Raw genomic sequence first — 137,058 nt, 5'->3', positions numbered from 1 at the left:
CCCTCGGCGGCCGTGCCTTCAGTCTCTATGCACTGAGGCTCTGGAACTGCCTTCCTCACTCCCTTTGCCTCGTTCCCTCCCTTCCCATTTTCAGGTCTCTGCTGAAGACCTTTCTTTTCGACTGCGCCTTTGGTCACCTTACCCCCCCTCCCCCTGGCTCGGTCCGGGATCCGTTACTGTAAAGCGCTCTGAGACGCCGTCCAGCATGGAGGGTGCTATATAAATCGAAGTAGTTGTTGTACTTGTTGTTGTTGAAACACAGCAGACAGTTTGCACACAGCAGTGTCCAACATGGAGTGGGTGACCAATTTGATTTGCGGGATTTGTGTATATGTATACGTGTGTGAGTATGTGTGTGTATTTATGTATAGTGAGTTTATGTGTGTGAGTACACAGAATTACATAGAATGATACAGAATGGAAACAGGCCCTGCTGGTGTGTTTATACTCCACACAAGTCTTCAGGCCTCCTATTCCCCTCTCCTATTAATCTCCATTCCCTTCACCTTAATCTATGCATTAAGTTTCCTCTTAAATATATTGATGTTTTATGTGTATGTGTGTGTGAGAGAGAAAAAGAGAGTGTGTATATGTGTGTGAGAGAGGTTTTGTGTATATGTGTGAGTGCATGTGTGTGGGAGGATGCTTATGTATGATAGGTTATAGATAGATTCGGTGATTGGGCATAGATAGGTTGGGTGATTGGGTAGGTAGGTGGCAGATGAACTATAATGTAGGGAAGTGCAAAGTCATCCACCTGGGTAGCAAAAACAGTAGAGCAGGTTATTTTTTAGAAGGGGACAGATTGGAATGTGTTAGTGTCCAGAGGGACTTGGATGTCCTTGTACACCAATCACAGAAACTTAGTCTGCAGGTGCAGTAAGCAATTAGGAAGGCAAACGGTATGTTAGCATTCATTATCAAAGGATTAGAGTATAAGAGTAGGGAAGTCTTGCTGCAACAGTATAGAGCCCTGGTGAGACCACACTTGGAATACTGTGTGCAGTTTTGGTCTCCTTATTTAAGGAAGGATGTACTTGCCTTGGAGGGGGGCAGCGTAGATTTACTAGGTTAGTGCCAGGGATGAAGGGGATGAGTTACGAGGATAGGCTGACCAATTTGGGCCTTTATTCTCTAGAATATAGAAAAATTAGAGGGGATCTTATAGAAACCTATAAGATCATCAAAGGGCATGATAGAGTAGATAGTGGGAGATTGCTTCCCCTAGTTGGAGAAACTAAAACTAGGGGTCACAACCTTAAAATCAGAGGCCAGCCCTTTCGCACTGAGTTGAGGAAGAACTTCTTCACTCAAAAGGTGGTGAATGTATGGAATTCGCTACCCCAAAGGGCTGTTGACGCTCAGTCCTTGAACATATTCAAGACTGAGATAGATATATTTCTTATTGCAAAAGGGATTAAGGGATATGGGGATAAGGCAGGGTTATGATATTAGTTGGAGTTAGATTAGAAGATCAGCCATGATTGAATGGCGGGGCAGGCTCAAAGGGCCGAATGGCATAGTCCTGCTCCTACATGTTATGTTGAATGTGTATTTCAATGTATGGATAGATAAGTGCATGAGTAAATGCGAGTGTATATGTGTATGTGTACAGTGTGACAGTGTATGTGTCAGTGTGTGTCTGGGTGAGTGAGTGAGCATGTCTGTGTGTGACAGAGATTACTAGCTTCATTTTAGGAGGTTCAAAGTCACTATGCATTGTACAATCTACTCATTCAAAGAGTTTGAAAATACAATACTTAGCTTGAATGGCTGTCAACCCCACTGAAATTTATAGTCAATGGAACTGATTGCAAATCAATTTAAACATATTGAGGTGTGCTTACATTTAAGATTAACATAGAAAGATACTTCAAAATGGGGCAGAAATACCACGCGCTGCACAGAAAACAGAGAGTACAATAATGTAATAATGATTCTTGCATTGTTTTAAAATGAAGCTAGTAATCTCTCTCACATACAGACACGCTCATTCTCTCACATCATTTACACATTATTTACTTAAATATTTAGGCACAGTCATTCACCCTCAAATGATGACTGAAGTTACTGAGTGTTTGAGCTCTCACTCAGACTGAGTTATGGTATCCCAAAAATTCCCTGTTAGTCCTGCTTCTGGGTGTATTTGAACAAGAACTAAGAATCTCACAACTGGGTGTGTGAACCTTCGAACTCCCAGGAACGGTAAATTAAGAGCAACAACATATGAATCACGTAGACTGTTACTGGGTAACGTGCTGGCAGATTGGTACTATTAAGTCTCTGGACATCCCATTGAACACACAGCACAAAGGTGCCACACAATGTAAGCTTTGTACCTCTGCCACATATGAGTGAGTGATTTCAGTCAGGAATGACGTGAGACTGCAGTGAGTACGAGTTCAAATGGCAAAAAATGAGGAGCGACTCCAGGGCTGAAACAATCACAGCCATCAGGTTGTTGGTAAAGTAAATCTTTGAAATGAAGATGATAAAAGAGAATAGGAAATGCTGGAGAATTTTTTGTAGTAAAAGGGCAGTAGGCGTATGGATCAAAACTACTAGCTCAGGTGGCAAAACAATAACTCTAAAGGGTTTCATATAGGAAATAGACAAGTTTCTGTTACCTAAAATGATTCAGGGTTAATAGATTCAGAAAGAAATGATTCAGGGATATTAGATTCACAGAACAATGATTCAGGAATATTAGATTCACAGAGCAATGATTCAGGGATGTTAGATTTAGAAGCAGATATATCAAAAGAACCTTGTGAGCAACTTGTTAGTCATTTCAATAGACCAATGGTTTATTGTTATCTGAAATTGGTGCTAATGTAAATCCCTCCTCCCCTGAGTAACTTCCTAATGCCCCATTCGTGCTGCTGGAAATTATTTCAGATTGTTTGCAGGATACAGAGATTAGGAGTGAATGTGGTTAATTTTTTAATAATAATAATCCTTGCATTTGATATAGTGCCTTATCAAGTCGTTAAGAATATACCATAAAGTGTAGTGACAGTGTGTTTTAAAAATATATATTAAAAAGAGCTGGTCAAAAAAACTAGATCTTCAGTAACATTAGGGTCCGTGCAGAGTTAGCAGATCTCATTAGGGTGGCAGTAGGTTTACTAGACTTAAATCTTTTTCTTAACTTTACAGATGAGCAAATATGGGCCAATAATTTAAATCTGAATTTCAGACTGAATATTAATTTAAGTTTTTGAAGGAATACAGAAATCTGTCTTCAACATTAAGATTGAAATTTAATAAGTGGTCAAAATTGGCAAGCACCGATTAGCTAAGAATAGTCTAAGACTAGACACAGGCGGAATTTGTCTCCACTGATCTCAATCCTGTAAACCCGGTTGGTACGTGTGTTCTCAAGGATGATAGTGAGTATCTGGTCATTTGACAATGTGTGTCTTATTGGATGGGGCCAGGAACATGCTGGACTGAAGCTCTCATCTTTCACATAACCTGCTAAACCCTTCCGGCCCAGGCTCACAGCTGTTGAACAGTCACTTGGTGAAGGGTGAAGAGACAAGGGGAAAGTTTGGTAGGTTGAGAAATTTGAAAAGCCCCGAGATAGAAATAAATTCTGAAAATACTGATCAGAAAGTCCAGGAGGTAGCCCTAATCTTTTTATTACTAGTGATAATCACTCACCAAATGACATTTTGAAGCTTTGTACTCAGGTTTGAGGATACTTTAATCTAACTATCTTGTGAGGGTGGGTAGATTTTACTGGACAAACACATCACTTGCACAGAGAAAGCATGCAATGAACAATCATGCATTCGGTTCACTTTCTATTTGAGTTTGTACAAGGACTCATTTTAAATACTGTGGCCATTAACAAATGTTTGACAAATCCAGGATCCTCAGTGTTCCAGACCCAAACTACTCGATCTGTGAAAAAAATTCTCCTCTCCTCCCTTCTGGTTCTTTTGGCAATTATCATAAATCTGTGTCCTCTGGTTCCCGAGCCACCAGTCGAAGGAAACAGTTTCTCCCTGTTCACCCTATCGAATCCCATCATAATTTTGAACACCTCAATTAAATCTCCCCTTAATCTTCTCAGCTCAAGGAGAATAATCTTAGCTTCTCTAGCCTCTCCTCATAACTGAAATTCCCAGTACCATCCTGGTAAATCTCCTTATGATTTTGTGCTATTTATTTACAAGCAAACAATATTGGGATCAAATTTGCAGTATTTCTTAACAGGATTTTCAATGTTCTCAAGGTGAATTAGTGTTATAAAACTATGTGTTCTTTCTATCTATTGTCTATATGGGTATAATAATGGCCAAGTTAATAGTTAATAGCCCCCATCTCTGCCCGCCCAACCATTGGTGGTTTGGCCTTCAGGTTTTCTGCCTCCACTCTATGGAATTCTATCCCAGAATGTCTCTGCCTCGCCCCCTCCATTGCTTCCTTCAAGGCCCATCTTAAGACCGTCTTGCTTTCAACCACCCACCCACACCCCTACCCTCAACCCTCTAGATTCCAACCTTCAGTTCGGGTACAAACCCTTAAATGTGTATCTCTTTCGGATGTCCTTCCAACGTGAAAGGCGCAATATAAATGTAATTTGTTGTAATACTAATAATCCTTGCATTTGATATAGCACCTCATCATGGCTTCGAGACATCTCAAAGTGCTTCACAGTATATACTGTGAAGGGGATTGACTGTGTATTTTGTGGGCGAAATGTGGCAGTCAATTGCGCACAGCAGTGTCCCACAAACAATCGTGGATTGATTGACCACATTTTTTAAAAAGAAATTATTTATTATCTGCAATGATTGTTGTTTTTGCAATACTCGTAATTAAAGGCTTCACATTATGGAAATCACCCCAATTGCTCTCCCTAAACCGTGTTCTCACAAAGTTTCAATGTTTGGTGCTTGAATGGGTGAGAGGGTGACTTGTGAACAGAAAGGGCTGGGTCTTACCTTGTGGAGAGTCTGGGGACGCTGAGCACTCTGCTGACAATCAGTGATGGGGCTGAGCGACGTCGCTGGACCAGGCTTTTCAGCTGCTGCAAGTGAACAAAAACTCACTTAAACACTGTGACTCCTCACCTGGGCTAAAAGCACTATCCTGTTCCCTCCACTCAGTCCACTTTCTCCATCCCTCTCCTGAATGCTGCTCACTGATGATAATAAATCCTTGCATTTGATCTGGCTTCTTATCACATCATCGAGATGTCTCAAATCATTTCTCATGATGTACTGTAAAGTGTAGTAGCTGTGTATCTTGTAGATGAAGGAAACACATTAATGTCCCAGACAATGGTAAAGACACTTGCAAAAGCAGAATATAGAATATAACAAATCATTGGGAAGAAGGGCACAATTCCTGAGGTGAAATTGTATTGAGTCTTCAGTTACTATGACTTATTACACCCCCACCACCCCACACAAACTCCAATTTTTCTCTCATGCAGGTTCTGGATCAGGCAGACAGGTACAAAAATTGATCATTCACTTCATTGACATTTGTGGAACATTGCTCTGTGCAAATTGGCTGCTGGTTTTGCCTACAAATACACAGTTTCTACATTTTATAGAAAACTTTGCCAACGAGGACTCATATAGTCTATGCTGACACTCAATTTAGTGCCTGGGGATGTGCTGTATTGTTGGAGGTGTCGTCCTTTGGATGAGATATTACATTGGGGTCCTGTCTGCCTGTTCAGGTGGACATTAAATATCCTATTGGCACTATTTGAAAAGAGAATATAACAAGCAGCAATACACATATACAAGAGCTACACAAAAGAACATGTAGTGCACACAGCACAGCACAGCTCAATCCACATCTCTACACATTGGGCAAAATAATATAATTGCACAACCCTGGAGCCGGATGACTCAATGTAACATTTTTGCCCCTTCACTGACAGTTACACTTTCTTCAAGCTACTTCATGTTGGTACAGTATTTTTAGCATTTGGAAACACTGAGTAGTTAGGTTTTCGTCACAAGCTGATCTTCACATGATAGGGATTTGAACTGCCCACTTAAAGATCTCATTCAGTCTGTTCAGAATTGGAGGGCTGGCTGGTGAACAAACAAGTCATGTGTTACTTAGCACATGAATGATGGAATAATTGAGCAATACAGTATTTTGGAACCACCAATCCCACTACTGATCTTGAAATGGAGTGACTGTGTACTTGTAGTCAGAACTTTTCAGCTGATGGCAATCCAGTTGGGTCTGATTTCTCTGTTTAAGAAAAAATCAAGATCCCTGGCTTCATTGGGTGTCAGAATTGAGGGTAGTGTTGGGGAAGGGGAGAGGGAAGGGGAGGTTTGGATGTCCTGAGTAATTCAGGGTCATTTGGGCTGAAAAACATCAGAGACAAGGTACCTTTAAGATCAGAACGGGATATAGCAATTCACAGAACAAGTCTGAGCTACAAGCTTAAATTAATTCGCCCCTCCCCCTCCCCCAGGCCCCCGCCATCCTTCGCACCATTCTTAGGCACTGACTGTACATTTCAGAAAACATCAAATGCTTTTGATTACCGATAAAATTAGCTTTACACCGACAGTGCAACCTTGCCATGAAAGCTGACCTTTCCCTTTCTTGAGCCCGGACTGTCCTATGAGTCACTCATTTGTCACTCCCAGGCATTTAACAGACTCATAACAAGTGCCACACATATTTATAAACGACGCAGTATCACCATGACAACCGACGCAGGATTTTCCTCTGATGAATAAGCTTTGTTTTGGAAACTTTTATCCATCAAATCAATTTACTTTTTCTGTGCTGCGTTTCACACTTTTGATGCTCCTAACCTTTAACATCTACTCATTTGATTTTGTATTGCTCTTATCAGGCTTAGGGCTGGAAAAAAGTTAGTCATTAGAAAGCAATTAATTAGGGATAAGTGTAATGGGAATATGCTCCGGTGTTGATCTCTTGTCTGGGTGAGCTCAGTGAGATTATATCTTATAATCGGTCTCTACATTAGGTGAGAGCAGTGAGATTATGCTCCAGTATTGGTTTCCAACAACAACAACAAAATTACATTTGTGAAGCACCTTTCACATCGGGAGGACATCCCAAGGCACTGGACAGACAGAGTTATGGACCTGAGCTGGGGGTCGGGGAGGATAAAGGGTAGAGTGGGAAGTAGTAAGATCGAAAGCACAGTCGAAGAGGAAGGTTTTGAGATGGGTCTTGAAGGTGGCAAGGGAGGAGGTGAGGCAGAAGGACTGCGGGATGGAGTTCCAGAGGGTGGGAGCAGAGTGGCGGAAGGCCCACCTGCCAACAGTGGGGTGAGCGAGGCAGGAGACGTGTAGCAGGATGGAGTCCGCTGAGCGGAGGGAGCGAGCAGGATGATAGGGGGTTAGGGGGTTGCAGAGGTAGGGGGGAGTAAGACCTTGGAGGGCTTTGAAGGTGAGGACCAGGATCTTGAACTGTATCCTCTGTGTGGTGGGAAACCAGTGGAGTTGGGCAAAGATGGGGGTGATAGGGTCGCAGAGCCTAGTGCAGGAGAAGACACGGTCTGCAGACTTCTGGATGATCTGCAGCCTGTGAAGGGAGGAGTTGGGGAGTTCGACAAACAATGAGTTTGCATAGTTGAGCCTCGATGTAATGAAAGCATGTCTGAGGGTTTCGGCAGCCTGCAATGTGAGACAGTGGCAGAGCCGGACGATGTTGCAGAGGTGGGGGAAGGCAGAGCGGGTCATGGCGCAGATGTGGGGTAGAAAGAATTGTTGAGGGTCAAACAAGGCCCCAAGGTTCTGGACTGGTTCAGTGAGGTGGAGTGTGCATCCATGGATGGTGATGCTGTCAGCACCTGAGGTGAGGAGGCGCTGACGGAAGCCAATCAGGAGAGCCTCGGTCTTGTTGACGTTTAACTGAAGAAAATTATCTCTCGTCCAGGTTGGAATAGCTATAGCTGGTCTTATTTGTCAAGGCTGGAGGTGTGTTCAATTCTGACTCTTAGAACAGAGTCTAGTGTAATTCTATATCTGGGAGAAAGCAGCACATCCCTCTCCAAAGATTGCTCATTTGCACGTTTGTTTGGAAAATACACAGCACAATTTGCTTCAAAATAGAGCACTTACATAGTGAAAATGGATGTTGATATCCTTTTTTCCCTGTGACAAATATAGTGACTCCTTCAAGACTCCCATTGCAACAGTCCAGTAAAACCAAGTGCTACTAACAGTGATGTATTTCCATGTAAAAAGTAGGAATGGGAAAAGCTCTTCAGTCATTCTAATACAAGTTTACTTTATTGTCAAGTCATTGATGGTATGCAGTGTTTGCCATCAGGTCCTTTGCCTGCCTGTTACCACCCCAGGTATCTAAACAGTGTGTGTGTGTGTTTGGGGCGATGGTGGTGGGAGGTGGGGGGGGGGGGGGGGTGGAAGTATGAGGACAAAATATTGCCATAAAACTGCACATGGACAACATTGTAGACCGAGGTCCTGTCTGCCACTTCCAACATTAAAAATCCCATGACACTATTCAAAAAGAGAAGGGAGTTTCTCCTAGTGTCCTGGCCAACAATCCTTTAGATTCACTTCATGAGTGTTTGCGGACAAGAGATGATGTATCAGAAGTAGAGATAATAATTATCATCATTATCATTATACTGTCACACATCCTGTGCGTATACAGGACCCTGGACCTCACAGGGTATTGGACATGTAGACTAATAAGCATAGAAATCACTGGACGATTAGGCGCCAGAGCAAAGTCACTTTATATTCAATTGCAACTCTCAGCCTTCACTAACCTTATTTAGATACAAGCCCAGTGTGTTCTTGTCTTCTTACATAGGACATTTAAAGGTTGCATAAGGCATGACGTCGCTCTACAGGTGACATCATCATGTATGGAACACGGTGATGTCATGTATGTCCCAGGAGTCAAAGCCAAAGGTGAAGCACCACTGTTGTAGATAAACAGGGAGATGGTCAGAAGAGTGACTCCTACTCTCAGCTTCCCCACCTGGAGAAGAGGCAAGCGCTCTACTTCGGGACACACTCGACCTAAACCAGGCTTAGATCCATCAACCAGCTCATGTTCGTGATTCCAATCTACCCTGGGTACAATACTCTGAATATGTTCGTAACAGTATAAAGGGAATTTCCTGATAACAGCAACTTCCTTTAATGGGGAACTTTCCAACTTGCTCTTGGGAGGAATTGAATAGCACTATTCCAACGCTCCTCGTTCCAATAATAGGACCGTGCTGGCCGGGCTAGACATGGATCGCTCCATTGTGTTTTTGAATTACTGTCTCAATCACACGGGAGCCAGGCTACCATCCTCCTGTGCTATGGATTTCATTATTTCTGGCAATGTATAAAGAAACCTATCCAGTCAGAAAGAACCACAGGCAGCCTGGTTCAGCTTCCTGAATAGGTAAGAGTCATACAGAGTTTAGGAGGCTTTGTTAAGCTGACTAACAATTCCACTACAGCAAATGTTTTATTATATAGTAAAATACTGCTTCTAACTCTATTTCAGCTTTAAAATTATAAAGTTGCAGAAACTCTGAGCACTTGTACCTAAGGATGGTGGAGGACAGACAGGATTGCATTGTACCCATTGAGGAAAGAAACCTAACTGCCCTCTTGAAACTTAAACTGTGACGATGTATTTAATGTTTATTTCAGTTTCTTCTATTTAAATGTTTAAGTGTTTAAATGTTTAAATGTTGGTGCCAAGTCAGCATTGCTAAGTACCTTGAGATGTCCTCCTGACGTGGAAGGTGCTATACAAATGTAATTTTCTTGTCGTTGTTCAGTGGAATCTCCTTTGTTCTGTGGAAACATTTATGCTTTGACCGTAGTAATAATCCTTACATTTGGTGCAGTGCTGTTCACATCGGGAGGACATCCCAAAGTGCTTTACAGAATTTACTGAAAGTGTAGCAGCTGTGTATTTTGTAGGTGAATTCTGCATTCAATTTTGCACAGTGATGTTGCACAAACAGCATGAAGTGACTGACCAATCTTTTATTTGGGGAAGATTGTTGGTGAAGAGAGGTGAGAAATTCCCTTCTCTTTGCAAATAGCCTTGGAATCTTTAACATCAATATTATCAAGAGATTTAATTATTATCGGAATCCGAAATTTTACTTAGCTGTACTGGGCCCAAAATTGATTTTTTTAAATTCTGTGTTGCCGCATGCATGTAGACTACTACCAGCCCAGGTCTCCTTGTGTTTCAACAAGCTTGCTGCCGTCAGTGGCCAGGGATATCCACTTTTACTCAGTTTGAATCCTGAGAGCAGAAAATAGCTTATTGACTACTCTTGCTCGGAGCGTTCAAACAATTACAATGCTGGTACCCTGGCATTTACAGGCATTTTTTTGCACTGAAAAAGCTGGTAAATGCTGATACCGGCATTATAATTACACTTAGTCATTTAGAAACAGGGTGGTGCCAAGTCAGCATTGCTAAGCGCCTTGAGACGTCCTCCCGATGTGAAAGATGCTACTTAAATGAAAATGTGTATTGTAAAAACAGGCTTGAAAGAAGCATTATCAGCATCTTTATCTGACTGACTAGCAAACTGCCTCTCACTGTCTTTGCGTCATAGTTTTGCAGCATACAACACTGCCCCCTAGTTAACTCAAAGCACTTGAAACTCTTCAAACTGTGAATAAAGAGAAGCTGCCTGGTTGTGCTACAGTATCAGGTGATGGGGGAAATAATTTGTCTTAATCCATAACCTTTTGCTCACTTTGATTTGTTTTAGTTAGTTAACGTCATGACAGCAAAATGCATCAAAGCACTTCACAAGTAATTACTGTCAAGTGCAGTGACTAACTTGGTAGGCAAGGTTCTTCAAACAACCTTGAAGTGAATGATCAATCTATCTGGAGGATTGATGACCAGGTCACCACTTTTCTTTTTGAAAAGTGCATTGGAATCAATGGGGCCCACCTCAACAGGCAGATGAGATCTTGGTTTATCATCTCAAATAAAGGTCAGCACCTCTAACAGAGGAATAGTAGGTATGGGAACCTGTGTGGAGTTTGATCATCGGCTTGGATTTGATGGGCCAAATGGTCTGTTTCCATGCCATATCACTCTATGTAATAATGCAGCACTCCCCAAGTACTATCCTGCAGGATCAGTTTAGGCTGTGAGCTCAATTCCCAGGTGATTGAAGGTTTATACTTAACCAACTCAAAATTTCATACGTTATTATGTGCAGCAAAGAAAATGTTAATTCCAGCATTATAATAAAATTGTTCACACTTTTTGATCCAAACTGTATTCAAATTACGACTTAAAATGTGACAGTTGTAATGCTTAGTACTTTGGGCCAGCGGCAGGCTATACCATCAATGTTTTAAGAGCTAATGGGTTTATGAAGATGGTGAAGATTATTGATAATAGCACTGCACTCAACCTTTCAGAAATAAGCCTTGGGGGAATTAAACCATTTTTTGTTTTTGTTCAAATAAGTCTAGATCTGTAAAGGTCAGTGATTTCTTAAGCTACCAGACTGAATATTCTGACACGACCTGGTCTTGCCATAGACTACTTGACTCACATAGAGATGTGCTAAGCAGTGTGGGGAGCGACTGTTCTGACCAGTCCCCACCCCCAAGAACATTTTGGTCAAGACTGGTGACCATTATAACATGGGGTCTAATTTTATTAACCAAAAACACCCTGTTATAACAGGGTCACCCTGTCAAAGTTTCAGGCAGCAGTGGACCATCTAGCCTATCCATCTCACTCCCCAGAAGATTCCTTCAGCACACAACTGGTTTAATATATCCAAATCAAGGTATCTGAGTCTTTTGAGTGCATCTCTGCTGGGTACAAGAGGAACTAACTGAGTCTTCTCCAAGTTGTCAAATCCTTCCCCAGGCATCTGCTCCTGCTATAAGTCTAAGTTTTTGAAATGCCAACCAGCAACTAATTCTTGATTAACCTCATGGTCTATCTTCCTCTTTTCTTCCTCGATCAAGCTCTCTGGGACTCTCACCTGCATGAAGGATGCTATATAAATGCAAGTTGTTGTCCTTCAGTTTTGTTTCCGAAAATAAAAAATATACTCAAATGAACTTCCTTTATAGGTTTGCACAGCTCTGTAATGCGCTTTGTAGTCAGGCAGGCCTTCTTAGGTCTTCTTCTTTGTTATATCCAAGTACCTGAGTCTACCTGGATACATTGGAGCAAATGGTACCTGATGTGAACCATCAGTCTGTCAGGAGGGGTAGTTGCTACTATGGGCAGCAACAACTCGTAGCATCTTTCACATTGCATAACATCTTAATGTGCTTTACAAAGATGATAAAAATCACCAAGCAAAGGGTGGAGAAGGGGGAATTCAAGGATGTTAACCAAAGGCACAGATAAAGAGAGAGGTTGTTAAAGAACGTTTTGAAGGTAGGGAGAGAATGCACAACAAGGCAAAGGGATTTGCAACTATGGCTAGCACATGAATGGGGTGCTGATTGTATGACTTGCTTCCATTGATGAGTAAAACAAAGTATTAGGGGTATTATTCTACTTTGGGATATCTGATATGATTGAGCCTAAAAGTAAGGTTTAAAAGTCAATAAAAAAGTTTTTGCATACTGTTTGACAAACCCTGAAAATGAAAACATCTTGCATTTATACAGCACCATCACTAGAAGAATGTCTCAAAACACTTTACAGAGAGGGAGCAGGCACCTGATATATGTGATAGATGGGGAGGTGGCTGGGGTGGGAGGGGGTGGGGGGCTTGGTTAAAGTACAGTCAAAGAGATAAATCTTAAATGGATTCTGAAGGCAGAGAGCAAGCGAGCGAGTGAGGGAGGTGGAGGGGAGAGTTCCAGAGCGCGGGGGCAAAGTGGCGGAAAGCATGCTTGCTGATGACGAGACAGAGGGGGTGAAGGCCATGAAGCAGGCAGGCATGCGTTGGTGGAGCGGAGGAGCTGCACTAACCAATTTTGTTTGTGCCTGATATTACTCATGAGGTTGCTGGTTTCACATACACATCAGAGATGGGAAATTTCCAAATTAGTCAAGCTTTCAAGATTTGCCCACGCAAAGTTAGTCAATAAATCTTTTACTGTATGTAAGATTCATAATTTATGATAATAGTAATAATCCTTGCATTTGATGTAGCGTCTTGTCACATTGGCGAGATGTCTCAAAGTGTTTTGCAGGATTTTACTGCAAAGTCTATTGACTATTTGTAGGTGAACGTTCTTGAAGATCTGAGCCTTGCTACACTTCTTGACTCAAATGAAACTCTCAGCGTGCCTCTGTTATTGCTGAACTTCAAGAAACTCAGTTTCATTATTTGTGCCAAACATTATTTTCCCCGTAACAACCCTCAAGTTCAAGTTCATCCATGAATTGAGTTTGCTTCCACAGCTGCAAGGCTCTCCAGCACCTCTCACGGCTTTGTCTAACCATTTCTTTATGAGCACTCTCGATTTCTCAGTTACCCTTTCAATCTCTCTGTTGGTTTGTAAATTGTGTCTTGGCCCTTCACCTAGGTTTTTCAACTAAATAAACAATTGAACAGATTTAATCTCAACTTCAAAACTACTATCGGCAGTATCTCATGTAAATATGGTGTATATAAAGAAGAGTATCCTTGGGGGGATGTAAACAGCATCTCCTTGCAGCTGAGCTAAGCTAGCTCCAAGGTGATATTCTTGGCCACAGAATGTTGGAGTCAAGTCAACGCTCTGTGATAGTCTTGGTAGCCTGGTTTCTGATACAGATGGGTTTACAGTAATCCACAGGATTGTTGATGACAGCATAGCCTGTCTCATCAGCAGGACATTGGGTCAGGGATTTATCTAAGTCAACTCCTCTTAACCCTGCAGGGAAAACCTCTAATGGGTAGGGTTATGCTAACCAGACAAGCAATGGGAAAACTTGCCAGACAGTGCTTTCAATGGCAAGGTATGCTTTTTTAGCTGGTTAGACTCTTGCAGCACTCCAACACACACTGTGGGGACCAAAATCCGTGGCTCTAGCCAACCTAAGCCTAATACTCTTGTGAATTAGTTAAGCGGTGTGTGTCCTGCTGGGGAGAGATTGCACATTCCATTCTAGACATTGAGAAATTTCCGTGTGTAAGTGCCATACAATCGTGGAACTCTCAGTCTGGTTTGAATGTTTTTAAGCACAGTGATAAGGCTCTGCATGTGTGACGACATCCAGTTGACAAAAAAATATATAAAAAGGCTCTTTTATGAAGTCTTGTAGTTTATCTCCAGACTGTTGGCTCAGTGGTATAAGACCATTAATGACTCAGCCATCTGTGGCTTGAGAGATACCACCGGGTTGATTGGCATACTGTTGTTGGATCCCAGGAGTACAGTATGTTTCTCTTCATTGTACAGCAGGCTCTTTATTGATGTAAATCTGAAGGCTTGGAGAAATATTTCCCACTGTCCCTATAATTCTTTCAAAGCGTGTTGAGAAATGGGTTTGTTAGGAGAGATTGGAAATAAACTTTGCTTTACACAGCGCGATTGGAATGTGGAACTCTCAGCCACAAACTGTTGCTGAAGGAAAGTCCTTGAAATATATTAACGAGAAACAGAAATGCTCGGAAAGGAAGATTGAGCATGAGGATTGTGTGGAATAGTGGGATTAGATCAGTTGGCTCATGTGCAGACAAACGCAAGCATAGACTAGATGGGCGAAATGGACTATTTCTGACCTGCAACATTCTACAATTCCATATTGATGCAAAACTCTAGTTGGTGTAAGTGAAGGGAATTCAATTAGCTTCTAATCCTGGCTGATTCTGTGAATACCTAAAATTACAATAGAATGGTAAGGCCACAAAACCGTGTATTTTGAGGTAACTGATGTGTGCTCGTGTGGTGACAACATTGGCTGTGTTTACATTATGGTTTCTGCTATCACTTCACCGAGCAGGTCAGCTGTAGAGATCAATTCCTGTCTTTCTGAAGATTATCTTTTAAAGAGGCATGGACTTCATCAAAATATGTGTCTTAATTATAATAATAATCCTTGCATTTTCATGGCAGTGTCCCACAAAAAGTGGATTAGGTGATCCAATTTTTTTTATTTTTTAAAGGGATTTTTACCCCTGGAGAAGCGATCCACCAATCAACTAACAACCGGGTTCCTACTTACGGCTAGGTAAATGGAGCTATGTGGAGTAAGGGAACCTGCCTAACTTGTCACCCTGCCTGGGAATCGAACCCAGGTCCTACCATTTCTGAGGGGTGTGCTTCAACCACTATGCTACACGACTCCACTCCATTATTCCCCGGTTTACAAATACTAGAACAAACTTGTTTTTCTTTATCACCGATGACATCAAAATGTTTCAGAATACTTCACAGTAACTCTATAGTTACTTAAGGCAAATGCAAAGGCAAATGCAATATATGATAAGGCAAATGCAAAGATTATTAATTTAGTGATGTGTTTTTGTAGGCAAACACGGCAGCCATTTTGCACATAGTCCTAAAAAAAACACACAAAATGAATGACCAATTAATCTGGAGGATTGTTGGCTGGGACCTCCTCTTTTTGAATCTTTAACCCTCCCTGGACAGGCAGACAGCATTATCTCAGCCGAAAGATGAAACTTCTGACAAAGTAATGATCCCCAGTACTGCACTAGAGTCCCAGCTATCACACAACTATCTGATTCAGGGGCAACAATGCTTCCAACTATATCACTCAATGAAATAGGTAAATCACAGAGAAATGCATCACTGTGTCCTCTGAATATGGCATTACCATGACAAATGTGACTCGTGCCTCTTCTCTGATAATGTGTAAAGCCTTTTGCTTCTGCCATTTTTCACAGAGACAGTGTTCCTTTAACATTTACAAGTGGTTTCAACTCTTGTAAATGTGTAAAAGTCAGGGCTGGACAGAGTGGCCCTCGGCTGTAATGCCTTGGTCATAATGTTTGCCAACTATCTGGGAAAATGGCCTTGTGGACAAGGACTTGTTTGTCTTTTATCCTGGCCTGAGCGAGTGCCTCCGGCAGAGAAGGTGAGAACACAGAAAGGAAGAAAAAAGACTATAAAAAGCAGAAAGCGTGTGGCATATTTTAACAATGGAACTGAGGCATATGAAGCCTCAGGTATCAGCTTGGCTCAGTTGATAGTGCTCTCGCCGCTGGGTCAAGCTCCGTGGTGGGACTTGAGTTGCTAGTCCAGTTTGACCCTTTGGTGCAGCACTGATATATAGCACTCTTGGCTAGAATAGATACAATAAGGAGCCAACTGAACCAGCTCAAGTAGCTCAAGCACTCTTCCTGCAAATACTTGATCCTTCTGCCCAGTTTCAATGTTTAGGCATCATAAGGTAAACTAATAACACAATCAGAAAGTGTCCTGTGGCAAACATTATACAGCACTTGCAGCCTGAAATGTTTGTTTAAGGAGGGACCATTATTCTTCACCAATTCAAACAGTTCAAGACAGATGTGAGTGTTTTTTGGAAATAAATGTTCTAGTTCTGTGGGTTGTTTTGACTGAGCTTAAGCTGTAAATGCTGATGGCGTCATGGGAGAAAGTCGAATGGGAGCTTACCAGTGAGAGAAAAGACTTCTGTTTTGGAAGGTGCAGTATGCTGGAGCTCTTACCAGTTGTACCAGTTGTTGCCAGTCATGGTGCATTGGTGCTTTGAAAGGTGGTGGCATTGAGGGGAGTGTGAAAGAAGCTCAAGAAGAAGATAAGCCGTAAATGGCAGAAGACAAATACTGAGGCTGTTCCTCCCAGAAATGAAAATAGTACGTTTTGGACCTTAATTATTAGGATGGACATATTCATATATATATATAAAAAACTTTACATTTGATACAACGCCTTTCACATCCCAAAGCGTCTCACTGTATATACTGTAAAATGTAGTGACTGTGTATTTTGTGGGCAAATACCTGAAGAGGAGAAATCTAAAGGGGTAAGAGGGAAAAAGCAGGGGAATAGGACTAAATGGATAGTTCTTTCAGAGAGACATCCCAGGCTCGATGGGCCAAATGGCCTCATTCTGTCTTGTAAATTTCTATGCTTCATTATAATTTTTNAATATTATTCAGGATCAAAATTCCATTATCTGAACACAGCCACTGCAAAGAAGAGAAGGGGAGTGGGATTGATTTGGATAGCTCTTTTCAAAGAGCTGGCACAGACACGATGGCCCAAATGGTCTCCTTCTTTGTTGTGTAATTCTATGATTCTATAAAAGCGAAAATTGAGCCATATCAGGAATCTTCCGAAGTGGAGGGTTCTCTGCACCCTCTCCCCCACCTCAATCACTCCGTCCCTCTCACTCTATGTACACACACGTGCAAGCTCTTTCTTATTATTACAGCCTGAGACCCGAGCAGTGAAACCTGCATCCTACCAACGCAGGTTATATCATGCATCGGGAAATCCTTGGCCAAGATGGAATATGAGCTTGGATTAGTCCCTAGTAATGCCATAAGTATTTATTTAACCTGGATTTCTGAGCCTGTTTGGGTAGAGCCGGAAACTCTTCCCATCTGTTTCCAAAACAATCCCACTTCTCCATTCATAGGCAGCCACCACTGAGACTGGGAGAGCTCCATTAAGCCGTTGTTACAGGAACTATAACGTAGGGAGATGGGGAAGACAACGGAAGCATTTACTCAGGATAAACAATAAGTGACTGGCTGCATAATAGACTCGTAGCATTTCCACATTGACAGACCAACAGCTGTAATTACTACAAATTGGGACGACTGACATTCAGTTATTATAGGGTAGAGTGATTTAACACAGAACACTATACTTACAAATCACATCAGATTTGCAAATTTAGAAGAATTAAGTCCCGAAATACCTCATTTAAAAGGAGGTTTTTAAACGTTGGATTTGCTTCTAATGAACACATGTGGTCCAGCTTTAATCAGGTTCAATTCAAAAAAAGCCATGTCCTTTTCTTGAACTTATTTGAATTTGATCCAAATTCCCATTAATGAATGCAATTATTGAAGCACTGACTGTGGTCAATGAATTATGCAACACTAAAACCTGCAATAATAACATTTGCATTTTGTTAAGAAAAATCTTGACTACAGAAAGCTCAGGAATATACCCTATAGTCAAAGTTCACTCTTTCTGTTTCCTTCCATTGGGTTGTCTCCCCCCACCACCAGCTCTCTGCTCTCATAACTTGCTTAAATTCCTATCTCTTTGATGATTCAGGAACATATTTTGCAGATGTGCAGATACAATGTAAAGTAGTAGGGCCAGCCTTAGGCTGTCAGGCACTGAGTTGGAGCACAATGTGTCAGAGAGGGTGAGGCTGTGAGCCCCTAATGGAGTTCCCTCTTCTCAGTCACACCATCAGGGCAGCGCCATCATACACACATAGACGTCCCCGCAGCTGTCTCTCTCTTCCGGACTCCACAGCAACACTGCAGTGGAGTGTCAACCCGTCCTAGGCTATTTGAGTTCAAAGTCCAGTGTGGAGCTTGAACCCACACCACAACCTTCTGAATCGAAGGCGAAAGTGCTACTAACTGAGCCAGGCTGACCCCTCAAATGACAGTTTAGAAAGTTCTAGGAAAATCTCACAAGTTCAGAAGGAGACATTGTCAAGAAAAAGTGTCATGTGCTTGGAAATGTCTAGAAGTCGCCTATTGTCTCAGTAGCATGCCAAGTTTTGTTGAATTCTGAGTAATGCTCTTCAGTTTATATAATTATGGCTGTAAATGTTGACCTTGGACAACAGAAATGGCCAAGAATATCACAGTTCCTTACTGAAGATTAGCATCTGGTTGATTGTGTAAATAAATCAGGAGACACATTAACTGCTGACACATAATCCCTTGTTTACATTGATTCTACTGCTAATGATGAACAGCCAGCCAAGCCAGTGACACTAAAAGCTTGTGTCAGCTTTCAGTGGACATGTATTCATTGACTGCGGATGCTGGATTTCCAGATATTTTTTAATGGAAAAAGCTGGATGTGATGATACGATGGGAGGATGGTAGGGTGGGTGTTCTGAAAGGATGAGATGAAACTGGCTGAAAGGCCTTCTTCATCCAACCTAATCTGATTTTATGATATAAGCGATGCAACTGGTGATATTTCTTCCCAATGACATTTTGCTTTCTGTTTTTTTAAAAAAAAATTAAACTTTGTTGGTTTCTGGAATCACAGTAAGTTGTTTTGTGAATATTTCAAACAGGACACCAAACGGAAGTGACAATTAGCTCTTCCAGTCCCTTTGTTAGTATCACAAATAATATCACTTACTGCTCACCTTATCCCAGGAAGTAATGGACACAGGTTCCCAAGAGCCAAGGCTTGGGCACCACAGAATGTATGTTGAGGTGCTGCTGGAATTTAACCAGAAATCTAGTAATATACATACCAGCACATGTTTCGGTTTCAGAGTGCTTGTGCTGTACATAACTGTACTATAGGCTTAATTACCCGCAACTTGAGGACCTTGCGCTTTCCAGTAATAGGAGGGGTCTGGATAACAATACAGAGTCTTCCCCTCCCGATACCAGAGCCCCAAAGTCAATTATAGTGAAATAGCTGACTTGAACTGCAGAGGTTTCAGCTAGACCTGCATCATGACTAAAATTTAAGAAGACCACATGGATTGATAACGTTATAACAACAGCAGAGTTTCTCCTGTGGAGTGGGACTCACTGTGAAAATACAAAGTACAGAATTTGTGGTACCATATTTCATTATCATTATTTTATTGTTAAGTACCAGACAGTTAGGCTTGTTTTATCTATTTGATAATGAGTGATAGACTCATCAAGTTACATAAATACTTAATTAATTTGACCAATTCCCTCTCATTTGTTAGGTCTCCATTAGAATGAGTTAAGCCAATAGGTATTCCATCACATTACCCTCAAGTACACTCCACAAGTGTAACTAAGTAATAGGCAAGTGAGAATTATTATTACTAGTCCTACCCACGTATCTCAAATACGCTTATGCCGACATCCCACTTACATCGGCAAAACAATTAAGTCATATATTTTCTGACCTTATTTAGAATAGTTTAATACTGTTAGGCAATTATATTATTAGTAATATAGTTCTACTCACTTGTATTGACATGTCAGGGACCATTCGAGTTTGTCGACAATAGATATTAAAATAAAAATTTCTGTACTGTGCATCTACATGTATCTTCATTGATTTATTTCACAAAATAGTTCTATATTTTTACCTTGCAGTAAGTTTACCTTGCAGTAATAAGGAACCTGGTTGTTAGTCGATTGGTGGATCACTTTTCTGGGGGTAATAATCCCTTAAAAAAAATAAAAATTTGGTCAATCAGTCAACAACTATTTGTGGGACACTGCTTTGTGCAATTTGCTGCCATATTTCACCACAACATATACAGTGAATTCACTTTGCAGTATATTCCGTGAAGTGCTTTTAGACGGCTTGAAGACGTGATAAGACACTATATCAAATGCAAGGATTATTATTATAAAATTCCTGAACCATGTATTTACATGTATTTTTTACCTTATTTACAAAAATAGTCACATAGGTAAAAAATAATCAGTTAAGAGCCTCCTGTCGACATAAGTGGAGTTTATGTTTCGACATCCATATAGACTGTATTTGATATAGCGGCTATAATGTCAAGCATTGTCCGTGTAACCTTTGGGAACAACTTTGGGCCAACAATTGAGTCTAAATCAAGGGGTATGAGTTTGAATCATTCTCCCTCACCCTAATAACTGGTTTATTGATAGTTAGTGGAGGGCAGAAGGTACTGAAGGTACGCCTCTGTAGAGGGAAATGATAGCAATAAACATCTGCTTTCTAACATCCCACCTGGAGAGGGGGGAGAATGCAATTTGTGATATAATTATCAAGGATATTAATAATAATTTCACATACTGCACTTTTCCTCCTCACTTGTATAAGTATTAAGCCCTTTGAGAGGCCATCCAGTGTGAAGGGCGTAATATAAATGCAAGTTGTTGTTGTTATTGTCCTCCAAGTTATTTTATGCAATTCACAATTACATTTCTATGGTAGAGTGGAATTAATAATAATAATCCTTGCATTTTACGTGGTGTCCTGTTATTATTATCGAGCATTTCACAAGATTTTGCTGTGAAGTGAAGTGATTGTGTATTTGAAGGTATTTTTATTTGGGAGATTGTTGGCCTAGACACCAGGAGAAATTTCATTCATTTTTCAAATAGATCTTTAACATACGTCTGAAAAGGCAGATGGGACCTTAGTTTAATGTCTCATTCCAAAACACAGCATATCTGACAATGCAGCGCTCCCTCAGGATGAATGAAATGTCAGCGTACATTGTAAGTTTGAAGTCCTGACTTTGAGAGTTCGGAAAATCAGTAACAGGTCTGCATGCACGCTGAGGAATTTTAACCACTAATGAGTTGAGTTTGTGTTACATAATATAACATTGACATGAAAGAGACAGAAAAATAACTGAGCACATTAGAGAATAGACCACATTGGTGAGGTGAGTTTCGGTTGAGTTTCCACTGTATTAGTGCTTGACATAGTAGGGAACATAAGGTTGGATATTATACTCTGGGGAAATTGCAGATTATTTTTGTTCATTAATTGAGTTTTAGTTGACACCCTGTGAAAGGCCCAGGGAAGCACCATGATTACTGAATACAATACCATGGATTTTATCCCGCCCCAGCTGTAGTCTGCTAGTGGCTTGCAGAACTTCTCACACTAATGTTATCGGCTGCTCTACAGTCACTGTGATAGTGTTGATGACATGTCGAAGGCACACATTGTATATACTGTCAAAACTCTACTTCTCAGTGGAAGCTTTACTTACCACAGCACAGCCTTATTCCCAAGAGGAAGGTCACCTCAGAAGATACTACAAGTTAATTACTTTGGCATCGCCTGTGCCCCTTTCTCACCAGTCTCCTTGGCAAAGCGATAAGTTACTGGCTTAAGAATGTTGCTATCCTTTCAGCAACTTCAAGTGAGCAATAATTGCATTTAGAATCACCATGGAAACCACAGGCATTCATTCACTTTGGTGTTAAAATGACATATTTGACATCTACCTCTGGAAGTGAGAAACACTGTGTTTGCGCAAATGTCAGGAAACGAAGAGCTAAATTCCTTCCGGCACCCAGCTTCCCTATTGTAAGTTACATATTTACATAATGGGAAACAATCGTATCTGTGTGTGTAAGGCTTGTAAGATTCCAGCTCACTCCCAGCATTAAAGTGCAGATGATCCGAACAGAGTTTAGCATCTGCAGCTAACCTGACTGAAACGTGATCACAGACACGAGGAGCAAATGCTTGTAATAATAATCCTTGCATTTGGTATAATGTCTTATCACGTCACTGAGACGTCTCAAAACACTTCACAGAATATACTGTAAAGTGGATTGACTGTATATTTTGTGAGCAAAATGTGGCCACCAATTGCGCACAGCAATATTCCACAAGCAGTAGCGGATTGAAAGACGAAATGTTTCTTTTGAGGGATTATTACCTTTGGAAAGTGATCTGCCGATCAACTAACAAACATGTTCCTACTTACAGCTAGGTATACAGAGGCGTGTGGAGTAAGGGAACTTACCTAAGGTTTCACCCTGCACAGGAATCCAACCTGGGTCCTCTGACTAGAGAGACAAACATTTTAACCACTACACTGCGGTACTCAATAACGAAAAATAACACAGCAAGTCCAAGTTCTTTTAAACATTGACAGAAAGCTAAAAAGGTGTAACTGCAGCTTTGGGGTATAAATTGAGGATTATCACTAGAAGGAGAAAGGGGCAACTTTAAGAAGAGTTTATTTTCATGCAAAGGGTTGTCATGAGTGTGCGATGGCTTACAAAAAAACAAGTCCATTACAGCATTTAAAAGACCAAAAAAATAGTAGCGAAAGATACAGGGGAAGAGCAAGGGAATGAGATTACAGTAAGGGGGAGCGAGCTGAAACCGCAATAGACCTGCATGACCTCCTCCTGTGCTGTAAACTTCATATGATTCTATTAACGAACTCAACGGAACAGACCTAACTGGTACTGGGGGTGTCTCTCTCGAGCCAAGAAGTTTCTACTTACGAGACCACTGACAGCAGCAGCATCATCGTAGCTTCCTCGCCGCATCATTCCTCATGAGACTGATGTGTACGTGCTTCAGACGGTGGGTCCTATCACCTCATTGATGGAGTGGAGAATGGATTGTCAAGAAAGTGCTCTGAGCATTGTATGTAAAGTCACTGAGTGGGAGATACCATTTGCCGCATGGTGAAGGGGAGGAGTTCCATTGCAATGGGTTTAAATACTAAATTTCCTTTCGCCTCCATGGAACGCAGCTCCCTGATCCCCTGGCACAATAACATCACCCAACTATATTGATGCCCAGAATAATTGGCAGCAATAAGATCTTAAAACAGGGAGATGGATTATAAACTCACTGAAATTAATAGATCTGTAATTTGAAATAATTTTGCAGTAAGATACACATATTATCAAAACAATAACACTCAGCGAAAATAAATGAGACTTTTGACCAGCCTGTGAGTGACTCTAAAACTAACTATTGTCAATAGGAGACAGGGAGGAAATGTGCGAAAGGACTTTCATTCACTGGAATATCAATATTACAGGAGAAGGCTATGTATCAATGTAGGAGATTTTAAGCTCCAGACACCGGTTGGAGCAAGTTTCTCTATTTGGGACTTTACAGGAGAACCTTGTTCCTTTTTTTCAGTTCAGTCCTTCTGCAATGTAATCAATACTCACTATCTTATCTGTAATAGTACATCAGTGGAGAGCAGCAAACTCATTGTGTTAATCACAATTAGAGTCTGGAAGGTCTGCAGAGATTCTCACTCTCTGGGGTGACCGGCTCTGTATGTTTTCAGCTCAAGCACTGGGACATTGAAAAAATATTCGTAACATCACAGAAAGCAATAAAAATCAATTCATAGGAAAATGTTCAATACTTTAGTTCTGCTCATCTTGCTGTTACCTAATTGTTACTATTTCTCTCTTTATTTCATTCAACCTGCTTTTATATACAGTACTATTTTTATACTAATGTCTAGGGGGGCTGAATGGCCTACTCCTGCTCCTAATTCTTAACATTTAATTCTAACTGTAAAATTCAGTTTCTAATGGCTTTTTTACATACCTTTTCCAATTCCCACCATCTTAGTTAAAGGATTGGAGTAACTTTCTAAAGTGATTTGCAGTGGCCCAGAACTGTGCTGATAACAACAACATCATTTATATAGTGCCCTTCATACAGGCTAATGTCTCGGAGTGCTTTATAGGCTGGGGTTTGGCGCCGAGAAAGGGGAGAAGGAGGTAGCGAAAGACACGTTCAAAGAGCTGAGATTTATAATGATGCTAATCCTTGTATTTAATAAAGCTGCTTATCAAAGCTCTTCACAGGAAGTACTGTAAAGTTGTGAACTGTATTGTGTGTACAAATGCAGCAGCCAATTGCACCCAGCAATATTCCATGAACAGCCATGAAACAAATGACCAATTTTATTTTGGCAGGACATCAGGAGAAGCTCCCTTCTCTTTTCAAATAGTGCCATGGGATCTTTAACATCTACGTGAACAGGCAGACAGAATCTCATTTAACATTTCATCCAAAGAATAGCACCTTCAACAATGCGGCACCCCAGCACTGCATTGGAGTGACAGCCTAGATTATAAGGATTCAAAGTCCTAACATGGAGTTTGATTTGAGATGTAACAGAAGGAGAAAAGATGAAATGGGTTGGTAGAGGGGGAGAATTCCAGAGGTTAGGGGTGTAGGAAACTAACAGCGAGACTTTACACCTAAAGTTGGGAGTGTAACTATGTTGAAGGCCCGAGACGAGCTAGCGCCGTTAAAAGTCACCATGGTACTATAAGGGATAAAGATGCAAACTCCCTATAAAGATGCAATGGCCCAAGAACGTCTGTTGAATTGTTTTAAATATTTGTGTTTAGTTGTCAGGCTTTGTCTTTGGGGAAGTTAATGAGCCATTTGTGTGAGGGGCTAAGTTTAACAGGCAATTGAAATAACAAGGTTGTCTGGCATCCTGGCCAACATTCCTCCAGATAAACTGGTTACTCATTTCATGACTGCTTGTCATGGGACATTGATGTTTGCAAATAATAACAATAATATTAATAATAATCCTTGCATTTGATATAGCGCCATATCACATCTTCGAGACGTCTCAAAGCGCTTCAAAGAATATACTGCAAAGTGAATTATAAAGTGAAATGTCAGTACACTTCATAGCAATTATCTGGCGCTATATCAAATTCAAGGATTATTGTTATTACATGTCATGTGAATTGTTGAAGTGGACGGGGGTAAATGATTGTCCACTGCAGGGCTAGGTTAACAACCGCAAAATCTCTCCAGTAACAGCACAACAGGACTGTGTCATGTTATCTGTGGTGTTTGGGTTGCGTGGCTATCCCCTTAATGCTTCAAGGTGATGTGCTTGGCAACAGAATTTCATCAGCCTCTCAGGTAAATATGCTTCCTATAAAGAGGACTATGTTCCTTGGTGGGTGGGGAGCTGGTTCAAAGATGATATGCTTGGCCACTGAATGTTGGAATCAATTCAACCCTCTGTGGTGGTCTTGGTGCATTATAGTACTCCAGGACACTGCTTATCGTGGACCAGCCAGCCTGGGTCATCTGCAGGACTTGGAGGGATAGACTGGGGCCAAGGATTCTTTCCACTCAGCTCCTGTTGATACTGTTAGCCAAGGCCCTAGCGGATCGGGTGGTTCTGGGTGGACAAGCAATGGGAAAACTAGCCAGACAGTGCTCTCAATGGCAATCTGTGTGGCTAAACCCAGCAAAAATGCCATTGTAATACAGGTTCTAAACTTCCCCAATGCTTACTGTTCAGTTAGCATTTCAGATTAGGAATTTTGCCCACTTTACAGTATATCCTGTGAAGCACTTTAAGATGTCTCGATGACGTGATAAGGTGCTGTATAATTTAGCATTGCAGATTAGGAATACCTCACATTCAATCCCAGGGAGTTAGCTCACCACAGCCAAAGCAACTGTAGCGGTGATTAGTAGAGTTGGTTTCAAACTCCTGGGTTAGAAGAGGGCACAAATCAGATCATGCCCAAAGCTGCATCGTAGGAGTTACCCTTACTAACCCAGGCCTCTGTGTTCACACTGAAGCAGATCCATTATAATCTTATTAAAAATTATTTATCTTTCCCAAGTAAGAAGAGGCTTGTGATACTGGAGAATTGGGGTTTAGAGGTGCTCAGTGACTCCAAGTCATCACAAGCAATGTTTATTCATTACAGGCCCAACTCCAACACACAACCATGCACAGAGCAAAAATAATTTATGTCACTACTTAATCAACAAAATCTGAAGAGAAATATTATCCCGAACCAACCTTTTTATTTTATTATCTCTACCATCTTAAATTTCCTACCCTAAACCTGCCACACTGAAAGCTGTGACAGTTTCATTTTAACTTTAAAGTGCAGTAATTGTGCACTAAACAGAGAGAGAATATCCTTCTGCATCTACCTATATTGTTCATATATCGGTACCTGATATATCTCTGTGTGTGTGCAGCGGTGGCTTTAACCTTTGAAGGTTAAGAAACCTTTTAATTTCTAAGAAAGCCTTTTTCTTGAAATTATAGTTTGCTGAATTTTGTCCACTTTACAGTATATCCTGTGACACACTTTAAGATATCTTGATGATATGAGAAGCTGCTGTATTAAATGCAAGGATTATTATTATATTACTATCATTATTATTGTGTCATTAAAGGTTAAATCACTCTGTAGGGGTTGTTTCTAAATGTCTTTTTGTTGATGGGCAAACCAGACCAATAACTCTGCACCTTTACATATGGATGGATGTTACTTTTCTTAACATATTTGAGCTTCCTAAAATAGCTATTTATTGCAGGAGGTTGATATTTTTTTCATCTGGTATTTTGTCAAGCCATTTTTGAATAGTCTTATTAACAGTCTCACTTGCACCAATGATTATAGGGACTATAATAATAATATAATCCTTGCATTTGATTTGTCGTGGATTGAGTGACCAATTTATTATTATTTTTGAAGGAATTAAACTGTTTATTTTACATTGCCACATCTGTCCAAGTTCAATTTGTAAATTGATAAATCTCCTTATTTTTCACATTATAATCACTTGGGATAGGCACATCAATAGTACTACACAAAATTTAAATTTTAATTTCATTTTTTAGTTGGTAGAATTAAAATGGTTTATTATTATACTGAGATAATGCACCACAAGTTGTTTTTGTAATGAAGTATTGAAACGATAAGCACCAAAAACTATTGACTTGGGATATGTTTTATTTCCAGTTTGGAATTTGCCCAAAACATACACAGTCACTAAACTCAAAAGCAATTAACTGCAACGTGATTTAAGGCATTTTGACATAATAATAATAATAATAATAGTAATCCTTACATTTGATATAACTCCTTTCACATTGGGAGGACAGATGTCACAAAGTGCTTCACAGGATATAACTGTAAAATGTAGTGACTGTGTATTTTGTAGGCATGACTTCAAATGCAAAAAAAGAATCATTTTATTTCAGTCTTAATAATAATAATAAAAATGCCTTCATTTGATAGAGCACCTTTCATGTCATGGATATGAAAGGCACTATATCAAGACATTAAGAAAAACAAGCAGTTATGAGAAAGTTCCGCAGCTGCTGAACACAAACAATACTGCTAAGAGAGAGTTCATTTATTGGATTTGGTGGTCTGTAACTTTTGGTCACCTTCATTGATTTCTATTCTCTGAAATGACTGGTTGGTAGAATTAAAATGATTTATTATGTTGATTTTAAATGACAGGTTGATCTTAAATGAGTCAAGACAGATGACTTTAAACACATCTCAGAAAACATGAGCTATAAGTGCCATATCAATATAGAAACACCCAAGTGACCATATCCTCCCAACTCGTGAATTTAAAGTTAGATTCAACTAGGGCTAATTTGAGTTGTGGGTAGATTCTGTAGAAAGAAAGAATCCAAGCGATGGATATACATGAACTTCAGTAGCTGTCAGGATCTAAATTTCACATCTGTTGTTCTTATCACTCCAGAAGATGAGAACTGTAGAAGAGAACAAGAGAGCACAAAATCATGAACATCAATCTGGTCCTTCAAATCTATTCCTTCCATGGGACTTACACAACCTGTCCTTCCTTGAACACTGTACCACTGGTTTAATGTTTCGCTGGAACATTCTGCGAAATTCCTGTCTCAGGTCCTGATACACAAAATTTGGAAATTCCAGAATATTTTGCTTCCTCCTTATGCACCCCACAGATGAATTTCCGTGTTCCGGCTTCCCAGGAACCATTCTGTTTGCCCATTGATTCCTATACTTTCTCTTACAACTCTCAGTTCTCACCAGATATTAGACATTAAAGAAAGGACCGAATAGAGGTTTTTAAGGGAACAGAAGGGTATAAAAGGGAATAAGGAGGAAGTAACTCCTCTTAATATGTGTCAGTTTGGCTTAATAGGTAGCACTCCTGCCTCTGAGTCAGAAATTTGTTGGTTCAAACCCCACTTCCAGACTTCAAATTCATAGTCCAGGCTGACACTTCAACACAGTGCTGATGGAGCACTGCATTGTTGGATGTGCCATCCTTCAGATGAGACACTAAACTATGGTCCCATCTTCCTGTTCAGGTGGATGCTAAAGATCCCATAGCACTATTCGGAAAGAAAAGAGTGTCTCCTTGCATCCTGGCTAACAATCCTCCAAATAAAATTGGTCATTCGCTCCATGACTGTTTGTGGGACATTGCTATACCCAACTTGTCTGCTGCATTTGCTTACAGAATACACAGTCAATGCACTTTACAGTATATCCTGTGAAGCAATTTAAGATGTTCTCCTGACGTGAAAAGGTGCTTATCAAATGCAAGGATTGTTATTATTAATAATCTTCATCAATTGCACCAGTACCCAAAACGGTGAATATTCCAATTTAGCCTCATTAAAAATCTTTGCCAGCTTTGTTTGAACTTCTACTAATTTTAACGAAACTCCCATTTCATTCTGTTGTAAAATTAGAGGAGAGAGATGAGAATTCAATCCCATTTAAGGCAGCATTGGGTCTGAAACTGGCTGGCCATGTGTTGCTCATATTAGTAGCTACCAGTTCACACAGTACTTTTACTGTGCTGGGATCTGTACCTCTCTGTACCGCATACTGCACTGACAATTTTACAGCTGATCCTGGCTTTCTGCAAACTCACAAAATCAGCTTGGCATCTGATGCCTGTAAATAATGCATTGAGAGTAAGTGGGGTCCTATGTTCCTAACAGCACAGCAGTCCATCAGCTACATCTAGTATTTCACTGAAACAAACCCAATGCATTATATAAAATAGGTACCCATGTCTGAAATTGGAGAAACTTTGCAAATCAATGAATTTAATCGAGGGTCATAAACAATTTTGGTGTTTCATTCCCAAACCCCAAATGTCCCTGAGTGCCACTGTATTATTAATCAACTGTGCGAAAACTGTATCTCCAGGACACTAAAGTTTGCTTCAATTAATAAAACTGCATTGTTCCAACTTATCAACACCTGAGGGTACTAGAGTTTGGACATCGGTAACTGTGATCCTGTTAGAAGGGAATTATCCTGATCGTATTGCCAATTTCTAAAAGCAGCACTTGCTCACGCTCTCCTGTCTCTTTCATTTTCCTTTTCGTACTTGATGGAGTCCTAATGATCGTGCAGGAAAGGCACAAAGTAAAAGGAACAAGGTCATTGCTCATTGAGTACACAGAAGGCAGCCAGGAAACTGGCACTCAGTGAGTGCAGTGCAGCAAACCACTATTATGGATGGAGGCGATTATGTGTCAAGGGAGCCAAATAGCTGGGGAACCTGTGAACCAAACACACAGGCTCTGGGCTTCTTTCTGCTCCTGCCAAGTCTTGTGATACAATCTTTTCAGCTGCAGCCACGTAACCGCGGAGCCCGGAAAGCAGATGTGGAGTGATGCTGTAACTCTGATTCACTCTGTCTGCTGGACTCAAAGTCATGACTCTTCCTCTGTTTCAATGCTCATTAATTCACAAACAAAACAAATCTCTGAACAGTTAGAAATCACAGGAAGTCCCCCCTCCCTTCCCTTTGTCACTTCATAAAACCATTTAGCAGTAATGTGCCCTGTAAATGTGTTACTGTCTTACATATCAATATGGTTTTGTTCTCAAGAGTCTTTTGTTTCACCAATCTGGGAATTAAAGGGACATCGCCTTAGTGAAAATGTGTCTGACAATTTTTTGTGTGTTTTTTTTAGATATTAGTCTGTCTCAGTTGATAGCATCCTCGTCACTGAGTCAGAAGGTAGCCCCACATTGGGACTTGAACCTCACATAATGCAGGCTGATTCTCCAATTAAGTGCTGGGAGTGTCCTGCGCTGTTGGAGACTTTGGATGAGACTTTAACTCGAGGTCCTGTCTACCTGATCAGGTGGACGTTAAAGATCCCATGGCACTATTCAAACAGAGAAGAAAGTTTCTCCTGGGGTCCTGGCCAACAATCCCCTTATATAAAATTGGTCATTCACTACAGGGCAGATTGTGGGACATTGTTGTGCGCAATTGGGCTGCCATGTTCGCCCACAAAATAGTCACTTCACTTTACAGTAAATTCTGTGACTCTCTTTGAGATGTCCCCCCAATGTGAAAGGTGCTAAATCAAATGCTAGGATTTCTAAAAATGCAATAAGAGGGATAGAAATCATTTTGAAATGCATCATAAAAATGTTATTCGGGTGTGATGTTGATCACTCCTCCAATGTTAGTCAGAACTCATTCCAAAAGTAGTTGCTGAGTGGATAAGCATCTTTTGAAAGAAGTACTGAACAATGGCCAGTGGTCAGGTACCTCAGCCTTTATGAGACAATAAAATTAGAAGGTAATATGGTTTGCTACCATTTTACATTTAGATAGAGCCTTTTACATTGGGAGGACATCTCAACACGTTTCACAGAGGCGACTAAGAGCCCAAGCTTGGGATGAGGGAAGCTGAGGAAGGATGTGGGATGGGGAACACTTGACCCAAAGTGTGGTCGACAGAAATATCTTCAGGTGGGATTTAAAGGTGTGGTGGGAGAGGTGAAGGCCAATTCCCCTTAAAATAAGTAAATACCACATTCGCACATGGAGGCAGTGAATAAAGGTGATATGATAAATAATTTGTGCTTAATTCTGAGCCTGAATTGACATTGGATTTCGAAACAGGCATATTTCCAAAGATAGTTTCAGGCGTAAATTTTGCTATACAAATTAAGTAAATTTCAATACAAATATATTGTTAGCCATGGTTACAAATACCTCAGTCTGCCTCTTGGAACAGACGTTCACTAATAAAGTCAATGAATTGGATTTGATGTCTCTTTCTGGACCAGTACCTCTTACCATTTAAAGACATGTTGAGAATCACGGTAGAGTTTGTGCTGAGGTAGGAACTGGCACTGAGATAAGAGGATTAAATTATATGGACTTGTGCCATATAGTCTTTTAATTAAACACAGCAAGGTATTATCATTATTAGTTATTTTAATCATTTCTTTCTTTCCCTCCTTTGAACCCCCTTCCCTCAGTTGCACACGTCCACATGAGTCCATAGTTCAGTGTGTTGTTCGGTGATGGTATAACAATGAGTGCCCACTGATCAACCTTGTCAATTAGATAGCAATGTGTGGAATCTTCTCAGTACTTTTTTAAAAATATTTTAAGATAAATTATTTTAATTTCCAACTCAGGTTCTGTTACGATCGAGTGACTTGTTTTGCTGAGAGAGTTAGCTTGATTCCCTGTGCCACCTTGTCCTCCTTTATTTCTACGCTTCCATTATCTCTATCCCCGCTCACCTCTGCTCCCAGCCCCAGCTCGGGTGCCTATCCAGCACTGTGAAGTGCTTCGAGACATGAAAGGTGCTATATCACTGTAAATAGTATCCATTGCTGGACAACACATTGGGCTATGGATTCATATGGAGTGTGGAGCTGAGGGGAGAGGGGTAGGTATCTACAGAGGGAAAATAGAAATAAATGATTAAAATAACTTATAATGATAATATTGTGCAAATTTAATTGTGTTTAATTAAAAGACTATATAGAATCATAGAATCATCATAAAATTATACAGCACAGAAGGAGGCCATTCAGCTCATCATGTCTGTGCTGGCTCTTTGAAAATTGCTATCCAAATCAATCCCATTCCCCCGCTCTCTCCCCATAGCCCTGCAAACCTGTCCTCCCCAAATAATTATCTACTTCTCTCTTAAAAGTTGTTATCAAATCGGCTTCCATCAATCTTTCAGGCAATGCCTTCCAGATCCAAACAACTTGTTGGGTGAAAACATTTCTCCTCACCTTCCCTCTGTTTCTTTTAACACCTATTTTAAATGTGTGTCCTCGGGTTACTGACCCACCCGCCAGTGGAAATAGTTTCTCCTCGTTCACCCTATCGAATCTCCTCATAATTTTGAAAACTTCTATTAAGTCTCCTCTTAACCTTCTCTGCTCCAAGGAGAATAATCCCAGCTTCTCCAGCCTCTCCTGATAACTGAAGTCCCTCATTCCTGGTACCATCCTGATAAATCTCCTTTGCACCTTCTCCAATGCCTTGACATCCTTCGTAAAGTATGGTGCCCAGAACTGAACACAATACTCTAGCTGAGGCCTAACCTTGTTTTATAATGGTACATCATAACTCCCTGACTTTTGTATTCTATGCCCCTATTTATAAAGCCTAGTATCCAGTATGCTTTTTTTTAACAGCTTTATCTATCTGTCCTGCCACCTTCAAAGATTTACTTATATGAATCTCTGTTCCTTCACTTCCTTTAAAATTGTACCATCTAGCTTATATTGCCTCTCCTCATTCTTCCTCGCAAAATGCATCACTACATTAAACTTCATCTGCCACGTGTCTGCCCATTTTACCATTCTGTCTATGTCCATTTGCAGTCTGCTACTGTCCTCCTCACTGTTTACTACTTTTCCTCGCTTAGTATCATCTGCAAACTTGGAAAGGTACTCCCTATACCCAAGTCCAGGTCATTTATATAGATCAAAACCAGCAGTGTTCCAATACCGACCCCTGGGGGACACCACTGCACACTTCCCTCCAGTCAGAAAAACAACCATTCACCACCACTCTCTGCTTTCCGTCTCCCAGTCAGTTCTGTATCCATGCTGCCACTGTCCCTTTAATACCGTGGGTTTCTATTTTACTTACAAGTCTCTTATGTGGCACTTTATCAAACGCCTTTTGAAACTCCATATAAACTACATCAACTGCACTACCTTCATCCACTCTCAAAATTATATGGCATAGCCCATATAATTTAAGCCATCTTTGAATACTGTCCTTCATTCTTTTCTTCTAACTGTCTCTCCTCTCTGGTACATCTGCATGACTGTGCACTATCATTCCTTCCCATACCAGCATCTTCACTTTGTCTCTCCCAATGAGAGGGAGGTGTTTTTAAGCTGTGGCAATGGGAAGGGGTGAGGAGCGGTGGTTACGTCAGCCCACAGGTGTCTGACCTTACTGAGACGCAAGCATAGATCTCAGTTTGGTCATTTGGTAACTGCTCTCCTCGTTCTAGCACCACCCAGTTGCTGTATGACATTACAAAGGGTCTGGGGAGCTAACCCTTCCCAATAGTCCACACACCTGGTTGGTTCATTGTGTGAAATTTGCACTTAAAATAATAACAATATAATAATCCTTGCATTTGGTACAATGCCTTACACGTCTGGAGGATATGAGATTCACTGTACATTGAAGCAAAGGATGGTGGACCATAGGGCACAAGAGACAAGCAGGAGACATGATAAGGTGCTATATCAAATGCCAGGGTTACTAGTGTTATTATAAGGAAGGAACTCCTGCTCAACCTGGCTGGTGTATGCTGCAAAAGTCTTAAAGGAACTGGTTGGATGGCATCGTATTCATCTGTATTTGTAGTTTGAACGAACGGATATGATGTTTTTGGAATTGTAGTATGCTTAAACATACGTATTATCTAAATAAAGTAAGCTGGTTAAAATATGTTTTAAAATACCTCCCCCACCCCTACCCCCACATACACACAGATACACTTAATCATGGTAACACCCAAAGACAGCTGAAATGTTTGCTTGGTTTCGTGCTCAGTGAGGTTGCTGAGGCCACTTGCCTGAATAATGCCTCTCAACCCTTTTGGTTGCCTCAATAATGGTGCGCAAATACAAATATCAGATGAATTAGAACGTCAATAGGATTGCTTTTCCGAGGGGTCAGGTGAACACTGTGGGGGTCGGAAGTGGAGTTTGGCATCATGTGGCCACATAATTAGACAAGACTTCTGGTTGAGAGAATCCATGTCCTCCCGCCCCCCCACCACCACCCCCCACCCCACCCCCAACCTTACATGACCCACTTTAAACCTCTGAGCTCTCATGGCAAAGTTGTTCGAAAATTATATCAGACAAATGTGCACATAACACGTACACATCCACACTGGCAAAGAGCTGCTATATAACTGCCAATCCCAAGTTCCCAAGTAATAATAAGACCACAACAGCACTGCACTGTACCTCAATCATTATGGTTGATTACACCCCACAGCTGACATGCTGAGCCTAGTTGCCTGAGCACAGTGCTGGCAGTACCCTATGTTTGGGCTCTCACCAAAGGACATTTTTCCAAAGAGGTGATTCAGGTTCAGACATTAATCAGTAACATTGCTCTTGTTTTCCACTTACATGGGGTTGGTGACTGAGGGCAAGCCCACGGATATTAATCTGAAGCTACACAATACCGAGAATGAGTGGTATACGTGATTTATCCAAACTAGCATTTTAAAGATTATTTACGAGAATAATGATCGTTGGATTAGATTATAAGGCCTTTATCATGTTGTTGAAATGTCTCAAGAAAACTTTCACAGCATTTACTATAAAGTGTAGTTAAATGCAGTTGCACACAGCAATGTCATACAAACAGCTATGAAGTGAATGGTCAATGTTATGTGGGGCCAATTCAATGTTTGCCAGTACACCAAGAGAAACTCTTTTATTTATAAATAGTGAAATGGGTCTCTATTGTCCACCTGAACTGGCAGGACCTTGATTTAACATCTCATTCAAAGGAAAGCACCTCCGACAATACATTGTACTCCAAACACTTGAGTGACCCTATTCAAAAAGAGAAGGGAGTGACCAACAATCCCGCAGATGAAATTGGTCACTCACTCCATGGCTGTTTGTCGGATATTGCTGGGACCAGAATTCGCTGCTGTATTTACCCACAAATACACAGTCAGTAGTAAAATCCTGTGAAGTGTTTTGAGATGTTTCGACAACATGCAAGGGTTATTATTATAAGAGGACATGACTTTAAGATCAGAAGAGAGCCAGTGGTAGTGGAGTCCAGAAAATATTTCCTTACAAAAAGGATTACGAGAGTATGGGAACAAACTCAACAGGCTGTTTGGCCCACTCCTGAGCTGACTGTTGGCAAGGTACCCTCGGCTGTGAATTATAGCAATAAATAAAGGCTGAGAAAGCGGTGGGGATGGGGGGGTTGTAAGTGCTCAAAAACTTCAAAGTCTTCATGACCAGACTTCCTTCGGCTTTGAAAGAGTTTTCAGCTGTAAATAAATGTGAGATATAAAGCTCTGCCTGCACACTCCTGTTCCCATCTCTGTCTGAGTAGCCCAGATCATGTCCCATGTGCATTGAGAATGACTGAAACAGATTTTACAGATGTTGTGCTTTGTAGTTACACTTTTCAGGCCAAGTTTGTAATGACCATTCAAAACCACACAAGACCTACCTTAAATGAAGTTAGTTGTGTTGTGGGTAGAGGGTGAAAAATTAAAATAAACTATTAGAGAAATTTCTATTAATGCACATTCTGATACCATTCCTGCAGAAGTTCCCCAGAGTTTTTCCCCAATGTTTTGCACAGATGCGGACCTAATTCTGTAGTACTCTATGTTACACTACTGTAGTAATTTTAAACACAGCCACAAGTGGGCACGAATCTGAATGGTGCTTCGCAAACTTCCACCTGTATTTTTCATTACCACAGAATCATACAGCAAAGAAAGAGATAATTTAGTCCATCGTATCTGTGCTGGCTCCTTGTAAGAAATATCTGTTTTAAAAAATGGGAGAATATTTGTGCATGTAGTGTAGAGGGGAGGGGGAATATGATTTAAATTAGCATTTGGTTAATTCTCTGCCTAAATTAGAGTTTGTTGTGAAAGTTTGGCTTTTAGTCTGTTTTGCATTTGGATCATCTATTTTCATGCACAGCCGTGAAATCTGCCAATAAATCTAAACTGATTGCTGTAATAGAGGTGAAACCAATGATTTTAGGTTTGTTATCTGCTACCTCTTCAGAATTTAGCAGAGCTAAAACCAAATACTACAAGAAAAAACACTGCTTTCAACAAACAGCCAAAATATATATTTGTCTGAAAAAATAGATTGCAGGTCTGCAATACCCCAAGGCACTGCTGATAACAGCCAAACCAGCCTGGCTAATAGGTAGAATTTGGAGGAGCAGACCAATCGCTCGGTACAGGGTTTCTTCTCACTTAGCTAACCCTGCAAGCCAAAGCGCTAACAGGTAGGATAGTTGGATAAGCAGTGGGCAAGCTATGCAGTTTTAATTGGTTAGCCTAGCAGTACCCCATCGCAAACTCTGAGATCGTTACTGTTGTCGACCTGCACCTAATACTCTCTGGAAATAGGTTAGCAGAATGAATCTTTCCAGGGAGAGAGTGTGCAATCCATTCCAACAATCTATCTCTGGAATTTCCATGTGTAGGCATGGAATTCTGTTTGGTTTGAATACTCCTAAGCAAGGTTTCTGCATGTTTCTGCATGTGTCAGATACATGTGTCAGATCTGTTGGCTATTCATGCAGTTTCAACACAATGGTAAGCTTATTAACTTTTCCCAGTCGCTTCCGCCAATGATAAGATCAGGACTAAGTGTAAAAAATTCCTCATGTGGCTGAGTGTAACGATTTGAACATTTCTCCCAGCTCATATTTTCACCCCATGTGGAACGAGGTAGAAAATGTCTTGTCAAAAAATTCACCCATTAAGCCAATTATGAGGTGCATACTGTTTAATCCACTTTGGAACCAGCTTGATTGTCGACTGTCTCCTCAGCAATCCCACATTGTGCAAAGTTGAAACATTACAACTTGAAATGGTCTGTGGTCTGAACCTTGAGACCTTTGTCTTCAAATTTAAGAATTTGGGGAAATTCTGTAAAAAAAATTACAGAAAGCAGGCTTCAAATTGAATACTATTTTAAGAATTTGCCAAATTTCCTGGACTATTTGAAACATTAAGAAAATAGGGTAAATTTAGACCCTGATGGAGTTTGTGCCCCAGAGATCTGAGTGGAGAATTGTATTTGTTCTAATTAAATGGGGGAAAATAACCAGTCTCCATTTGGTAGATCCTATTGTGAAAAATACATGATGCTACATGGGAAGTACCTAAGATACCTAAATTTATGTGCTCTTTTGGCAGCACTGGTCTAGTGTAAAGCTTTTTTATATTCCTGATTGTTCTTTGTTATTGTAATAACAAAGTTTGGTTCATGAACCCTACACATACACTTCATATATTTGGAAATGTGATGAAGACACTAGCAATAAGAAACAGCAGGAGCATTACAAGCTTTCTGCCAGCCATGAGTAATAATGGTTTGGGGGGGGGTGGAAGGTTGGGGATTATAATCCCTACACAATAATAAAATCATACTGCATTAGTTCAACATCTTAACATTGAATTTATAGCCAAAGAACACTGGAATCTTTAAATACACAGGAATTCTGGCTTCAGCATATAAAATTATGGATTGGATACATTTTGTTAATCTTTCCATCATGAGAAAAGCTTGCCAGGAAAAAACTTTGAAAACTACAAGACACAATGAAGAGCCCTGTAGCAAACGTTAAATCTGCAAATTTACTTCCAAGTGCAATTAATTAAAATGGTCTTTTCAAGTAGTTACTTTTGCACATTCCAAACATGGGACTCAGCATGCTCACAAACCGTTATAGTTAATTTAACAAGCTCTTTCATGTAATGTTTACAGTGATTAGGAACAAAACATTTTTAACAAATCTTGGATCACATTGTTAGCCAAATCCATCTTCACACTGCAGGAAGGCTTCCAGTAAGCTAATCAGACTGAGCGAGAGCTGGGGACTGTGGTGACTTGTTAACAGCCCTACAACTGTGTTCAGTGTAAACGTGCATGGAGAGCAACTGTGGGTTCACAGCAAGCAATCAATAGTTTAAAATAACAAGCAGTTAGGTAGTGAAGAGGGTGGTACAAAAGTAGCAGAGGGATGAAAAGAGAAACCATGAACGCTGGAAATCTGATGTAGAATAGAAACTGCTGCAAATGCACAGCAGTTCAATCAGCGCCTGAAAGAGAAAAGTTGGTTAATGTTTCAGATCTGATCCTTTATAGAAGAAGTCACCAGATTAGAGGGATAAGGTGAACTAGAGCTCCTGTTTATCAATAATATAACAGTAATAACAATAACCTTGCATATGATGTTGTGCTTTATCGACATTGTCCAGACATCACAAAGTGCTGTGCAGGATATACTGGAAAGTGTAGTGACTATATTTTTGTGGGGGAACGTAATAGCTGATTTGCCCACAACACTGACCTGCAAAAAGCCATGGAGATTTAACCATGCAAAGTTGAACAAGTTCCCTTACTCCACATGCCTCTGTTTACCGAGCAGTAAGTAGGAACCCGGCTGTTATTCGATCGGCGGATCGCGTTTCCGGGGATAATGATTCTTCAAAAAAACAATAATAATTTGGTCACTCAATCCATGACTGTTTGTGGGAACATTGCTGTGCACAATTGACTGCTGTGTTTCGCCCAAAAGTATACAGTCAATTCACTTTACAGTATATTCTGTGAATTGCTTTGAGACATCTCGAAGACGTGATAAGGCGCTGTATCAAATACAAGGACTATTATTAAACAGGAATATCAAACAGGAACAAGAATTTTGGTCCTGTTTATGCAGGACAAGCTTGTAGGGCTATGGGAAGTGAACGGGGCAGTGGGATTGATTTGCTCTTTTCAAAGAGCCGGCACAGACACGATGGGTCGAATGGCCTCCTGTACTGTATAATTCTATGATTTTATGCTTCTATTATGCAACCTAAATTCTCAATTATGTGCAACCTAAATTCTCAATTATCTACATTCTTAATGGTAGAGTTAACAGACTTGCTTTCGGTTCCCATTGGCAAACAGGACACAGGCCTTTCGTACATTGGCACCGGTACACAAGGTTTTCACTTCAGAATTAAGTAAAAGTGACGGAGATAACCCTTGGATTGTAATCTTATTTTGAAGATTGCAATATCAGTTAAGCAGCAGACCGTAATCCTTACACTTATGAGAATTATTTCGGTCGTGAGGACCCATACTAGCCAAAACTGACAGAAACTTTTGTTCAAAATATGTGAGCTTCATGGCAACATAGCTCTGTGGCAACATATATTCGTTCTTTAATAGAAAACACAACCCAGCTCATTTCTTGCCCTTACCAAAGACTAAGACTGGGTGGAATTTCTGACTGGCCTTCGATCTCTGCTGTCAAACTTGTGTATCTTTCTCACAGACTGCATTTGAAAAATTCATTGTGAGGCACTGGAGATTCAATACAATAATAATAATAATAATAATCTGAGAGCCGAAATTGAAACTCATAATATCTGCACAAGATAAAGCTATTACCGCCCATTATTATGGAAATAAGATCTTCAAGAAAACCATTGATCTGAAATGCTGAATATGTCATCAATCACCGGAAACACAGATCACATATTGTCATCATGTGCAGCCCTAGCACCATCAGAGTACAACAACAAAAACATTGGAGTACCTGAATTGTCAAAACAATGCAGCAAAATGTATCCACTGGACAAACTGTAAACACTTTGATGTAAAGACCAATTGGTATGAACACATCAACCAGTAAAAGTGACAATAAAAGGCAACTTCACAAAAATCTGGGATTCATAAGTGCATAGATAGAACAGTAAAGTGTAATAAACCAGATATCATAATAAAAATAACTAGATTGTACATGCAGTATCATTGATGTGGCCATTCCGTTTGGCTACAACATACGAAATAAGGAACTAGAGATCACAAAGTATGTTGACCTACAAATAGAACGCGAATGCACGTGGCATTCAAAACAAAGATAGTTCCTATAATCATTGGTGCAACTGGGACTGTTAATAAGACAATTCAGAAATGAATTGGCGCTATACAAAAGCAAGTTGTAGCATGATGCTAAAAGCTTTTCCCACCACTATAGTTCTTTGCCTTAATCAGTGCACTTAGCCCATTTAAAAAATGCACCAGTAGAATTTCCCTTTAGAAAACTGATAATATTTATCAACCGAGTGAGCAATAAAATGATGCAGTTGTTGCTTTTTCAGTGGGTTGAATAATGCAAAGGATTCCATTCATTTGAGAGAGGCACCAGGTCCCCATTCTAGGAAGGCGAGTGCATATGCCTGGCCTGTTTCAGCTCAATGACTAGCAAAAGAAAGGCAATGACATGGGAACTGAGTGCTGTGGATATGTATTATCTCAGCACATCATAGACAAAGCACAATTCACTGGCTGTAAGGTTTCTGGCACACAGATAGCAGTTACATCTCTGCAACACAAAACTCCTTTGCCAAGGTTGCTTAGGAAAGCTGTCACCACATATGACAGTAATTTCTTGGCAGGCCTTTGGGGACATTTTGGTGTGTTAAAGGCGCCATAAAAATACAAATTCTTTCTTCTTCAGCTGCTTTTCAAACTGTAATGTGTGTTTGCTGTCAAACTCTACTGCCCCCTAGTGCTCATTGTCCATGGCTCTTCAGAATAATGGATTTCTCTTTACAAAATACATTCAATGTATAACAAAAAATATCACTGGTATTCTTGACCAATAAGCATCCAATACTGGTGAAAACACCGACATTCATAAACACATAATATCTCAATTGTTAACAGGTTATGATTAGCATATTAATAATCTGGAATGAATATTCCAGATCCCAGAAAGGTTACCAAAGAGAAAACTGGTGGGTGGCAGCCAAGTGTTCAAGTATAAGGGAGTTATTCAGATTGTCTGCTTCCCTTATGTTTCATGTTCAGTTTTCTGCATGTTTTCCTGCTTGCCTATCGTGTCTCTCTCAATCGATTCTCCTTCCTGTGGTTCCCATGAGTTGACCATCTTCAAATTTCCTCCAAAACACAATCTTTAATGCAGTGTGAACATTTCTTACTTTTTAATGCAGAACCAACCGCCGCAACTAGCCCTTTAATGACATCAAAAAAAGTCCTTCAAAATTATTGTAGCGCTCAAGAATTTTGGGGGAGTAGATTATAGAGGAGACTGAATTGTCTGGACTTTGTCCCGCAACTGACATCCTGGTGAAACCATCCCCTCAGATTTATGCAGTGTTTTCTCTGGCTTGCTTCCTGTGACAAAGTCATCTCAAATCACCCAGCATCAGTTTGATAGTAACATGCACGTGCACAGTGAAACCGAATTGGCTGACGCCAATTACAAAGTCAAGTACATTTTACAGTAACTTCTGCAAAGAGCTTTGAGATGACCTCCTGATGTGAATGGTGCTGTACCAAATGCAAGAGTTAATTAGTATTATTATAAAGTGGGGCCTTATGATGTTTCTGACTTGTTGAGGCTTGAAGCAAGAGATCCCAGAAAGGTTACCAAAGAGAAAACTAGCATGTGGCAACCAAGTGTTCAACAACAATAACAACTTACATTGATATAGTGGACTTCATGTAGGGTGACATTTCGGAATAGTTCACAGGGATGAGGTTGGATACTGAGAAAAAGAGCAGGAGGAGGTGGCTACAGGCACGTTCAAATGTGTTTGAGGCGGGACTTAGAGAAAGAGAGGGGGTGAGATGGAGTGACAGAGGACGGTGTTCTAGGGATTAGGGCTTTAGAAACTGAAAGCTTGGCCACTGAAACTGGGCAAAGAAGGCAGAGAACTCGAAGCAAGCCCAAGTTAGCTGAGACGAGGGGACTGGCAGCGAAGTAGGGTGGAAAGAGATTAGAGGCGTTCACAGCGACAATGTTTTATGATCCTTCAATGTTGTCTCTTCCTAGCATTGAGAAGCAGAGTTCACCAAGCACTGGATTGTCCATCCACTAATAGGGAATGTCACTGGGTTCAGCCCATCATCAGACAGGCTAGTCTGAACCCACTGATGATGTTTTGTATAACAGTCTTTCATATATTCTGAGAATCCGATGTACAGAAAAAACGGCTTCTCAATCTATAATAAAGATAATAAAGCTTGTATTTGACATAGCACCTTTCCAGAGGATGTCTCAAAGTGCTTCACAGGATTTACTGGAATGTGTAGTGACTGTATATTTTGGCAATCAGCTACACTGAATATCACTGTAGTGGCTCCCATTCTAAATCACTGCACTGCATAGATTGATAGGTACTCCGGTGACATAGGCTGAGAGGCACAATTCAAAGATAAGTCAGTTGTGGATAAATGGAAGTCCTTCAAAAGAACACAGAGTGTGTAGGACATGTAGTGCAGCAGGGCAACATCAATAAAAATGTTCCCGAATGGATCAACAACAACAACAAATTACACTTATATAGCTCTTTTCCTGCCCGGAGGACATCCTAAGGCATTGGACAGTCAGGAATTTGGATCCAAGCTGGGGGTTGGGATTAGGAGGGGTAGAGGGCATGGAGGGTAGGGATGGGTGGGAGATGGGCCTTGAAGGAGGCATGGAAGGGCGTGAGGTGAAGGGATTGTGGGATGTAGTTCCAAAGGGTGGTGGCAGAAACGCTGAAGGCCCGACTGCCAACATGGTGGACATGGGGCAGGCCGGAGCCCACTGAGCAAAGGTAGGGGACAGATCTATATAGAGTTAATAAGTCACACAGAAAAATGAAATGAAAATTAAGAAGAAATGGTCTGTTTGAGAAAATGTATAGGTTTGTAGGGAGAGGACGACTTTTAGATCAATTACACGATCATACAGAAGCAAGTCAAAAAAAAGTTTAGGGGAGCCAAGGAAGAACTGGAAAGGACAGCAAAACATAACGCCAAAAGCTTCTTCCAATGTTATAATGGCAAGCAGACAGATAGGAAGTTAAAAGCCCTAAGGGGCTCAAATGACAAAATAAGAGATAGTAAACATAATAAATGATTACTTCTTGGAGAATATTACTACTGACAATATGCCGTCCAACATCCAACATGTACTGAATGTGCTCAGCAGGTGTCGGCCTGGCTCAATCGATAGCACTCTGGTCTCTGAGTCAGAAGGTTGTAGGTTCAACCCCCAGTCAGGACTTGAACTCATAAAGTCTAGGTTGGCACTCCAACGTAGTGTTGGGGGGGTGTTGCATTTTTGGAGGTTCCATCCTTCAAAAGAAACCTTCAGGAGAAAATGATGAGTATCGTATCGAGAATAAGATAAATTCTAAATACGGGGATGCAAAACTACATTTATAAATAAAAGGAAACTTTCTCTGTACTTTCAGTCATCTTTCCTCTTCCCATTCTCTTCAGCTCTCAAAAGCTGAATACATTTTGGAAACGAGTGAGTGAAATGATTGAATTTAAAACCATCTGAGAATGAAAATGAATTTGAAATGTTTCATCGTAAACCAATATAAATAGTGTTTTATCTGACCTCCCAGCAGTAAGTGAAGGATTGGTGTGACCATTGTTGTTTATGCTGTGTAAAGAAATGGAAGTATCTCACTATCTGCCATTGACTGCAGGGCTCAGTCACTAGCAGCAGATACCCAGCTGGGGCAGTCAGTTGATCTGAGACAAACAGAAGGACAAAGAGTGGAGAATGAGGGAAACAACAATTACAGGTTCAATAGCTTACTTTATCATAAATGTACATTTATTTTCAATTCCGATCTCTTCTCTTCTGCTATTTGGAAAGATAATAGAAAGTGCCTGTTAGTGACCCCCCCCCCCATAGTGACCATTATCCAAAGTGATGTCTCTGAGAAGATCTCGTAAAAAAATATAATTCGCCAAATGGGAGAAAACTCCCCATTACAGCCCACAAGATTGTTGGGGAGAAAGTTACCTTCAGCTAAGTAAGATCATGCAACTATTACAGAACCACCCACATTAAGAGATTATTTTATTTATTTTAGCACCAATAACACATTTTGTTTTCTCTGATGAGTATTTATAACCCCTTGAGTATATTTACTTTTTTACCAAACTATATGCCAGATGCAAAATCGGTATATGTGTTTATTAATTCAACACACCGTGTTTCTTTTGGAATCCATACCTGTGGTCATCGCTCCCAGGAAAACATGACTAAATACTTGCAACCCACAGGTGAGGTTGAGGTAGGAATGAATGGCTCTATATAACTATTGTAGACTCCTCCTCTCTGCAGAACAATATCGCTTTAGCTGCTGCCAGTCAGCATAGAAATGTATACCAAAGAGCTTCTTCTTCCAAACAGTTTTTATTCATGGATCAGTTGAAAACGAGTACAGTGATGTCAGCACTTTTGGGGTTTTGATTACTGAAAATAACTTGATTTAGAGTAACATTGAATTTTCACTAGGCACTTCACCCCCTCGCCCCCCACCACCCACACAGGCACACATATTAGATTCTCTACTAGTTTTGTTGGTTTTTTTTATTTGGAAGAATCAATTTAATCATTTCAGAAATATTCCTTTATTAGGACAAAGCAAAATGTCATGATTAACAAAGAGTCAAGCAAAGCATCTCTAAAGATCTGAGACAGGATAAGTGGACGTGAGAGTAAAACCAAATGTTCAACAACAGTTGTGTAAATCTCAGGTCTGTTGTGACAGAGGCTGGATGGGGATGGGTTGGCTATTCATTTCAAAAGATTCTAGGAGTTGGAGGATATCCATAATGTTGTGATAGTGATACACAATCTAACAGATACAAGGCTTGCCAGTAGGAAACTTTCACTGTAGTGCCTCCGTGTTGTTTGATGCATGGTTGTCTGCAGAGGAACATGCAGAACACTGAGCGATTGAGCAACCTGGAGGAAGAGGAGCTTCCTTTATGGATGCTCCTACAGCTTCCCTACCTCAAATCTCCAAGAAGCCTCCGCTGTTCTGTTGCAATTACTATGAATTGTTCCAGGGATCTGCTTATGTGGGCAGTGATCTGTCCTTGAGCACCTCGCTGTGACCTATGAGATTATAGCATCCCTTACAAGACGCTGGAAAGAAAGGGTAAGGGCAACAGTACCATGGCATTTTTCGTAATCCCTTCAAAAAAAATAATTTTAAAAAAGTGGTAACTTAATCCATAATTGCTTGTGGGACATGGCTGTGCGCATTTGGCTGTTGCATTTCGCCCACAAAACATACAGTCAATTCACTTTACAGTACATTCTGTGAAGCGCTTTGAGACGTCTAGAAGATGTGATAAGACTCTCTATCAAATGCACGGATATTATTATTATTATTATTATTTCCCCATACTAAAGCAACCATCTTATCTCTCATGGGATAGAGTGCCAGCTATGTAACTGCACTTTATCTGGAGCCCTTCATAGTTCTTACCATCAACATATATCATTTATTTTTTTAAAAATCCTAATTTCAAGACCTGTCAGAATATGTCTGGAAAGGGTTTCAGGGATATGATAAGCAGCTCAGAAACATGAGAGCTGAGTCTCAGGAATTCAACTCTCCGGAGTAGACAGTGCCGAGGAAAGGAGCAAATTGTTATTAACAGAGAGCCAGCCTCTGGTCTGATGAGCATTGCCCACAGGGAACTGCACTGTACAAATCTATCAATCAGAAGACACACCTGCAGAAAGCAGAAATAACTTCATAATTGAGAGCATTTCTCCAAAACAACGTATAAAATAATGTGAATGATAACAGGGCACTGGGTGGTGCTGTGTGCGTGGCACTGGGTGGTGCTGTGTCACCGTGGAACCAGAGGACACACAGTTTTCATGGTCTCAGCCTTAAGACCATTCTCTTAAAAATGGTAGCATTGATAATAATTAAAAACGTAAAATTGTGCAGAATTGTGCACAATTCTTAAATCCAGTTCAAATTTGGAAGTCGGTTTTCCAGCCTTTTTTAGGAAGAAATAAAGAATTTTTCAAAATTCCACCCAAATATTACATTTTATGACAGTGGTCTTGACAAACTCATGACAAATACTGGACCTTTGGCTTCAAATACAGCCAAGGCCAATGGGGGTGAAAATCCCTTCATTCTGTTTGTCAGTGAATTAACTAAGAGATGAGGTTTGAGTGGTTTCAAGTATAACAAGTCAACAAGTATAACAGCAGTAAAGTGCCCTTTGCTCAGCAGATGCTATCCTGCGTGAAGGGTGCTATATAATTGCAAATTGTTATCTATTAGAGTACCACCTTGGAGTACTTTACAGTCTCACGGTCGGATGCTGTGCAGGAGGTGAGTGGGGGAACGAAACAGGGAGGTGACAATTGGTGCAGTCAAAGAGGTAGCTTTTAAGGTGGGACTTGCAGATAAATAGAAAGGGGGCAAGATAGAGGGGTAGATAGAGGGAGTTCCAGAGGTTAAGGGAGTGGAATCTGAGGTTCTAATTTTGAGGCTGAGGCACATTGTCTTGCAGAGTACAGGGGTATCTTTACTCTACTGTAAGGATTATAACGTAAGGATTATTATTTATTATGATGTAGTGATAGGTGAGGCGAGGATGGAGTTATATCATGGCAGACTGCAACCTTCTCCAATTGACCATCAATGTAACAACATTCTTGCTGTGTAACGACTCCCCCTAGACCCACATCTGTTTCAGCCCACACTTGCACAATGAATTAGCTTGTTAACCCTGTCTCCTGGTGGGGAGTATTATTGAAGCGTGGCTGAAACCATGCTGTTACACATGCAGTGGCATGTTTTCACACCACATCAAGTACACACCATATACAGCGATTCACTAGCTGTACCTTTGCAGCAAAAATTCCACACATTTGATTTTAATCGCTCCACTTTCATTGAGAGTGTGAAACAGACCCTTCAGACTTGTGGAATTGGCTGCCATCTGTCATAACGGATGCTGCTCGACTTAAAACATTCACAGGGAAATTCCATCAATTGCTGGGTCAGCAAAGTGCAGAGCAAGAAATGAAGCTGGGGATTGACAAAGGAAATAAAAAATGATCAGAACGTTTGACCAAACAAGGGGTGTGGATAGTGGAGAGAGCCAGCTAGGCGGAAAGGTCTGTTTGTATTCCTGAATGATTGTGTTTTCATTGTTTATCAATGTAATTCTGTTATGCTGTGTGTTTTTAAAGGTTGATGGAGTTTATGCTCTTAAGAAGTTGTAGATACGTCTGGACTCTAGTCTGCCATCTACAGTATCACGTGTAGAAACCTGCTTTTAGGATTGGAATGAGTGACAGGTGTGAATTGGTCTCGAGGTTGAAGCCCCCCCACCCGAAGCAACTAATAACTACTGACTGCATTTTTTTGGTTGATGTGATAATATCACACTGTGATTTTCCCTTCAGAAATGTTTTTGTTAAACATGTGGCTGTGATCAGTTGTAAACTCAAAAGTCTGAACCTGAAGAATACTCCTTGTTTACCTGGCAGGAGTTATGGGGTGTAGCACTTGCCTTGGTTACCAAGGCAAAATGGAAATGTGCAGGTGCTACAGAGAGCATTTCATGATCGGAGTTTTGCAAATAACCATTCAAGATGATTTCCATTCTGCTGGCAAATCTCTGCAAAGTTTAAATGTATCAGCAGCTGCGGGGGAGGGGGAGGCTTGGAGTATCATGCTCTATTGCAGCTGCTATATGTTAGAAGAATTTTGAATTTTTAAACACCATTTTACTCAAACAGTATCTGAGCGAAAGCCCTCAAAACATAGACTCTGCTGTACTGACTCCCCTCTGCAAAAGTCACGGTAACAGTTGTTTCTGCTGATTAGGCCATGGTACATTTTAACATATAAAGGTAGTGGGAAAAATCCCCACTAGCCCCTAGGAATTCCCTAGCAGTAATTTAAAATTCTCCACCAGCAAATTGCTCTTTAATAATAATAATGATAATAATAATTAAAATGATAATAATGATGTTAATGATAATAAGAATAATAATCACAATAATTATACTCATGATCATGATCATAATGGAAATGGAGCTTTCTTTGGCAGTCGCCAAGCATTCACCATTTAGGCAGTTTTTACAGAATTTGACAGAATATTATTTGATAATTAATGACATTGTATGCTTATTACTGATTAGATTCCTGCTTTCATCTTATTTTAATCATTCTAAGATTTGAAACAAATACATGAAGCTTTGCTTCATCTGTAGAAATGTGTTTTTAATGTTTCTGGATAAAAGTGAGATGAAAGTGCCCATTTGAGTTCAGTCCCTGCTGGTGAAAATTCTGTAAAAAATGCCCTGGATTAGGCTGTGACTCAGATTGCAGGCTGTGGCCTAGAAAGGATTAAGCACAGCCCTTTAAGAATCCCGTTGCTGTTATGCTTGTGTGACACCACTTTTATCACCTTCGTGGGAATTGAACAAGTGCCAGAAACAAACAAAATTGATGTTTGAATCTGAAACTCCAAACAGCATTAATAAGGAAAGCAGCGATTAATCTGTTGGCTCACATTTCTTACATGTTGACTTAGCTGTGAACAACATTTTATTGTTTCTTTATCTATTTATCTTCACTCTTGTGGGAAATCTGTTTGCCCACAATAACACGGTCACTCCACTTTACAGCGTATCCTGTGAATCGTTTTGAGGAGTCTCGACAATGTGAAAAGGCACTACATCAAATGTAAAGCATTAGTATTATAAGTCCATGCAAATCCAACTTCAAATTGCTTCATGTAGAGTTATTGTTAGGTCTTGGGCACCTGAGGGCAGAGTGTATAGGCCTGGTGAGTAAAGGCAGCACTGGGCCATACAATATAGCAAGTCGCAGGTTCAGATGTCTGCACTGAGTTAGCAGATAATAAATATTGTCATATAGTTCCTTAGCAATTTTATTGTAAAGGGCACGATTTCACTTACAGAATCAACTTTGAGTAGACAGTGCATTTGTAGACGAGCCCAGCTGGTACAGCAGAAGTAGTGTTATAAGAGGCCTCATCGCCCCTGTGATACGCAGTGGAATATCTGACAGGATCTGCACTCCTATCAGTTATCCAATGATTTACTGGAAGGTGTACTTGTACAGACATCAGGTGAAAAAGGATTTGACTTGGTTTACAAGTCAGGCATTTGAACAGGCATTTAAGTGAGGTATTGGAGGGTTCCCAACACCTGGGGAACTATACCTGAATACGATGAAAAAACATCTTCAGGAGCAAAAGGTAGAAAGTAAGAGGAGTTATACAAAAAGAACAGCATTTTACATTGAAGAATGAAATATGTTGCTTACAGAATCAACAATGAGACTATGACGGCTCCCAAAGTAAAAAAAAACAAATCTACTATCTCTCATACACCTCACAGAGGCTACAGTTCAAGATCCTGGTCCTCACCTTCAAAGCCCTCCATGGCCTTGCTCCCCCCACCTCTGCGACCTCATAACCCCCTACCATCCTGCTCGCTCCCTCCACTCAGCGGGCTCTGGCCTGCTTCAAATCCCCGCCTCACCCACCCCACCATTGGCAGGCGGACCTTCTGCCACTCTGCCACCACCCTCTAGCATTCCATTCCGCAGTCCCTCCGCCTCACCCCCTCCCTTGCCTCCTTCGGGACCCATCTCAAGATCCTCTTCTTCAACCGTTCTTTCAATCACCCTGCATTCCCCCCTACCCTCCACCCTTCACACTCAGGAAAACATCTGCGCACACATGCAAATACACATTGGTGATCATACATAATTGTTCTATTATATATCTTTATAAATTTATTGTAAGATATTTCCTTTAAAATATAATACATATTTCCAGGAATTCTCCAGTCAAAGTTTTATGTCCTTAATAATGTATTTTGATGACAATAGATCCAAATAGTAGTATTATTCCACCCACCCTGTTTGTGCGAAAAGCGCTATATCAAATATAAGGATGATTATGAATTGTTTCTGCAGGAGCCATGACTCTATTTATCCATTGCAGTATTGTAGAAAAGGCATAAGCAGCATGATATGCAGATTTCCAAGACTGAAAATTAATCCTGAATATTTTTTGCATTTATTAGCGTGTTTATAATGCTAAAATGTCTCATAGCGCTTCACGGGGGGATTGCTGTCATTGCTGTGTTTAAAACTACATGACGTTTTCTCACTTCATATGAAAAATATTGATGCAGTTTAATGCTGGCATCAAGAGTATAATATGAAGTCACATAAATACTTTCCACGCATGCCTTTTCAGCAGTCTCAGTGGGATACATTCTCATTTCTCCAGCATGATGTAACTGCTGAAGCCGCTCCCCTTTATTTTCAGTCATTGAGAGCTCATTTGGGCTCTGCAACAGAACCTCTGGAAAATCAAAGGAACATTAACATTGAAAAAATATTGGCTGGAATAAATGAAAGCGAAAGTCTGAGTGAAGGAAAAAGAGAGTTGGGGATTACTTTCCGTTCAAAGTGCAAATTATTCAAAGTTACTCACAAAAAAATAAAAATCTGGCAACCATCCTCCATTTCTCAGCCCGCAGAGACTGAGATTTGGGGTGCAGTTTCTCTCCAATAACAATCAACTGACCTAATGGAGGCCAGTATCTCAAAGCAGTTCAAGGGAAATCAACAGCTGTTTGACTGAAAATGATATCTGCTGGCTTACTGACTGGTGTATCTTTCCGGGGTCCAACAGTTCCAGGTTGATCTCAAACCCCCTTTGAACAACAAGTTGCATTTAATTAGCACCCCTCACGCAGAGTAGATTCCCAGAGCGCTTGACAGTAGTGGAGTACAACCCCAAGCCAGATCGAAGAGGAAGGTCTTCAGGTGCAACCTGAAGACGGAGAAGGAGTGGGCAAGGTGGAGAGATAGAGGAAGAGTGTTCCAGAGTTCCAGGGCGTAGAGGCTGTTCCACGGTGGAACAGAGGGCACGAGGGACATACAGGAGGCTGGAGCCAGTCGAGCGGTGGCAGCGGGTAGAGGGTTGGGGAGTAAGCAGGTCGAAGAGGTAGGGAGGTGCCGGGGCATAAAGGGATTTGAAGACGAGTGTGAGGATCTTGAAATTGATTCGGATAATGTCTTCATGAGCAAGTAACTTGGGAAATGTCTATGTTATTCCTCTAATATACCTTCCATCGGTTTGGCTCATTTGGTAATCATCTCAGTTCAAGCACATCCTTAGAACTTCCAATCCTGGGGTGGAAACAAACACATATCCAGCACCTTTACATTTTACTGGGGGTCTCCCCCCACAATGTGGGGCGGTGGAAGACTTCTAATCCCCTTTTATATAAGAAAGTCACTACACTTGAGAGTTATAATCATTACATTTTACTTTTTCCTGCTACCTGTGAAGTTTATGATGTTTATAGATGGTATGCCAATGTGATGATTATTACTTATTACTGGAGACGTGTCAATATTAAACTCATGAGGACATGCTGCTATTTGATGTTAATAGCAATGGAAGTCACCTGGGACTTTGCATTAGTATTCTATATGGAAAGACAGCTTGTATTAAAACAGTTTGAACTATAAGTCTAAAAACATCAGTGGAGCTTGTAAATTGAAAATAAACATTGACTGAACAGCAGACAGCAGAATTCCTGGTGAGGCTTATTTTTGATCTTCTGTGTTTCTTGCTCTTCAAAGACCTGAAATAAATATTTTCAGCAAATGCTGAAAACTGTGGAATCTGATGTGAATCAGTTACAATTGATTTGAGTGAATTATTCTTTACAATGTATTTTCTTCCCATTGGGCAACACATCGTAGCATGAAATGTGCGAGAGCATTGCCATCATCTTCCTGTCCGCAGCTCGGGCACACCTTCCCTTTGAGCGATGGTTCTACCAATTGGTGGTGCGGAGTTTAAGCAGCAGCCGCTTGCCTTTCTGTAGGCCAATTAAGGTGGACTTCAGGCCCTGGATGGACAAACGTGTGTTTATGAACTCGGACTCCAGGTAACGCCTGCGCTGTTGCGCCAAGCCTCAGAGTTTACTCATTAGCTATCTGGGGGGGCATCTGCCTACAGCGTGGTGGGCAGACATTTACAGAACAGCTTGTAATGTGCCAGTGTCTTTGATGTTCTCAAGTCCAGTGCTGTGTACCAGGCTTACTCAGCACCAGCTTCTCAATCCAGGCCCTCATGCGAGGGGCCTTGGCAAATAGATGTGCCCACTGTGAAGCCACCTCCGCCTCCAGGGAGCTTAGCAACAGGTCAGTGAGGACCGGAGGTCTCCCTCCCTGTAGCCGCTTCCCGTTTGCCACAAATCCACCTCATTGCTTGATCCCGGGCTTTGCCGACTGGACTTGTATTATGATTGTTATTTTTGTAAAGAAAGAAATCTCACATTTGTTATAAATATGTCATCGTTCAGGGTGGATGTTGAAGATTCTCCAGCACTATTCAAAAAGAGAAGGGCGGGGTGGCGGGATCTCCTGGCCAGCAATCCAGCAATCCCTCAGGTAAAATTCACGGCTGAACCGATCGCCCGCAAAACACACAGTCAAAACTACTTTACAGCATATCCCGAGAAGCGCTTTGAGACGTCTCAACAAAGTGATATAAGACGCTATATCAAATGCAAGGAATTATTATTATTATTATTATTATTATTATTAGTCACTTTAAGGACCAGCTCTCCAGCCAATGCTGCAGGTGGGAATAAATGATGTGAATCTGCAGTGATAGCTGGTGATCTTCCCCATCGGCACGGGGTGGGAGTGGGAGTGGGGGTGTGGGTGGAGATGGAGATGGTTCAGTGGCACACAGACTGACAGATGTGTGTGCACAGAGAGGGGATGTCGGCTCTGAAGCGCTCCCACTGTCTGTCGGAGGGGGGAGACAAGTGGCTGAGAGAGAGAGAGAGAGTGAGAGTGAGTGAGTGAGAGAGAGAGAGAGGAGGAGAGGTACTGGAGCACAGTGAGCATCAGCTGGTTTGTGTGTGCATGGGTTTCACTGTGTGTGTGTGTGTGTGAGAGGGATCTGAGGAGGGCACAGACCTCACCCCAGGACTTGTCAGCCTCAAACCTTACTGTCAGCGGCATCCAGACCTGCACCTCGACACCATGACCAGAGCCACAGCAGCCGCCACCCTCCTCGCCATCCTCCTCACTGTAGCACCGCAGAAAGGTAGGGAGAGAAGCACACAGCAGGACAAGGTGCCAAGGCTCCAGCCTCTCCTAACTGGATATGAGTATCAATAAAGTATTTAAATATAGCATTCATTTATTTAAGCATTAAACAACCAGACTTTTTTTTTCCGGCGTCTTTGTTGGCAATTTCCAAATTTGTTAATTTTTATTTTTCCAACTGTTTAAGGCAGCAGCACTGCCAAACGTTATTTATTTACTTACTTATTTATTAATTGCAAAACGTGCGATCAATTAACTTACTTGCCATCTGTCTGTCTGTCTGTCTGTGTGTGTGTGTGTACGTGTGTGTGTGTGTGTAAACCGAATGCATCCTTCAGTTCTACAGCAACACTTGTTGCAAAACGTGTGATCCACAAACCGATTCTGCCCTTAGGAATATAGTGTTTGCAAACGAATGGATTGCATAGTGAAATCAATAAAAGACGGTAACAATTTTTATTTTAAATTTACCCCCTCTCCCCCGATCCAATGCCGTTGACACCCGGTTTAACGGGAGGCTGGGAGAGGAGTTCGGATTTGGTGGGTGATGTGTCAACTTGTGAACTGCTACACCAAAAGCAGCATTGAGCCGGACTTGAATTGGGAAAGGTTTTCAGCTGCTTCACTCACTCACTCACTCACTCACTCACTCACTCACTCACTCATACTCATTCACTCACTCACTCACTCACACTCATACTCACCCACACACTCACTCATACTCACTCACTCACTCACTCACTCACTCACTCACTCACTCACTCACTCACTCACTCACTCACACACACACTCACTCACTCACACACACACACTCATACTCACCCACACACTCACTCATACTCACTCACTCACTCACTCACACACACACTCATACTCACCCACACACTCACTCACTCACTCACTCACTCACTCATACTCACTCACTCACTCACACACACACACTCTCACTCACTCACTCACTCACTCACTCACACACACACACTCATACTCACCCACACACTCACTCATACTCACTCACTCACTCACTCACACTCAACCCTGAGAGGCTGAGATGCTGACTGTACAGGTTTAGGGTCAGTGTTGTATTTATCCATCCAAGCTGTCCAGAGAATTTCCACTATTTCAAAAGAAACACTTTAGCTGTGTACTCCACAGTGGAGTTCGGATCCTGTGCCTCCCCTCAACTGCAGTGCAGAAGGAGATAACAAACCAAGCGTTTGTTAGACAATATTTTAAATTAATGCAATGTCAAACTTGTTATTGTGAAAACTGAAATCAGCAAAGAGTTGGCAGGACTCGAGCCAAGGCAGTCAGATTGGTTTCTCTACCATTTTAACATCTAATTTGAATTTGAAAGCACTATTATTATTATTATTATTATTATTATTATTGTGATAACTTGGTTAAAAAAACAAGTGGAGTCCTGTAGCTCAGTGGTTAGAGCACTCGCTTTGCAAGTGAGAGACCTGAGTTCAATTCCAGGCAGGGCGAAACCTTGGGCAAGTTTCCTTACTCCACACGCCTAATAATAATCCCTCCAAAAAACCAAAAAACAATAATTAAATTGGTCATTTTCAATCTACGACTGTTTGTGGGACATTGCTGTGCGCAATTGGCTGCCGCGTTCGCCCACAAATATACAGTCAATTCACTTTACAGTGTGTTCTGTGAAGCGCTTTGGGACGTCCTCCCGACGTGAAAAGCGCTATATCAAATGCAAGGATTATAGGATTATTATTATTAAATTGTCTTATTTGCAAACTGTTTTTTTTTAAAGAAAAAGCATTGCCAAACGTGAGCGATCGCACATTTCAATAGCCACTTGAAAGATCAATCTCTGAACACACTGTGTGTCTGAAACTATTTGGATTTAAGCATGAGAGTGATTTTGGATTTGACATGGCTTTGATCTGATGTGGCTGATGGTCGTTTCTTCCTGTAAAGTTCCCACTGCTCCTCCAGTCCCCACAGCTTGTAAATCACCCTGGACCATGGAATGTTTCAGCCCTGGGGTTTTATTGCCTCTTTGTCTGACAGCTGAGTTTATCTCAACCCCTCCAACTGAATGTTATCAATTAAACTTCACTCAGACTCCTCTGGGGAATATAGAGAGAAACGATTCCACAAGGAAGTTCTCTGAAAGGAGCATTTAAACTCTCAATAAGGAAAATTGGGATTGCAGATCGCTACTGAGGATCCAGGCTGTAACCTCAGCAAAACAGGTCCATGCAGTCGGTCTGTCCTGGGTTAATATCAGGGTATTTGCTCAACTCAGTTCTTCTCACAACCTTTTTTTTTTAACTGAGCCACAGCCACGTTAATGCTGTGAGATCGACCCACATCTGCAATAGGAAAACTAGCAGACGTGGAAAACTCCGGGATACGAGCCTGTGAGCTGTGCATTGCCACTGCGATCAGCAACCTGCAGTTACTGACTATTTCAAAGTACTGTATATCACAGCATTGCATTATTATCATTATTATTGTATTGTGAACTTGATATTAACATTTCCCCCCACCACCACCCAAAAAAAAATATTTACAGGTGTCAGGCTAACGAATCCAAATATTAATTTTAACACTGTATAGGGTCTAAATAGAAAATAAAGTTGATCGTTCACTTCATGGCTGTTTGTGGGACTTTGTTGTCTGCACATTGACTACCGCATTCACCTACAAATACACCGTCTCTACACTTCGCAGCAACAATCTTGTCAAGCACTTGCACTGTATCAAATGCAAGGATTATTATAATCATAAAATAAATCATGAATGTTTAACTTTTCGCACTATTATCAAGTAAGTTTTAAATAAAAGAAAACAATAGTTTGAAGGTATTCAAAATCAATTTTGTTCCAGTAATAATAGTTGTCTCAGAGGAAGATGAGAGCATTTGAAGCTAAAACCTCCTTAGGCTTTGTCTAAGGGAGAATGTTGAATCAACTTTAAATATGGAAGAAAATTAGACAGCACTTCTTAAAGCTCTGAGGCTCAGCCTCTTATTATGCCACTGCCCTCTGTGCATGTGCTGCAAAACTGAATCCTAAAACAGGCGGGTGATACTGCAGAAATGAAGTTCAGTTTGGAGGGGAGAGTATCCTGTACTCAACTTGTCTAACTCCCACAAAGTTTGGTATGGAACTTAAAGATCGTTAAAGATCCCTTGACCCTATTTGAAAGAGAAGGGAGTTTCTATCGGTGTCCTGGCCAACAATCCCTCAAATAAAATCGGGCATTCTCTCTTGGCTGTGTGTGGAACATTGCTGTGTGCAAATTGGTTGCCTTGTTCACACAATTACACACAGTTGCATCACTGTATAGTATATCCTGTGAAGCGCCTTGAGATGTCTCAATAATACGATATGATATGATAAATATTAACTGTAAGGATTATTATTATCATATTGCTATCTTCGACACCTTTTACTGGCGTGTCTTACCATAGAATTCAAATATGGGAAGCAGGATGGTACCTGAAAGTAATGGTTTAGTCCCTACTGCTTTTCTCCTCTCCTGTGCCCCATTCTCTTGAATTTCCAGTGCACTTGTCTATTTTTGTCTTTAATGTGAAATCACATACCAGAAATAGCGAATACTTTGTTTGACTCCTTTCAGTAAAGAACTTGGCAGATGTTCTTCTTTGAAGTTCTAGCAATCGAATATCCTGCCGACCCTCATTGTCAAGGCATGTACATGAATAATGGACAATTGTGTACAGTGCTGGAGGCTGCCTGGCATTTGTGGAACTCTACCTTAGTAAAATAAAATAATCCTTGCCCTTGATATAATAATCCTTATTATATAATAAACCCTGCATTTGGCATAGCATCTTATCACATCGGAAAGAAATCTCAAAGTGCTATACAGGATGAAGTGACTGTGTATTTGTAGGAAAATGTGGCTGCACAGTTGTGCAGAGCAATGTCCCATAAACAGCCATGAAATGATTGACCAATTTTATTTGGAGAATTGTTGGCCAGGACAGCAGGAGAAACTCCCTTCTCTTTACAAATAGTGCCATGGGATCTTTAACGTCCACCTGAACAGGTAGATGGGTTTAATGTCGCAGGGAGACGGGATCTCAGTTTAATGTCTCATCCGAAGAACAGCACCAACAATGAGGCACCCCCATCATCACTGCATTGAAGTGTTTGAATCGAGTTTAAAATCCTGATGTAAGGTTTGAACTCACAACATTCTGATTCAGAGGCAAGAGTTCCACCAACGGAGTCAGGCTAATTAGGAAGTGACGAGCATCCAATGCCTTTAAAAGAAAAGGAGGGGAAAAAGAGTGAGCAGAAGGACCTTAAAAAAGTTCTTTATTTCTTGTGGAAATTGGCACGCGAGAGAAAGAAGAGGAATGACAAACAGAAAAGAATTATAATAAAAGTCTGTTACAGGAGAGGACTGTTTAAAAATATAATGGTGGTTGGATATCAATTGCCAAATCCATTGTACCATGGAGCAGTCAGGATGTGAGTTTTTGATTACTATGGGAAAGTTTCCCATCTTTGTTATGCCCTTCGAGAATCAGTAAACCAAAGTAGCAGGTCACTTTAGACTCGGGTTTGCCATGAGATTTTGAATGCAGTACTTGGGGGCGGAAATTTGACTTGGCTCTCGATTGATTCTCTTAATTCAGCATTTCAGAGCTTGCCGAATCTCGCAAATTCTTAAATATGGTCTTCATTTTGAAACTGTTTTTCTTGTAGGAACTACAAAATAGCAGCTTTGAAGTTAACACTGAATTCGACAATTTACCAACTTCTGACATTCTGAAATGCGAAGAAAATCTAGAATCATGTGAAATTCCTCCCCATGGTGAACAAAGATGGATATATAATAATAATAATCCTTGCATTTGATATAGTGCTTTATCATGTCTTCGAGACATCTCAAAGCATTTCGATTCTTTGCTATACTTCATTCTAGCTTCTTAGATTGAACAGCTCTGTAGCTGGTTCGTATTCCTACACCTGAATCCCATGAACTAACTGAATGACATTTGATTGGTCATGTGTTTTGGTTTTCGTTGAGACCTCCCCATAATCCATTTTGAATAACTACAGAACAGTACTGCAGACATGAGCTCACATATTTCATAGTTAGGTCATTCAGTGGCTTTAATGATGGACTTACATTCAGTCATCTGAATATGAACCATACTTAGAGGTTGTTGCCTTCATTGGGTGGCCTTCACTTGCTCTTAGCTAGGCTGCTGGGAAACCCACCCATGTTCTGTTTTACACTTGATATTTTTGTCCCATGGTTGTAGATGGTGCTGGTAAGAAGCATTTGTTGTTGTGCTGCTGGAGTAGACTGACTGAGCCTCTGCTCAACCTGCAGTCTATGATCAGGATGAGATCAGAGATTTATTATCAGAGAAAAATCAAAATTATAGTTGGGATGAAGATTTGAAACCAAAGTTTTCAGGCTATGTGCTGAACTCCTTGGCCTTTCTTTATCCTTTGTTGTTGTTCATTTAACAATTACATTATTCTGTGCGCAATTGGCTGCCGCGTTTCGCTCACAAAATATACAGTCAATTTATTTTACAATACGTTCTGAGAAGCGGTTTGAGATGTCTCAACAATGTGATATGTGTATGGATTATTGCAAGGATTATTATTATTAAATCAAAAGTGATTTGTATTTAACAAGGATGAGGCCACATCAAACAGCCATGCAGTGCTAAAGTGGAGTTGATGTTGCTTTATAACATTATATCAGGCATTGAAGTTTGGCATCTGCAGTCACTGGAAGGATCTATATGGGAACAGCCTCCATTTACCAGCCACATTAGCACTTCAAGTTGACTCAACAATCCACACTTTAAAAGTAAAGAGTCTACAATAATTGCCCCAAATGTCGTAACGTCTACATTGAATATACTGAAAGAGATAACTAAACCTAAGTTACTATTTGACTAGAGGCTGAATCCTTTAAGTGCATTACAATGAAACACTCTGTACTTTTGGAATGGCTAAGTGAAAAATGTTGCCTCCTTCTGATCATAGCAAGTTATCACCAAAAATCTGTTAGTGTTAGGATGGTCTCTTGTCACTTTTCTCTTGATAACACTGGAATATTCTACAAGATTGAAACTGGTGGATTATATAATATTGCAAGTCCTTTAATGCAGAAAACATTTATATAGTGTAATTCAGTGTGTAACTAGAGTCTAAATTAAATTTCAGTTCATTTACTGTGTTAATACCCTCACCTCATCTTCCAATGGATTGATATCAACTGGATAACAAATTGGCTGCAGGCAAAATGTGCGCAAGTGTGATTGAATTTCACCTTACAAACATTCCCCGGTTACATCTACCCATCTGACCTGCTGGCTTTGTGTTGGACTCATATGGACTTGGACATTGTGGACTCGGCTGGACTATTCAAATGCCCTCCTTGCCATTCTCCCCTCCACTACCATCCATAAAATCCAGGTCACCCAGAACTCTGCCGTCCGATTTCTTACCTGCACCAAACTCCGCTCCCCGATTACCCCAGTCCTTGCCAGACTGCACTGACTGCCTGTCCCAGAGAGGATCGACTTCAAGATTCTCAATCTTGTCTTCAAATCCCTTCACTCCTCTGCACCCCCCTATCTCTCTGACCTCCTCTCTCCTCACAACAGTGCCCATTTCCTTCGCTCCACTGAAGCTGGCATCCTCCTTGTCCCTGAGTCTTCCGCTCCACCATTGGCGGCCGTGCCTTCAGCCACTATACCCCGAGGCTCTGGAACTCCCTTCCTCACTCCCTTCGTCTCGCCCACTCTCTTCCTATTTTCAGGTCTCGGCTAAAGACCTTTCTTTTCGACTACGCCTTTGGTCACCTTGCTCCCCTTCCCCCTGGCTTGGCCCCAGGATCTGTTACTGTGAAGCGCTCTGAGACGCCGTCCGGCGTGGAGGGTGCTATATAAATCCAACCTGTTGTTGTTTTTGTTGACAGAAATATTTTTCACTTCAGTTGATGTCTGAAGTACTTTCAGCAGAATAAAGAAGTCCCATAATACAAAGTCATTTCATTGGATAATCTAAATACAGATCCATGTAATCAGATTTGTAACATCTGCAGGCTTTAGCTCTATATGTCCAGCACTGGATTCTTACCCCCCCCCCTACCCAATGGAAAAACACAGGATCATTACAAAGCAACAAAAAATGTATTTATGTTACTGTTGAGCTCTGTGTTGAGCTGACGTCTCATTTGCTGAAGGTTTTTTTTTCCCCTCTGTGCTGCCACTAGAGGGCTTCAGGGCAAGTAACAAAAACCTGGTACTTTGAGGAGCTAATTCACCTCTTAGCTATTTGTGAGACATTACTGTGCCAAAATGGCTGCTGCGTTTGCCCACAAATACATAGTTACTACACTTTACAGTATAGTCTGTCTGTTAGGCATTTCTTATGTTAAACTAGTTTTGCCTATACTGGGGATGTGCTGCTTTTTTTGTTGTATTTCTGTTGCTTAACAGAGTGCGTGCATGATGGAAAGTCTCAGAGGTCCTTTGGAAAGGGATTGTTTCCTGGGATAGACACATCTACAAATGTTGTTATCTCTGGGACTCTCAGTTTTTCATAACAGAGGGAATGAGCTATAGAATGTGACAGATTTGAGGTAGATCACAAATTTCATCCTCTTGAGCATTGCCTGTTCGCTGCCTGAGTAGTCAACAACTGACCTTTACCTCAGAAAGATCTGGAGTCCATTATGCAATACGGAACACTCAATGTATGGTGCTGTATTGGCTCGCCATTGTATCAAGTGATATATTTGCAACAGAACCAGAAAAGATTCCTACATATTGAATGTTGCTGGTCACAGAATGTTAAAGGGCCTCGGTTTCAGGTCTCATCCAAAGGAAAAGGATCTCCAACAATGCAATACACCCTCAGCACTGCATTGTAATGCCAGCTTAGGCAATGGGATTCCAAGTCCAAGTCAGGCTTGAATAATATTGAATCCTGCCTGGAACTGGAGGTACATCCTCTGACCAGCTGGAACTCCACTCCCACAGACACAGAGCAGGTCAGAGCCAAGTTCCCATTGGTTGGTGCAACATCCTGTCACCAGCACCATTCAATAGGTAGGAATCCTTTTTGGTTCTTGCTGTGAAAGCGGGACATTGAACTCGAAGATCAGCATTGCATAAGGCTCAGTTGATGGCATTTGATCCCCTAATGGTTTGTCACTGCCATATATGTGTGATAGCTATTTTATGCTGTGACTCTCCTGATAGGTGTTAGGCTATAATAATAATAATACTTGCATTTGTTATAGGAACTGTCACACTGGGAGAACTCTCAAATCACTTCACAAGATTTATTGTAAACTGTTGTGACTATATTTTTGTAGATGAATTGTAGATGAATTTTGTAGATCCCAATTGGCATACAGCAATTTCCACATGAAGTGAATGACTAATATTGAGAAATTGGTGGCCAGGACACCAGGAGGAACATCCTTCTGTTTTTGAGTAGTGCTATGCGATCATTAACATATATCTCAACCCCCTGAATCTTTTATATTTCTAGCTTATAATATAATAATAATAATCCTTGCATTTGATATAGTGCTTTTTATGTCTTCTCAACGTCATAAAGCGTTTCACAGAATAGACTGTAAAGTGAATTGACCGTATATTTGTGGGCAAAATGTGGCAGCCAATTGCGCACAGCAGTGCCCACAAACAGTCGTGGATTGAAAGTGACCAATTTATTATTGTTTTTGTTTGTGGAGGAATTATTATTAGGCGTGTGGAGTAAGAAAACTTGCCCAAGGTTTTGCCTCGCCTAGAATTGAACCCAGGTGTCTCGCTTGCAAAGCGAGTACTCTAACCACTGAGCTACAGGTTTCCACAAATTGCTTATTGCTGTTATCAGACTCTAATATGTAGCACTTCATAATCGACTGCCTGTCACAAATCGCGACCACATCCAATAATAGTGAAGAGTTTGCTGATATGAAACAAATGTTCAGGTAAAATAAATAAGCTGTGATTGAACTGCTTAAATGGATATTGATTTCTTCATCACTGCTAGAGACTAGAAACTGGGCCTATTTTCATTGGAACAATGAAGGTTGAGGAGAGGTCTATTGAGGTCTTTGAAATGATAAAGGGTTTTGATAGAGTCAATAGGGAGAATGTATTTCCACTTTGTTGGTGAATCAGTGATCAGAGGGCACCTGTTTAAGATAGTTAGAAAACAATCAAAGAGACCAATTAGGATTTTTTTTGTTACAAATATTTGTTAGGATATGGAATGCCCTCCCACCTGAGGTGGTCAAGGTAGGAGCCATATTAACTTTCAAGGGAAAACTAAAGAGATATCCAAATAGAAATAATCTGCATGAATATGGGGAAAAGGAAGGTAAATGGGATTAAATGGATTGTCCATTCAACAACATCAACAAAATTACATTTGTATAGCGCCTTTCACGTTGGGAGGACGTAACAAGGCACTGGAAAAAAAACAGCACAGACACAATGGGCCGAATGGTCTTCTTCTGTGCTGTACATTTCTGTGTTTGCATGGTACTGCACCTAGCCTTGGAATCTATAATGGGTTTTCACTAGTAACCTTTTGGTTGTTGTACAGGGGGCTTTCCTATTATATGACAGCAGTAAAATGTTCACTATGTTTAACAAACAGCATATCATGCACCCAATTATCTCCCTTGCTATGGCAACCATCTAAACTTAGCATCTTCATGGTAAATATGTGCTGCATTCATTTACATAGATTTACAGACAATACAGAATGGAAACAGGTCATTGTGCCAAACAGTTCAACCCAATGTTAATATTCCACATGAGTCTTCACCTATTCCTTACGCCCTCCCATCCCCTTCTATTCCTTTCTCCTTCAGGTGCATATCTAGCTTTACACATTTACAGATGTGAGCTGGATATATACACCAGCTGCAATAACAAATATTAAAATGTTATCAGGTGTGGACCTCAGATGCAATAAAATGCTACAGCGTGTTACATCAAATGCACGTTTTCCATGACTTTTTCAAGAACAAGATGCAAAGCCCCAAATGGCAACAAAGATTTAATGACAAGACATGCCTCCCCTTCTGCCTCCCCAGTCATGAGGTTTGCCAGCAATTTTCCCAGGAAGATGGTGCCCCGTACTTTAAATACAGTGGTTGCAAGCTGTACCACACACTTGACAGCTGTTCCAGCAGTAGTTTATTTCTGACGTGTAATTTGTGCCACAAGCCACATCTGGAAACACTTTGGGAATTTCATGTGCCATCACTTACTAGTCAGCCTCTTGGCCGAATCCTGATTCACTGAAGTATTTGGTCCAACTCGTATCTCAACGCAAATCATAATTTCTTCCCCCTCCCATTATTGACACCTAAAATAAACTCCAGAGTTTCCACTCATACTTTCAAACATTTATGTTATTCTGAGCTGTTTCAAACGTTTTTATTTTCACTGGTTATGAATTCTATCAGCTTAATTCCAGGACACCTATCTCTCTCTCGTTAGTTTTAGGCCTTGATGTTCCAGGCTGTCTTCCACTTTTGTAATCATATTAATCTTGCTTTACACAGACTGTCCATGTTTACTAGTTTGAGATTTATCACTGATTGGCCATCTTTGCCAGGTCTTTCTTGTCTCTCCAGACCTGATGACAGTTGTTAGCCTCTCATTCGCCTGGTTCCTTTCTTGACTGAGTAAGTAATCCGTTGATTACTGAGCCTTTTCCTGCTCCCTTTCTTACATTGTCTCCTGCTCCTCCATTTCTTCAGCACCTCTCAACATAATCAGCACAGTATCATTACTGGTACATTTAGCACAGTTTGCTCACTAATACATGTAGCACAATTGGGGTTCATTTCTAGAGGGATAGAAATGAAAAGCAGGGAAGTTATGGCAAACCGCTATAGAACCGTGGTTAGACCACACTAGAATACTGTGTGCAGTTCCGGTCCTCACATTATAGAAGGGATGTAGAGGCACTGGACAGGGTGCAAAGGAGATTCACAAGGATGATCCCAGAATTGAGAGGTTATATCTATCAGGAAAGGCTGAACATGAACAAACAAAAAAAAACCTGAAAGAGATCTTTAAAATGATGAAAGGTTTTGATAGGGTAGACATAGCGAAGATGTTTCCACTTGTCGGGGAGACCAAAACCAGGGACCATCAATATAAAATAGTCACAAATAGATCAAATAGGGAAGTTAGAAGAAATTTCTTTACACAGAGAGAAGTGAGAATGTGGAAAGTGCTACCACAAGGAATTGTTGAGGCAAATAGCATAGATGTATTTAAGGGGAAGCTAGATAGGTACATGAGGGAGAAATGAATAGAAGGTTATGCTTGAAGGCTTCGTTGAGGAATGGCAGGAGGAGGCTCATGTGGAGCATAAACACCGGCATAGACCAGTTGGGCCAAATGGCCTGTTTCTGTGCTGTATATTCTAATGTATTCTAATGTAATTGATCACTAAAACACAAGCGCAGTTTTCTCACTCACCAACACCAATATACAAGGCACAGTTTGCTCAATGATTACACAAGACACAGTTTGCTCACTCATGATGTTAAGACAGGTCTCCGTATACCTGAACTAACTCCAAGGAGACATACGAGAGGCTGGTCTGTAATGATCCATTGTTGACAATTACCAGCATGTCCAGTCCAAAAAATTGGCTTAGAGGTGTAGACATGTCTTCCAGTCTGTGAGCCAAAGTTCTAACAGATAGGAAAGTCTCAGCTGGAGAAATATTGTGCTTTTGCCCACTCCTGTAATGTTGCATAAATACTGTAGCTGAAAACTAAAATTGTTCTTTCAGGCCAGTCACTGGGTTGTATGTTTGCATTTTTTTCAGGGTTGTCTCACTATTTCATTTTAAATTGAATAAAAGAGTTTTTGGCCATCGTAGCCAATAATATCCTGCTGGATCCAAGAATACATTATCTTGGCCAACATTCCCACCAGCAAACCTCTTCAAACTGTTATCAAGGGGTCAATCTGCACATTGTCTCCTGGGTGGCTCAGCATGTTGCTTCAACACTGTAACTCTATTGGGCAACAACCCGTACTCTGCTATGGGTAAATCACATATGCTTCAATCTTCAGCAGATGTGGGCTTTGGCTGCAGAGTCCTGAGGGTAGTAAGTCAAATTGGAATAGCATGTTTCCACTATTTGGTTTTGCTCTGAATCCCCCACATTAAAGTGTGTCGTAGGATTAGCAAAGCACCAACATGAGTTAGAAAGATAAATATTTTCTCTGATAATAGGTACTTTTCAAAGTACAGGTTCTCGACAACCTTAAAAAGCGCTGTCCTTCTGGAGCAGAACCTCTCTTATTGTCTGTACCGTGTACCTCCTAGATGTTGACATCTCATCTCCTGGAGTTGCCTTGGTTTTAGATCACCATTTGAGCTAACTGCAGCATAGCTCTAGTCCAGGATTCAATCTGCCAAGTGTTTCCAGGCTCAGTTTGGGATTCAGCGCCTGCTCACTGTAATTTACATGTCAGATTAGTGAAGACCAGAAGTCTAATAAACAATAATTGGATAAATGTTTCCCCCTATTTATTTTGTTTTAAAAAAGAAAAATTGAAATGAATTTTGGTTCCTGTCACAAATGTGGAGGGAACCAGCTTGTCCACGTTTTCACTGTAACTCGATTTTTACAGCTTCCCCTCAGTACCACCTGGACCACAGAGTGCACAGATCCAGAAAATCAGCCAGAAACCAGAAGTGATGTCAGCAGTGATCTGATGACGTGGAAATGCTCAGTAATGACCATTTTTACAGCGCAATCAGTTATAACACAGGGTCGGATTTTATGGACCCAACTAACCAAGTTATAATGGAGGTCTAACTGTATGTTAAAGAAACTAAAGCCTAAAGAAACCTGCATCATGTTGCAAAATCTTTGCGTGGTTCACGAGTAATTAAGTGTAGGGATTGTTTTGTAGGAAAACACAGCGGCCTTTGTGCACAGCCAGATCCCAGTAACAGCCATGAGGTGAAAGACCAATTCACCTGGAGGATTGTTGGCCAGGATAATGGGACAAACTCCCTTCCCTTTTTGAAGATTATTAACATCCATCTGAAAACAGTCTGATGGGACCTCAGTTTAATTTATCATCCGAAAGATGTTTCTAATAATATTGAATCCCCACCACTGCATTAGAATGTCGGCCTGGAATTAGAGGTCAAATCCTGATGTAAGGACTTGAACTCAGAAGTTCCTAACCCAGAGGCAAGAGTGTCACCTACAGAGCAAAGCTGATACTGTATCCTCTGGCACTGCTTCTGTGTCTGATGTTAAATTTGACCTTAGGTGAGTGTGGAGGGTGGAATTAACCAGACGGAGTGTATATTAAGCTGATTAGAATCAAGTCAAATACTAAGGCTCGAAGGAACTTTACTGTTATATTCTGAACATTATTTTTTGATCTATCAGGTGTCAGACACATGCAAAAACTCATCAATCTACATAAAAGTTTCCAAACCAGACTGAGATTTGTACATATGTGGGTCCATATGTCTGTTATGGAAATTTGTCCGTTTTGAAAATCCTCCACAGAAAATGTAATAATGTTCCTTGCATTCTGCACCAGGAACACGTGACATTTAATGTTATTGTCTGTGCTGGTGTGGGGCTCTCCACCCGAACAGGCAGGTGATGAAAGTACTCCAAACTTACCATTTAGAATATTAGGTTCATGGATGAATAGTCAGTGCCAGTCTAAGTGTATTAGGTGGCAGCCCAGCTTAATTGGTAGCACTCTTGAGTCAGAAGGCTGTGGGTTCAAGCCCCACGTTGGGACTCCCAGTCTAAGCTGACACTCCAATGCAGTGCTGGAGGGGTGTTGCATTGTCAGAGATGCTGTCCTCAGATAAGACATTAAACCAATATTCTGTCTGCCTAAGGTTCAGGTGGATGTTAAAGATCCCTCGGCACTATTTGAAAACAGAAGGGACTTTCTCCTGATATTCTGCCCAGCAATCCCCCAAATTACATTGATCATTCACTCCATGGCTTTTGGTGGGACATTACTCTGGCTAAATTAGCTGTCACATTCACCTACATATTAAACACTAAACTTCATGGTGAATGTTATGAAGTGCTTTGAGACAACCTCATAATGTGAAAGGCCCTTTATCAAATGCAAGGATGATGATTATTATTATTATTATTTAAAGACCATTAATTCTTTCCAAAAATGTTTCTTATACTTCATTGAAAAAAAGTTACTTCATAGAGGAGGACTTACCTCTCTTCAAGTTTGTTTCGAATTGCTGCTTTATTAATGTGATTCTTTATTAACTGGTTTTATCAAATGTATTGGAAAAGTCTGTGTCAGCTGAAAGGTCAGCCTTACCAACTTTACTTAGCACAGCATAAACTGCTAACACTGGGTATTGAAGAATTGATACCATTGCTGGTGCCATTGTTGTAAAGATAGAGTTTATTTGAAAAGGAAAACAAATACTGTGGCTCCAACAGTACCTTGATGCTAGCATTTCTGTGACTGCAGTCAACTCTATATAGCTATAAGTTTTAACACTTTCGCTTAAAGTACATTTTGTCTCATACTTATCCCAGTTTAGAAATATTATCAGCTAAAATAATGTTGTCAGAATAACAGGTGCTTTTATTTTGAAAGGATTGAATTTAACAGTTCAAACAAAATCTGTTTAAGAGCCACTTGTCTGTCTGTAGGAATTCAACACTAGCGGCAAATTAACATGATCTTTGGGAGGTTAACACCTAGGGGTCGAAATTCCGTGTGTATCACTGCTACCGTAGATATGGTAACATTGAGATATTTGGGGGAGTAAATGAACATGCATGAAGGTACAAAATTGGAAAGACTTTATTTTTTTTTGGTGAGGGGGGGGGATTGGATGGTTGTGCTGTGAAGCAAGTGCTTTCCCCCCTGCCAGAGACTATCATTCACACTGAGAATTTTTTCTGCACAACCAATCCCATTAATTTTTCCACAGACCAAACACCTTTACTCCAGCGCCATCAACATCACTAGAGATTTGGCCCATTTTGGTGTATATATAATAAGTTGGCTGTCCAAGTGAATGTTCCATATCCTGCCATTTATAGCAAGTGTAAACCATTGGATTATCTCAGGACCAAATACAGTATAGGGCATTAGACCCATTGAGCCATTACTTAAACTGCAGTAGTTTGAGACCAAGGTTCAGTATTCTTTTAACAGAGATAATGCTATAACTGAGAGCCTAAGATCAGGGGGTGTTGTGTATTGCAAACAGTTATACATTTACAAGAGGTACACAGGTATATGTTGAATTATTTTATTTCAGTTATAGTCACTGTGAAACATACAGGCTGACTGTAGTTTATTTCATGTCTACAGCTGACCATCCGTTGAAGCCAAAGAATGTGAAGTTGCTGTCTCATGAAAAGGGATTGAAAGTACTGTGGGAACCACCCAAAGATATATCTAACAGGCCTGTAGATCGCTATAACATTGGCTATGGTAAATCACCAAATAGCCTCAAATTTATCAAAGTGGAAAAAGATAAACGCTCTCAAATATTGGAGGACGTGGGTAAGTAGATGTGCTCTAATCTTCATATGATCAGCCAATGATAGCTGAAGACACAAAACAGTTATAAATCTTCAGTTATTTGACCTTGATTTGCATTTAATTGAATTAATGCAGTTGTTGTATCGGACAATTAATTTCCTATAGTTTGGCAGTGTGCTGATGTAAGCCATATGTTGCAGAGCCTGGGGAGGTGTACTTTGTGGTGGTGACTGCAGAAAACCAGCACGGAGTGAGCCATCCAGTGTACAGAGCTAATAATGCAGCCGGTAAGTGACACAGTACATTGTGCAAATTCATTCAAATGGTTAATGGTGCGAAACTTGAGAAACAAGATACTGCGGTAGGGTTCAATTATTCTAACACATAACTCATCGAGTAAAGACGTTCCTATTAAAGCCATTATGTTTGGCATTAATGTAAACCACATAGAGAATGAAACCTTGAGTCAATTGAATGTCTGATTGCACTTGGCTCAACTGGCTTTGGGTCTTCCACTGTTAAAATGACCTTTAGGTAACATTAACCCCCACCCCCCCACCACACACCCACAAATATTTTGCTGTGACATGAATTGTGGATTTGTCTTGGTAAAAGTGCTTGAACTTGAAATGTGATCTCTTTAAGAAAATAACAATTAAGGAATGAGAAGAGAAAGCCAATCGTTCTATCCAATGTACTCAGGCATCCTGGTTCAGTTTTAAAAAGGATTTTTATTCTAATTCTAACCCATATTTCGCGGCTCCCCGCTGAATCTTGAACTGTTCCTATTAGTCTATAAGTGCTTAAGTGAGTCAGGCTCTTCATTGCGAAATAAACCTAAAATTGATACTAACCCAGCCAAGACCAAGGAGATGGTGCTAGTGGCCAAGTTAAATGATGCAGAGGTTCCCCTTTCACAGAAATGCACATTCAAAATATGCCCCTTCCTATTAAGTGTACTGAAAAGAGTAATAAACCATGAGATCTGAGGCTGTTCGTGGAACACTGCTTGAAGCCCAAAGTTAGACAGGATTGAAGATGGTGGAAATCTGATCAGTAGACCACAGCATGAAAACATTTGTTACTCCTTTTTCTTAAAGAAGAATGAAATAAAAAGGACTGTATTCTTAAACAATTTCCATTTCTGATTTAAGGAATGAAGTTAATTTATTTTCAAATATCCACATTTCCTCGACCCCCTTGCCCCACACCCACACACATCTCCACCCACTATCTGAAAACTAGAAGTACTCAAACACTCAAACTCACTGAGGATTTAATAATCCTTGCATTTGATATAGCACCTTTCACATCTTCTAGACATCTCAAAGCGCTTCACAGAATAGACTGTAAAGTGAATTGACTGCATATTTGTGGACGAAATGCGGCAGCCAATTGCACACAGCAGTGTCCCACAGTCGTGGATTGAAATGACCAATTTATTATTGTTGTTTTTTGAGGGATTATTATCAGGCATGTTGAGTAAGGAAACTTGCCCAAGGTTTCACCATGCCTGGAATCGAACCCAGGTCCCAGGTCTTGCAAAATGAGTGCTCTAACCACTGAACTACAGGATTTTAGCAAGTTCCAAAGTTTTTTTTTACAGGTCTCGATTGGCATTTGCCAGTGTAGGAAACTAGCGCGTAAGACAGCATAGAAACCTTCCCAACTTGAAAGGAGCTATATTTAATACAATTTGTTGTTCTTGTTGGTCAAGGGCTCTGTCTCAAAACAAATATTACAGTTTTGACCCAAGTGTAGAAGGGGAATTTGTTCTTGAATGAATGTTGAATTCTCATATCTGCCTCATTTCTATATCTCATCTAACGAATGGTAATTCTGATAATGTAATACTTCCCCAGCATTGCATTAGAGTGTAGTTTGGACTGTGAACTCAAAGTCCAGACATGTAACTGCAGAACCCTCAAGTCTTTTGTCTAAGAAGCGAGTATGTCACCAACTGAGCCAAGCTGCTATTGCTGAGTCAAGTTATTTCCTTTATAACTTACGTAGTGTTTTCGACTATTGCTTTCTAGAAAACCTATAGAGGCTGATTTGCCATTTCTCTACATGGAAACAACCTCCATCTGATTACCTGTAGTTCTATAGCACAGGAAGATGAAATGTTAGGATACAATACATATGTAAGCTCGGCACAAACTGTACCACGATTAAATCAGAATTGGGTATTACGTCCTGGAGAGTGTATTCTCTCTCTTGTTCCTGGCAACAAGCAGCTTGGTCAATTAAAGCCTCACTTGGGATTTGTATTTTCCCTCTTAATTGCTCCAGTTGGCAAAGACGCTGCTTCAGAATACTTTCTGGAGGGAGGAACATGCTTCTTCTTGGCTTTGGCAAATAATAATAATAATAATCCTTGCATTTGATATGGCGCTTTTCATGTCTTCTCAACGTCTCAAAGCGCTTCAATGGAATGATTGCTAAATTTAATATTATGTTTATGGTATAGAGCTGAATTCCTAAGCAGTTCTGCACATTTCAGGGCACTAAAAAACAAACCCTACCAATAGCCAGCAAACAGCGTTTGACCTCTAGGATTTGATCTGAGGTTCTAGATAGATTCAACAGACTGAAATCTTACAATTCCTCTGGAATGATGAAACTCTTCTCCCAGGGTACTTAAAGAGACAAAGCAGGTGATTTGTATGACACTATCAGATATCGTGGTGATTGAGGGAGTCAGTCACCACTGCTGGGGTTCAACCAGACTGGACCCAAGCAGATATGGTTCCCATATTCAAGAAAGGTAACAGAACCATATCTAGCAACTACAGACCCGTGAGCCTGAACTGAATAATTCCAGAACTGATGGAATCAATCCAGAAAGAAGATAGAAGATTGCTTGAATTAAAAAACCCAATATATGACAGCCAGCATGGATTCAAAAAGGTGTAAATCTTGTGTGACCAACCCTCATAGACTTTCTTGAGGAGATAACATCCCAAGTTGCCTGTGGGAAGCTGTAGGATGTAACATTCTAAACTTCTCAAATACGTTTGACAGAGTACCAAATGGAAGACTCCTTCACAAACCGTGGTCATTGGGTATCAAAGGCGAGACATGGACATGGATTCAAAATTGATTGAAGCAGGAGCAGAGGGTAGCTGTTAGGGGAGCTGGGTAAAAATGGGGGGAAAGTGTTGAATAGAATAAATTATGACCATCCATTAGAAACCCTAAGATTCTTCAGCTTTGAAATGAGATATTTTAGTGGGGATCTTATAAAGGTATATAACAATTTAAAAATGGGATTGAGGAAGTATAACCAAAACAGTGCTTTGATACACAGGGTGACACAACACAAGGACATAGGTTTAGAGTTGCAAAACACAATTTCAGGACAGATACTAGGAAGTATTGTTTTACCCAGAGGTAATTATCAGCTTGAGACACATTCAGCACCACAAGTCTACTTCTCCGATCTTTATAATGAACGTGTAGGTTTAACAAAGTAGATTTGGTCTGGAAGTTGCCATTCACCCTCATACCTTGCCAACTCCCCTTTTACATGGTGAAGGACTGAATGATTTCATTTCACATTTTCAGGGGGCGAGTGGATCACGATGGATGGATTTGCTCTTATGGGTCCAGTTGCCTACAATGGAACAGTTACAGGTGCATTCTTCAATATGTCTCCCTCCTCCCTAGACAGTATTAGACAGATTTTTTTTCCAGAGGTTTGGGTGTATTAAATTATTTTAGTTATGTAGTAGTACATCACCTTTAGTGACATGAGTTTTAGTTCAATGGTAATTGATTGGAAAGAATTTTGAGACCCTGTGATTTAGTCAGTAGAAAGGAACAGTGGAAATCCCTCCTTATGTAATCCCACATTAATATCAGCTGCTTTTCTGTGCTAAGAAACAGAACAGAAGTTTCTTATTACTTATTAATTAAAAAAACTCTAATTTCTTCATCAGTAAAATACTTTATTGCCGAGTGACAATTACTTTCTGAACAGAGCTGCAGGATTGGTTAATGCGTAGGAGACTGCTGAATGCTGGGGTCTAATTTGCAGTATTTCTTAATGCGATTCCTGCAGATACAATACGGTTGATAGTTTCTACAGGTCGGGATGATGTAAGTGTCTTGTGAAGGCTAATGTATCTTAAACAGAGTCAAATGGATAAAAGCAGTTCAACGACAACAAGCTACATAAACCTGATTTGCTTGTTGGTGTACTTGACTTTTGCATTAGCTCGGAATTACACAATAGTTTGTACTCTTGTCTCTACACTCTTATAAACCCCACCTCTCCACTGACAGGTTCAGAGGCAGAGGATTTTTTTTNAACCAGGTAGCCAGACTAAAGATGTTCAAATATTGGGTGTCACCGGGCCAAAGATCTCCTTGTTTACTGTAAAGAGCTGAATGTTGCAGGTTTTCAACAGAAAGAGAGTCAAGCTCAGACTGAGGAATGCATTTGTTTTCAGAGCGGAGAGTACCAAAGAGGCCTCTCCGTGTCCGGGTCAGGACAGCAGAAGATGGACTTTCACTTCACTGGAGACCACCTCGTTCTTCCAGCTCCAAGAGTCCAGGGAGAGTTCGAAGCTATCTGTTTGGCTACGGGCCCCGCGGCAGGAGAATGCAATATGTGCCACTGCCAGAAGAGCAAAGAAGCCATAAAGTAAAAAAGCTTGGTGGGTCATAGAGTTTTTACATTAACTTTTTCAGTGCTAACGTTCTTTATGAAGGTTATCAAATATGCCGCTTGTCTGTCATGTCAAAACCCAAAGGATTTTTTTCTTAAAAAAAGTCAGAGAAAAATATAGATATCCGCAGAATATTTGAATTTGATAAAACTGTGATGATTTTTTTTGTCGCACACAAATCTTCACCGAGGCTTCATTGGCATCCAGTAAACAAATGATCATTTCAGTAGCTATCCAATTTTTCTAGTGTAGTTTAATAAGATGTTAACAAGTTAAGACTTTCTTTTTACACTGAGTCTCGTTTCTCTCTTCCCTCAGTTCCTGAATCAGTGTATGTGGTGTCTCTACAGGCTATGAACTCTCTTGGTCAGAGCGAACCTGTTTACAGGGCAGCATTGACCAAACGCAAAATGGCAGGTGAGTTGGTCAGCATACAAGTGCAAGTAATATGAAGACATGGTCCATGACACTGGGAAAATTCACCCAAACAACAACCAGACCTTGGTTTGACATGTCAAGTAAGAGGTGTTATCTCTTACAATGTAGCGCTTCCTCAGCAGCTGGAGTGTCAGATTAGGAGCTCAAGTCCCAGAGTGGAGCCTGAACCCACCATCTTTTACCCCAAAGCTGAGAGTGCGACCAACTGAGCCAAACTGAGGCTGTTACAACGAGTTTGAACCAGTAAATATTGGGGGGTTTTCTAGTACTTCACAGTTTGCAATTCTGATTGCACCTTTACTTTATGTTGGATATTTGACAGAACTGTGGCTGTTTCGGATTATTACCATCTACCTGTCTGTCTGTCTTATTGCTTTTAGAGGCTGATGAGCTGCACAAGCCAAGAGACATTACAGTGCGAGTTCTGGGTTCACAGTCTCTACTTGTTATGTGGGTCGATCCTGGACTGAAGAAGGAAAAAAATCCCAATGTCGGCAGTACTAGGTACAGACTTGGAGCATGGATTGGAAAATAATGCAGACTCCCTCCCTCCAGTCCTACTTTGGAGTGTGAGCATAGACTATGAGTTCAAAGTCCTCATATGGGTTTGAATCCACAAATGTCTGAATTAGAGCCGACAGTGCTACTAACTGAGCCACACTGACACCAGGATGAGATCAAATGGGCTGAAGCATCTTCTTTACCTCTGTCATTACTCTCAGTGTTGTGAGAAGAGGATCTACATTCCTGTTCCTGCTCCAAATCACTTTTACTGGGGCTGAGGAGCTCTGCCAGTGCATAATGAAGTGACGCTCAGATCTCTGTGAAGCGGAGCTGAACACTGGCAATTTTTTTAATATCGTGAAATAGCCAGGATTAATATCTGATATCTGAATTCAATAGAGGTCATTGTGTATTAGCTAGCTTCAATTGGTGTAATATTGCGCAAGGTCAATATTATTAAATTCACCTAATTTTCTTAACCTGGTATTTTAGGCACTACACTGTTAAGTACAGAGAGAAAGGAGAATCGGCCAAATGGGAATACAAGACTTCATCTCACAGGCGTGTGATGGTTGACAAGCTATCGCCTGACTCCATATATGAATTCTCTGTTCGCACTTCACAAGGAGAGAGAGATGGGACATGGAGTGCTTCAGTCTTCCAAAGAACTCCCGAGTCTGGTACGTTTTCAAAGCTGAGTACTAGAAAATTATTCAGGAGCTTGTTCAATCCACAATTACTTCTTGTTTCATTGTGAAACTGTGCTAAATTCAACGATAAAATCTGAATGAATTTGTCTTTCTCTGTGTTAAGTGATCGATGCTGTTCATTCAGATGTCGTTCACATAATTACTTGTCTTTGATCAGTGAGGGGAACATGCACATTCTGACAGGCACAACTTATTCTTGTGAGAGTACACTCAGGTGAGGACCAACCAGATGACACCTAGAGAAAAACAGCTCATTTTTATTGTTTGTTGACTGAAACATAGTCGCATTATTTTAAGTAGAGTAACATTTAAAACACAGCGAGCCGCATATATAAACTATATAAACTTAATAAAGTAGTTGACAACAAGCACCACATGAGGAAAATTCTATAAATATTGGCCAGATGTGCTCATGTAGTTAAATGGCATATAAGCTCGTTTTCACATTTTACAGATAGGCTAGTGACAGCAGGCTAAGGCAAAGCTATCTTTCCCTTGGAGTTGCTCAGTCAGAAAGGCTTGCCATTGACTGGAATCTACAACCAAATATTTTCATGGTCTTAGTCTTAATATCATAGTTGTAAAATCCAATGCTCTGGCCATGCAGAATTTTGGACACTTCTTAAATACAGTCTTAATTTGGAAGCCAGTTTTCTTAAACTGTTGAAAAACAATTTCAAAATTAAGACTTGTTTATGAATTGTCAGAAGTTATGCAAAATCTTAAATTTCATGACAAATGTCCTAGGGCTAGGACCATGAGAAATGAAAAATTTCTGATTCCAAGGGGGAGAATGTGTTATATACAGTTACACAGAGTGATACGGCATGGAAACAAGCCACTTGGCTCAACTAGTGCATACCATCCATGTTTATACTCCACACAAGCCTAACCCCTCCTATTCCCCTTCTTCTATAGCTCTCTGAGTACAGGTATAATTCCTTGTCTACTGGAACTACCTGCATTGACTTTATAAAATCTGGTAATGCTTTGAAATGTTTGCTAAACGAAGACTAAATAGAGTCAACTCACTTTACAATATATTCTGTGAAATGCTTAGAGATGTCTCAACGATGTGATAAGGTGCTATATCAAATGCAAGGATTATTGTTCTTATTGTTATTATTATTTAAATCATTATAAATGATAAATTTATGGATTCATTTGTATTAATGCAATCTTTGCACATCGTTTCAAGTGGATTGCTTGTTCTGGAGCTCTGTGAAACAAAGGACACTTTACTTTTCTGAGGGCTTCCATCGTAAGGAAGGAATTCTCAGAAGTCAGTATCTATCAATTCTGAACTTTTATCCACCCCACAAACTGGCTCATCCGTTGAGTCTTAGTGTCTCTACATTGGCCCATTGCATTCAAACACTTTACGATGTGTGAAGATGTACACAAATGACAGATAAGCGTTGTCTCCCATGGTTTACATCGTGACACTCTTCTCTATATAAATGCAGCTCCTACCTCCAGTCCAGAGAACTTCGAAGTAACCCCATTAGGTCAGCAAGGAACGGCAGTGACTGCATCCTGGGACCCACCCAGTGAGAACTCTGAGAAGATCAAAGGTAGGAGATATAAATGTTGTTTTTCATTTTATCGATGGAACATCTGTGAATCTGCACCTTAAAAAGAAACTTGTATCCTTTCCTGGGCGATCAAATTATGTACAAGGATGCAAAAAATACAACTTCATTGTTACAGTATCTTGTTAATTTTTGAAATATTTTGCTGTGTTTCAAGTTTTAGAAAAAAAAGGTATTTTCCTAATGTTTTGCTCTAGCTCGCAGACTGCATTACAGCCGCTCAGTGGAGGCTACTAAGCGCTAGCACACTCTTTGGATTATACTCACATCGACCTTCACTGAACTAGTGAGATAAGTAGCAATATCAATGGCAAGTTACGTAGTTTTAGCTGGTTAGACTCCAGCAGTACCGCAACACACACTCTGGGGTCCCCAAGCCTTGGCTCTTGCCAACCTGCGCCTAATACTTTCCGGAATTAGGTAAACAGGATGTGTCCCTACAGGGAGAGAGTGCGCATTCCGTTCCAACAATCTATCTTTGGGATTTCCGTGTGTTGGTGGGATGCATGGAGATCTCAATTTGCTTTGGATACTCTTAAGCATGGTAAATGATTTTCCGCTTGAGACAGACAACCAGCTGACCAAAAAAAAGTAGTGAAATGGGGCAGGATTTGTTGAATGGAAATGGTGAGATTGTAAACCTACAATCTTTGACTGTGATGTTGTGTTAAAATCCTCAGAAGTGTAGGAAATTAAGCTGGTGCACACTTGCATTTAAGTCCTTAGAACAATAGGAATGCGCAGCGCAGAAGATGGACATTCGGCCTATCGTGTCTATTTAGTTCTTTGAAAGAACAATCCTTTCAGTTCCATTTACCAGCCTTTTCCCCTTACCCCTACAGGTATTTCTGTTTACATGTCTGTCTACAGTAGTTCCTCTTTAAAAGTTATTCTGGATCGTGTCTCGACAACCACCCTTTTCAGGGCATTCCATATCTTAACAACAATTTGAGCAAAAATGTCTCCAAGCATCCCCTTTGGTCCCTTGCTAACTGACTTAATGTCTCCCTATTGACTCTATCAAAACCCCTCATGATTTTACTGACATCTGTTGGATGATTATTCTCATTATTGTTAACCTTTACAAAACATAATTTACATGTAGAGCAGAGATTTCATGAGATTAGTTCTTTATGACCCAGATAAAAAGAAGAAATACCCTGGTTAACTAAGGCTATAATGCGTGAGAAATTTTGTAACCATTATTTGTGAATATTTTGATGCTTGTAGACCAAGTGTTGTGCGGAAAGTAAGAACAGACACATGTTCTAATGTGCCATCTAAATCCAGAGCTTCTTTTGGGATCAAACATGTGCAGGAGATTTTTTTTATTTTGATGACCAAATCAGAATATCTCTTTGAATAACCATGTCAAAATTAATGCATAGATTCCTGAGTACAGAGTTAAACTCCAAATTAATTTGATGCCATGTTTCTGATTTGAATTCAAATGTGAGTTTGAACAGGACTATTTAAAAAAAATGTTCTGGGAAAGGATTCTGTTACCAGTAACATTAATGCAGCATTTGACAATAAAGAGTGCTCTTTCTCCAAACCATTGAATGTAACACATTTTGTGAAGGATAATGTTATTGCTGTTTTAGTATGAGTAACTATGCATTCCAATCCAATATTTAGTCAGTGCATTTACTTAAAGCCGGAATTCATGATGTGTTTATTATTCATTATTATATTCATGAATATTATATTAAATACACAAATAGTGATTGAATACCCAAACTGAATGCAACTGAATATCAGTGTGATATGACTTTGTTTTAAAATAAGTTAACTGTTTTATGCTGAATTCAATTTTGTGATGTCATCTTAGAGTTATTATTTGGAATTAGAGTATTTGTGTTAAAACATAAAAGCTCAGTTGCTTTTTGTTAAAACATGACATTGCGTATATAGCTGGTTGTGGATTCCATGTCTTTCACATGTGTTGTATTTTAATGTCATCTCATTTTGTAACAGAATTGAACTGTTATCTAGTGCATTGCTAATCAGCAAATATTAGCAATGCACCTTGTGATTCATTCTTTCCCATACAGTCCCTCCGCTGGAAACAGAGTTGTTTTCAGTTGTCTCCTTCCAACCATCTGCCAAATCATTTCAGAATACATTATTTCATACGCCCCGGCTCTCAAACCATTCGGAGCAAAGGCTATCACTTTTCCTGGGGACATTACAACCGCCAGAGTTGATGGTCTGCAGCCTGGGGAGCGCTATGTTTTCAAAATTCGAGCAGCAAACAGGAGAGGACAAGGTCCTCAGTCAAAAGCCCTCAGTGTGGCTATGCCAAAAAGTAAGCATCATACCTCTTCGTGATGTGGCCTGCCACCTCCAAGCTTGTCATTGGCATAATCGCTTTCTCAATGACATCCTTTGGCTGCATCAAAATTTTATCTGAACATGCTTGCATCACAACTAATGTTGCATTCCACGTGATACACTCTCTGACAGGCCCAATCCAAGCTTTATATTTATACTGGATAATTTGTGCCTGTACAACAACAGGAAATGTCACAGTCAAAGCAGTGTGTTGGTAACATTTCATTCGGTACATTAAGCGTTTGAAGTTTATAAAAAAAAAGTTTACTTTAGCATAGAATTTAAATAAGAAAATCAAATGCACCATGTGTGCTGCCCTTCAACTAATGAGGGATTTATGTGCCATGAGCATATATATGAGCAAGGCCCATTCTGTTTGTGTCAGGGTTTTAGTAGATGGGAAACTGGTTTCTTTACAGCTTCTTTTCGCTTATTCCACGTTTCATTTTAAGAATCAAAAATATGGGGGGGAGGCGGGTTAGTGACGTCTCCTTCAGGCTCTGATGGCTCTAAGATGACATGCCCGGTAATTCGATCCTTTGTGGCGGTCTCAGTAGTCTGATAGACCAGTCCGCCTGTTACATAGATGGATCAATCTATCGATGAGAACGGTCCTTTTCACCTTTCACACCCAGTTAAATTCAGTTTACACTTGAAACTCCTGGACTGTACTTCTTATTGATGGTTCACTTCATTGATAGGTTTCTGCAACATTAGTTGTTTTATTCCATACATTGCTTGCTGCATTGCTCTCCAAAACCTTCCAGCTGTGCTGTTTGAATGCCTGCTTCGCTTTTCAGTAAGAAAGAGTAAATTAAATAACCTCTTTGATAATAAAATAGAGCATGACTGTCTTAAGATGTTTAGAATTTACAAAAAAAGTAAATATTAAACTGCTTATATATATATGTATATATATTCATGAAAGCAGATTTCTCCTTTTGTCGAAAGTGAAAGTAGCGTTCAGAGTGAATAATTTGTCTTGGTTTTTTGGTAGCCAGCAATACTGCTTCAGCTTTCCGAGCTAGGATCCATGAAAAACCAGAGACTTCTGCAGAATTACCTACATCCAAGCCCTCTTACTCCCACACGTCCCTTACAAAAATGGCATCTACACATGTTCAATCTTCACCCGTTTCCAGAGCAGTGACTCCTGACTCTGTCATCAGATCAAAGACAAGGAAAGCTTCCTCTCTCTTACCTAAGTCCCACTCAGCGTTGTCAGAGACCCTGTCCTCACCAGCATCTGATAATAAAACTATTAAAGCCTCACGTTTCTCATCTGCTTCATTATATCCTCTTTCTTCACCCTCAACACCCTTAAGGAATTCAGCCCCAGACCTGAGGAGAAAACCGTTTGCGAGGACCAGGCATGCCTCTTCCATATTACCATCCACCCGATTTCACCCAAGGACGAGAACCTCTGATGCCAATCCAAACTTTAGAAAGCAAATCTCTTCTGGCTCATCGGTTTTGTCAGTTCTCACAGATAATGAAACCAAAGAGCCAAGTCAAGATCAGTCCAAATCCCCATCTTTTTCTTCAACCAGATCCTCTTCTATCTATTCAGAGGAAGACAAAGAAGAGAAAAGCCAAGAAGAAGAAAGTGAAGAGGAAGAACAGGAGCTGGAGGGAAAGGAGGAGCAAGAGGGAAAAGAAGAACTAGAAGACCTGGACGAAGAGGGAGAGAAAAGAAAAAGACTTTTAAGTGAAAGGAATTCAATGTTTACAAAGTCAAAGGAATTAAATCCCAACTCAGTATTACGTAGACAGTTGCAATCACATAAGGAAAACAGACCAATTCAATCCTTGTCCAAAACATCATTGAAACCATCAGTATCATCATCCTCAACTCTCCCATCTTCCTCTCAGTTACCAAGGTCACGGCCATTCTTGAGAAGGACAGCAAAGAAACCACCATCTACTTCCCATGTTTCTCGAGGAAATGTACCTTGGGCTGCTTCTACTAAAAGAAGAGTGACCCCTGATGGAAAGCCAGTTTTCTCCTCTGTACCAGTGCAGTCTGTTCCTTCACCACCTGTTGTGTCCTCTTCTGCCACACGGTTGAGAAGTTCCCATTCATCTTCACCAACAAATCCTGCCTCAGGCTCCAGTCTTATGGACACAAGATCTGTATCTGCGCGTGAGAGACGACCAAATCCTACCCCATCTACCCCTTCTTCTCCTGCCTTGTTACCCTCTTCAAAATCATTAAGGAATTATCACCGATCGTCACTGACTCATCCTCGTATAGGCTCCAGCAGTTCTAATCGCAGAGTGTTGTCTGGAGCTGATGCAAAGCAACTATCCGACTCTCTGCTTTCTCAGTCATCTTCTTTGCCATCAAATCCTTTCACTAGTAACCAAATGATAACTGCTGCTAAAAGAAAGCCAACCACATCTGGTGGTTCTTCTCACTCCCCAGCCTCATCAGTCCAGTCCTCTCCTATAGCAGGAAAAGGGTCACAACAACAGTCCTCTCGTATTAATCCCCTTTTACGTTCACGATCATCTGACGCTAGCATAATAACTGCTGCTGAAAGAAAGTCAGCGATATCCGGTGGTACTTTGCACTCCTTCCCAACCTCATCAGTCCAGTCCTCTACTATAGTAGGAAAAAGGTTACAACAACAGTCCTCCCATACAAATCCCTTTTTACGTTCAAGTTCATCATCTGATATTAGCATAAACACTGCTGCTGAAAGAAAGCCATCTACCTCTGATGGTTCCTCTTATTCCCCATCCTCTGCTGTCCAGTCCTCTTCTGTACCAGGAAAAGGGTTACAACAACAGTCCTCCCATGCTAATCCCTTTTTACATTCACATTCATCTGACATCAGCATAAAAACTGCTGCTGAAAGAAAGCCATCGACATCTGATGGGTCCTTTCCATCTCTTCCATCCTCATCAGTCCAATCCTTCTTGGTTCCATTGACAGGTTCACGTTCATCCTCTCGTACAAACCCTGTTTTACGTTCCAGTTCTTTTAACACCAGGATAACACCTGGTACTGAAAGAAAGTCTGTTATATCCAGTGGTTCCTCTAAGTCTGTTCCAGCTTCATCAGAACAGTCCTCATCCCGATCTTCAGAGGATGCTCATTCATCTGTCCCATCAATTCCTGACTCAAGTTTCTCTAACAGAGGGATGACACTCCATCCTGAAAGAAAACCATCCTCCTCTTCTGTTTCATCTCAGTCTCTTCCTTCTTCATCATCCAGGTCTTCTTCTACAGCATCAAAGGGCTCCCAGTCATCCTCCCTCACAAACCCTTTGCTTCGCTTCAGGTCAGCTAACACCAGATTTGCATCTAGTCCTGAAAGAAAGAAAATTGTGTCTTTTTCTGCACAGTCCTCATCTTCTGAACCATCAGAACATTCTCAGTCATCTTTACCAACAAATCCTTCCTCTGGCTCCCGTTTTCAGACTCCCCGGGTGGCTGGTGATCCAAATAAAGCCTCAACATCACTGTCTGCTTCTTCCACTTTACAAGGACAATCCCATTCTGAACTCAAAAAATCCTACTTAGGCTCTGATTTTGCTAACAAACAGGATACAACTAGTCATGGAACACAAGCAGTTCCCTCTTCTGTTGGAGTTCACTCTGTGCCAACATCACCTGAACGGTCATCTTCTATAGCTTCAGGACATGGCACTCAGCCATCTTCATCATTGCTGCTTCCTTCAGGCTCTAGGCAAACAAAGCCAAGAAGGGTCTTTCCTCCCTCTTCTCCATCCTCCCCACATTTTTCTGCATCATATCCCCTCTCCCCTTCCTCGCCTCAACACCGTTTCATGGGAACAAGGAAACGGTTCCCCCTAAGGACAAGTAGCAATGGAAATGTAGTGCGTGGAGGCAGGTTCCGTCAATTTGTAAAGCAGAACCACAAACAAGGTAAATCTTTCTGAACTTGTTGAAATGTATTTTAAATATTGGTGGTCCAACTTACTACAATTGTAAACTGATTCGGTCTTCTTTTTGTGAATATTGTGGAGTCCTATAGCTCAGTAGTTAGAGCATTCGCCTCGCAAGAGAGAGACCTGGGTTTGATTCCCGCAGGGCAAAATGTTGGGCAAATTTCCTTACTGCACACACCTCTGTTTACCTAGCATCATATCCCGTCTCCCCTTCCTCGCTTCAACACCGTTTCATGGGAACAAGGATTCTCCACGAATGGTTTTTCCTCCGGCCCCCACACTGTCTCGTGCGGTGTCCCTCAAGGCTCTGTCCTCGGTCCCCTCCTCTTCACCCTCTACATGCTCCCCTTGGTGACATCATCTGCAGACATGGGGTTAACTTCCACATGTATGCGGATGACACCCAACTCTACCTTTCTTCCTCTACCCTCAACTCCACGACCACCGATGTCCTGACAGCCTGCCTGTCCGACATCGAGTCCTGGATGAGAGACAACTTTCTCCAGCTCAACGTGCGCAAAACTGAGGCCCTCCTGATTGGCTCGCGTCAGCGCCTCCGCACCTCAGGCGCTGACAGCATCAGCATCCAAGGCTGCACTCTCCACCTCTCAAAGTCAATCAGGAACCTCGGGGTTCTGTTCGATCCTGAGCTGTCCTTTCTCCCTCATATCCGCGCCACAACTGGCACCGCCTTCCATCATCTCCGGAATGTCCCAACCCTCCACCATTCCATACCATCCATGGAAAAAATGTCTTCCCTCTCCCTCTCCACTGCCCTGGAGTCATCTGAACTCCTACACCTCTGGCCCTCCCTGACCGATCTCTCCTCCTCACTCTCCTTTCTCCACAACTCCCTCTCCTCCATTCTGAACTCCCTTGGTACCCTGATCTCCAGAACTGCCTCATACTCCCGTAAATCCCCCTGGTACACCAGGAATCTCCATTCCCTCAAGGCACAAGTGCGAGCTGCCGAACACACCTGGACCAAATCCAAACTAACGGTCCATCGGCAGGTTTGGCTTCACCAGACCAAGATCTACCGCTGCCCTCTTGCCTCCGCCAAATCCTCCCTCTACTCCAAGTAGAAGTAGAAGTGGAGGCAAAGGACAACCCCTGGCTTCTCTTTTTCACCACTAACCGTCTCCTTCGTCCACCTTCCCACACCTCGCCCATCCTCTCCTCAAACGCCAACTGTGAGGAGATGCTGAACTTGCTCAAATCCAAAATCGAGGGGTTACGTTCAACCACCTCAGCCCCGTCCACAGCCATCCCCACATCAACTCTCCCTCATGACCCATCTCCACCCATCCCCCCCTATACTACTTTGACCCTATCTCTCCCTCCTCCCTCACCATGACTGTCCGCAAACTCAAACCCACCACCTGCTCCCTCGATCCCATCCCCACCTCTCTCCTCGTCTCCCAGCTCAACCTTCTGGCCCCACTCCTGTACGATGTCATCAACCTCTCCCTGACCACTGGTTCAACTCCCACACCCCCTAAAAATAGCTGTCATCACCCCCATCCTGAAAAAACCTTTCCTGGATCCATCCCTCCTCTCCTGCTACTGCCCCATCTCTTACCTCCCATTCGTCTCCAAGGTCCGGGAACGAGTCGTTCGGTCCCAGCTCCGCTCCTTTCTCACTGCCCAACAGCATGGAAACAGCCCCGGTCAAAGTCACTAACGACTTTCTGAACATCTGTGATCAGGGTTCCCTCTACCTCCTTGTCCACCTCGACCTCTCTGCCGCTTTTGATACTGTCGTCCCCTCCATCATTTCACGGTTTCTTCTCCAGCCCCCTGCACTGTCACGTCTGGCGTCCCCCAGGGCTCTGTCCTTGGCCCTCTCCTCTTTAATATCTACATACTCCCACTTGGTGATATCATCCGCAGACATGGGATGATGTCAATTTCCACATGTATGCGGATGATACCCAACTCTATCTTTCTGCCTCCAATCTCAACTCCAGGACCACTGCTGTCCTGACAGTCCTGGATGAGGGCAAATTTCCAATAGTTGAATGTGAACAAGACTGAGGCCCTCCTGATTGGCTCGCGCCAGCACCTCTGCACCTCAGGCTCTGGCAGCATCAACCTCCATGGTTGCACACTTCAACTCACCAAGCCAGTCAGGAACCTAGGTGTCTTGTTTGACCCTCAACTATCTTTTCTTCCCCACATCCAAGTCATGACCCGCTCTGCCTTCCCTCACCTCTGTAACATCGCTCGACTCTGCCACTACCTCACCCCTCAGGCCGCTGAAACTCTTGTTCATGCCTTCATCAGCTCCAGGCTCGACTATGCAAATGCCCTGCTTGTCGGCCTTCCCAACTCCTCCCTCCACAGGCTGCAGATAATCCAGAACTCTGCAGCCCGTGTCCTCTCCCGCATCAAACTCCGTGACCCCATCTCCCTCATTCTTGCCCGACTCCATTGGCTCCCTATCCTACAAAGGATCCAGTTCAAGATCCTGGTCCTCACATACAAGGCCCTCCATGGCCTCGCCCCACCCTACCTCTGCGACCTCCTAACCCCCTACCAACCCGCCTGCTCCCTCCGCTCAGCCGGCTCCGGCCTGCTCCACATCCCCTGACCCACCCACCCCACCATTAGCAGGAGAGCCTTCAGCCACTCTGCCCCCAGTCTCTGGAATTCCATCCCCCAGTCCTCCGTCTCACCCCCTCCTTAACCTCCTTCAAGTCCCACCTCAAGACCCTCCTCTTCGATCATGCCATTGGCCACCCCCTTCCTCTCCCCTCCCTTACCCCCCCAACCCCAGCTCAAGTCTGAAATGTTGTTCTCTGTCCACTGCCTTGGGATGTTCTCCCAACGTGAAAGGCGCTATACAAATGTAATGTTTTTGTTGTTGTAATGTTCAGATATTTTATTGTATTAATGTCTTTGTTATGTCAATAAACAGGGAAAAATGGGAGACCAAACTTAACATCAGTTAGGGAGAGCAAAGTTATACTCGGCACAGCTAATAATGAAAAGCAAACTGGACACAAAATTATCACCGGTCCCCAAGGCACAACATGGGTTAAGTATTTCATTTTCCTATAGCGGATTGATTATGCAAAAGCACTTCATCGCCCACATTTCGCCCCCAAAATACACAGTCACCCTACTTTACACAGTATTCTGTGAAGCGCTTTGAGAAGTTTTGATGACCTGCTAAGGTGCTATATCAAATGTAAGGATTACTATTTATTATTATCTCAGTAAGAATTATCTGCCTCCACTCTCTGGAACTCTATTCCGGAGTCCCTTTGCCTCGTTGCTTCCCTTGCCTTCTCCAAGGTCTGTCTCAAGATCTTGCTCCTTGACTGCACCTTCGATCAATTTTCCCTTACCTCGGGTACAAACCCTCAACTGTCTAGCACTGGGGACATCCTCCTGATGTGAAGAGCGCTACAAAATTCAATTTGTTGTTGTTGTTGATGTGAATGTACAGGATGTGACAACGATCATTTGGTCTGCTTCCTCCCACAGATTATAGATCTTATTCGAGGAATACTGATGAATCCAGAAGGCCAAGTGCTCCAAGATTCATTTGGAAAACCTCTCCAAGTTCAGCTGGGAGCAGATGGACGCACCATTCTAGGTTTGCATCATTTTATTGGAAGCCCTTGAGGAAAATTTCAGTATGCTAAGAGAAAAAGTAGATCTTAGTAACATTCAGTCTTAATTGATATGCTAACAATGGGACTCAAAATACAGCTTTAGGAAACTAGAAGACATTCTGATCATTTCAACCCCAGTATCATTTGGTTCATACACCAGTGACTGTGTTCAAGGTTCAGTTTTGGGCAGTTTACTACCTGGAATCTGAATTTGTGAACATATGTTCATACATCCAGCGCCTGTATTCCTCCTTGATTGGCCTGCAATGAGGTAAGCAGTTACTGCTTGAGCTCCGCACCTCCAACTGGTGCAACTATCGCTCGATGAGAATTGACAAGTGTCTGAGCTGCAGATAGAAAGATGGTAATCTCACGCATTTCATGCTGAGCTGTGTTGCCCATCAGGAAGCTCGCAGGGAGCTGCTGGTACCTACACTAATTCAAACCTGCGCTTGTCAGATGTCAAATGACTAACCAGTGATTAGCCTCTTTGAGGGGGATGTAAACAACCTTGGAATTGGTTCCAAGGTGAAACGTTTGGCCACTAAAGTCAATCGGGCCAACCCTCTGTGGGGGTCTCGGTAGTTCAGTTCCTGAACCATGCAGTACTCCAGGGCACTGTTGAAGATAGCACAGTAAGGCTGGCTCAGCAGCAGGATGTGAAAGGGCAGACAACAACAACAACTTGCATTTATATAACACCCTTCACATAAGGTAGCCTCCTGGAGCCCGAGACCATTCACTAGGGGCAGGGACTCTAGCTAGACAAGCAGTGGGAAAGATTGCCAGGCTATCCTCTCAAGAGCAAGCGATGCGGCTTTAGCTGGTTAGAGTACAGCAGTACCTCAACACACACTCTGGAGACCCCAAGCGTTGGCTCTTGCCAACCTGTGCCTAATACTTTCTGGAATTAGGTAAGGAGGATGCGTTCCTCCAGGGAGTGACACTGCATTCTATTCCAACCATCTATCACTGGAATTTCCATGTGTAGTTGGGGTGCATGAAACTCTCATTTTGATTTGGATACATGGGTGTCAGACACCCAAAATATGTTGGGCACTTGCATTAAAGAGACTGACTATTTTAATTTTGCCTTTAAAGATCGACAAGGAACCCCAGTTCTGACTCCTGAAGGCTTGCCTCTGTTTGGCCATGGGCGAGATAGCACCCCTTTAATACAGCCTAAAGGCAGGCCGATCCTATCAGTTGGAGGCAAGCCTATTATTGGATTAATTCAGGAGCTAAAAACAACAATTGCACCAACAACGACAATGCCAACAACAACAACAATGCCAACAACAACAACAATGCCAACCACGACTACAATGCCAACCACAACAACAATGCCAACCACTACACCAGAGCCAACAACAGAATCAACCACTGTGGTTCCAACATGTCCCACAGGCAGCAACTTAAGATTTGATGAATATGGGTATCCAGTTCTAGGCCTTGATAATACAATTGAATGCTTCACAGAAGGTAAATTGTATTTAGCACTTTAACACTTTATTGCTTGTGACGTTTTCTAAATGCTGAATGAATGTGAAATGCTTTCTAAAAATATATAGATGAGTGAAAATGCCTGTTTTGATGGATCTCATGATGTATTGCTTTCATTTGATCACTTCCCTGAGGACACACATTAGTACATCTGTTAGTTTGGACATCGCCTGCTCACTGCTGGCATATTCTCGGAACCTCACTCCTGAGTGTTTCATTCTGTAACTGAGGAGCAATGTAAAGTTGGCATTGTGTTTGTATAAATTTGAGTTGTGTTTCAAGTGGAGCTATTGTATAGGTGTAAGTGGGTAGGATAATAGAACTTGCTAAGTTGTAATCACATCTGTCTATCTGCAGACAGTAGGTTGATTGATCTCTTTGGATCACTTTGAAGGGGCTTACTGGAGAGAAGAAAGTCGAAATTTAGGTTTACGGTAGTTACAATTCTTGCTCCATCTCTGGAAAGATACAGTCTTCAAATGTGATACAATAGGGTAGAAATTTTACCTGGTTCTGGATTTACTTTAGTAACATAGCATTTTTGAATGTCAATAATTTGGGAAATTGTGATGTCTTAACTTTGAGGCCATTTTTTTCCAGTTACTTATAATTTGCCAAATTCTGGATGATCGGAAATGTTATTTTAATAGAATAACTTTAGAACCAGGTAAAATTTAAACTGACTGGTCTTTAGTAAAGAACTCCATTAATGTTGCATTTCAGAGCATCTTCAATTTGGAAAATTATCATATAATTCTTAAATGAACTTACAAAAACTGGCTTCAAAATTAATGTATTTAAGAATTTGCCAAATTAACAAACTACTTTGGCTCTTTCAAGTTACACAAGAAACAGGCTAAGAATTGTATAATGTGATTTTTTCGTTTGTATTGGGGGCAGAGTAATGATGGAAGAATCATAATCCCACACTAAGTTCTGGTGCCCAGCCAAAGTGTCAAGTGTTTTGGGGAATCCTTCTGACATGAAAGGGTCTATATTACTGTAAATTGCGATGTAAATTATATTGTAATTCCACCCAGTCAGAACGTAAAGAGTCTTGGTATGTAAGGTGGTATCAGGCAGTCTTCATTTGATTGAAATTATTCCAATAATATGCTTTCTGGGGATAATAATACCTTCAAAAAGAGAATTGGTCATTCAATCCACGACTGTTTGTGGGGCACTGCTGTGCGCAATTGGCTGCCGCGTTTTGCCCACAAATTACAGTCAATCCACTTCACAGTATATTATGTGAAGTGCTTTGACAGCGCTCAATGATGTGATAAGGCGCTGTATCAAACTTTAGGATTATTATTATTATAAGTGAAGAAGGAAGTATGCTCTTTATAAAATGGCCATTTTTATTGTGGATTATTTTACAAGAAATTACTGGGCTTTCTCAGGAATAAATGAATGAGGTGATTCATCTTACAGCACTGAGCTGGCAGTATGAGTGAAGTTGGTTTAATACGATTGTTGAATTGAATGCTGCTTTGTGGTGGGATACTTGGCGCTGCTTGAAAAGCAAGCTGAAATAGTCGTCAATCATGTGATATGAACAACAAATTAAACCAAACGAATGCTAAGAGGGTAAAATATCCATGTGTGATAAGGACATCTGGTGATTTATACTGATCTACTGAAATATGAATCCATTATAATGTCCTTTTGTTGTGTTTGCACAATTTTGCTCTTCCCCCCCATCATCAGCAGAAGAGTCTTCAGGGCTGGAGCCAGAAGTGACAGTAACAGCTTCCACGGAAGCTGATATGGATGCTCTAGCTATTGCCGAAGGTACTGCCAGCGCCTTGCTGCTCCTCTTAAGGTGCTGCTCATTCCATCTTTAACCAGCATTGAGCATTCCTCTGCATTTTGCTGATCCTCTTAAAATTCTAACATGCTGCATGTAAAAGACCAGAGTTTATGCTTTCTGAATCTCAGTAGTTTGTGCCTTTCCGATGCCTTCTCTGTTCAGTGCTAGGTTATGAACAAAGCAGGCATCTTCTAGGTAAATAATGCATTACTCTATTAGAAAGAGTTGTGTGTTGTAACCCACTGACAAAATGTTGCTTTTTCTGAGCCCTTTAAAGAATTTATATTTTAACTAATTGCTTCATATTTCCAGCTTCACTAATCTGCCTATCTGAATTTCACAATTACTTTTGGCTTACGGTCTGTGAATGCTTCCTTTAGAAACTGCACTTTGTGCAGACAAAATGCAGAGATAGTCTAGGGAAAGCTGAATGTACTTAAAATCTCAGTACACAAGGGAAATGACTTGCTACCAGCAAAATGCTTTGTGCATGATAATTTGTATTTCGTTCGCACAACGGAACAAAATCAAAACTGACGTGCCATAAGTTTCGCAGGTTTAAGACCAAGCAGGGTCACATCAGGTCCATTGTAACAGGAATTACATCAAATATTCATTTGTTATTTATTTACAGAAAAATAAATAATATTGATCTATTATTTATTTACAGATAAATAAATAATTTACCCAACCTCACTATGGATTGTGTTATAATTTGGGGTTCAGTCTACCTTGTGATGGAGGTGGTCATGAAACGCCCACCTTGTCTTTGTTATTTTAAAGACCTGGTTGACCTGGTTTATGTTCCCTTCCTCCTAAACCAACAGTTTAGTCCCAGAGTGAAGTTAATGACTACTCATCAAATCATTCTTTACAGGGAGTTGCTGGTGCAAATCAGTCACTGTTTGCTAATATAACAGCTTTTACTTTCATTTCTGATCAGTGTTATATTATAAAGCACCTGATCTGTGCTAGCAACCTTCCAGATAAAGTTAATGACTACTCATCAAATCATCCTTTATTGGGAGTTGCTTGCTTTCGATCATCCTGCTTCCCCCCTGCCTTCCGCCCTCCCCAATTCTGACCCCCAGCTTGGGTCCGAAAGACTGACTGTCCAGCACTTTGGGACATCCTCCCGACGCTAAAGTCGCTATACATATGTAATTTTGTTGTTAGTGTTGATGTTGTTGTAAAACAATGAGACAATAATCTGATAGTTCTGTATGTTTTGGCTGACTATTAGTTAACATATATCTTACATAAAGGATCTCTCTGAGACTCTGTTACAAAATGGTGACCATCTGGCAGATTCACGTCCATATGCAGTGCAAAGACCCAAGACAAACATTTTTCTAAATATAAGGTGAACTGTATTATATAAAAGAAAAATGAGCTGAGATGTGGACTCTCAGCTCAAGTCCGTTCTTTCCAACAGACCATGTGCAATCTAAATTAACATGAATTTACACCATAGAGAACTGAACAACTGAAGGTAGAACACTGTGACCTGTCACCCTGCCCCCTCGTAATCAAATGAAAACCCCAGGATGTCAATTCATTAAAGCGTACATTTACCAGATCCTGTACCAGTTGCACACAAGAGAGAGAGAGATATAGGAGAAGGGAATAGGAGGGGATGGGGTTTGTGTGGCATATAAACAACAGCATGGACTAGTTGGGCCAAATGGTCTGTTTCCATACTGTATTCCATACTCTGTGTAACTCACAGTGTAATACAACTGAGGATTTGCTGTGTGCAGGAGAACATCCTGTGTAGACTCTGACCTCAATCTATCATTCTATTGATTTGAAGAACTTTTCTCAGATTATGACTGACAAGGTTATATCAGTTTTGAGCACTTTTGTGCTGTTCGCAACATTTACAATTAGTTGAGTAAGGCCTGATGAAAGTTTGCCATTCAATTTTTTTTAGACAAGTCTAACAGAAGATTATTTTACCACAAGTAGGAGGCTTGGTCTCAGCCTAAAGACTGTAATTCAAAAGCATACGTGCTTCCAGGAGTTTTTTAAAACGCACTGCCCTCTTCAGATCACAGTATCACTGCACGTGGCATGCTGCATAGAGTATCCCCCAGGATTCAGAGAGGACTTGATTGACAGCAGCCAAAAAAAAAGACTCATGCAATGTATCAGTGGCCATCTCAATGTGAGAGAATTACATTTTGTTACATGATCTACTGAACCTCTTCTATGCTGGTGAAAACTCTGTTGTTGACGATGATGTGAATTGATGAGCGTTCTGATAACTGCTGTGGGTCTCATAACGGTGTATGTTCTACTGAGCGCATTATGCTCTCCAATTTCCCAGAATGCGAGTCCATCTTGACAATGGGGTCCAAAGTGATTGCGATCTCATATAGGGAAATCCCATTCAGATCTATTGATGCTTTCCTTCGGTTATGTTTTCTAAGGTTTTCAACCAGTCCAAACTACTTTACCTCCAACAACAACCCAGGAGCCTAAGACGAAACACCTCTACACCGTTCCTGTGTTGCAGTTTGACGTGACAGGACTCAAACGATTTACAGGTAGGTACACATTGTTTTAAAATATGTCAGCAAGTATTTATTTATTCACCCGATCTCTAAAATTCCCCCTATCTTAGTCTGCGAGACCATTTTAAAAGGAAATGCTTTGTGTCCCCCTACAGCTGGAGTTGGCTGGGACTTCAGAACCTTTAACCCATAGTAAAAAATGCAAATCATTGAGACCCTACTGTATAATAATCCTTGAATTTGATATGACACTTATCGGATCAATATTTTTTGGTCTCTTGGGTATCTGACACATTCGGAAACCCATTGCCACGCTTAAGATTTGGATATGCCGAGCTGTCCAAAAAAATCATGTTGTAGAAATGTCTCAAAGCACTTCACAAGATATGTTATAAAGTGAAGTCACCACATGTTTGCAAGCAAATTGCACACAGCAATGTCCTACAAACAGTAACTGAGGGATTATTAACCAGGACATAACTTGAAGGCCAAAAAATATATAATATTTTTCTCTAAAGAAAACATGTGCTGGGAGAAATGGAGATAAACCAATTATACAAAGACAAACCACTTACAAGATAAACCAGCTAGATATGGAGGTAAACCAGCTACAAAGAGATAAACCAACTAGACAGCAGTGCCCTTAATTACGTACGTAGCCAACGAAAATGAATTGTTCATTGCATTATTAAGAACCTGTAATTCCCTCTCTACACGTGTGTTGCAGATGATTTACACAACTCACATAATGTACTAGGCTATCCATCTGGCTTTCCACTGTCACTGCCAATTGCTGGTGTCAGGGAGTGAACAGCACACTCAGCGCCTGTAGTGTTTTAATATAGGCCTTCACACAATCGTTTCTCTTTCATGCATTCACTCGGCTCAAGCTGATGGCGCTGACTCTCCCTTTGAGCTCTGTTATCAGTCCAAAGAACGAGAGAGAATAATAGTCTTTGCATTTGATATAGCGCTTTATCACGTCTTCAAGATATAGGATTCACATGAGTCTATCCCTTTAAGAAGCATGCTCAGAATTGTGTATTTTTTATGTGTGTTTTCCACATGTGCAGTGTTAGGCCGAGAGTAACGCTCCATTAGTTTTCAATATTGCGTGATTTGAGTGTACGCTCTTGGCAGCTGGATTGAATGAGGAAATTTGATTTATTTTACATTTGACTTAATCTTCATGCCTTTGAATGTAGTTAGGTATTGGCTTGAGTCACAAATTTAGAATATTTCAAAATGTGCAGTACCTAAATAAACCAATTTGCAAATACAATCTCAAAGGTGTAAGCTAACACTTAGCTGGCAGATAAGTAGATCATCCAAGTCTAGAGGTTTGTGTGCCAGGAGACTGATTTTTGTTAGGGAACGAATGCTATTTTGAGAGAGAAAACAAAACCAGCCTGAGCGAGAATACCTACACTGAAGGCATAAGGTGATGTGGAGTTAGTGGGATTGCGTGAGGATCAGATAGAATTACTCAGCTCAGGAGTTGAAGCTTGCTTGAGAGGAGAGAAACTTTTAATATATCTACTTTGCGAAGAATTTCCCTTAAACCATTTGCCATTCTCCCTTTCCCCTTTGCGACCTGCTTCATGTCCCCCACCTTATCTGCCCCAGCATCAGGTGTCGGGCTTTCAGCCTATTTGCTCGGAGTTCCTCCAACTCGCTACCCCTCTCATGCTGTTCAAGATCTGTCTCAAGACCTACCTCTTTGATTGCATTTTTGGTCATCTTTCCGCTCCCACCCCTCTCGGCTCCCACCCACAGCTGGGTGTCAGTCAGTGCTTTGGGATATCCTTCTCATGTGAAAGGTGCTATATAAATGCAAATGTGCTGTTGATGTTGTATACAGACAAGCTCTCCGGGACACTACCCCACGAGAAGGGCGCTCTATAAATGCAAGTTGTTGGTGTTGCATATAGCCAGTCATTACACAAAACTATTGCTTCCACTCTATTTACAACCTCTTTTCTTTGACCTGCACCAGAAATCCTTCAAACATGCATCAAATGTTGCCTGTAATAAGCACAGCAAATATTCCCGTAAATGCTGCTTAGTGAGACCATAAGACTATAAATTTATTAGAAACAAAAAATGGAATTTATGTTTAGAACTGATATTTATTGAATGATTTTTTATTACTTTGACCTGTTTCAGCTGCACATGTGAGTTATATCAGCAAGGATCCAGCCTCACCTTGCTCGCTAACAGAAGCGCTGGAGCACTTTCAAGTGGACTCACTAGTGGACATTATTCCAAAAGACCTTAAAGATGGCATGAAGGCACCCCAGCGCGCACCTCAGAACATCACCATCGTGGCTGTCGAGGGCTGCCATTCCTTCGTGATCATTGACTGGACGAAGTCTAAGAAGGATGACCTGGTAACAGGTAAGATTCAATAGTAACTCCTGAAAGGGTTCATTCTTCATCACGTTTTGATATCAAACTGCCTAAATTCCTGGATTCAGGTATACTAAGAAAAAGCACAGAGCCTACAATAGCAACATGTCTCAAAGCTCCTCAAAGTATGGTTGGTGAGTGTTTTTTTGTAATGCAAAGGCAACAACCATTTGCACACAGCAAACACTAATAAACAATCATGAGGTGAATTTATCCGGAGGATTGTTAGCCAGGGCACCAGAAGAAATCCCCTTCCCTTTTCAAATGGTGCAGTGGGATCTTTAAGGTCCGACTTAACAGTGTTATAAAAGACGGCACCTCCATCAATGCAATGCTCTTACAGTACTGCACTGGAGTATCAGTCAAGACTGTGAACTTAAGTCCTGACATGCTATTGGGTTGCTAAACAATAAAATGGAAAGAGGTGGTATAATTCAAATGTTGGATAAAAATAATCTTGCTTAAGCATGATGAGACGCTACCACTATGTGAAGGAAGCTGTATAAATGCAAGTTGTTATAAAAACAGATCTTTACCCCTCCAATCGGGTTTTCGTGCTGCCCGCAGCACGGAAACTGCTCTGGTCAAGGTTACAAACGATATCCTGACCATGTGTGACCAGGGCTCCCTCTGCCTCCTCGTCCTCCTCGACCTCTCCGCCGCCTTTGACACCGTGGACCACTCAATCCTCCTCCACCGTCTCTCCTCCCACCTCAACCTTCAAAGTTCTGTCCTTGACTGGTTCAGGTCCTACCTTTCACACTGCCTCCACTTCGTCGCGGAAAACGGTTTCTCCTCCAGCCCCCGCACCGCCTCGTGTGGTGTTCCTCAGGGCTCTGTCCTCGGTCCCCTCCTCTTCACCCTCTACATCCTCCTCCTTGGTGACGTCATCCGCAGACACAGGGAAAATTTCCACATGTATGCGGATAACACCCAACTCTACCTCTCTGCCTCCACCTTAAACTCCAGGACTACTGAGGTCCTGACCAACTACGTGTCTGATATCAAGTCCTGGACGAGGGCCAACTTTCTCCAACTTAACATCAGCAAGACCGAGGCCTTCCTGATTGCCTCGCACCAGCGCCTCCGCACCTCAGGCGCTGGCAGCATCAGCCTCCATGGCTGCACACTCAACCTCACTAAGCCAGTCAGGAACCCGGGTGTCTTGTTTGACCCTGAACTGTCCTTTCTCCCCCACATCCACACCATGACCGGCACTGCCGAACCACCACCTCCGCAACATTGCCAGACTCCGCAACTGCCTCACCCCCTCAGGCTGCCGAAACCCTCACCCACGCATTCGTCACCTCAAGACTCGACTACGGGAACTCCTTCCTCATCGGCCTTCCCAACTCTTCCCATCACAAGCTGCAGATCATCCAAAATTCTGCAGCTCGTGTACTCTCACACACCAGGCTCCGCGACCCCATCACTCCCACCCTCGCCCGACTTCACTGGCTCCCTATTCCCCAGAGGATCGAGTTCAAGATCCTCGTCCTCACCTTTAAGGCCATCCATGGCCTTGCCCCCTCCTACCTCTCTGACCTGCTGACCCCCTACCTCCGTTCAGCGAGCTCCGGCCTGCTCCATGTCTCCCGCCCGACCCGCCCTACCCTCCCGCTCTGCCCCCACACTCTGGAACTCCATCCAACGGTCCCTTCACCTCACTTCCTCCCTTGCCTCCTTCAAGGCCGGTCTCAAGACCCTTCTCTTTGACCGTGCCTTTGGTCTCCCTCCCACCTCTTTGCCTTCCCTCACCCCTACTCCACCTCTCCCCTATGCTTGGGCCCCGACACCTGACTGTTCAGCGCTTTGGGACGTCCTCCCGATGCTTTATGAATGTAATTTTGTCGTTATTGTTGTATCTATGCATAACTGGATGTGTAGATGCTGATGTAAGCACATTTAAAGATAGCGATATGATGGTCTGAAAATCCTGTAGTCCTGTAGCTCAGTGGTTAGAGCACTCGCTTTGCAAGCGAGAGACCTGAGTTCAATTCCAGGCAGAGGGCGAAACCTTGGGCAAGTTTCCTTACTCCACACAGAGCCTAATAATAATCCCTTCAAAAAAAAAACAATAATAAATTGGTCATTTTCAATCTACGACTGTTTGTGGGACATTGCTGTGCGCAATTGGCTGCCGCGTTCGCCCACAAATATACAGTCAATTCACTTTACAGTGTGTTCTGTGAAGCGCTTTGGGACGTCCTCCCGACGTGAAAAGCGCTATATCAAATGCAAGGATTATTATTATTATTATTATTAAAATCTGGAGCGTAAAGCTCAACAGAAATGGATAGTTCAGCTGTTCAGAACCAGAAAGCGTAGCCAGCAGCAGAGCGACCTCTGAATTATTGGCAAGTTAGAAAAGTTCATAGATTTGAACTAAATGTTTATGGTTCTAAAGCTAATAAGAACCCCATTTATTTTCTGCAAAGTTTGCCATATCCATATAAGTTGAAGGTTTAAAGTCATTCCAGATGTCGACTGTTTCCTATTAGATTTCAGCGCTACGCCTCCTTCTTTTGGAGCTGTTGCTTCATGAGAGATTGAAGCTGGTGGAGGTTTGATCTTATGAACTGCTTACAGTTATTTCTTCATGTTTAGTTTACTCTAATACTTTTGAACTTTTACAGACCAGCAGAGATATTCCACTTAGTTTCAACCTTGATTTTTGTCATATTCTACTGATAGAAATTAACATTATTGACATAATTGCACTTTCAACATCATTAATAATGATCCTTACATTTGATGTAGTGCCTTTGACGTCAGGAGGTCGTCTGAAAGTGCTTTGCAGCATACACTGTAAAGTGTAGTGACTGTGCATTTGTATGTGAATGTATAAATCAATGGCACTTTGACCGACATTGACATATTAATAAATTACGCTTTGATTTAATGACCTCCAAGTTCGAACCCCATATTTCTTTCATGGTTGTTTTTAATTTCTACAAAGAATAATTTTTCTCACTCCAGTTACTAAGACTAGGTTGCGCAAGCAATATTGAAACTAGAATGAACTTTTATTGAGGAATGTTGTGTTTGCACTTTTTAATTGTTTTCTCACAGGCCATTTTATTGTGATTGTTCTTCGGTTACAACCTGTTCTTAGCTAGCCACACGATATGCTGATGGTTACAGTGCACATCATACATGGGGTGCAGGAGGGTGTGGGAGGGGGCTGAATATTGCAGCAAACACTGTGGACCACCCTCGTGCCTAGCTCTAGTGTCTGCTGTAGGTACTTGGGCATCAAAGATATCTGTGGAGTCCTGTAGCTCAGTGGTTAGAGTACTCGCTTTGCAAGCGAGAAACCTGGGTTTGATTCCCTGCAGGGTGAAACCTTGGGCAAGTTTCCTTACACCACATACCTGATAATAATCCCTCAAAAAAAATGATAAATTGGTAATTTCAATCCACGACTGTTTGTGGGACACTGCTGTGTGCAATTGGCTGCCGCATTTCGCCCACAAATATACAGTCAATTCACTTTACAGTCTATTCTGTGAAGCGCTTTGAGACATCTAGAAGATGTGAAAAGCGCTATATCAAATGCAAGGATTATTATTATTATTATTACAAAACACCATTGCCATGAATTATTCCATGTCAAGTCTTTACTGTGAAGTTGTAAATTACAAAAATCAACTTTATATTTTCTTCCCTTGCTCTCTTAAAGGCTCTGATTCATGCTGAGTACAATTTCACACATACACACTTGTGCATTTTCCATCAATAGCCAAGCCGATCTTGTCCTCACCCAATAGATACACACACACACCCATACACTTTCCATCAAAAGTCAAAAATTGAGCCCTACACTTCCTCACATACACATACACTTGCCATCAATAGCCAAGCCCAATCCTATCCTCACCCAATATTCAACACATACACAAAACTTTTTATCCATAGGCAACCCAATCCAGTTCTCACCCAATATACATATATATATACACACGCATACACATACACTTTCCATCAATATTGAGCTGATCTTGTCCTCACCCAATATCCTTACACACAAACATATACTTCCCACCTGGGGTCATTGGGTGCCAATGAGGATTGGAAATCATGTCTGTTTTGTTCCTTCTCCAGCTCAGAGGTGTTGAGATCATTTTGTAGCACTCTAACCTACATACCAATTGAAAAGCTGTATGCCCCATCCTTACAAGATAAAGTATGATTAAACACTGGATCATCTGAAGGCATCAAGAACAAACCAATTGATGATTAATGTAGGCTAACGCATAATAAGGACACGCCCTACTTTAGGGAGGTAACCACATAGGCATGTTCTATAAGTGGAAGCCAAAGATGAGTCAAAGTTTCAGGAATGTCTGCAGCAAGTCAACATAGTCAAGCTGAAGCAGCGCATGCTGCAGTTTAACCTGTGTCATAATGCCGGGTTTTACATTTACAGTTCAGATTCTGAGGCTAAGGCAAGAAAGGAAGTGCAGTAATACAATTATAATTTTTTTNCTACTTAAAACACAAGTGATTTATTGTTCACATTTGAGTATTCGTTCAATCTAAGAAGAAATGAATTGAAGTTCGACCATAAAGCCGAATATTACTCTGTCACAAAGCCACTGCAGCTTTTGGTGGCGAAGCTGAGAATGAACTTAGCATTGAATTTTGTACAAAGCTGCACTTCTCCCTTAATGAAGCTAAAATGCAAGAGTGTGTAATATGTTTATTATTATTAATAATAATACTTATAATAAGCCTTGCATTTGAAATAGAGTCATGTCCAGATGATGTGTGAAAGTACTTTCCAGGAATTACTGTAAAGACTATCTACTATGTATTTTGTAGGCAAAAGATTAATAATAATCCCTCCATTTGATATTGGTCCTACGAATGTTGAAATGTCTAAAAACACTTCACAGAGAATTGTTATCAACTCTGCTGACTGAATTCATAGGCAAACTAATGAGATGTAACTACTTAATGTGTTGAATTAACATGTTCATAGCTAAATAAATATTACTTTATTACCTAGAATATTCTATGTCTCCTCTGATATCAACACTGTTTACATTCCTGTTCTGGGGCTTGCACAATTCTGAAACTGAGCACAAAGGAGACCTATATTCTGTACAACATCCAAAATGCAGCGTCTTTTATTGAATTTAAGTAGGAAAATACATATGAGAAAAAATTGCAAAAATACACAATTTTTAAGACAGTTTTCAGAATACAATTTACACAGAGGCAAAGCCTTGCAATGTGTTTAAAATGTGATTAAACACTGTGATGTCAGTGCACAAGGAAACTGGCGTATGAATGTTAAATTCTTCAAGTAGATGGGAAATAAGGATCAGTGTGTGGAATCAGACTCAACTTGTCTCCTGCATAATTCAAATCTCTTGCAAAGACAAGAGCATCTTTGCGGAAACACCCCCTATTGCCTGCAGCAAAGTAACCAGCTAACTGGATACCTTGGAAGCTGAGACACCCTTCATAAAAACAGATCCCTCAGGCAAACTCCCACTCCACCCTCACGGAAACTTGAAACCTCAAAAACTGTACAACGATTCGACAACTACTTTATTAGAATATCATTGATTTACAAGGAAAGTGCCAGTCATTATCACCTATCTTATGTTAAAATCCTGTTATAGAGACAAAGGGAAAAGAATGGTATTTTTAGCGATCTGAAATTGTAACAACAACTTGCATTCATGTAGTGCCCCTGATGCAGGGTATCATCCAGAGCCTTGACAGTGGAGGAGCAGGACGTTGAGCCAGGGGGAGGGGGAGATGACTGTAGGTACGGTTGAAGAGGTGCAATCTGAAAATGGGGAAGAAATGGGCAAGTTGGAGGGATAGAGGAAGAGTATTCCAGAGTTTCGGGGAGTAGTGGCTGAAAGCACAGCCACCGATGGTGGAACACAGGGCACAAGGAACATGCAGAAGGCCTGAGCCAGTCAAGCAGAGGCAGCAGGTAGTGGGTTGGGAAATAAGCAGGTCGGAGAAGCAGGGAATGAAGGGATTTGAAAACGAGTGTGAGGATCGTGGAATTGATCCGTTCGGTGATAGGAAGTCAGTGGAGCCTGGCTAGAATTGGTGTGATGTGGGTACAGAGTTTAGTACACGTGACTATGTGGGCGGCAGAGTTTTGGATCAGCTAGATCTTGTGCATGGTGGAGCTGGGGAGACCGGCGAAAGGTAGCTAGTGTTAATCTGTAAATCCATTTTGATTTAACATTTAAGAGGCCTGAAATTCTATTTAGTCTTAGCCTAATTCATTCTGTTTCTAACTCCAATGGCAGGTTACCTCGTGTACAGTGCTTCCTATGATGAAATCCTGAAGAACAAGTGGACCACAAAGTCATCAGCCAGCAACACAAACTTGCCTATTGAGAATCTGAAGCCAAACACAAGGTAATAATAATCCTTGTATTTGATACATGTTTCTTATCGCATCGTTGAGACATCTCAAAGTGATTCACAGGATATACTGTGACTGTGTTTTTGTGAGCAAATGAGGCAGCCAAATTGTGCAGAACAATGTCCCACAACTGAGCCATGTAGTGAGTGACTAATTTTATTTGAGATTGTTGGTCAGGACAGAGGGTGGAGACACTCCTTTCTCTCAAAGTACATTATAAGAGAGCATTTAATGGGAATGCCAAGACTTCCTGCCGTTATAACCAAGGCAGTTGGGTGATGCTTAATGGGGTTACTTGAAAATTCTGATTTGCTGAGTTGATCATGACTGCCAGTTTACAAGTATCCCAAGCTGGCTGATTTGCAAGATTCTCAACACAGAACTATGAAGCCCAAAAGGCAGCAAAAACATTTTTGTTGGCCAGTCAATTGTTTTACACCAACAGAAACCAATTACCCTCCAAAGAAAATTAATGCTCCACAAAATAAAATGGGCAAAGAAAGTGGGCATCTAAATATATCCTCGGGAAAGAGATGATAAACAGGGTCACTCCCGAGCTGAATTGGTTCTGAAGAAATTTAACCAGGCAGGTCTGCATTGATATAAAATATTGTCAATAATTTACCAGCCTTACTGGCTCTTTCAATAAAATGTGCAGGTGTAAACATGTCTTTAGCCCTGTGAGCCAAGACCCTAGCGAGTAGAGTGATCCTAGCTGGACCAGTACTATGAAACATTGTCTTAAATCATCACATTCCCAAACATATCCGCATCCAATTTCTATTTCAAGGACAAAATTGACACAACTTAAACTGCATTTATTGGGAGTTTGTCCACATATCTATACTCTGTGGTGGAAATAGTTCCTAGTATGTTGGGATGAATAATATGGATATTCAATGCGATAATTCAATGGGATCACAACATTCTCTGTTAAAATAATCGTATGTTTTAATAATATTCCATGTGCCCTTAATTGAAGAGTTATTTGTTTTTCATATGTGTTGATTCAGTTCTGTAGGTTATGAAGCTATGCAAAGTATTACCAGCTGTTGCTGGAAAAATAGATTGGTAACATAAACAAGCCTATTGCCATGAGTTGTAACATTCATCGTTAATTATTGTTACGTTCCAGGTATTACTTTAAAATTCAAGCCAAGAATCCATCTGGGTATGGCCCCTTGAGCGAAACCTTGTCCTTTGTTACAGAATCGGGTAAAGCACCATCCTATGTCCTATTGTCATGTATTTTCATGTTTGTGATTATGTGAACAGCACGACAAAATGTTGCACATTAGCCAATAATTTGGGAGATTCACAATAGGATTTGTAGCTAGTGAATCCCAGATGTCTTGTGGTCGATTCCAAGCTCCGATCAGATGTTCTCCCACCTCCCCAACATCGCCTGGCTCCGCCACTGTCTCACACAGCAAGCCACCGAAACCCTCATACACGCATTCATAACATCCAAACTTGATTATGCAAACTCCCTACTTGTCGGCCTCCCCAATTCCTCCATCCATAGGCTGCAGATCATCCAGAACTCTGCAGCCCATGTCCTCTCCCACACCTGGCTCCGTGACTCTATCATCCTCGCCCAACTCCACTGTCTTCCCATCACACAGAGGATACAGTTCAAGATCCTGGTCCTCACTTTCAAAGCCCTCCATGGCCTTGCTCCCCACTTCCTCTGCGACTTCTTAACCTCCTACCAACCTACCCTCTCACTCTGCTCAGTGGGCTCCGGCCTGCTTCATATCCCCACCCTCACCTGCCCCACCAATGGTGGGCGGGCCTTCAGCCACTCTACCCCCACCCTCTGGAACTCCATCCCGCAGTCCCTCAGCCTCGCCCCCTCCCTTGCCTCCTTCAAGACCCGTTTCAAGACCCTCCTCTTCGACTGTGCCTTTGATCACCCTCCTTCCCCCCTGCCCTCCACCCTCTCCGATTCCAACCCCCAACTCGGGTCCAAAACACTGATTGTCCAGCGCCTTGGTACGTCCTCCCAACATGAAAGGCACTATACAAATATAATTTTGTTGACCTCAGCGGAAGATGTTACTGAAATTGGCAGCTGAGCAGATTCCAGAGCCAACTGAGTGGATTACTCAGTGTCAACTGTGTGTACTTCATTGGTTGAGTGGATTTCATTGCTCGTCTGAGTAGATTCAATTGGATTAACTGAGTGGATCCCAGGGAAACTTATCTGCAATATCTCTGGGATTCGTTATTTACAAATCCTTTCATGAATATTATAAATCACACCCCTCTATTGGAGAGAAATTCCACCCAGGTCTAGATTTAGTCTTATTATCTACGCATTTCAGCATGTCCAGAATTTGCCAAATTGTTAAATTCAGTCTCAACTTTGAAGCCAATTTTATACCATTCTTAAAAGAACTTACAGAAGATTAAGCCGACATTTAAGAATTTGCCCAATTGTGAGCACTCTGAAATGCTAAAAAAAAGTATATCTAGGCCTTGGTGGAATTTCTCCCCTATATCTGTTATAATACTGGTAGCATACTATATAAAACTTATTTTAATAAAAATGTTAATGCCTTAATCTTAGTCATACAAGGTTTGCATTTGCTTTTGTGCATCTTATGCAAATGTAAGTTTGTTTGATTTGCTCCAATATAGTTTGTTACCTTTAAAATAACAAACTCCATGTTATCCAGCTGTTGTGTTGATGACCATATAATGTATATATCATATATAGAACTGTCACATATTTATCACACTGATGCATGTTTAATGTATAGATAGAATGAATCTAATGTCAGAACCGTGATATATTTTGTTGAAGAAGCTGGTGTTTTCCCGATTAATAGAATTATTTTGTTTCCGCAGATAACCCATTGATAATTGTCAGACCACCTGGTAAGCACTCCTGAACCTCTTTTTATCGTTTAAAGTAACTCCCTCAGATGTCAAGATTTTCTTTTTCTTTTTAAACAATCGTGAAAAGTATTTATTGGTAACTTATTTATAAATCAAGTGTGAAACCATATTTAAAAAATCTTCTGGAATATAAATGCTTTGTGATGATTAAAAGACAGCCCTCTTTTCTGTTGCGTTATTTTACTGAAATGGGTTAAAGTTCTTTCTTCATCCTTACCCCTCATGTGACCTTGTGATGTTGCGTGATGGTTTAACTGAACAAAAAACAAGCCTGTGTCCCACCAGTCCACTCCTCACAGCTGCTGAGTTCAAACACTCGATTGATGGATTTGTCATGAGCGGCTACTGGCCCTTGACTCATTGTAGTCAAGTTGCTTTACATGAACAGAACTGATACCACATCCCATATACTTGAGCTACCAAATATTTAATACATGATCTCCTAGATATTAATATAATGGGCAGGGATTGTTTCCTGCAACCCAAAGTCCTAAGGGGTAAGGTGTCCTAGCTGGTCAAACAACTGGAAGCTTGCCAGTCAATTTTCATAGTTTTAGCTAGTTCAACTCAAGCAATATGTCAACACACTTTACAGTTCCCAAGCCTTGGCTTTTGCCAAATTGTGCCAAACATTTGCCAGGATGAAATAAGCCGGATGCATCCCTCCAGGCAGAGAGTGCACATTCCATTCCAGGCACGAGTTATTTTCTGTGGTGCCATGTGGAACTCAGTATGGTTTGGATACTCTTAAGCACTGTGTTGGGTTTCTGCATGTGTCAGGCACCAGCCTGACCAAAAGAGAATGTGTTTGGAAAGTGGATTTTACACAAAAGCTTTGATTAAAGGGTAGAATTGAGATTGCTTTGCAACAGATGAGATGTATATTTTACTGACTAAAATATTTTAACTGTAGACATAATGCTGTAAACACATGCTGGTCTCTGCAGGGGGTGAGCCTATTTGGATTCCTTACACATTCAGATATGAGCCTTCTTCCAGTGAGTGCAAAGGCAAGCAATACGTGAAGCGCACCTGGTACCGCAAATTTGTGGGAGTTGTGCTCTGCAACTCCTTGAGGTACAAAATCTTCCTCAGTGAGGGCCTAAGAGGTACGTGTCCAAAGCCATATTTTATAGGTCTCCGTTAAGCCAAACTTAGTACAGTTTCAACCACAAAATACACAGTCAATTCACTTTTTACAGTATATTTTTTGAAGTGCTTTGAGACATCTCAATAACGCGATGAGGCACTATATCAAATGCAAGGATTATTATTATGATTATTAAACTTTCTTTCTGTGTTCCCCTTTACTCTCAATCTGTTGCTCTCTTGCACACATTTGCAGTGCGCAAGTTAGCATATCCTGAATTTACAGAGCTCCTACATTCTCTTAACATTTCTGTTGTGGTTTTATGGGTATACCTGACCTCTGATATTCATAAGCACCTTGTGTAGAAACACCTTGCCACACCCCAGCTCTGTGTCTCCACGCTGAGATAGAGAGGTGAGGCTTTGGAACCAGATGAATCCAGGGGCATGTTTTGACCCCAGGGCAATGTTCCATCAGGCAGCACATTTCCCAGATGTATTCCTACAGCAATAAAGTCAAGTGGCATCACCGAACTACACAAGTCATACTCTTCACATGCACCTTGTTGAACAAAGTTCAAACCAACCCTTGTGTACTGCCATTGATTGCTTTGCATCCCTTGTAATCTGATTTGATGATCGGGGATTTTGTGCACTTGTTCCTTACTCTTTCAGAGACATTTTATAGCATTGGTGATGCCTGGGGTAGAGGTGAGGACCACTGTCAGTTTGTGGATTCATTTTTGGAAGGAAGAACAGGAACACATTTGAGACCAGATACTCTGCCGATTATCCCAGGTAATCCGAGAGACCCTGGAGCATAGACTCCAAAGCTTGCTCCTCAATGTGTGGTGTGTAATTCAATCAGAGTATTCATGCTGTAGAAATGTTGAAGTGGTTACATCTATGGGAAAATTTATCTAACCAATTTTAGTGCTGCTGTATGAATGAGAGGAAACAAGTGAGAAGATTACAGCTCAGGAGGAGGCCATTCAGTCTTCATGTGGTCACATTTCATTATGTGAACTCACATACTGAGTGCCAGCAGTGCTATTCAACCAGTGGGGAGTGGGGAAGAGATGCGGCTTTGATAGCAACAACAACAAATTACACTTGTATAGCGCCCTTCACGTTGGACAGCCAGGGCGCTGGACAGTCAGGAATTTTTGGACCCGAGTTGGGGTCAGGAGGGATAGAGGGCGGGGGGTTGGGAGGGATAGAGGGCAAGGGCCAGTGGGGTGGGAGGGGGGTCAAAGGCCACCCCAAGCCTGTCCTCACTTGACATTTAGACCTCCACGCTTTTCACAAGGGGCACTTACTGGGGTCAAGAGTGAGAATATTGGCCTATTCTTTCTACCTGACTCAGTTTGTAGCACTATCATTCCTGGATCAGAAGGTTTTGGGATCAAGTCCCATGTCAGAATTTTGAATTCACACTTAACCCTGCAATTAAGCCTTGAAGGAATGCTCTGATGCTCTCCTTTGGAGGCGTTAAACCAAGCTCCTGCCTGCTTATACAAGTGGACATTAAAGATCCCATGGATCCATTTGAAAGAAGGGAGTTTCTCCCAGTGTCCTGGCCAACAATCCTCAGGTAAAATGTGGTCATTCACATGGCTGTTTGTGGGACATTTCTGTGTGCAAATACATTGCCATATTCACCTAGAAATACACAGTTACTACACTTAAAAACAGTTTCAAAATTTAACATTTTAGCAAATTCAAGGATTGTTATTTTTATTATCCAGTGCCACAATGGGAGAGTGTTTTCTTATTACTCGGACCCACAGTACTTTATTAACTGCACTGTGATTTTTTTTAGGATATTATCGGAGCTACCGCCAGGAGCCAGTGAGGTTCGGCATTATCGGTGGAACCATGAGGTTTGGTGGATCACCCAATTACTATGTGGGCTGGTATGAATGTGGAGTGCCAATTCCAGGAAAATGGTAATGAATGGGACCACTGAAAATTCCTCAAGGATGTTTTATAGAACTTTGCTTCCACATGACCTGAATAAACCTGCAAGGAAGTTGAAATTGTAATTTTGAGATATAGTATTTTCAGGAGATTTCAAACCAAAAAAAAACAAATTCTGGTACAATCTACTGGAATATACAACATAATTCCTAAAATATATATATATTAAAGGAGTACCCAGGTTTAAAGTAAAACGTGTTCAATACTGTTTCACACATCTGCAAGCAACTTGGTGCTCTGCTTTCTAAAGGTTGAGGAGTGGGCAATAAGATCAACAGGAGATAAAACACCAAAATACTCCAGGATTTTACACACAGACATTGGAGAGCATTGCCTGGTTATCAGATAACTTAGTGTTCATTGAATCCAAAGGGTTGTTTCACCATAAATCTCTACCTAAGCGCTGTGCTTACAGAATAATATTGAGTTATTTGGAGACCAAACCCTTGTCTGTAGAAGTCTCTCCTTTAACTCTAGCTAGGGCTGAGCTTTCAATCAGACTTTCCCCTTCTCACCTTTTACACCCTGAAATGGTCTATACATTCAGTTCTTTCTCTTTTCCATTACTCAGCTCAATATATGATCCGTAATCTATGCATCTTATCCATTGCAAGTATTACCTTATGTTTCAGGTGAAAACATTACCATCCATATCTAAAGGCAGATCATGCATCATTTCATCTTAGCACAGTAACAAAGATGTAGATTGCTTCCTGTCACTCACATATGGCAAAAGGAACAGCTAGTTTCCTAGCCTATAGGCTCTACATAGACTAGATTATATGTAACACTACATTTAACCTACATACAAAGCATACAGGTTTATAAGGGATCACTGATTGAGTACTGAACCACATGGTTTTGATTGAAAGTAAAGGACAATTTCTACAGCCTCCATCAGCTATTGTAGCCCTGGCATCCACCACAGTCTGGAGTAACCTCAATTTTCCAAGCTTCAAACCTCTTTGCTACACCAGCATCCTTAATTCATGCTTTCAAATTTCTCATCAAGTCAAAGATGTCAAAAATGTTTTGTTTTTTTACAGGCCTATAAAAAAATCTGTAACATTTAAATTATATTTGAACGAAACATAGAAAATTGTGGAATGTATTTCTCTAAAAGCTGAAGTTTGCTGGATATAAAACGGTTGCACCAGCATAAAAGGGTTTTCTTTCATTTGTTTCCACGCTGTGTAATTCCTTATTTGCTTGTGTAATATTCTAAAAAGTCAATTTTGCACAGGTTCAATGGAGCGGTGTTATTTTCAAACTGCACAAATTGAAGGAAAGTGAGTATCTGGTAATACCATGTCTACTTAGATCAAAACGAATGTGCTGGCCCCAAAATACTTTATCCCCTGATTTATTAATAGTTGCTTAATTTCTGAAAATGAAGCTCCTTTAAATGTGGATCGGGGATGGCTGCAGTGATGAATCTATCTTTCCAATGAAATTTCACATCTGGATAGAAACAATGGCAAATATGTTGCGTTAACATGCTGCATCTAAAATCTCCTGCAAAATGATGTGTGCTTAAAGCACAGCCAGTCTGCTGCTATTAGCAGCTTTGAGGGCTGGTAGCAAAAGTCGGTGGTTCAGCAGTAAACTGAGCAACGCAATGCATCATTGATGCCTTTACCAAAACAGTTTTCCAAATGGGATGTGTAGAATGTTCGGCCATGGGCTTTGACCTGTGATGGGATGGCACTGCTCTATTTAAATGAATTATGTATCACAGTGTTGACCTTAGCTTTCATTTCACCCATCACTCTCTGAATTGTTTTTTACACTAAACTGCCCCTCATCAATCTTTCCTTTAGACACCAAACTCCTGATATTGTCACAAACTCTGGAATGTGACATTGATCAACTTTGCCCTGATCAAAACCCCCCATTAGATACCCTGCCCAAACATCTTGTAGTGTAATGGGAAAGATTTGTAGATCTGCCAACAGAATTATAAATCCTATAGGATTTTCTTTTAGTAACAGGATTCCATAATCCCAGGCAGAAACACATACTTCAACCCAACCCACTTATGCACATGCCATAACATTTCTCACAAGCACATCTTGCTCCTATGTAATTTACCATCTAAAGCAGCCTTGTTAATAACTGTAAAAATCTACTTTTTATTAAAAATTATACAAAAAAAGACCTGTTTTATCTTGTGAGATTTTATGAAAAGAAATTATTTCAAAGGGTTCAAGCACCATCCAAACCACCTTTGGCCTGTGATTTTTCCTGAGACAGTCAAAATGCTTGCATTTCAGTAATATAAATATTTTTTAAAATGTGATCACTCAGTCTGCTGAGTGCAATCGGCTGCCCCGTTTCGCCCACAAAATACACAGTCAATTCGCATGGAAACAATATATTCTGTGAAGCGCTTTGAGACGTCACATTCCGACTCGACTTCTCAACTGCCCTCTTTGTCGGTTTCCCCAGCTCCACCATGCACAGGATCCAGCTGATCCAAAACTCTGCTGCCCACATAGTCACCCGTACTAAACTCTGTACCCCCATCACCCCGGTTCTAGTCAGGCTCCACTGGCTCCCTATCCCCAAACGGATCAATTTCAAGATCCTCATTTCCAAATCCCTTCATGCCCTCCATACCTCTCCGACCTGCTTACCCCCCAACCCACTACCCTCTGCCTCCGCTCGACTGGCTCTGGCCTTCTGCATGTCCCCTGTACCCTCCGTTCCACCATTGGTGGCCGTGCTTTCAGCCACGACGCCCCGAAACTCTGCAACACTCTTTTTCTATCCCCCCCGACATGCCCCTTCCTTCCCCATCTTCAGGTTGTGCCTGAAGACCTTCCTATTCGACTGTGTCAATGGTCACCTTCCCCCGGCTCGGCATCGTGTTCATCCATTGTCAAGCGCTCTGGGTTGCTGCCCCAAGTGAGGGGCGCTATATAAATGCAAGTTTTTGCAAGTTTTTGTTGTCACATCGATATATAGTGCTATATCAAATGCAAGGATTATTATTATTATTATTATTATTATGTTAACTATCTTCCTGGGAACTGGTGTGTTTTATTTGACTTTCCAAAACTCTGCATTTAAAACTTTTTAGCTCGCCTGCCTGCATTTCCTTTGCTCACTGGGATTGGCTTTTTTTAGTTTAACTGTACCAGAAGTCAGATGGGATTTCGAGACATGCCTATGTTTTTAGTCTGTCTGCAATCCATGCCAAGTGTCACACAAGAGGAAATCAATGGGAGTACACATTTCACAGAACTTCAGACGATATCCAGCAGCCAGGATTAAAACTGGAACTTCAGTGAGAAATTATGAACTATAAATTACCTAAAAGACTGGGATCAGCACTGTTGCCTAAGTCTCCACTGTATTTGTAAGTTGCAGAGAACGGCCATTACAAACAGTAGCGCACACTCAATATTATTGCAGCTGTAACAAAGTGCTGTGAGACAGAATCAAGCATTCATAATTCTGATAGTGGTATTGTTTTATGAATGACAGGTATAAAAACAAAATGTACAGTATAAAGTACAGTAATTAATAATAATCCTTGCATTTGATATAGCGCTTTTCACGTCGGAAGGACGTCCCAAAGCGCTTCACAGAACACACTGTAAAGTGAATTGACTGTAAATTTGTGGGCGAACGCGGCAGCCAATTGCGCACAGCAATGTCCCACAAACAGTCGTAGATTGAAAATGCCAATTTTATTATTGTTTTNGGTTTTGGAGGGATTATTATTAGGCGTGTGGAGTAAGGAAACTTGCCCAAGGTTTCGCCCTGGAATTGAACTCAGGTCTCTCGCTTGCAAAGCGAGTGCTCTAACCACTGAGCTACAGGACTCCACTGAATTGAAAAATAACAAAATTACAATTTTCATCTCCTGAGCCCCTTGTCTAATTTGGTAGAAATAAAATGGGAGTTTTAAAATTAATTGATCTTCTAAGTTTTTAAATCTGTAGAGGTTGCTACATGTTTCTATGTAGAAACAATAACCTAAAAAAAATACACAATTACCTGAAAGTGTGAGCTGCATTTTTCCAAGTCGGAGAAAACAACTGGATGGTTCTCACTGGAGAGAAGTCAGGTTGCGACTGATAATAATAATAATAATACTTGCATTCGATATGGCATCATATCATGTCTTCGAGACGTCTCAAAACGCTTCACAGAATATACTGTAAAGTGAATTGACTATAGTTTATGGGTGAAATGGACAGGTTGTGTGTTTTTTTGAATATTTAGTCATTTATGCTTGTCACTCGAGTGTCTGACACAGGCAGAAGGAAACCCATCACCATCCATAGGAGTATCTAAACTAAATGACTGAGATTTCCACAGTTTGCATGAATATTTCCATTCTGTCTGAGCTGCATGTTAAAAACCACAATTATGTCTCCAGTGGGACAGCTGCATTCTGTGTTTACTCTCCTCCACAGCACCCTCTCCACCATTCTCGACGTCCTTGCCACCCTCACTTCCCGAAATGCCTCCTATTCCCGATCCTCACCCTGGTTCACCAGCCACCTCCGCTCGCTTAAGGGCCAGGTGCAGGCTGCCGAATGCACTTGGCTCAAATCTGGCCTAACGGTCCACCACCACATCTGGCTGGACCTCATCAAGAACTACCACTCCGCTCTCGCCTGAGCCAAATCATCCTTATACTCCAGGTTAATCCTGGAGGTGAAGGGCAACCCCAGGCTCCTGTTCTCCACCACTAATCGGCTCCTCCTCCCTCCCCGACAAGCCTCACAGATTCTTTCCTCTGACTCTCACTCTGAGAAAATGCTGGACTTCCTCGAATCCAAAATCAAGGTCACAAATGATATCTTGGCCATATGTGACCAGGGCTCCATCTGCATCCTCGTCCTCCTCGACCTTTCCGCCACTTTTGATACTGTGGACCATTCAATCCTCCTCCACCTTCTCTCCTCTCACCTCAACCTCCAAGGTTCTATCCTTGACTGGTTTAGGTCTTACCTTTCAGACCACCTCCACTTCGTCTCAGCAAACGGCTTCTCCTCCAGCCCCCGCACTAATCTTGTGCGGTGTTCCTCAGAGCTCTGTTCTCAGTTCCCTCCTCTTCACCCTCTACATGCTTCGTTTTGGTGACATCATCCGCAGACATGGGATTAATTTCCACATGTATGGGGATGACACCCAACTCTACCTCTCTGCCTCCACCCTGAACTCCAGGACTACTGAGGTCCTAACCGATTGCCTGTCCGACATCAAGCTTTGGACGAGGGACAACTTTCTCCAACTGAATGTCAGCAAGACCGAGGCCCTCCTGATTGGCTCGTGCCAGCACCTCCGCACCTCAGGCACTGGCAGCATCAGCCTCCATGGCTGCACACTCAACCTCACTAAGCCAGTCAGGAACCTGGGTGTCATGTTTGACCCTGAACTGTCCTTTCTCCCCCACATCCGCGCCATGACCGGCACTGCCTACCACCACCTCCGCAACATTGCCAGACTCCGCCACTGCCTCACCCCTCAGGCTGCCAAAAACTCCATCCCACAGTCCCTTTGCCTCGCTTCCTCCCTTGCCTCCTTTGATTGTGCCTTTGGTCGCCCTCCCAACTCTCTACCTCCCCTCACCCCTACCCCACCCCTCCCCCATGCTTGGGTCCTAACCCCTGACTGTCCAGTGCCTTAGGGACATCCTCCCGACGTGAAAGCACTCTATAAATGTAATTTTGTTGTTGTTGTTGATGACAGAGAACAATTACATCTGGAGACACTTCATGCTGAAATCCAATTAATATGGAAAGTTATCAGTGTGTCGTCCTCCTTCTGGTCTTAGTAGGAAACCAGTGTTAGAGCTATGCAAAAAATGAACTGATACAGGAGTTTCTATTCAGTGTGCAGAATAAGAATACTGATCGTTCACTTCATAACTCTTTGTGGGACATTGCTGTGCACAAATTGCCTGCTGTGTTCACCTATAAATACACAGTCAATACATTTTACAGAAAACGGTGAAATGCTTTGAGACATTTTGTGTGATAAGATACTATATCAGATGCAAGGACAAATATAAAAGCAGAGGAAATGAATTCATGTACTTTGAAAGAGAGGTGATTTGCACAATAGAATTATCTATAAAAGTTGTAATCAAAAAAAGATTAACTTGTGTACTAATGGGCAATACACAATGTACTGAATTTGATGATTATCTCAACTTTATGGTCTTATCATGTTGTGCCACAACCTACAGATGCACAGCTGCCTGGTCTATATATATGTTGTCTTTGACTTTACCTCCAGTTGAGAGGTGATCTAAACTCTCCCAGACACTTGCTGTACATGAGGACAGGAAAAAATTAGCACACAGAATATGTTTTTGCTCTGCATAAAAAACCTGAGCTGTAAATCCCAAAGTAGAAAATTGCATACTACATAACTCCAGCACAAACTCGCTTCCACTCAATAAATCAATGCACACATTGCATTTTACCATCACGTTGAAGTAAAACTGAGCATTAAACATCTGAACTTGTCACTTAAGGTGATCATACTCACTGCTGGAAGTGCAATTGGTGTTTTTTCACCATGAATGAAATATAAAAGTCTATTTCTTTCAATCCACTTGATGCTTAATAATAATCCTTGCATTTGATATAGCGCTTTTCACGTCTTCTAGATGTCCCAAAGCGCTTCACAGAATATACTGTAAAGTGAATTGACTGTATATTTGTGGGCGAACGCGGCAGCCAATTGCGCACAGCAGTGTCCCACAAACAGTCGTAGATTGAACATGACCAATTTATTATTGTTTTTTGTTTTGGAGGGATTATTATTAGGCGTGTGGAGTAAGGAAAATTGCCCAAGGTTTCGCCCTGTCTGGAATTGAACTCAGGTCTCTCGCTTGCAAAGCGAGTGCGCTTACCACTGAGCTACAGGGCTTTCATCCTTGTCTTATTTATTTTTTCTTAGTAGAAAAACTCTAAAATATTCTATTATGAACCACCTACCTCTACACATTAACCGTGGCCAGTTGCTTTAGATCAATGAAGATCATTTAACTTCCAAGTAATTAAACTCAGTCTAGCATTAAAATACGAAGCTCCAATTTTACATAGACCTTTTAAAACTGCAATTGAAAGAGTGCATAAACCACACGGTCACTACACTTCACAGTGAATTGAGTGAAGCTTTGAGACATGTGAGGATTATTATTTTAATGCTACCCGTGTGATTCTGTGTAAATACAAATTCTTGTTTTTGTTGTTCTTTGAATACAATTGTCAGTGCAACAGGCTCCCTCCTAGGTTGTTAATACCATTATTTAAAAATGTGAACAACATTTGTAGCAAGATAAATATCTTTTTTTATTAACACATATATTTTATATACTATATTTTATACATTTATAATTTATTTCAATATTGATTTTTTTTATCACCTGGATTTCTGAAACATGTGGAAACCAATTATCATGCCGAAGAGTATCCAAACCAAGCTGAGAATTCCACGTATGCCATCTACACATGAAGGAAATTCAACAGCCTGGAATGGAATGCATATTCTTTCCCCAGAAGATACAACCAATTTATCTAATTCTGGAGAGTATTAGGCAAAGGTCAGCAAAAAAGCTTGGGGACCTAATAGTGTGCGTTGGAGTACTGCTGGAGTTTAACCAGCTAAAACCGCATAGTTTGCCATTGAAAGCACTGTCTGTGAAGCTTCCAGTTGCTTATCCAGCCAGGACTATCTGTTAGGGCTTTGGCTTGCAGGGCTAACATCAAACTTTAAAATACCATTTTGACATGTGTAGTCCTGTAGCTCAGTGGTTAGAGCCCTCACCTCGCAAGCGAGAGACCTGGGTTAGATTCCTGACAGGGTGAAACCTTGGACAAGTTTCCTTACTCCACACACCTGATAATAATTCCTCAAGAAAAAAAAACAATAATAAATTGGTCACTCAATCCACGACTGTTTGCAGGACACTGCTGTGCGCAAATGGCTGCCGCGTTTTGCCCACAAATATCAACTCACTTTACAGCATATTCTGTGATTCTGTGCTTTGAGACATCTAGAAGATGTGAAAAGCGCTATAACAAATGCAAGGATTATTTATTATTATTATCATTGCACGTACTAATAATAATGGGATTCCCTAACTGATTCATGTCAAGCTACAATCACAGCTTCCAGAAACGTAGGCACATTTTTTCCCCTTTCTGCACAAGTAGTAATAATTGCTGGCTCATTTGTTCACCCAAACATGAAGGAAATTGACTTTGTTCATTTCAGATGTGTTGCATTCAAAGAGGGGGAAATAACACATAAGTTTGTAGAAGCAGAGCCAATTGTAAGTTTCAAGAGCGAAGTAAACAGGCATATGAAGGTACAGGGATAAAGCAGGTCAATGGCCTGAATGAGTAGCTTGCTTTGAGCCTATTTGGTTAGGCCAAATTATCTGCTTCTGTGCTGTAAATTTCTATGATTCTAAGATTGTATAATCCTTGAAACAATTACACATTTATGTGGAACAGCTTTAAGTGGAGGTTATATAATATATTATTACAAGTACAAGTGAGAGGAATGGAAAGGATATAATTACTGTAAAAGTGTGCTACTGACATTCATTCTCCAACTTCTGGGCTTTGAATGTGTGAGACTTTAGCTTTGTTCAGCTTGCGCCTGTACTGTACTGGAATAACCTGCCACGTATGAGACACCGAGTCACCAGATTTGCTTTGCAACCGATCCTCTGTGAAGAATTTTAATGGATATTAATTCAAGATCTGGCCCATTGGCACACAGCCCTAAGCTTTTACACTGAATGTCACTGGTACAAGTCTGCCCAAAATCGGCTTCTTCCCTTCTGCTGTAAATTCCTTTAATATCCCTTGATTCTCCATATGAAAGGCAGGAGAAATTTGATCTCAGGCTTCTGCGATCCCAGGTTTCAACCTGAGTGATTCTTCCTTCACATTAAATCCTGGGAAGCACTTTAATATGCCTCCTGATGCGAAAGGAACTATACTAATTAGGGCATTATTTATATATTTTCACCTCAGCACTTTCCTTAAGGACAAAATGCAAACTATTCAGATTATTTATTTTTCATCCAATATGCCACATACTCAAAGAAAGCAGGTGAAAATGACAATTACACTTTCCTATGTTGTTGGCTAGAAAGGCATCAACTATTCTAGGATGTAGGCGTTGTGGCTGTCTAAGTCCACTATAATTATTTTAGTTTTATTTCATGCTGTGGGGTAGGTGGCTTGTAAAATAAAATCGAGTTATGCTTTGTGTTATTAGTCATGGCTCAAAGTGATTCTTTACTCACTTTAAATGGTACATGAATGCAAAAATCTGACCAGTCGGGAGACATTTACTGTTCTTTCAATTTAATACGTCCTCCCGAAGTGAAAGGCGCTCTATAAATGCAATCTTGTTGTTATTGTTGTAGTAGCTTTGAGAGGGAACAAAAGCAGGAAATCACAAACAGGGCTTCCTTCCTAACAATGTGATTTTCTTCAGAGAATCATTGAATCTGCACCACTTAAAAAGTCTCTTTTTGCTCTGACTACTGTGGTTTGTCAAGATTTTTAGGTCAAGAGCTTTGAACGCTCACATTTGAGGATTATAATGATTGCTCTTTCGTTATCACCTAGTCCATAATATTCCAACACAGGTGATAGTCCTACAGAATGAGCAAAGTTTACACCCCAAATAGCACACAGTACATATCTGGTTAGACTTGGTTCTTGTGTCTAAGACCATATTACAGAGCTGTACTGATCTAAAAAAAACACCATATAGCACCATACACTATAAAAACAAAACACACAACTCTTTGAATGTCAACATCTGTGACCGAATTTGATCTTTGACACTTAGGACTTGAAATACTGCCAGACCTCCCAATCAATAATAGTTGTGGTCTCGGTTTTTTGTGACTGATTTACTTAATTTCTAATTTGAGTTTTCCCATTGAAGCTCCTATTAAACATCAATAATATCCTTTGCTCGCACTACCGACTAGTAGTCGGTCCCTGCAATTTTGGATTTTCCTGGTGCTGGAGTGGATAGGATTACATTAACCTGATGCTAAATCAGATGTAATAGTGGGGATCAATGTATTGGTAATCCCATATTTATCAAATTGAAGGTGCTTCGATATTTTCAAGAACGATGGGAACACCGATCAGAGCCATCAAAATCCATCACAAAGTGAGAAAGGCCATAGAACAATACATTGGAACCTGAGTATTAATATAAAAGTAAAGAGAAGCAGGTAAACAGGGAAAGAGCAGGTAAATAGGATTAGAGTGGATGGGATGAGCTCCAATGGGGAGCAAACAGCACATTGTGGCCAAATAACCTCCGTCAACGCTAAGGTTTCTATGATGTGCAAAAATTATATTTGTTAGAGTTTGTGAGTAGGTCTAAACAATGGCAAAATAATTTTAAATGGGTTCCTGAATTTACCACTGACATGTGGAAATAGCTTTGTCTGAGCTCCAAAAGCAACAGTAAGCCTTCATTGGCAAAACAATTTCTGAAGGTAGTCAGTCCCATGTGTCATATGACTACCATTCTTCTCTATACCAACGAGGTTTAATTACTTTGTCCCACTGTGCACACTAGAAATGATTACATTAGTCCACCAACTACCCTAGCACTCTGCAGCCACTTATTTTCAAAAGAATTTTAGCTCATAAATAAAATACTTTTGTTATGAGCCAAAATGCTGCTTAAGATTTTACAGCAAAGCTACGCACTTACACAAGAATTATGGAGTGCAGCCAAACGATATTAATGTTAGTTATGCAATATTGTTGAGAAACATAAAAATCACGATTCAAAAAAAAGGTTTTTAGCTGATCTGTAATGTGAGGTGTTAACGATGACTGCGGGGATTTCAAACCTTTTAAAATTTCACGAGGGCTGGTTTCTTTACAGCCTACCAGAATTACTGCCTTTAGTATTCCAATTACCGACAGTGGGATCCCTCAAAGCTGGTATCATCAGCTGTGGTTTCTCTATTCAGCTCAAAGCGTAACTCTCAGTGGTCCAGCAGCCGCAAGACATCAAGCCGTGAGGTTCAGAGAGGTAAAGGCATTCTTTAGGACGGATGCTAGAAAGTATTTCTTTACACAGAGAGTAATTATTGACTGGAAGGTTGGTAGAGGCTAGGATGCTGGACTATCTTCATCAGAAACTTCTCCTCTTATCATGAGGATTGATATTAGGATATGCTCTGATGGTCTTGTGGATGGCTCTTGCCTCACGTATCTAGTCATTCCTCAACGTCAATACCTCTAACACTGGGAATCATCCCGGTTGCTCTCCTCTGCACCCTTATGTTGCAGTAAACAGAACTCTGGTTGCTGAACCAGAGCACTTACAGTTTGAGCACAATTTCTGGCAATAGGGAGTCAACTGATCGAGCAATATAGCCCAGCGTCCTGTTTGCCTTGTTTATTTTTGCCATACATTGTTTCAACATGGCGTGTGATGAGTCTACAGTTTGCAGACTCACCAAGGAGTAGAAGGAAACCCCTAGGCCTAGGTCTTGATAAGTTGTAACCCAATCTCAGCCAAACTATGACCTGCGGGACTTGTCAAGAAGCGGCCCCCTCCTGCTCCCCGATTATTCGCACCAGTCTTGGTAAGTCTTTGTTCGATCGATAGTGTGTTTCCAGGTTTTTCTTGATGAATATTTCTTGGTTCGTGGCAAAAATCAAGAAAATATTCAATCAAGAAAATTTATTTTGTTTGCCAACCAAAACGATTGGCTACCAATCTAATAATAATAATAATAATCCTTGCATTTGATATAGCGCTTTTCACGTCGGGAGGACGTCCCAAAGCGCTTCACAGAATATACTGTAAAGTGAGTTGACTGTATATTTGTGGGCGAACGCGGCAGCCAATTGCGCACAGCAATGTCCCACAAACAGTCATAGATTGAAAATGACCAATTTAATTATTGTTTTTGGTTTTGGAGGGATTATTATTAGGCGTGTGGAGTAAGGAAACTTGCCCAAGGTTTCGCCCTCTGCCTGGAATTGAACTCAGGTCTCTCACTTGCAAAGCGAGTGCTCTAACCACTGAGCTACAGGACTCCACAAATCTAACCCATTTGTCAAAATTTACCGTTGTCTGGTTTATTTATATCCAATAAAAATATTTTATCTCAGTTATCCCTTCCTTGATTACTACTAATTTCAACGGTACCCACTCGGCTTCACTCCTTCTGAGTCTATTCTGTGAGGTGCACCGATTACACAGGTTCAAATGACCAAACTCAGACTAGCCGGGCCGACAATAAAACAACTGGAAATTACTCTTCAGTCTCTACTTAGATAAGGATGCAAGTATATCAACAAACATACCAGCTTATTTTCCAACTAAAAAATAAGATTTTAATATCAAATGCTACAAAAATCTTATAAATGTAGGTATATACAGACTTTAAAAGTAGTAAGTAAAATAATTGACCACAACAGCGAAAATGGAGTTTAACCAACAATATGCTTTGCTTAGTAAATGTCACTTTTTCTTCATTATATAGTCAGACAGATCTTTCTCTCTCTCTTGCTTTCTTAGCTCTATTGTTCAGATCCAATGTTGTCCTCCAGATCTACACATAGGACACTCCGTATCCACAGTCTCGAAGGTCTGGCCACACATGGTGAAACTCTTTGATCTTAATGACTCATTAGGTTTTGGGGAACTTCCAAAGGCCTCATTCAGCTCGCGCTGTGAAAGAACTTGGCCATTGTCTTTGAGAACAATTTGAGGCCTCATCTAATGCTTGCCTGATTGTGAATTGTTTGGAAAACAAGTATTTCACCCACACAATATACAGTCAATTCACTTTACAGTATCTTCTGTGAAGCGCATTGAGAAGTTTCGAAGGCATGATAAGTTGCAATAATAAATGCAAGGATTATTATTATTATTATCAAATGCAAGGATTTATTATTATTACACAATTGAGGGATTGATTGGCCTATCTCCAAATCCTTGTCCGCACTACTGAGTCAAGGGAAAACGTTCCCTCAGGGATTTTGTGAGCTTCTCATGTAAACGCACACGCAAAAATTGGGTGAAAACTTTGCATGATCAAAGCTGGCTTATAGCGAAACAATTCAAATGCATGTGCTGGAGTTCAATAAGCTTCCTTGTTGAATATTTTGCTTCATGGTGCCATCTGAAATGAGTTTTCATAGCAGAGGAGAATGTCAGGAATGCATGGCAGCCCTCACCCCATTGACCTGAACTTGGTCAGTCTGAAAGCTGGGAGCCAAAGTTTAGAGCAGAGGTTAACAACATGGGCGTGCAAGGTAAGCATTCCAGACATTAGCCTCAAATGTGAGAAAACCCAATATTTTCATAATAGACAAAGCTGGGGAAAAAATGTTCTGTCGGGTCGGGTTGTGCACTTCATACTGGAAACTGGGTCATTGCTACTTTGGGTGGCCTTGTTGAACATCAGTCAGTAGCTTTCTAATTGAGGCAATAGGTGAGAGCTTCAGTGATTTCACTTTTATCTCCTCAAACTCCTTTATAGATTGCATATCTAGGCTACATGGTGACAGGGCAATATGATAGGCACAGAGTTCCTGAAGACAACTTCCAGATTTTGCTTCTACAGAAGAGTACCACCATTGGTTTTAGACTACAGGTGTTAATAATAATCCTTGCATTTGATAAAGCACCTTCTCAAACTACCACCCCATCTCCAACCTCTCTTTCCTTTCCAAGGTCCTTGAAAGAGTTATTGCTTCCCACCTTCACTCCTTCCTCTCCTGCCACTCCCTTTATGAACCCCTCCACAGCACAGAAACAGCCCTGGTCAAGGTGACAAATGACCTTCTGTCCCTCTGTGACCCGGGCTCCCTGTCTCCTCGTCCTCATTGACTTCTCTGCTGCCTTTAACACTGTGGACCACTCTATCCTCCTCCACTGCCTCTCCTTTTACCTCAACCTTCAAGTTTTGTCCTTGAATAGTTCAGGTCTTATCTATTACACCAACTCCATTTTGTCTCGACAAATGTCTTCTCCTCCAGCCACCGCACCCTCTCGTGCAGTGTTTCTCAGGGCTCAGTCTGCTCCTCTTCAACCTGTACATGCTCCCTCTTGGTCATCCACAGACATGGGGTCAACACACATGTACACGGATGATACTATCTCTCTGCCTCCAACTTCAATGCCGGGACCACTGCTGTCCTGGCAGAATGTCTGTCAGACATCATGTCCTGGATGAGAGCGAACTTTCTATAGTTGAACATCAGCAAGATGTGACAGAAAAAATTAGATTGAAGATTAATAATGCCGCTTGCATTACACTTATTTAATAGAATATTTTAAAATATTAATCATCAAGTTATGCTAGACATTTCATGTCTGAATTTTATATCACAATTTTTATGACCATATAAAAAGAACCACAAAATGTTTCTCTGCATTATGACTGCCATTTTTAAAAAAAAACATTGAGATATTGCCAGGTGAACTGCTGGACTGCATGTAGGGTCTTGTTCTAATTCATTTTGTAAAATTGCTCACTCTAAGTGATATATGAGACGGTTAGTATTCCCTGCAGGGGGGAAAGCTCACCGTCATTTTAACATCTGAGGAAGCAGGGTGATTATGTAAGAGTGCTGTTTAGAACATGCTGTTTAACAACTTTTTTTGTGTGCATTGCTAGTTTGGCTCAGTCAATCGACAGCAGTGTTTCTTAATGATTGGTCCAAGGCCCAGCAGTGGCCTTTGATACTCTCATGGCCAGATCATACCCGAGATATGTTAGTCTGGCTCAGTTTACAACTGTTTGCTTCTGAGTTAGAAATTTGTGAGTTCAAATCTCAAGTCGGGACTGTAACATCAAAGTCTAGGCTGACACTCCAATACAGTGCTGGGAGAACACTGCATTGTTGAAAATGCTGTGCTTGGATCAGTTATTAAATTGATGTCCTGTCCGCCTGTTCAGGTGGACTGCAAAGATCCCCTTGGCACAATTTGAAAAGAGGAAGGAGTTTCTCCCGGTGTCCTGGCCAACACGCCCAGATAAAAATGGTTGTGAGCAATGAAGACAAGCATCATTGGAAAGGTTACTTGGCTGGTTATGAAACATAGCTGTGTGAAAAGCCAGCAAAAACCCAAGCACAACATCTACTTCACCTGAGGGTCAGCAAGGACTGGGATATAAAGGAGTCATAAATATCATTGAGGTGGAGGCATTGAAAGTAAGTCTACAGGCCATAGAAACAGAGAAGCACAGAAATCTACAGGACAGAAGGAGATCATTTGGCCCATTATGTCTGAGCTGGCTTTTGGAAAGGGCAATCCATTTCAGACTCATTCTCCTGCCTTTTCCCCACACCCTTTCATATTTCTTCTTTTCAGATATTTATCTAATTCCCTCTTAAAAGGTAATGTGGATTCTGCCTTAACGGCAGCAACAACCACAACAACAACTTGTATTTATGTAATGCGCTTCATATATCATCGATGTGGTTCTTGTTCCAGATGCAGCATTCCACATCCTATATCAAGCACCATGTCAAATGCTAGGAATATTATTATATATCTATATTATCCTATCACCCTTCTGTATAAAAAGAATTCTCCTAACTCTTCACTTTGTTCTTTTGGTACTTTATTTACCTTATATGTTTATTCTCAAGCTACTGACTCCCTGACCAACAGAAATAATTTCTCTCTGTTTGCTATATTCTTGGCCATGAGAAAAGAGCAATGCAGGGTAAGATTAATTTCTGCTCACAAAACACACTCACTCCACATTACAGTATATTTATAAACCTGGAGCTATGTGAATGCCTAATTCTCGACTGTTCATGATCTATCTAGCTCTTTAAAATTCAGAGAGGTTTCACTGATAACTCTGCTATCACAGGTTTACATAGATTTATACATACTGTACAGAATGAAAACAGTCCACTCGGCCCAACTAGTCCATTCTAATGTTTATACTCCACATGAGTTTCCATCCATTCCTTACTCCCTTTCGTAATCTGCTATTCCCTTCTCCAGCATGTGTGTATCTAACTTCCTCTTAAATACATCAAAGTAGAGAATTTGCCAAGAGAATTAAACATTGCCTATATAACATTCACTTCACTTTTAACCAATTATATTATGCAAAGCGCTTTGACATGTAAACAATGCCTTATGAATGCAGCTTGTTAAACAGTTATAAATGGAGCATTCCACTTAAATCTTCAGTGCAGAACAGCAACTTCCAATTACATAGTTCTATTCACATAGGATAATATCTCAGAGAGCTTCACAAAGATAAGGTCAAATCCTAAACACGATAAGTTTAAAATCAACAAGTCTCAAGTGAACAGGAACAGAAGGAGGCCATTCAGACCATCAAGCCTGTTCCACCAGATGACAGATCATTTAATGATCTTGGGCAAGTTTCCTTACTCCACACACCTAATAATAATCCCTCCAAAAACCAAAAACAATAATTAAATTGGTCATTTTCAATCTACGACTGTTTGTGGGACATTGCTGTGCGCAATTGGCTGCCGCGTTCGCCCACAAATATACAGTCAATTCACTTTACAGTGTGTTCTGTGAAGTGCTTTGGGACATCCTCCCGACGTGAAAAGCGCTATATCAAATGCAAGGATTATTATTATTATTATTATTAATCTCAATTTTCTACCCTTTCACAATATCCCTTTATACCTCTACTACACTTGTGCACATCTTTTAAGAGCCCATTGATTCCGCCTCTACAGCTTTCTGGGGCAGAGCATTCCATATATTCACAATCCTCTGTGTGAAGGAAAACACCCTGACCTCAGTTCTAGCCTGAGGTTCTGATATTAAAGTTATTCTGTCTTGGAATGGAACTCTCTCCTGTGGAGAGAAGGAGGTTTGAACAGTTGCGGTTTGGGAGTGGAGGGATATTCTGGAGTTTTTGTTTTATAATGTTTTGCAGATCAGGAAGTATTTATACAGAACCTTGCTTTAGGATGTATGAATGGTGGATTGGGGTATGTGTTTGACAATGTGCATGGTTGTGTGTGTTTCGTGTACATATGAAAGTGCGCTGGGGGTCAGCAATAAGAACAGAAAACTCCACTGATCCATGTCAAAATCTGACCTGGAATGAGTGATGCTGGAAATAAATGTGAAAAATAAATCTATTCTATTCTGCCCCATTCAGAAGCACAAAACACAGAGAGTCAAAAATTGGTTTCCTTTACTTTTTATTTTTCCAGTCAGCGCCAGTGGCAGGAATTCTAACAGCTTTCTGTGTTATCTGGTACAACAGGGCTAACGGCAGTCAGACAATTCCTTACTAAAGCCGTCAGTGGGAATGAGTCGAGAAGGGAACGTTAGGGTTGCCAAATCTCCACAATCGTGATAAGTATTGGCTTTGCTTCCAATTTTAATCTATCATAACATGTCAATTTCTGGCAAGCTTTTCACTCCCAAGTGTTGAGCAATCTTTGGAAGAGTTGATTTTGGCCCTGGACTTCAACACTAACAGCATTTGATCAAAGAGATTAAACAAAATCATCACTCTTAAAATTTGGCTTATATGTCACATTGGTACCCTATCCTGCCAGCCTCAGATCTCTAACTTAAAGCTAGAGCCTCATTGTAGGCTAGAGCTCACAGCGCTATGAAATGCTCTCTTGCATGAAGGCGCTGTATAAATGCAAGTTGTTGTTGTAGAATCCTCAGCAGTCCTCAGTCAGCATAAAGAGATATGTGCTGAAACATTGTTCTTACCAGCTACTGTACTGGTTAATTTCCTTAATATCTCATCTCTAGAGATTTGATGATTGAAAGGGGATCTGACAGGGTAGTTACTATTAGAAAGATTACAATGAGGTGGATGTTGACAGGCCTTTTCCAATAGTTGGTGAGTCCAAAGTAAGGGAGGATAAATAACCACCAGCTAATCTGAAAGCTGATCCGAAAATCCAAATTTCTTTAATAATAATAATAGCTTCAACGCTCACAGGATAAGGGAAACCCTACAGAACAATCCACATCAGTGAAGGAAATCCTGATGGTTATGAAACGCAGGCTACAATAGATACTTGGTTATAAGATCTTCTCGACCTGAAGAATCATCAGGTATTGTAATCCATGGTGGAGAGGGATTTATCTCTATTGATCAATGTGAGCCCACCTCAAGAATCAAGCAACCCTGTTCCAATAGATAGAGGCTCATTTGGAGTATAGACACTGCCATAAACCATTTGGATTGAATGGCCTGTTTCCTTGCTGTAACAGTCTATGTAATGTATATCCCATTATATACCTGTAATTCAAGCTAATTCAAGTCCAGCTGTGCTAATTGTGTACATTAATGAACACAGACATTTGTTTTTTGATGTGTTAAATGTATCCACCATACCAGCAAAAATGCAATCATGTGTCGACATATGTATGGTTCTGTCATTATTATTTTCCATTTTGCTTTTTTATTGAAGATTCTTGAGAACAAAACCCTCGGAAAAGTGACAACATGACATAAGGATGAAGAAACTGTTGCAGCTGAAATGAAACTTTATCAACCGTGAGAACACTTATTCACAGCAAAATCTAATCCCTGTACATCTGTGAAATCTGTGAAGTAATCCATTAGCTAATGCTGACATGTGTAAACATGAACAATCACAAGTTCAGAACCAGACAGTATAGATTGCTAACAGCGCAGTTGGAAGCTATTTGGTGTATAGTATCTGTACTGGAGTTAGATTCCCCACACCTATTCCATTCCCATTGCTGTGCTCCTTTCCTGTACCTTTTGTTATTAGTATTATTTTTAAGTATTTAACAAGTATTTATTTTCTAATCTGCCCCTCTTTCCTCTGGTGATATTCATCAATATATGACCTTTTGTTACTGACTTGCTGATCAGCAGAAATATTGTATAGTCTTATGCTATGTCAAATTATAACCCTTGCATTTGATACAGTGCCTTTCACTTTAGGAGGATGTCTCAAAGCACTTCACAGGATTTAATGCAACTGGAAAGTAATGTGACTGTGTGTTTTGTTGACGAATGTGGCAGCCAGTTTGCATATTTGCAGCCCCATAGCAATGGCCCACAAACAACCATGCAATGAATGACCAATTTTAATGGGGGTCTGTTTTAATAGTCTAGAAAGCCGTATGTGTGGAGCCCAGTTTTTGGCCCAATTGATAAATTGGTCGAGATAGAGCTCCGATTTCAAGAAGATTCCAGTTTATTGTGAGGAATAAGCCATTCACTCACATACCTGTGGATCTGTATAAACCAGTCCTCAGCTGTGGAATGCATCATATGAGCCCAATGTTTCAGAACTATGCTTGGCTTCCATCAGCAGATTGAAAATAAGTCAGCAGAACAATGTGCTTCTTGTAAGTATTGGCTAGGAGTCTGTCAGAATTCCCCACAAGGTCCATCACAATTTGGGGATCCTATTGTTGTTAGGTATTTGGTCAGATTTGTGCTGTCATCTCAAAAATGTGTCAGCATTCATAGTTTAGCCTTAAATCTCCCACATTGGTCATTAGCAATTCAATTCAATCTGTTCAGCCTCACTATAGGCCAGAAAGATTTGAGCAATACTTTAAGCTTTATTAGTTTAATTTGTGCTTCTCCAGCCAGGGATCACAAATAGTTTCCAAGTTTCTGTTCAGCTAATGTCTTTCTTAGATAAATATAGCACCTGTAAATCTGGAGTTTAGAGACGATTATCCGCACCAATTTGGGACCTGGTCCATTGTGGATAAGCAAATATTGCAGATAATTGCATGAGCTAAAATGTTGTTTGATGCAAAAACCAACCCAAATCATCAAGTTCAATGTATACTGCAGACTGGCTTCGGGATAGGGGGTGGGGGTTATACTGTTGGCTGATCAATGTCTTTAGTTTTTAATGGAGCAGAATTGTCAATGATACATGAACACATCTCAAGTTGTAATTCTTAACCCAATGGGACAAGTTGTTACTACTCTTTCCTCTGTACCTGGCCTACATTTCTGGAATACATCAACATTGAAAGTATGTGGATAAAATGTACAATCCTGGAATCCCTCATCCTGGAAAAATTTAAAAATAAGATTTTTTTTTTGTGTTTCAAATCTTACTTAAGGGACGCTTGCAGGACGCCTGATAGAGTTGATTCCAGACAGTCTTCTCATGAGAGTAATTTCATGAAACAGATTGTTTACAAGGAATCGTTCACTCTGCAATGCAACAATAATTCCCAAGTGTTAGAGAAATGAGCTACAAGCAGCGATTAGATAAGCTCTTCAGTCCTGAAAAGAGACATCTTAGAGAGGATCTTATAGAGGTGCTAAAACTGATGTGATGTGGGTATGAAGTTTAGTGCGGGTGAGTATGCGGGTGGCAAAGTTTTAGATCAGTTGATCCTGTGTGTGGTGAAGCTCGGGAGACCGGCAAAGATGGCATTTGAGAAGTCGATTTTGACGAACACATGGACGTATGTTTCGGCTGCTTCTGGGGTAAGATACGATAGGTGGCGGGCAATGTGGTGGCAGTTGAGGAAGGCAGTCCTGGTCAGGGACCCAATGTGGAAAAGGAAGGACGGCTGTGGGTCGAACCTGACGCTTAGGTTGCTCACTGTTTCGGTGAGTCCGAGATAGGCTGGGAAAGTTGAGGAAGTCAGAACTGCAGGACAGAAGACATTGCGTCTTGATAACATTTAGTTGTAAGATGTTTGCACTTATACAGGCCCTGTTATCTGCCAGACAAACTGCCAGAACATCAATAGACCTGGAGTCTCAACTGGAGCAGGAGAAATAGAATTGTGTATTATCCGCATACATTTGGATGACATTGCCAAGTGGAAGCATGTAGATGAAGAAGAGGAGGGGGGGCCAAGGATGGATGACTAGGCATGGGTGGGAGGAGAAACTGTTTGAAGAGAAAAAGTGAAGGTGGTTTGTTAGGTAGGACTTGAACCAGGCTAGTTCGGTTCCACTAAGTTGGATGAAGCAGGACAGGAGGTGGAAGAGGATGGTATGGTCGACTGTGTCGAATGCGATGGAGAGTCCAAGAGGATGAGGAGGCCGAAGGAGCCCTGGACATCCTTTGTGACGTTGAAAAGCGCCGTCTCTGTGCTATGGGCATGGTGGAAACCGGACTGGAGGGACTCAAGGATGGAATGTCAGGGGTTAAAGAACGCAACCCATGATATAAAGTGAGATTTATTTATTCTTATGTATTACATGAATTAACATGAAACAGAGGAAGTAGTTCATCCGTTCGTGTTGATCAGGTGGAAAGTCTGACTGTAATGGAAGCCGTCCAGAGCAATGACATCTGTGCAACTCATATATAAACATGTTTCTGACAATGCCCAGATATGTGAAAATTGTTGAACAAATCCTAAGGTTATTCTCTACTTAATTATATAGTTAGTCTGCTTATGTTTATATTTTCTGTCATTTCCATCCTCTTGTAAGTACAGTAATGAGATTCCATTGCGATGAGACCAGGGGTAATCTTTCTCTCCTTCCCAGATTTCTCTACTGGTTAAAGTCCGAAAGGTAGAAGACGATCTAAAAGTTCCCTGAGGATTCCATCTGCATGCTAATAGTGTACAGCTTTGCCTGGATAAAAATATTGCGAAGTTTCAATTATATCAACATGAAGCTACATCAATCTATTGGGAGAAATGATTGTTCCTCAGCTGTGTGATTTAGCATGAGGTCTTGTTTGCAGATGTTTCTTTGGACTGAGAACAAGTTACAATTCTGTATTGATAGATCTCTGCCATCTTTAATTATACAGCTGACATAGGAAAACTATAGGGCTTTACTGCCAACAAGGTTGGATCAACTTTAAGCTCCTTGTCCTCGCCTTTAAACGTCTCCATGACCTTGCTTCACTGAACCTCTGTGATCTCCTGTGACTACCTCCTTGGCCTATCTTTTCATTTTTCAACTGTGGTGTGCTTCCTGTTCGCCCCCCACCACCCACCCATGCTCTGCCTCATCAATGCAGGCAAGCATTCTCCGTCCTCTCAAAGTCTCTCCTTGAATCTTTCAGCTTCAACCCATCCCTGTTTGTTTTCAAAATCCATCTAAAAGCTTAGCCCTATGATTATTACTTTGAGCTTTGACCCACTACCCAGCAGTTCAGTCTAGTCCATGTGCCATATGGTCAGGCTTCTCATCAGAAATCACAATGTTACTCCATTGTTTCTACCAAATATCACCTATGAACTGCCACCACTTTGTTTATGGTGGAGCATTCAGATCATCAAAAGATGTTTGGATGAAGAACGTCATTCATTTGATCTCATTCGTCTATAATACAAACCCAGCCTCTTCTCATTACAGAATCAACCTGTTTCTTAAATAACTTCACTGCCTTGGTCACAAAGATTTGGGATTGCTGTCTTTGAGCTCCCAGTCGAGACTGACACTCCAATGGGGGAGCCCTGGATTATTGAAGATGCTGTCAATAATTCAGACGAGACTTCAAAGTGAGGTCCTGTCTTCATGATCACATGGATGTCAAAAATCTCAAGGCACACTTTGAAGTAAAGCCAGCTTCTCCCAGAGTTTCTCCCAACATTCACCCGGATTAATTGATCATTTACTTCATGGCTGTTTGCGGGACTTCTCTGCGTACAAATTGGCTGTCACATTTGCCTACAAGTACACAGTCAATATGCTTGACAGCAATCACCTATGACGGTTTGAGAGGTTTTGATAGTTTCTGCACTGTATCAAAAGCAAGGATTATTATTTATCATTATAACATTGCTGTTTTGACTTTAAACCAGCTTTACATAAAATGCTTCCAGAAGGCTGTTTTTCTTATTTGAAACGCTAGTTTTGAGAATGCATTTCTAAACCTAAATTAAGTAGCTGGGTTTCTGAAAACATTTTAGGTTTAACATTTATTTTCCCCAAGAAATAACATTCTGTACTGAAAACATATGGGTTTGGAACAGCAGAAGTGTTTTATCATGAAACTTGAATCAACTATTGATGTTCTTCTGTTCTAATGTTTGTCAACTCCAACTTGTCTCATACGTATTCAATTTTGTGACTAATTTTATGACTGAGAACTAGGTATGTTTTCAATTTGTTTGTAGTAGTTATCTTTTATTGTTGAAAACAAAGAAGCTGATTCAAGTAGTATCCTGGGATTTTTAACATCCATTTGAGTTTAAAAATGTATTAGTTATAGACCTCACTTTAAAGACTTGTCTGAAGGACAGCATCTTCAATAATCCAGGGTTCCCCCACTGGAGTGTCAGTGGGGAGACTCAGATTTATTTATGCCTCAGAATCTAAACTATAACTTTCCTTTGATGATATTGGGACGAAACAATGTGTCATTTAACAGATGGAACATTTATCTGCGATCCCATCAAAATACACAGTCACAGTATATCCTGTGAAGTGCTTTGATACATCTCAACAACATTATTTCTATCCACTTGTTCAGGTGGATGCTAAAGATTCTTGTGGAACTACTCAAAAATAGAAGGAAGTTTCTTCCAGTGTCTCCGCCAACAATCTTCCAGATAAAATTGTTCATTCACTTTCTGGCTGTTTGTGGGACCTTGCTGGGCTCAAATTGACTGCTCCATTTTTTAATAAAAAAGTAATAATAATTCTTGCATTTGATATAGCATTTTTCACGTCTTCTAGACATCTCAAATTGCTTCACAGAATGTACTGTAAAGTGAATTGACTGTATATTTGTGGGCGAAATGCAGCAGCCAATTGCGCAAAGCAGTGTCCCACAAACAGTCGTGGATTGAAGTGACTAATTTTTATATTGGGCTTCTTTTCTTGAGGGATTATTATCAGGCGTGTGGAGTAAGAAAACTTGCCCAAGGTGTCACCCTGCTGAGAATCAAACCCAGGTCTCTTGCTTGTGAGGCAAGTATTCTAACCACTGGGTATTTGTTCACAAATGCACACACACAACATTTTACAGAAAATGTGTGAAGTGCTTTGAGACATTCTCAACATTATAGGTGCTATATCAATTGCAAGGATTATTATCATTATTATTATTATTATTATTATTATGCACAGCAAGCCTGGGTTAGCTGATGAGGAGAGGGGACAGAGAAAATCAGAGAGACAGAGTGAATGGATTTGTAGATCAGGGTGAGGACCTTGAAATTGATCTGATGGGAGGCAGTGGAAACTGACAAGGACTGGAATGATGGGCATGTGGAATTTGGTGAAAACATACCCAGTTCTCATTATAATGTGGGCGACAGAGATTTAGATGAGTTATATATAGCCTGTGAATGGTGGAGCCTGTGAAACCAGTGAGGAGTGTATTGGATAAATCGAAGTGGGATGTGACAAAGGTGTGAATGAATGTTTCAGCGACACTAGGTGTGAGGTGAAGGTGAACAAGGGCAATGTGATGAAGGAAGGTGGCCTTGGTGAGGGATCGGATGGGAGGGAGAAAGGAAAGCTGCGGATCGAACCAGATGCCAAAGTTGCCCATCGATTCGGAGAGTATACAAAATGCTCTGAGACATTACCATAAGTGAAAGGCACCATATAAATACAAGTTGTTGCTATTGTATAACCATGGCGTTAGAGATTGACTCATATTCAAAATAAACTCTCAGTCTAGTTCTCTGATTCTGCTCTAAATTATCCTCCACTGTATGTTTCTGCAGTACTCTCTAATGGGTCTATTAACAGTGTCCATAAAGTTGCGAGCGATTACATTACATAATTGAAGTATCAGCCCTTCACCACACACCAATTAGACTTCTGAATTCTGCCTGTAAAAAGCTCTTGCACAAACAAAAAGTTACATTCCCAAATCTACACCTATTTGTAAGTACATGTTAGTGGAAAGTTGTGAACTTTTACAACATAATTAGAAGGGCCTGTTTAAAGCCATTCACAGTTCAGTGACAAAGCAAACATGAATACTACTTAAACATATATGGAAACCTATCACAGTGCTTCAAAATATCCAAAACAAATTCCACATATGCAAGACAGCTACATATGGAAATTTCCCTTAATCTGCAATCTCTGACCCTCCATACCCTCCTTACTTCATTCTAAAAAATACTTTATTCAGGGAAGGTTGACAAGAACCATAGTTTGTGGACCACCAAGTAAATAAGGAGTGGTAGCAGTAAAATGTCTCAGAATTTGTTGTAAAACTCAGTGTGCCATGCTAACTCAGTTGGTAGCACCCTCGCCTCTGAGTGAAAATGTTGATTCAGGGTCATCAGTTTGGACTAAACCTGAAGATTCCAAGATGTTAGAGTATAATAACAATCCTTACATTAGGTATAACTCCATACATCCATCACATCAGTCCTTGCCAGGTTCCACTGACTCCCAATTACCAAATGAATCAATTTCAAGATCTTCTCACTTGTTTTCAAATCCCTTCAGGCCCTCGCACTTCCCTACCTATCCAATTTGCTTACCCCCCACTCCACCCACCCACAGCTTCCGCTTGGCTTACTCCGACCTCCTGTTTGTCCCTTGTCGCCTCCATTCCACCATGGGTGACCGTGCCTTCAGCCACTATGCCCCAAAACTCTGGAACTCTCTCACTCAATCCCTCGGCCTTGCCCCCTCCCTCTCCACTTTCAAATCCTGCCTAAAAACCTTCCTTTTTGATCGTGCTTACGATCACCTACCTCCTCCATCTCCCCCTGACTCGGAGTCAGACTCCACCACTGTCAAGCACTCCGGGAAGCTACCACGAGTGAAGGGCGCTATATAAATGCAAGTTGGTGTTGTTGTAAAGCACCTTCCCTGTCAGAAGATTGTTTCAAAACACTTCACAGGATATGGTGTAAATGTACATTATACTTGTACAAAAAAGACTGTTTTTTGTGGACGAACACAGCACCCAATTTCTGCATAGCAATGCCCCACAAACAGTCATGAAGTGAACAATCAATGTTGTTGGGGGGATTACTTCTCTTAATACCTTCTCTAAGAAAAAGCAAGAGGTCAAAGGATATCAAAGAAACAGGAAGTGTCATGGAGTATGGCAGTAATCATCAAACAACTTATAAAGCACCTTGCACCTTCCACATAGTAAGGCCTCAAAGTGCAGAAATGGAGGGCGAACCAAGCAGGATGGTGACGGGTGTGAGTGGGATGGGGAACGAAGTGAGATGGCTGAAGACTCAATCAGAGAGGCAGGTTCTTAGAAACGGAGAGAGTAGAAAAGAGACAATAAGAAATTAATATTTTTGATGTGATAAAAATCACTCACATATCTTTATCATGAGAAGTCAAATGGTGATAGATTAGTGTCTCCACCAAAGCACTTTCAATTACACGAGACGCAGACAAAAACCTGTTGGCAGTTCACCAATGGCTATGTAGGTTAAACCACTGCACAATGTGAAGCTGAACTATGCAGACTGGGAATTTGCCAAAATGTCCTGATTTTCTTGTGGAAAGAGATTTAGGACCTCTTCATTTGTGGCTTACTTATGCAGCAGACAGGGACTCTAACACTGCATCATGTGTACATTTTTGGTCTGTCAAGAGTCTGACACATGCAGAAACCCATCACCATGCTTAACAGTTTCCAAATCAGAATGAGAGTTCCACATATGTACGCCACATGGAAATACCCCTGTGCCTGGAAAGAATGTTCACTCTCTCCCTCAAGGGATACACTCTGTTTACCTAATTCCAGAGAATATTAGTTGGAGAGAGCCAAAGCTTGGGGACCCCAGATGTATGTCTCGATACTGTTGGAGTTTAACTAGCTAAAACTGTATAGCTAGCCATTGACAGTCCTATCTGGCAAGCTTCCCATTGCTCCCTACCAACCTGCCTGCCCCTTCCCAGTGGGCTCCAGCCTGCTCCATGTTTACCATCCGATCCGCCCTTTCAGCCTTTCTGCCCCCACATTTCATCCCACGGTCCCTTCGCCTCACTTCCTTCCTTGCCTCCTTCAAGGCCGGTCTCAAGACCCTTCTCTTCGACCGTGCCTTTGGTCACCCTCCCACCTCTCCTCTCTGCCTTCCCTCACCCCTACACCACCCCTCCCCGATTCTCGGGCCCCAACACCTGACTTCAGCGATTTGGGACGTCCTCCCGACATGAAAGGCGCTCTATAAATGTAATTTTGTTGTTCTTGTTGTTGTTTCTTATCCAGCCAGAACCACTAATACGCGATAGGGCTTTGGCTTGCAGGAGATGAGTGGGAAGAATCCCTGAACACAGTGACTGCTAGTAATTGCCCCTCCAAGTGCTGTCGATATACCAAGCTGCCTAGTCTGTCATCAGCAGTGTGCACCAACCTGGCTCGGGGATCAGACAACTGAGATTTCCCCGGACTCGATTCCAACATGTCGTTGTCAAGCACATTACCTTGAAGCTGGCTCTACTCTAAGAAGATCCCATTTATCTCCCTATACCCTGCCACCCCAACCCAAAGAGGATAACACTTACAAAACTAAATACTATGCACTTACAAACAAATGGTTAAGAAACATTAGCAACACACAAGCCAAAGGGAACGCAACCAAAATTGTAAACTCTGGAAAGGATTGACGTCTAGTCTGCTGGATTGTTACTGAAGGAAAATCCTGAAGCTGGAAAGAATTAAGTGGATGGTAAAGTCTCCGGTTTACTGAGTGCTTTTCCAGGTGTTTGATGGATGCTCAGAGCTCTCCTCACCAGATGAGCAATGGTCCCAAGTCACAAGATGATTTGTTTTTGTACCTGGTCTTTACTGCATGACTGTCTAAAAACAAAGCAAATTTTTACTAAGCAATGATGGGAACTGGATACCTTTTTGTTATTATTAATAATTATAATAATATGTGCATTTGGTCCAGCGCCTTATCACATCGGAAGGAGTGCTTCACAGTAATTACTGTGAAATGGAGTGACCGTGTATTGTAGGTTAATATGGCACAACTGTCCACAGCAATGACCCACAAACAGCCATGGAATGAGGGACCAATTTTATTTGATGACACTTCCTGTGTATTGTGCGCATGTTCTGGTATGCAGGAAGCTGGCTACTGCTCTCCAGAGTGTTTACAGCAATGACTGGGAGCTAGACCCCAGGAGGTCTTCTGTGCTTGCACACTGCATGTAGTATCAGAAGCCGGACGTGTATATGGTGCACAACATGTCTGGTTCACGATCACGCTGAGAGCAGAACTGCACAGTACTGGAGTGCGTTAAAACAGGATCGGTCTATGTACCTCCATGAGAGTTTTTCAAACAAAGAGTTGTTGGGATGTAAAATAAACTGTCAAATAAGGAGGTAGAGTTTAAGTAAAGAATGGTCCATTGTGGGTTTAAAGAGAGAAATAGATAGGTATGTGAAGATTTATCCTCTGAATAATTAGTACAGAATTACAGACTAAGGATGTGTTTACATCTAAGTCAGCCAGAGACATATTGAGGTTCTTACTGAACAATGCCAAATCTATTCCAGTTTTTTCCAGTGATTGAGAAATTGAAGGTTTATTTATGCTGTGTTTATATTGTGGGGACCAAACCAGTTTTGCTCCCTGTAACAATACTGGAGTAAGGAGCAAGGAGTGGTAAACTCCTTTTAAACTTCTTATGCCCAATCCTTATTGATCGGCACTGAAACTCTCTCCTCCCGTCACTCGAGCATCAAATTCGGCTATTTGTTTGTTAATGTCGTTTAAGAGCTGCTCAAACGATCAACTCTTTACAAAGGTTAGGGTTAAAATTTCCACCCGGGTCTACATTTATATATTTACTCTTTGTGGAATTTCAGTTCATACAGAATTTGGCAGCATTGTTGAATTCAGCCTTAACTTTGAAGTTGTTTTTTCAGTAATTCTTAAAAAAGTGAATCCAGACCTGGGTGGAATTTCTTGCAAGTTGGAAGTTGTTGATAGTTGGACGAGTTCTGAATGAATCTCAGCAAAGTGAACCCAGTTTTCCCACACTAAGAGCTGGTGGCGGGGTCTGGGGTGGGAGGAATGGGGAGTAGGCGAGACGGTATAAGAGATTATGGAACTCTTTCTTAAGCAAAGAGAAAAGCTGTAAACAATGTCAAACTCCAGTATACCTCAATTGAAAACAAAATCGTCCTTCACTTGTGTGCTATAATACAAGATCAGATGAATAGGTAACAATCCTGTTACCCTCCTGACCCCTCCCCACCCTCTGCATGACACACATGTATACACACTCCCATTGCAGATGTGCAGGCCTGTCACTCATTTCTCTTTGGTTTACACAGACAAGTCTGAGGTGTCTGAACATTGCACCTCACACCACTCCTTCGTTTTCATTCTCCCCAAATAAAATTGGTCACTCGTTTCATGGCAGATTGTGGGACATTGCTGTGTGCAATTGTGCTGCCGTGCTTGCCTACAAATACACAGTCACTTCACTTCACAGTAATTTCTGTGAAGCACTTTAAGGTGTCCTACAACAACAACAACAATTTGCAATTATGTAGTGCCTTTCACATCGGGAGGACATCCCAAAATGCTGGGAACGTCCCAATTAGCTGATCCAGAACAGGCGTACAATACCCAGTCAGATTCAATCGATGAGCACAGGCTGACAGAATTTGCGTGCATCAGACGCTGTGAAGTACGTCAGACATTCAGCGGTCAGCAATCATTTAATAACATGTTTCTAGCAGAAGCTGGAAGGAGTTAGGAGAAGTGAAATTAGGAGAATTGAAATGAACTTAAAGCTGGGAGAATTTAAGAGCAGCTTTCAGCAGCCAGATCGGTTACTGCCATCAGACCAAAGTGATTGACAGCTTTACGTCCCCTCAAAA

General features: G+C 41.1%; 1 protein-coding gene across 1 annotated transcript; it reads left to right on the top strand.

Annotated features, from left to right (window-relative positions):
- The first annotated feature begins 53,014 nt into the window (after window positions 1–53,014).
- fndc1 (fibronectin type III domain containing 1) lies at window positions 53,015–108,476 on the top strand. Its single transcript, XM_042333385.1, has 22 exons — window positions 53,015–53,353; window positions 68,735–68,929; window positions 69,109–69,195; window positions 72,476–72,544; window positions 73,363–73,569; window positions 73,900–73,998; window positions 74,400–74,523; window positions 75,016–75,203; window positions 76,700–76,807; window positions 78,945–79,133; window positions 80,157–83,054; window positions 85,998–86,116; window positions 86,570–86,681; window positions 87,802–88,182; window positions 92,449–92,565; window positions 94,699–94,929; window positions 101,226–101,337; window positions 102,480–102,559; window positions 104,198–104,227; window positions 105,196–105,357; window positions 106,013–106,135; window positions 107,160–108,476. Exons 1-22 carry the CDS (start codon window positions 53,290–53,292, stop codon window positions 107,288–107,290), a joined length of 5,826 nt encoding a protein of 1,941 aa, XP_042189319.1. The 5' UTR covers window positions 53,015–53,289; the 3' UTR covers window positions 107,291–108,476.
- Window positions 108,477–137,058: the final 28,582 nt, after the last annotated feature.

Source organism: Callorhinchus milii, unplaced genomic scaffold (genome assembly GCF_018977255.1).
Source record: "Callorhinchus milii isolate IMCB2004 unplaced genomic scaffold, IMCB_Cmil_1.0 Scaffold3, whole genome shotgun sequence".
Lineage (NCBI taxonomy): Eukaryota > Metazoa > Chordata > Chondrichthyes > Chimaeriformes > Callorhinchidae > Callorhinchus > Callorhinchus milii.
The sequence above is the reverse complement of the archived record's forward strand: the minus strand, read 5'-3'. Positions and strand labels throughout refer to the sequence as shown.

What these genes read in the sequence shown, in the direction of transcription:
- fndc1 (XM_042333385.1), top strand. Translation starts at nt 53,290, where the DNA reads ATGACCAGAGCCACAGCAGCCGCCACCCTCCTCGCCATCCTCCTCACT. An exon ending in AATCTGAAGCCAAACACAAG is followed by an intron (nt 101,338 to 102,479) that starts GTAATAATAATC and finishes GTTACGTTCCAG; the next exon opens with GTATTACTTTAAAATTCAAG. An exon ending in CCTCAGTGAGGGCCTAAGAG is followed by an intron (nt 105,358 to 106,012) that starts GTACGTGTCCAA and finishes TTACTCTTTCAG; the next exon opens with AGACATTTTATAGCATTGGT.